This window comes from Microtus pennsylvanicus, chromosome 21 (assembly GCF_037038515.1).
Source record: "Microtus pennsylvanicus isolate mMicPen1 chromosome 21, mMicPen1.hap1, whole genome shotgun sequence".
NCBI lineage: Eukaryota > Metazoa > Chordata > Mammalia > Rodentia > Cricetidae > Microtus > Microtus pennsylvanicus.
This window is the reverse complement of record NC_134599.1, coordinates 1,499,216-1,641,757: the sequence shown is the minus strand read 5'-3', so window position 1 is coordinate 1,641,757 and position 142,542 is coordinate 1,499,216. Positions and strand designations below refer to the sequence as shown.

Here is a 142,542-nt window from a genome sequence, read left to right as displayed (position 1 = left end):
AGGACAATGGGTTGCCTGGAGCTGTCCTAGACACCAGGAAGAAACTCTGAAAGAAGAAGTGGCTGGGCCCTGACTGTTATTTCTGGAGAGAGTGGTCACGTGACTTGCAGTGTTAGCAGTGAGAGAGAGCACATACTAGAGGTAGTTAGAAGTGCTGCTCTGTGAAGACCAGGCAGGCAGAATCTGCAGGCCAGGAAAGCTGTGCTCAGTTCCTGGCTGTCAGATGAAGGCACAGTCTGTAGGATAGCATTAGGGCAGTGTTGTGTGTTGGTTTGGTAGTTGAGTACTGGACAGAATAGTTACACATGACTGGTCAAACATGTTCTTTTCTGGGTAACTGCATCCAAGGACTGCTGCCATTTCCATGAGGGAGGTCTGAGGAAGGGTGCTTCTCAGTTCAGGGATAGTCTGTTCTTCCTTCCAGTCTTAACTAATGCCTTGTACAGGAACTCATCAGAGGAGGGAATTAACCAAATCTCAAGTGTATTGTGGCCTAGGAAAGCAGATGTAGCCAGTCCTTTGTTCAAGTGACACCTGATCTTAGCCTCAGAGCCTAGTAACCTTTTCATATCATAACTGAGGCTATTGGGTCATTTCCAAGCATTTTTTATATATAGATTTTTTGAGAATGACCGATACTTCTCCCCCTTTTCCCCCCAACAGAATAAACTTTCTCTATGTATCCCTGTCCTGGAATTTGCTCTGTAGACCAGGCTGGCATTGAACTGAGAGATCCTATTGCCTCTGCCTCCCAAGTACTGGGATTAAAGGTGTGCGCCCCCCGCCCCCCCCCCAGGGTTTATCTGTTTAATAGCTCTCGTTGACCTGGAACTCACTTTGTAGACTAGACTGGTCTTCACCTCACAGGGATTCACCTGCCTTGACCACACAGGTAGAGGCTGCCACCACAAATGATTCTTCTCAAACAGTTTCTGGACAAGGTCCTAACCTACACATATGGGCTAGTGGGTGGCTACCGGAAGTTCTTTCTTGGCCAGTAGGTGGTGGGAATGAATCACTTCTTACCTGTTATTTCACTTTCCACTGTGATTGGACAGTGTTATGAACCTCATTTTTTTTTTCCAGGATTTGTTCCAACAATCTGTTAAAACATGGTGGATTACTATGAAGTTCTGGGCGTGCAGAGACATGCCTCACCTGAGGACATTAAAAAGGCGTAAGTGTTCATTTCTGAAATGATAATTCTGTACCACGGTTTGTTATTGGGTAATGTAACTCGTGTCAGCCAATCTAAACCTTTTATTTTCCTTTTAAAAATTAGATTTTTTTGTGTGAACGGTTTTTATTCTTTAAAGAAGGTGGATGGTTCTTAGGTTGACCTCACATGCATGTATACACATACATACATGGGTGAGAAAGAAAAACTTGGTAACTCAGACTGTGTTAAAATAAGAACATTTGCATTTCCGTGCTAGAGGCATGCTCCCACCCCCAATTCCAACCCAGGCCTGTTGTTTCTGCTGAACTCTATCTGAAATTCTTCACTATGATGTTTCAAAAGGTTGGTTTGTTTCCAGTTGAGTCTCTGTGTTCTAGTTTATTTTTGTTTGTGATGAAACATCCTGAAATAAACGGTAGAAAGCAGTTTCTTTCAGGATATAATCCATCACTGGGGAAGTGTCATGGCAGGAGCCACAGTTATGGATGGTTGTATAGATGGCTGTGTTCTTGGTGTGCTCAGCTTGAATTATCTGCAGTTTAGGGCTTCTGCCTATGGAATGATGCTGTTCCTAGTCTTCCCACATCAACTAATTTAATTAAAGCAGCACCCCATTGATGTGTTTTTTTTTTGGTTTTGGTTTTTCGAGACAGGGTTTCTCTCTGGCTTTGGAACCTGTCCTGGGACTAGCTCTGTAGACCAGGCTGGTCTCGAACTCACAGAGATCCGCCTGCCTCTGCCTCCCGAGTCCTGGGATTAAAGGCATGCACCACCATCGCCCAGCTGATGTGTTTATCTAAGTTCTATTACCAGTGAAAACTCAGGAGTCTGATTGGAGCAAAAACCTGATAGAACAAGAAAGCAGCAGAGGATCAACTAGCTGACCTGCTCTCCACACTTCCCAGATTGAAAAGTGTGAACAATCCAAGTCCCCCCTCCCTTCTTTCCTGTGTATCTCTCTGTCTTCCTGGCTTTTCTATGGTTAATTCCACACGGCTAGTGGCCGACTCTGCCCCCCTGGTTCAAGATTTTTTATTAGAATAGTCTCCAGTGTGATCAAAAATTGTGCAATATTCCCCCCTTTTAAGAGGAAAGGTTTTTGGTTTTTCTTTTTTTTCTTTTCTTATTTTTTTTTTTGATTTTAGAGACAGAGTTTCTCTGTAGTTTTTGGTGCCTGTCCTGGAACTAGCTCTTGTAGACCAGGTTGGCCTCGAACTCACAAAGATTCTCCTGCCTCTGCCTCCCGAGTGCTGGGATTAAAGGTGTGCGCCACCACCGCCCGGCAAGAGGAAAGGTTTTTAACTCTAATGAAATAAAACTATATACAATAAGAACAGTTATCAAGTAAGAATTATATTAACAGTGTTCAGTCTATTTCTATTTTGCAAATTTGGAGAAAATGCTCTTATCTATTTCATCTTTTTGAATCCAATGTTTTATACCTAAGCCGCTTTCCAACATGACTTGTATTATCAGCCCAAAATATCTTTTTAGATCTTTTTTAAAAAATATTTATTTATTATGTACACAATATTCTGTGTGTCTGTAGCCAGAAGAGGGTATCAGATCTCCTTTCAGATGGTTGTGAGCCACCATGTGGTTGCTGGGAATTGAACTCAGGACCTTTGGAAGAGCAGACAGTGCTTTTAACTGCTGAGCCATTTATTTCTGCAGCCCCGCCATTCGTTAGTCTTTAGGTTAGTTTAAATTGAATGACTTTGTTGTTTGAACTATGACCTCTCCTAGTCAAATGTTTTTAGTGTAATCTTTATTAGTTTTGATGGGATCCATAGCTTTTCTCCTGTGGAAACAAAAAGAGAACCTCTTCCACAATGTATTACATCCTGGTTTCCATTCGGATGTTAACACATAGTTATAATATACATACTGATTTAATTTGGCAGTTTTTTTCTAGTAACCAGTGTCTCCTCAGCTGTCTTTTCTCATTAACACTAAAAAAAAATTTATAGTTAGCAAAACATCATGTAATCTCTATCCTGGGGTCTTTAGTACTCATTTCTGTTTATTAAGCATATCTTGTAAGTACAGTCACATCTTTCTATAACTGCTTATTCTGTAGGATTGTGTAATATGCTTTATGTAATAATATCAAAAAATCTTTATTAGATACATTTGCTGGAGCATTGTTAGTCTTAATTTGTACAGGTATTCCCATAATGGTCATAACTTCTAATAAACGTACAATTACAGAATCAGCTTTTTCAGAACGTAAAGCAGTAAGTTGCCTGCTGAAATCCTCAATATATACATATCTATGGTATGGTGCATACTTTAAATTTCCAAACTCTGCAAAATGAAACACAGGCATTTGCCCATTTACCAAATTTATTATTTCTTTGGGTACCCTTTGGGATACTTCCTGTAGTAACTTTGTTATAATTTCCTTAGCTTGTTGCCAAGTGATAGAAAAATCTTTCTCAAAACCTTTTTTTTTTTAAAAAATGAATTTCTGAAGTTTCTAGCATATTTCCTACCAATAGGTGGTCATTTTATCATTACTGTGCAAAAGGGTCATGGAGATCCATTATCGGATCTGTTATGTGTTATATACAAGGGATCTTTTCTTTTTTTCGTTTATTTAACTTTATTTTATATGCATTGATGTGAAGGTGTGGGATTCCCTGGAACTGGAGTTACAGACAGTTGTGAGCTGCCGAGTGGGTACTAGGAATTAAACCTGGGTCCTCTGGAAGAGCAGCTGGTGCTCTTAACCACTGAGCCATCTCACCAGCCTCCACAATGGATGGTTTCTATTTTTGCTTACTTGTTGTAGTTGAGTAAATAACAAAGTTGATTATGCATCATCTAGAGTAAATTCAGTGGTTTCAACATATGAAACAACTCTTCATATTGAGAGTAACTCAGTTAAAAGAGACTCTGTAATTCTCACTTTTGAATGGAGTCTTAAGAACTTTGAGTCACTTGTTTTTCCTGCTTTAGAAAACCTACCTTTCAGCAAGGTGGTGGTTGGCACACGCCTTTAATCCCAGCACTCGGCAGATCTCTGTGAGTTGGAAGCCAGGCTAGTTTATGGGGTGAGTTCCAGGACAGTCTCCAAAGCTACGCAGAAAAACCCTGTCTCCAAAAACAAAACAAAACAACAACAACAAAAAAACCACACACAAACCCGCCTTTCCTGATTTATTTGCATCAGTATAGAATGTAGGGGCTCTGGAAGTTGTGTTCGTTGAACAGTGTGAGACAGGATCCAGTTCTTTTTATAAACTGAAGTCTCTTGCTTGTGGGATATTTGCTCCAAGCTGCTACCAAGGAGATGACCGCAAGCTCTTTTTTTAAATGTTCATTTTCTGCCCATAGTGAGGTGATTTCAGCATTAGTAAAAGGTACCACAATTTTTTTGGTGTCTATTCCTGCTAATTGAGGAAGTCTCAATTTTTCTTTCAAAATCAATTCAGAAACATTTTCTACATAGGTCTTTATTTTACTCTGTGATTAAAAATATTCATTCTAAAATATCTTCTCTCTTAAGAATTCCTATAAAGAGAATGAATAGAAGGTAAAATGCAGTCAAGTTCTGGATCCAGGAGATACATGTGGGTCCTTTAATTTATCTTTTCCAGAGCCAGTTCTCCCCCTATTTAAGTCCTTATCACCTTGTAAGTTTGAAATAAATTGCTTCGTTCTTGAATTGTTAGTCCAGTATGGTCCATAGCCAGCTGATATTCTCCAGCAATTTTTGAAAAATCATGTGCTAACGCTATTTCCTTGGTTTAAGGGTATGTGTCCTTTTTTGTTTGTTTGTTTAATTCCTTCGAGACAGGGTTTCTCTGTAGCTTTGGAGCCTGTCCTGGAACTTGCTCTTGTAGACCAGATCCGCCTGCCTCTGCCCTCCCCCAAGTGCTGGGATTAAAGATGTGTACCATCACTGCCGGACTTTTTTTTTTTTTCCTCTCTCCTTGCCCTTTTTTTGAGACAGGGTCTCACTGTGTATAGCCCTGACTGGCCTGGAACTCACTATGTAGATCAAATTGGTCTCAAGGCACAGAACAGACTCTTGTACTTTGCCTCTCAGTGCTGGGGTTAAAAGTATTCACTACCACACCCAGCTGCTTATGTTAGTAAAGTTTTATGGACTTGATGTGTGCTCCTCACACACCCATTTGACCTTTCCAGGTATCGGAAACAGGCGCTTAAATGGCATCCGGACAAAAATCCTGAAAATAAAGAAGAAGCAGAGCGGAAATTCAAACAAGTAGCTGAGGCATATGAGGTGTTATCGGATGGTAAGTAGCTCTGAGCTTGTGAAGGACAGGCCTTTCCAGAGATAGCAGAGCACAGACACAGGGTTTGTTTGCTCCCACCTAGATTGCTCCCCTTTCCAAAGGTTTTAAATTCCCTGTGGCCTTGCATCTGGTGCAGTTAACCACCAGTGTGGGGAGCTATAAGCTATGGGAAGATTTTCCTAGGGCTGGAATTGAGAGGGAGAGGTTGGGTTTAAGAACTCTTGTGTCCACTCCTGATCATCTTGACCTTATCTATATTGTTTTACTGAAGGAGGACTTTATTAATGGGATTTTACTACTTGGATAATTTAAGCTTTGATTCCCTTCTTTATGTCTAGAGCATAGAAATTAGGAGAAGGGTTGTGTTTGCAATTAGGTGAAGGATTGATTAGCTGTCAGGGGCAGCCATCAAGTTTGTGTTTATGTTAAAGGAAAAGTTTTGTATCTACAGGGCTGGGGACAGAGACTAGAAAAGTACTGCCTACATCCTAAGCACTATCCTGCTAGGTGGCCTGGCATGAGTCAAGGCAGAAACTTGACTTGAAAGGGTTAGGTACTGATTCACTAACCACAGGAAACAACAAATAGGTTACTAGCTTTAAAAATCTGTTTGTAGAAGGAACCTGAGGTAAAACTCATCACACCAGCTCACCACATTACAACCCCTTGCATTTTCTGTACCCTTCTTTCTCATTTTAAAAGGCAATCCAGCAAACTACTTCACAAGTATCTATTTTTTTACTTAATAAAGACACTGATAACTGAAATCCTACAAATTTGGTCTTAATACTGTTGGGCCTTTAATTCTCTTGTGGCTAAAGCATGGGCCTCAGCTTGTGCCACTGTTTTTTTAAAAATGGGTGGTTCTTACTTTGTTTCCCCTGTTGTAGAATGAGACTTTTGGGGGAGGGCAGAAGGATGAATACAAGTGGCAGCTGTGCTTTTTCGGTCCTACTCTGGGAGTGCAAAGGAAGCAGGGTGTGTGTGGATACCAGCACAGCACCTGTGAGCTACCAGTGCCTTGCACAGGCAGTCTCTTATGGAGTGTGCTTACTGCTTTCCACACTACTTAAAGTTCCCTGGAATTTGTAGGGAAATTTGTAGCGCTTAAAAATTTGCCAACTAGTGTTTCAGGAAAAAGGGGAGAGTTAAGTAAGTCTCCTGCCTCTTTTCTATTAAACTCTGAACCTAGATTTAAAACTTGGGAGAAGTACTGACTGAATTTTGAGGGTTTGAAAGAACTTGCCAATAATAACTTTTTTCCCCCTCAAATTTAAAGCAAAAAAGCGGGACATCTATGACAAATACGGCAAAGAAGGATTAAATGGTGGAGGAGGAGGTATGTCAATAGATTTTCTCTTTGAAGACATAGGTCTTGACCAAGTTGTCCTTATTTGTTGTTCATGTGATTTATTTGTACCTGATACTATCATCAATACAGGTTAGCCTAGAGAGTGGTAAATTTGGGTAGACATAGAGAAATGCTTATAATCTTAGCACCGTGGGGGACTGAGGCAGGACAGTGCCTGTCAATTGAGAGTCTGCCTGGTGGGTCTCAGGTCAGGGTGTGATTCTAGTCCTTGTGATTCTCCTTAAAGGAAGAAAGAGAAGAAAACAAAAACTGAACCAAAAGAGACTTAGATAGGAGCTTTTTTTTTTTAAATATTTATTTATTTGCTTATTATGTATACAGTATTCTTCCTGCAGGCCTCATTACAGATGGTTGTGAGCCACCATGTGGTTGCTGGGTATTGAACTCAGGACCTTTGGAAGAGCAGGCAATGCTCTTAACCGCTGAGCCATCTCTCTAGCCCCTAGATAGGAGCTTTGAGAGTTTAGGTCCAGCCTGCTTCTTTTACATAGTGAGACTTGTCCACACATTTGTCAAATTAGGATGTTTATGTTGAGGTATGTATTGTGATAGATAACCTTACTGTGTTTTCATCAGTGAACCTATTTAGGTTTAAGCAGCACACACTGCCTGTCTTATGAAAATGGTGCTCAGTAAATGAGTTGCTTCATCGTGGTCCTTAGAATTCTTGCTGTGGGGTGCTGGAGAGATGGTTCAGTGGTTAAGAGCACTGGCTGCTCTTCCAAAGATCCTGAGTTCAATTCTCAGCAACCACATGGTGGCTCACTGCCATCTCTATGTAATAAGATCTGGTGCCCTTTTCTGGCCTGCAGGGATACATGCAGACAGAATACTGTATACACAATTGATAGATAAATCTTAAAAACAAAACAAAACGAAACAAACAACTTTGACCTAATATGCACAAATTGTACCTATGGAGAAATTGGTGGAGTAAATATATTATTTGCTTTGGGTTCATAAGCCTTTATGATTAGTGGACAATGATTTATTCACATGTTTTGGAGATGGAAGCAGTTCTGTGGACAGATTGGGAAAGAATTAGACCTGCGCACACAATGCAGTCAATGCTAGGCAAGTGCAGTTAGCATCAATAAGGCTGTGGTGTTTAGAATCCCAGATGTATAGAATATTTTCTCTTTTAGACCGTGAAGCATACAATGATTGAACAAATGTTGCTTAGAAATGCCAGAATTCAAAGGCTAAACACTTTGCTGTGCTTGTATAGGTGGAAGTCATTTCGACAGTCCGTTTGAGTTTGGCTTCACATTCCGGAATCCAGATGATGTCTTCAGGGAATTTTTTGGTGGAAGGGACCCATTTTCATTTGACTTCTTTGGTAAGTAACTACTTCGGTCCATCCTTCTGTCTGGCTTGGTGAGATCTTGGGTGCCCTTTGCACTTAATACTGTGCCATGTTACTAACCTTTATTTTCACAGACCATTGGAATCCGTTATTTTCTGCCAATCTTTTCAGAGCCTTTGAATTTGTGACTTCAACAATAAAAGAGTTTAGTGTATTTTTCCCCCTCTTCCATGTATATTGTTGTATTTTAGTTCATTTGTTTTTGCCTTCCAGTGAATTCATATTTGGGACAGGACAGGATGTTGGAAATCTGATCTTAAATGTTTCATCTTGTTTTAAAGAATTTTATTTCTTGCTTGTGGTGTTAAGGATTTGAACTCAGGACCTTGGATATATTGACGACTCTTAGTACTGAGCTACCACCACTCCACGAGCTAGCTAGTTTGTGTATCAATTTGTGAGTTTGTGAGATTCACTAAATATCATAGATGCTGTTCAGAACATACGGGTTCCATAAACACAGCCTTTTCTAACTTACTACAGTCCACTTTGGAGTTGTGAAGAGGGGTTGCCCCTACCTAGATAGAGCAAGACGGGAGGAATCAGGAGTGTTGATTGTGATGTTGTTAAAGGAGATGGTGTTAGGTGAGCAACTGTTGGATTGTGGGAAATAGATTCTCCCATCTTGTGCCTTGATGCCCGACCCTATGCCTTTTCCATATCTTTGTTGGTTGCCAGTTACTAGTGATGTTCTGTATTGTTGAGACCTATTTGAGTGTTTGACAGGGGAGGTCAGGGTTGGACGTGCGGTTGCGGCCTCTTGTCTGGGTGCACTGAGAGGGAAATACATCCTGTGTGGCTGAAGAGACTCGAACATCACCAGCAACTCCACAAGAGGAAAAAAGACAATTTTGTCTACCAGTAATACCAGAGGGAGACAGGTGGGAGCCCTGCATGACTTGTTGTAGTTGTGAAGAGGAACAAGTCACCCTGGATCTGGTAGGTTTTAGACTTTTCATGTTGTGATCCTGTAGTAGATCTCAGTGTGTGCCTGCGTGCATTTGATTGGTTTTCTATCTTGCCTTCCCTTGGGAAGGAAAATAGTGAATGTGTCAGAGAGAGCATGCTCATTCCTAACTGAAATGAAATAGGAGTAAGATCTTAGGAGTAGGAGAAAGGTTGCTGCAAGTGAGGTTAGGGATGGAGTGGTTTGATAGAAGACCACACAGAAGGTTCCCTTCAAACAAATTAGTAAGTGTGACGCCAATAACACAAAGATTGTGGGGCATTTAAAATTACAGATTAAGGAATAGCCCACTAGTAGTACACAGTATGAATTTGGCTCAGCAGGTAGACATCTGTCACCAAACAGGACCTGAATTTGGTGCTTGAGTATTTGTACAGGAACACACTAATAAATAAATGTGTGTTTAAAAAGATGTAATGATTTAAAGTTTCTAATTCTAGCCTTTTATGTACATACTTCAGACAAAGCAATGAGTAATTTTTAATAGGATAGAAGTGAACATTATTGTATCCTATGTCACCTGAATGTTGAAGTGCAGATGTAACTCTAAGAAACTAAACCAGCTAGATGTGATCATGCTCAGCTGCAGGACCAGCTCTTGAACAGCATACTGCGTTCTAAGGCAGCCAACCCTGCCTTGCAGTAGTCTGTCTCTAGAAGTAAAAACAACAATAAAAAGTTAGCCATTAGTAAATTCCACCTTGTTTTGTGGTGGGACAGAGTTGTGTTGGATAGTCTGTTATGATGTCTTTGCTGAGTAGAATAGCTTGTCTTCTGCAGCTTGGCCATTCATAAGATGAAGGAGGCATACTTTTCTTTTTCTCAGGAGGTTAGGCATCCCCTTGATAAAGAAAAATTGAAGCCTGTTGTGCGGTGCACATTTTTATTATTCAGAACTTGGGAAACTGAGGCAGAAAATGAATTTGAGACCGTTCAAGGCTACATAGTGGGTTTTTGTTTGTTTTTGGAGTCAGGACTTCTCTGTGTTACTGCCTTGGAACTTGCCCTGTAGATCATCAGGCTGGCTTCCAACTCACTTGAGATGATTCCCCCTGCCTCTTCCTCCCTGGTGCTGGTATTAAAGATAAACAACACCATGCCTGGCTACATAAAGTCTCGTAAACAACAACAAAAGACTAAAAACAACTCAAATCTCATCTGGGGCGGATGTTAGTGGTGATGCTTGCCTAGTATGTATGAAGCCTGTAAACTGTCACAGGAAAGAAGTTTTGTGTCTGTATGCCCACATGCTCATTCCTTTTTAGTCAATTACATGGTCCATGATTGTTTTCCTTGAGAAAAAGAATCTGACATTCCATCTAGCCTTTGGACAGCTCCTTTATTTTGAAGGTATATAGTAGAGCTTTTAATTAGATAAGCTTAGGTTTTTATCAGTAGTGCAAGAATGTATTAGGCTTGCTGAGGTCTGTTCTATCTCAGGTATTAGTCAGGTAGGCACTCCCTTCCTGCATTGCCTTGATGAGTGTGGCAGTGATACTTCTTCAATCCATTCTTGTAGGTCTTCTAGGGGACTTCCATTTTCAGGCAGTAAGGATTTTCGCACAGGAAAAGAAGCTGCTCCATGGCTACTACGTGTATGAGGTGACCGTGCAGCCTGCTGGTGGTATGTGGAGTGCAGACTGGGTCCTTCATGCAGGGCTGGGGACCTAGTACATGGCCAGCAGCATCCAGAGTCCTTGTAAACCCAGTCACAGTCTATTGATTGTAGCCAGTTAATTTTCATACACCCAACTTCTATATTCCTTCTATATTTTGGGGGAGGGTTTTGGTTTTTCAGAGTAGTTCTAGATCTATTATAAATAGGCTGGATATAGTGAAATGTAGTGTGCTTGTTTTAGCTACTGGGAGACTGAGACAGAAGGTTCCTGAGTTTGAGGCTATTCAAAGTTTTATAGACCCAATCCCTATCCCTTTTCTCTGTCTCCCCAAAAGTCATTTTTAAGATTTTGTTTTAAAGCGTAGTCCAGGCTGTTCCTGTATTCCTGGTGAGCCTTCCATGTGCTGGGATTGATCACACAATATCCTTATGTTCGGTTGTTAGGTACTGTTGAGCTAGCTACACTGTGCTCACAATTTTCAGGTCTCTTACTCTGGTGATGGGGTTCTCAGATTCAGAGACTTAGAGCAGGAAGATGCTTTGAGATCCTGCAGGAGACGAAACACCTTTCTCTGTGATCAGCCACTTTTTCAGGAAGGCCTGTATAGGCACTTCCCACAAGGAGCTCAGTAGTGGAGGGGATGTATGTGGAATGGCCTTTACATTTCCCAGACTATGGGTCTCACCCACAAATGAGCCTTTCTTGAAATATTGATTGAAACAGGAAGTGTATTAATTTGAATTAGGATGATCTATCTCTTCATGTGTTTTACTAACCCAGAACAGCACTACTTGTGTCCTGGTTATGTAAACCTAGTAGTGTAAGACCGACAGTTACCCAGTAGTGGTCTTTTGATTCTTATTAGTTACGACAGGAAGTATTTCTTAGAGAACTGTGGGTTGCACGCCACATTTTATTTTCGTTCTCACTTTAGAACGTCCAAACTGCCTTTGTCGTTGTTGGCAGAGGATCTTTCCTTTCTCTCCCTTGACCACTTAGTGTGTTCTTTCTTCACAAAGTCTTGTGAACTCTGGGGAAGGAAGGAGTAGGCTACTGGAAAAGCCCATGGTGAGGAGAACCTTGGAAAGAGACCTTTTGGGGGAGGGCGATTGTGTGGAGGGTAATTTTCTGAGCCATAAATTTACTGTAGTGAGTCAGTCATTTTACTCCCCAGGATTCGAGGAAGTGGCCAGTGAGGACTTGGAGCCTAGTGAAGAACTAGACCAGCCCTGTTTTGAGGAGTCAGTAGAAGACGCCCTGAGTGACGAGCACAGTGAGGTTTTGGATGTGATATCCAGTGAGGAGCTGGACCTTAGTGAAGATGAGTCAAGTGAAGGCTGTAGCTGGGGCCAGGGCGGACTTCTCAGTGAGGACCTGGACCTCGTCTCCAGCGAGGAGGAAGCCAGTCTCTGGGATGCCGAGGAGCTCAGCGAGGAGTATGAGGAGCTGCTGAGCGAGGAGGAGCACAGTGGGCCGGAACCCGAGGCGCTGCTTGTTCAACAATAAACAAAAAGAAATGGCCTGGGTCTCTCTTTTATAAGAAGATTTATTTTATTTAAAATTTATCTAGAATAAAAAGAAATTGCTTCTATCACCACTATGTTGTATGTGGTCAGATTACCAGAGTTGACCTGGAGACCAGGGAGGGGAGGAGGCCCAGATACTCCAGGCCAACCCTCTTTGTAGGATGACTGGGCTAGCAGCCCAGATTGCTGTAACAAAAGACTCAGTCTTAGTGGTTAAACAACAAACTTCTCAATGTGCAGGTCCAAGGTAAGGGTATGCCAGGGTCTCCTGTAGCTGAAGCAGATGTGACTCTGCACACCATCTCCCAGGCCAGTTTCTCCTGTGACCATGCTGATCTGATCCCTGGTCCATGAGTTCATTTGATCCTGGTTACTTCAGGGAGGTAGCTGCTAGTAAGAGCTCTGCAAGACTCTGAGTTGTTTAGGTTTAAATCCTAGCCTATAGTTTAGGAGCTTGTAATAAACTAAGAAGTTTATTACTAGACTGGGGATGTTCGAAAAGTTGGAAGTTAAAAAAAAATGCAATGCAGAGATGAGAGTGGAAGCAGTACTGCTCATGGTTTGTTGATTACATCGTCGGCACGATCACAGATGTCCTTAATTGCTTTAAAAAAAGTACAATTTCCTCGTGGGATTTGAGAGCAGAGGATAAGATTTTAAAGTCTATAGACCATTTAACTTCCAGCTAGTTATTAAACACAACATTATTGGCTTTTAGACTACAGCTTGCCTGTATCTTTCATTGGCTTCCTTGCTTGTTCTAAAGAAAAATGGGACTGTTGAGGTATGTGTGAGGCCATATTAAATCAGAGATTGATAATAAACCATGAAGAAGGAGGATGGAGGCTGCTTTGGTGATGTTTGGAATGAACTAGGTAATTTCAAGAGTGCTGAATGAAGTAGAGGATGTGATATTTGAAGTTTTTTAAGGCTTGTGTTTACTGTAGGAGTCTGACACCTGGCCACTCTCACAGTATTCTTGAGGTTTTCATGTACTTTTTGAGGTTTTTCTGTAGCATTTCCTATTCAGTATTTAACCTCCCTCTCTCAACCAAGCGTGAAGGAAACAAGTACCTTTTTGGTAGCATATATAACACATACATTGAGACCAGGGTCATTCCACGTGGCCCCACCTAGCCTGGAATTTGCTATGTAGATCAGCCTCGCCTCAAACTCATTATCCTGCCTTTGCTTCCCACGAGCTAAGATTAAAGGGGTGGGCACCACACTTGGCTTAGTCTACACATTTTTTTATGTTGTGTTCATGTCATCAGACAACTCACAGGTGAGCATAACAACCTTTGGGTGTCCATGACTTTCTGAGTAAGTAGTTCAGCTTTCTGCTGTGAATTTAGGGAACAGTGGCCTTGTCTTGCCCTTTAGTTTACATTGAGGGGAAAGGTAAGCAGCAGCTTCACTTGTGAGAGAGAGCAGTTAGCACTGGGGGGCAGTTGGGCGATAATCTCCAGGGCTCCTCATGAAGTAGACCAATTGTACACAAAATCACTTAGAAGTTGGAAGTGACTGAGAAGTTAACATACTTGATGCCACCCTGGGTGCCACGTGGTTTTGTGTGGTCCCTTGCTGTGGTTTTTGTTTCTGTTAGTATGAGTAGTAATTTTGCACTCTTGAAATGTAAAAGATACCACTTGTAGAATTGTAGTTGCAATGAGTAAGTGCTTTAATTTGAGCTCTTAGGCAGTAGGATTAGTGTTACCCTGTGCGTTTCTTTAGAATGACTGCCATTTTTTTTCTTTTTCTTTTCTTAAATTTATTTTTATTTTATGTGCACTGGTGTTCTGTCTGCATGTATGTCTGTGTGAGGGAATCAGGTCGCTTGGAACTGAAGTTACAGACAGGTGCTGTGAATCTAACCCAGGTCCTCTGGAAAAGCAGCTGGTGTTCTTAAGTGCTGAGTCATCTTTTCTGGCCTGTAGCTTTCCTTTGTCTTTGCTTGAGAACTGGTTTCACTATATGACCCTGGCTAGCTGAGAATTTATAGCTGTCCTTTTGCCTCCTTATCCCTAAGATTAGGCGCATGTGCACCTGCTTAGCATTTTGGGGTGAGGTAGCTCACAGGGAATGGCCCAGGCTGGCCTTGGAAACCCTACCTCTCAAGTGCTGAGATTTTAAACCTGGGCACCTGTGTAGAATTGGTAATTTATTTGCTTTTTTTTTTTTTTTAAATTTTCAAGACAGGGTTTCTCCATAGCTTTTGGTTCCTATCCTGGAACCAGCTTTTTCTAGACCAGGCTGGCCTCGAACTCACAGAGATCCGCCTGCCTCTGCCTCCCGAATGAATTTATTTACTTTTAAAGTAACACAGTTTTGTTAGACGTAAGGAATACCATGGTGTATTGTATGGTTTTTTGTTTGTTTTCCCCCTTGATTCTTGTCGGCTTTTGTATTTGGGTGTTGCTGTGGAAGCACAGGGATGGAATGTTTGGCCTGTGAGACACTGGTACATTCTCCCTGCAGTGGAGCTGTGTTGATTGAGTACATACATGATTTTGCTCCTGGGCTTTTCCATTGGGAGTTCACACCAGCATTAAATTTGAAGCTAGCCGGGCGGTGGTGGCGCACGCCTTTAATCCCAGCACTCGGGAGGCAGAGGCAGGCGGATCTCTGTGAGTTCGAGGCCAGCCTAGTCTACAAGAGCTAGTTCCAGGACAGGAACCAAAAGCTACAGAGAAGAAACCCTGTCTCGAAAAATCAAAAAAAAAAAATATTGAAGCTAGCAGCCCCTTAAAATTTAAAATGTTTCAGCAGCCTAACACATTTACTTCCTTTAGGTTTTTTGTTACCTTTTATACTACTCAGTGTGGTGTGTGGGTTTCCCCTTCCACTTAGAGATGTTTTGTTAGTCATTCTGGAGTGCAGGTTTCTTCAGTGTCAGAAAGCAGGACCCACAAAGTTTCTCCTTAAAACCTTTTTAAAATTTTATGTGTATGGGTGTAGCCTGCATGTAGATGGGTGCTTACCTGGGCTTGAAGAGGCCAGAAGAGGAGGGGAGTCTGACTCCTGAGATGTGGATGGTTGTGAGCCAGCATGTGTATGTGAGGGAACTGAACTCCCTGGGTACTCTGGAAGAGCAGTCCGTGCTCTAACCAGCTGAACTATTTTCAGCCCCTCTCAAAAAGTATTGTTATATTAAAGTGTGTCGGGGAGGGGGCTGTTGGAGGTCAGGACATTTTGCAGTTTTCTATGATAGTTCCAAGAATTGTGCTCACGGAGGCAGTATTTATCCGCTGAAGTATCTTAGCAGTCCTCTTTTTTTCATTCTTTGAGACAAGGTCTTGTTATTATGTTACAGCCCGCTGGCTTCTAACTTGTGATCTCATCAGCTTCCTGAGTGTTACTAGAGAATGCATATAGTTTAACGGATTTTATTTATTTGCTATGTATACAATGTTCTGTCTGCATGTATACTTGCATGCCTGAAGAGGGCACCAGGTCTCATTACAAATGGTTGTGGTTGCTGGGAATTGAACTCAGGATCTCTGTAAGAACAGTCAGTGCTCTTAACCCCTGAGCCATCTCTCCAGCCCCACCTAACATATGTTAAGCAAGTGCTCCACCACTGAGCTACACTGCTGACCCCAGATAATCCAGAACAGTAATTAGTCCAGAACAGTAATTAAGGAGAAATTGCAGGTTACAGTTCTTGAGTTTAGTATAAATGGTTCCTTTTATATTGTTTTGTATCCTTATAAAAACAATAACAAAATAAAACTTAGGCATTTTCAAAATAAAGACATAATTGGAGCAGGCATAAGGTCCTTAGCTAATCTAATAAAAACACTGCTGTGCAAGCCTGATGACTTGCTGCATCCACGGACACATTGTGTCCACAGAAATAAGACAGAAACTTGGTTAGTTTTAGATGGGCTGTGGAGAATTTTTTCTTGCTAATGATGTGGGTTGACCCCAGCTTCTGAATTATCACATAATGTGCTTTTGATGCTTTTAATTGTGGTGACAGTCCAGGATATCAGAGCCCTAGGCTGGTTTCAAACTTAGCTATGTTGCCAATGCCTGAGCATCTGGTCCCCCTGTCTCTTCCAAGTGCTGGGTTCACAGTTGGTGGGCAGGGACCTCTAAGGCTTTGTACTAAGGTCCAGTCGAGATATTTTAGATAGTTTTTTTTTTTTTTTTTAAAAAAATACAGTGTCTTGCCAGGTGATGGCATACACCTTTAATCCCAGCACCCAGGAGGTAGAGGCAGGCAGAACTCCATGAGTTTCAGGAGCCAGCCTAGCCTACAAGAACTAGTTCCAGGACAGGCTCCAAATCTACAGAGAAACCCTGTCTCGGGAAAAGAAAAAAAAAAAAGACATCCTGCAGTCACAGTTCAGACAGCCCTTAATTCCGTTTGTTTACCATGTATTAAACCTTCCTGCCTTGAGGTTGGGGCAGAGCAGTTCCTGTTGGTGGACACAAGAAGTTCCTTTCATCCAACCATGTCAGACCTTGGAAGAGGCTAGCTGACATGGACCATTGAGTCCTGTTTTCTTGAACTCAGCTTTAGGCAGAGCTGTGTAGAGTTGAATTCTAATTGGTCTTAATAGTAAAAACCGGGTCAATGCTGAAAGATCAGAGAAGTAGCCAGCCAGTATAGAAAACTTTTACCTCTACTGAATCCTCAGACCGAATGGTGTCTGAAACCTATGATTGAATCCTCCTGCCTTATTCCTTTCTCTGCCCAGCCGTACATATCACTTCCCATTACCACCTCCCTAGTGCTGGGACTAAAGGTGTGAGCCATCACCACTTGGTTCTGTTTTTCTTTTAGACATATTCAATCCATCTAAAAGTGTGCCACCACTATGGCTGACTACTGTGGCTAGCTTGGCACTTTGATCTTCAGGCAAGCTTTATTTGTTAAATAAAACTTGACCAGCTTAAGAGCTGCCTGGCCAGTCTTATTCAGAATAACCTTGACCAGCTTGTGCCTCTGATCAGTGTGCATCCCCGGCTTTCTGGAGTACCCCAAGCCTTTGCTCTGGTTCCTGTGTTCTAATCCTGATCTTCCTTTTTGGAAGAATGGCTTGTTACAGACCCTGTCGGGAACCAGGACTCACTGGTGTTCATCTGACTGCAGGCAGACCCAGTTCTTGTTTTGTTCTCTTGTCATTTATACGTCTGTGACTCTTTCTGCATGCAGTTGCGTTTGAAAGTATGTAGTGTATGATTTTTCACAGTTTTCCCACTCCTAGGGGAAATAAAAGCACTAAGGTAAGATTAAAAAGTAGTAACTGGGCTGGAGAGATGGCTAGGCTCACAACCAAAAAATAAGGTATTAACTATAAATACTATGTTGTTTGTTGCCATAATAAAAAACTGTACTTGCTGCTTGTAGTGAGCCAGACAGGATCGCCATTACAAGATGGCCCCGACATCCTGTCTTGTTGGAAATAAACAACTCCATATTTGGCTATGCCTTTGAGAGCTGCGCGTCCCCCGCTTCCCGCATGCGTGGTGGATGAGGATCCTTGAGCCTATCCCGATGCGGTCTGGTGTCAGCTGTTGGTGGCAGCCAATCACAGGGTGACCCGTGTGCCAATTCCCTATTTAAGCAGCTGCCTCAGTGCCCTCGGGCCCCCCCCCCCCCTTTCCCTTTGCTTCATGCTCTCTCTCCCTTTCGCTTCCTGCCCCTCGTTTTCCTGCCTCTCGTTTCCTGCTCCCCATCAATCAAGGGTACTCCAGTAAAGCGTGTTCTGAGTGGAATCCTGATGTGGTGGTCGTTCTTTCTCGCTGGTCGAGAAGCCCGCCACAGCTGCTGACTTTAGATTGTAGTGCTGATACATGTTAGATGTAGAGTATTATTGCTGAGTCATTGATTGGTGCTCCTCCCCCACCCTGTTTCTCTACCCGTGGCCGGCTTGGAACTCTTGTAGACCAGGCTGGCTGCTTCGAACCCAGATCCTCCTGCCTCTGCCTCCTGAGTGCTGGCCACCATGCCTGGCTGTTTAAGCCTTTTCTTTTCAGGAACATCATCGTGTTTTCAGTTAAGTGATGGTCATTTGTCACAGGCAGAGTATTTCAAGATTCTACTGGTCTTACAAAAATTTCAGATTCTTGTGTGTTCCTATGAGTGTCTTACCTGCCTGTGTTGTGTATCACATGGGTACTGCTCCTGGAGGCCAGGAGAGGGTGTCAGTATCTCCTGGAACTGGAGTTGGGATGGTTGTCCACCTCCGTTCCATGTAGGTGCTAGGAACTGAACCTGTAAGAACACCAGATGCCTTTAACCTGAGTCAGCTCTCCAGCCTTAATTTTGTAAAAATTTCTGAGCCATCACATTGAACAGAAATGAGAAAGGAATTTTTGGGACTGCTTCATCAGGCTTACCAGCAATTAACATCCACCTTTTGCTGCTCTATTGGAGCTTTTGTAGACCAGGTTTGCCTGGGATTCAGAGATGTGTGTCTCAGCTAGGACTAAAGGTGTGGACCACTCGAAATTATTTTGGAGAAAGCATCTCTGGCTATCTGGACAAGTATCTAAGGTTGGAGGCTGGAGAGATAGATGGCCCTTTCCTTGCAAAAGATCGGTTTCAGAACTCAAGTCAGGCATCTCACAACTCTCTTTTTAACTCCAACTCCATGGTGACAGGATGCTTCAGGCCTCTGCACATGCACCCAACAAATACAAAGACGTCTGCACAGAAAATAATTTAAAAAGCACACATCAGATTTGAGACAATATTTTCTGAGGAACCTAATTGTATGCTGAGCAAAAAACTTTGTTGAATGGCCTTCTGAAGGCTTGATAAAAAGCCAGGTGTTTATGGTTACATTGTTCTCATTATGAGTCTGGTCATTTGCTTTGTGGCATTGATTTTTTTTTTTTTTTTTTTTTTTTGGAATGGGAATGACAAGCAGTTAGTGGAAGTGTTGGGCATGTGCTCCAGACCTGCTAAGAGCTGTTCTCTTATTAAGATATTTGTTCCTAATGGACTAATGTATATCAAGACATTAACCTATTTTTCTTCTCCTAAGGAAAAAATAAACTTGAAATTATTTTTATAACACAAATTTTCATTTGTTTCTTAGAAGACCCATTTGATGACTTTTTTGGGAGCCGAAGGGCTTCCCGAGGAAATAGAAGCCGAGGTACAGGCTCGTTTTTCTCTGCCTTCAGTGGATTTCCTTCTTTTGGAGGTGGATTTCCTGCTTTTGACACAGGTATTAAAGCCCTAGATTATTGAGTCTGAACAAGTCTTTTAGCTAGCACAGTGTGACGTTTGTAGGGGACTGGGTAAGTGGGTCTCTTATTCCCTGTCCAGAGGGGGGTGTGTAGACAGTAATGCCTGTAATCCTATGTATGACTCTGGATGCCAGCGGAGGAAGATTTCTACGGGGTCAGGCTGGGGTTTGTAATGACACCTTGTCTCAACATAAGAGACATGGCTACCATTGTGGGAATGTAGTTTCCCCTGCATTAAGGTGCTTATAAGGTTTTGCCCCAACTGTGAAGTACATGCTGGTTTTTCACAGTCTGTATATAAGAAAACAAAGGGCATTATTTCCATCTTGGAAAAAAAAGTTCTATTGTTTTACATGAGTATTTGGGCAAATGCACGCCATTTGGGTTTGTTTGGAGACCAGGGGGAGATCTCCTTCCACATGAGTTCTCCGTATGAAACTGAGGTCATCAGGTTTATGTTTTGTTTTTCAAGGTAGGGTTTCTCTGTGTAACAGCTCTAGCTATCCTGGAACTAGCTCTGTTGACCAGGCCTCCCAAGTGCTGGGACTAAAGGTGCATGCATGCCATCACTGCCTGGTTCGGTCATCAGGTTTTTTTTAAAATTTTTTTTTAATATTTATTTATTATGTATACAATATTCTGTTTGCGTGTCTGCCTGCAGGCCAGAAGAGGGCATCAGAGCTCATTTCAGATGGTTGTGAGCTACCATGTGGTTTCTGGGAATTGAACTCAGGACCTTTGCAAGAGCGCTCTTAACCACTGAGCCATCTCTCCAGCCCTGGTCATCAGGTTTTAATGGCAAACTTATCTACTGACAAAGAACCTTAGAGTGGTTCTTAACCTGTGGCTTGTGACCCCTTGAGCTTGTCAAACAACCCTTTTGCAGGGTCACCTAAGCCCATCACAGAACACACATATTTACATTCTTAATCGTAACAGCAGCAAAATTATAGTTATGTAGTAGCAATGAATATAATTTTATGGTTAGGGTTATCACAACATAAGGAGCTGTATTAAAGGGTTGCAAGATCAGAAAGGCTGAAAACCACTGCTCTAAAAAAATCATTAGTAATAATAATATTGGAAAAAGTAAACAAAACCCCCAAAAAACAAAAAGTAAACAAAACTTAATTTCTTTATTTTGATGCTCACTTCCTGTGGGCACCACCAGTCTTAGAGCTTAGACGATTGAGGCCTAGGAATGCGAGCTGCATGGTGTGAACATTTGGGAAACAAGAAAAGTTCTAAGCAGGTGGTGATGGCATACTCAGGAGGCAGAGGCAGGTGGATAACTCTGAGTTTGATGTAGCCTGGTATACAGAGTGAGTTCCAGGACAACCAGGGCTACACAGAAACCCTGTCTTGAACCCCACCCCTCAAAAAAGTTCGAGATTACTTGTATTTGTGGAATGTGTGGGCACCTGTGGGGAGCATGTGGTATGCATAGAGATGGGAAGAGCATTCTCCTACCGTGCTGGAGGGAGGGGATCAAACTCGGGACGACTAGTTCCTTAGCCCACCAAGCCATCTTACTGGCCTTCTTTGAGGCTTAATAAGTTTTGAACTTAGTAATTTTTGCATGAATACTTGACATATGCTGTCTTTAACTGTATTTTCTGTTTCTCCGTAGGATTCAGTTCGTTCGGGTCACTAGGACACGGGGGTCTCACTTCATTCTCTTCAGCATCATTTGGTGGCAGCGGAATGGGCAACTTCAAATCAATATCAACTTCTACCAAGATAGTTAATGGCAAAAAAATCACTACAAAGAGGTATTTATTAATGAATCTGTTTACTTTTGAGGTAGTGATGTCACCTAGACCAGAAACTCATTCAGATTCACAGTCACCTGACTCTTCCCCAGTGCATTAAATGCTCCGTCAAGATCTTGAAGTTTTTGGTTGCAATACTGTGGTTGGAGGTTTGCGACACCACTCTTCTTAAAATGCAGAATCTTGCCCACAGAGGGCAGCTGTCCTACAAACTGAAGCTATATCTCTAGCCCTTATTATTTTTCCACTTATTTTTTTTTCTTTTTCCAGTTTTTGAGACTTGGTAGACCTGGATGACCTTGAACTCCTTAATCCTGCTGTCTGTCTTCCTGGCAATGGGCTGGCTATAGTCATGTATGACGTGAAGCTTAGTATTTGTTCTTAGTTATTGGAGTCTAGTAGCACAGTGTTTCATGTGCTCTGCACATCTCCCAGAGCTGACTTCTAAATCAGCTGTCTTCCTGGCAATGGGCTGGCTATAGTCATGTATGACGTGAAGCTTAGTATTTGTTCTTAGTTATTGGAGTCTAGTAGCACAGTGTTTCATGTGCTCTGCACATCTCCCAGAGCTGACTTCTAAATCAGCTAAAGCTTTAGAGCCTTTTGCTTCCACTATTGCTTAATGTTGACTTTTAGGCATGCCACCCTGATCCTGTGTGACAAGCTTCCCTGGCATTGCCGGTGTTGCAGTGTTTTTGCCCGAGTAGGAAAACCCTGATGGAGTAGAGCTGGAACCAGGGTCCAGGAGCTCTGCTGCTTAGCCACACCCAGCCCAGCGCTACTCTTTGTGGTTAGTGACATCTTGGGTACAGTTAGCAGATGGATTTACAGTATTTATAGAGTCCAAACTTAGTTTTGAAAGAACATGGATTTTGAAAAAGCACTGAAACACCCTCACCCCCCCCCCCCCCCCCCCCAGGTTTCTCTGTAGCTTTGGAACCTGTCCTGGAACTCCCTCTATATAGACCAACCAGGGTGGCCTTGAAACTTACAGAGATTCACCTGTCTCTGCCTTCCGAGTGCTGGGATTAAAGGTGTGTGCCACCACTGCCTAGCAAAAGAAACTAGAATATTATAAAAGCTTTTTTTTTTTTTTTTTTTTTTTTTTGTGTTTGTAAGGGCTGAGTCTAGGGCCATAAGTTTACTAAGCAAACTCTTTCTGCATTCCAATTGAACAGAGGTTTCTATATGAATCATTTCTTACAGAATTGTGGAGAATGGTCAAGAAAGAGTAGAAGTTGAAGAAGACGGGCAGTTAAAGTCCTTGACAATAAATGGTAAGGAGCACCTGCTACGCTTGGATAACAAGTAATTCAACGCACGCATTTAACAGAAATGTTAAACCATAACAAGCACCATTTGAGGAATAACAGGAACTTTTTTTTTTGAAGATTTCAAACGAACTCAACTTTCTGTATAACTGTACCTAATCTAAAGTATTTATAAAACAGCTCATCGGAGCCCCTATTTGTCATAGACTTTTGAGTTTGTTGTTGGGACCACAAAATAGGACCATTTTTTTTTTGTCTTTAAAATTGTTGTAACCTCTGTATGCACTTTGCTTTAAACAAAACAAAACAAACCGTAATCCGAGGTGAGCCCTGTGACTCTTGAGTAGTGCTAGGACGAGACTGTTCTCTGACACCAGCATGGATCTGCTTCCCATTGTGTGGAACTGTGAGTGAGTAGTGTCAGCCTGCTGGGAAGCTAACGTTGCCAGATGAACCTTCTGCAGAAATATTTCAACTTTATTTTCAGTATTTAGTAATGAACGCTATTACTGCATCAATGGTAATACATTTCTGGTTTAGTGTAAATTAAGGATGTTTTCTAGTTGTGCATGGATGCTGGCAAATTCGTCAGTTCTGAAAATTGTTTAAGTATGTAATGTTAAGCTTAGGTTTAAGAAAAACTGGTAATTTGGGTCTTTGTCATTTGCTTAAAAAAAAAAAAAGAAAATAAATGCGAATGTGTTTGGTGCATTCTTTCATGAGCGGGGTCTGCAGCCTTCTTGTGTCTGTGTGATTTTGTGCCTGGGCTTCTAGTATCACTTTTGTGCTTCCTTCAATCATGATGGATTCTGAGTGGAAGTTACATATAGACCTGTCCTCAGAGTGTATAAAGACCGTAAATAATAACCAACAATTTAGTGTAGTGAGGGTGGGGGTCAGAGATTATATGGAAAGGTCTATAAATAATGAGAAACAGTTTTGTAATTTGTTGGGGGGTTAGTTTTGGGGATTCAATCCAGGGCTGGGTACAGGCTAGATAGGCAGGTACCACTGATATCCCTCATCTTGTCTTTTTGAAATATCTTCTAAGCAGCTCAGACTAGTCTTGAACTTGAGATCTTCCTGCCTTCACCCTACATGCTGGGATTATAGGCATGCTCCATCATGCCTTGCTCTTACAGATCTTAGTGTAGCAGTTTGTGGGAGGAAAGGAACCGGTCCAGAAGTTTTCATTGAAAACTGTTGTAGTTTTCTAGGATATAGCTTACAGACTATCACTTCAGGGTAGTGCACATGAAACATCAGGATATGATTAAAGAGCCAACAGCAGCAAGCTTCTCATTTTTCAGTCTGTAAAAATAACTTTTGGTTATGACAGTTCTAGTTAAAAGTTATGTGATATTGAACCAAACTTGTATTTAAGCCCCCATCCTATCATTTAAGAAGTGTGTAGATTCTAATTGTTGCAAAAATTACTTCTGGGACTGTAAGGACTTGTGACACTGTCTGGAATAAGGAATAGTCATTTTACAAACTTTCATAGCAGAGAAGAAAAGTTTTATCTCAAAGTGCATACTTAAAGGGAATGATCTAAAGATGGCAGATGATTGAGTGCACTTGACCATATGTTAGGAATGAGCTGATTTTTGACTCCAGTGCCTTTGGATAGGGTGGGTATGCAAACACTGCAAACCTGAAGACAGTGAGTACCTATTGGCTTTGCTTCCCAAATAGCTTGTGACCAGAAAGCCTGACATTAAGGTACCTCGACACAGGATGAGACAGAAGAGAAGCTCTGGCGTTGCCTAAGGATATGGGAATGGAAAGGAGTGAGGAGACAGCAAGTACTTGGCCTCAATTTTGTATTTGCATATGTGTGAGTACAATGAGATGTACTTGAAGCAGCGGAGGTGATGTAGCCGTCCTAGAGCCCAAAGATGGGTAATGGAGGGGTAGGGTATATGGACCAGTGCTTGATACCTGCACTTGGTAGCTGTTGGTCCGTTCCTCCATCACTTACCGTGCTGACACACAAGCAACTTGTTAAAAATAGATCTAGTTCCCAGAGTTATCCCCAGGGTGGATGCTACTTGGGGAGGGCTTTGAATTGCTGTGTGGTGTTGGTGGTATTTAGCAGTGACCTGTGAAATGGAAAGGCCCCTTTGCCACCTTGAAAAGAAAGGTCTCACTTTAGTCTTAGAAAATCTGACTGAAAGCTTGTGGAGGGTATGCTCAGTTTTTGTGCAGGGACATTCTCAGAAGCTGACTGCTATGTGCAGAGTCCTTGCATAGGAGGTTCCTGCCTGAGTTCTGTAAAAATTTCCCCCCACTCATTTTCTTTTGTGTTCCCCAACCGAGTCAATTCAGTGAAGGAATATTCTCCACTTTTTTTTTTTGTTTTTTGTTTGTTTGCTTTACACAAATTTTAGGGTCAATTCTGAACTGAGTCACTGATAGGATATATAACAAACAGTAATGCGGAGTGGCTTGCATTGTGGGCATTAAGGGCAGATTTCAATAGCAATGTGTAACAATCTGGCCACATTCACCAACGTTCTTTACTTGTAGGGTCCTTCCAGGCGCTCAGGTTCGAGGTCCAGTGCATGATCCTCTTGGCAACAGCTCTAGTTTTTATTATATATGTGTGTGGCCTCTTAAGGAGTAGCCTCTCTTCTCTTTTCCAGGATTTCTTTTTGGGGGTGGTGATGGTAAAGAGAGAGTCTTGTGTTCTTCTGTCTTCAGCCCATTCCCATCCCCTCCCTGCAAGTTCTGGGATGATCTCCCCTTGCTGTGTTTTGTTTTTGAGTTGGTCTCATTATATATATAGACCATATATAGACCATATGTACACCGTGGTCTACATATATGGTATAGCCCACACAGCTCTCAACTCAGATCCCTGTCTGACTCCTGAATGTGCACTGTCACTCCCAGCCCTTTTGAGGGGGCTGGGTTGAGGTGGTTTCTTTATGTAACCTTGACTGTCCTAGAAGTAGTTCTGTAGACCAGGCTGGCTTCAAACTCAGAGATTCTCCTGCCTCTCCCTCCCAAGTGCTGGGATTAAAGGTGTGTGCCATTACTGCCTGACTGCCAGCCTTGTTTTTTAACTGTATTGTGGGTAGAATCCCCGAGATCTGTGCATGGTGTGCCCAAGCAGCAGTCCCCAGCCCTCTTCCAGAATATAGTCTCAGATTCTTCTGTTACAATTTTTGTGTTTGTAGTTTGGTCTTTCTGCCTTGTTGGGAGTTGAGGAAACAAAGCCTCACTGTTTATTAGACTGAACTTCCAGTAGCACTGCAACGTCCCAAGCGCTGTGATTATAAGCACAAACACTACGCCTGACTTGAATTACTTGCATGTGCCCTGGAGATGGGAGGGCACGGTCCTTGGATTGCTCGCCCTAGCATGCACCATCAATACTTGGATTTCATCTCTCTGCTAGCACAGAATAAATAATAATCTCAACCTCAGCTATATAGAGAGTTTGAAGACACTGATGTATGAGACCCTGTTTGGCATGGGGAAGAATTGCTGTGGCGTGTTGAAATACCTTTCTAAAAGCTTTTCTTTAAAAAAAAAAAAACAACAACAAAATCAGCTGGCGGTAGTGGTGCACACGTAAGAGGCAGAGGCAGGCAGATAGATCTCTGAGTTCGAGGCCAGCCTGGTCTACAAAATGAGTTCCAGGACATCTAGTTCCAGAGAAACCATTCTCAAAAAAGAAACAGGCAAAAAACCCTAACAAAACAAAACAAAAAATCATTTTACATTTGTGTTTGTGTGTGCCTGTTTTCCCATGTGCAGTGTACACATGTAAAAGTCATGTGTGTGAGTGTTGCCTGCATGTATGCTTGTGCACTGTGTATACAGTGCCTTCAGAGGTCAAAAGTGGCAAGATCCCCTGGAATTGGAGTTATAGACAGTTGGCTAATGGTTGCTAAGAATTCAGTTCTGTTCTGGAAGAGAGGCCAATGCTCTTAACTGCTGAGTGCTCTCTCCAGCTCCTATTCTTGATTTAAAAATATATATTACATATAATTGTAAAACTAATGTCATTCATTAGGTGTACACTTTTAGGCGACAGAGGGTTTAAAATAAACTGTGTATGGGTATTTTGCCTCCATGTAATGTCTATGCACATGTATGTTTGTACTATGCCCGTCTAGTGAGTGCCTTTGGAAGCCAGAAAGAGGATGTTGGTTCCCCTGAACTGGAGTTTAGAGTTACATGTGGCTGTAAACTGCCATGTGGATGCTAGGAATAGAATAGAATCCTTTAGAGTACGGTGACTACTGATCCTTCTCCACAGCCCCAGGATTAGGTTTTGATTATGTGTCTCTGTGAGTATGCACATGAGAGTGTAGGAAACCCATGGAAGCCAAAAGAAGGTACCTGATTCCCTGGAGCTGCAGTTGTAGACAGTGTTGAGAACGTTGCTGTGGGTGCTGGGAACCAACTTCAGGTCTTCTGGTAGAGTACCAAATGCTGAGCCATATCTCCAGCCCACTGACAACAGCATGTTTTGTTACAGGCTGCTTTTAGAAAGCCTAGTGCACAAACCTGTCCTTTCCCCAGCTTTAAGGAAATAGATTCTGAAATTTATCCGTCATCTCTGGGAGTTTTTGAAATTATAGGACAGTGGTTTCCATTTTTGCCCTCTGGTAGCCAGAATCTAGAATGTACCTGGGAGGCAGGGGTGTATCCCCCTCCCCCATTCTCGATAGTCTTACTATGTAATCTGTATTGATAGTAAGTACATCAAGGAATGGAAACACAGGCTTCCTTTTAATTTACCAAGATTGAACCCAGATTTGAATCCTCTACTTCTCGTGTGTAGTCAGCATGTGTGTGTGTATCTGTCCTGTGTCTCCCTATCCTGCAGGGCTATGCTCTCTCTTTATCGAGCATCATGAAAACATGGCGTTCTTCAGACTTTCAGCAGTTTCACAAAGGAAGCCGTTACATTGCTTACTGCTCCAGATGACGTGAAACCAAACTCTTACTCTGAGAGCAGATTCATAGTCCCACCCCGTGTCTGTCGTCTCCCTCCCAGTTTCTCTGTTTAAGACTGGCTGTCTTTGAACTCAGATCTGCTGGCCTCTGCCTTTCAAGGCATATGTCATGACCACCCAACATTATTTTGGTTTTCAGGGGCAGATTTTCAGCTGCTGACCCAGTTCTCTGGCTCTGAAATATGTTTTAAGCTAAAGAATTTTAAGTAGCAGCTAGTTTATGTCCAGAACCTGTTTCCCTTTCTCTGAGCATGTGGCACAGGGCAGTTGAGTCTGGCTTGGCTGCTTGGGTACACAGCTGTCTCACTTGGGTTCCCCATAAAACCTGGCTCTGGTCCTAGAGGGTACTCCAAGAGGCATTCAGGAGTGGCCACAGCTGTGGGGTGTAGTAAGTTGCTAAGCAGCACTGTCTTGTGCTAACTGACAACATTTGGCCTCAGTCTTGGGAACAGTTGGTGTTTTTAAAATGCCCATTAAGTCCCAACCCTGCCTGCCTGAGGACTGATTTGGTTATGACCACCCTTGCCCAGGGTTTTTGAAGGATATGAGCAACATAGTTTTAGGGGAACAGCATCATAGGGAACAGATGGCTTTTCCATGGAGAGGATACCAGCTCCACTGGGACTGCTGGAAGTAATTTATCTTTGTCCACTGTGACTCAGGAGCTTCAGGATGCTTGTGACACACACAGCTCCCAACAGAAGCTGGGCATCTCTTGTCATCAACTGTGGTGTTTTTCATAGTTCTTAACCATAGAGGCAGGGTCTCTATCCTCACTTGGTAGCCTAGGCTAGCCTCAGTTGTGGAGCTCATGCCTTAGCATCTTAAGTGCCGGGATTACAGGGGTATGCTGTTACATCCAGCACACCGGTTATTTTCATTATCAGTTCATGTATCTCTGGCTTCAAAGATCATATTTAGTAAATAGCTTTTTTTTTTTTTTTTTTTTTTTTGTTTTTCGAGACAGGGTTTCTCTGTGGTTTTGGAGCCTGGAACTAGCTCTTGTAGACCAGGCTGGTCTCGAACTCACAGAGATCCGCCTGCCTCTGCCTCCCGAGTGCTGGGATTAAAGGCGTGCGCCACCACTGCCTGGCTCAATAGCTTTTAGAGATTGTTCGTAAGTCTGAGACTGTGATTCAGCCTTGTGGTATTTTTCTAGCCTGTGTTAGAAATAAACTACATCCTGTTTGAAAGTAATGCTTTCGGGATTCCTTGGCTCCTAGGTCTCCGATAAAATGTTATTTGTACCTACTTGTATATTTCCTACTTCTTCTCCATTTGCTTTAATCCAGGCTAGATCATGGCATTCCCCAGGCTAACCCTGCTGTCCTTGGCACATAGTTTTCTCCCTCCCTCCCACCCCGTTATTCCAGGCTGCGCTTATGCATTCCTTACTTGGCTGCTGTGTACTTGATTCTCTGTTCACATGTGTGCCCTCTCCCAGTTGCTCCCCATTCTGTTTGTTCATTTGAGGCTGACAGCAAATAGCTCTTTGTTCCCCTTATTTGAAATTTTTACGACTGTGTTTAACAACAAGAACAGATTGTGTCAGCCCCGTGCCTGGCACATGCCAGGCATCAACTGTGTGACTTCATCTTGTGGATCAGCAGGTGATGCAGGTGAAATCTCAGGTTACGGTGGCGTTAGTGAAATTGGCTCTTCTCATGTCCTTGGGGAGATGGCTGTGTGAAACCATGAGGAGTACACTCACATTCAGCTGGACTCGGCGGCGTCTGAAGTCGTGCCGCACTCACGTGACAGCTGCCGAGTATTTCTGTCTCAGCTTCTGGATGACCTCAGTCTCTTGGCTCAGGACACTGGCATGTCATGGGTCTGTTTTAAAAATTCCATTTAACTTGTCCAAAAGCAGGATATTCTCTGGTGTGTTCCCCAAGTGAAAAAGAAACATGAGCTCCTCTAACCAACCTCTGCACGCCAACAGTTTGGATATTTACATCACATAAATTTGACCTGGGATGTGCTCAGTGTATGACTTGCCTTAGACACTGGCTTGGATCCCTCGCACCAAACAACCCCATTAAAATAATGAATGGAGCTGGGTGGTGGTGGTGCACGCCATTAATCCCAGCACTCAGGAGACAGAGGCAGGTGGATCTCTTAAATTCTGAGGTCAGCCTGGTCCACAGAGTGAGTTCCAGGACAGCCAGGGCTACACAGAGAAACCCTGTCTTGGGAGGAAAAACAAAACAAAAAGTTAACAAGGATAACAAAGAAAAAAAAAAAAAGGAAAGAAAAAGTCTTAAGAATTGGCTATCAGAACTGCCAGATTTGTAATCACGTATGAGTGTTCTGGCTGCATTTATTTCTAGGCACTGTGTGCATGCTTGGTGCCCATGAGAATCAGGCTACAGATTGCTAAAACCAAACCTTGTGCAGTGGTGAATGCCCAGAGAAGAGAGAGTGCAGTAAACAGCCAGCGTGGGAGGCTTGACAAAGCCAGGCGTGGAAGCGGTTCAGAGACAGTTGGCATTTGTAGATTGTTCTCAGGAACGGGTGACTCTGGGTGGGATGTCCCTTTGTGCCCGAGCGTTACTATAGAGAGTGCTTGACGGGAGTGTTGCCCAGGTCTGTAATCCGTGCTGGCGCCTGTCCTGAACCTTCCCTGCTGCTAGCACACTACCCAGAAGGCTATGTTCTTGAGTCTTAGTGGTTCCCTGGTTTTGAAGGATTGCCAGGAGGACCTGGCGTTTGTTTCAGTTGTGGGATATTTTTTATTAAATTACCATCGCTTGTATGTGCATTGTATCATGTACATGGAGGATAGAAGACAACATGCAAGAGTTGGGGACTTCTGGGAAATTGAGGTCATTAGGCTGTGTGGCAGGTACCCTAAACACATCATTAACATTTCAGAGCAGGAGGCTTTGTGTGTGAGATGAGTTCAATGTAGCGAACTCTGTGATCCTCCTTGACCCACACGTTTCCTCCTGGACATGTTGAAGCTGGCTGTGGGCCTTGTATGACAGTTGACATCAGGGAGACACACATCCCACTGGAACTTTTATGTCTTTCGCAAGTCAGGTTCTCAAGTTGCCTATTAGAAGTTCCTAATCAAAATATAACTTGGTTCCTTGGATTGGGCCTCTCATGCGTACAGGCCTTCGGAAGTCATTAACTCACTCTGCTCCCAGGACACAGCCTTAAAGGTCGGTCCACTGACTTGTGTCTATTTGCTGCTGGGGTACCTAGGATGGAGCTGGGGTGCAAAGTGTTGGTTTGTCCCATGGTGGAGGAGGAAGGCTTCAAACCCTGCAGGTTTGGGCAGATTTCTTGGGTCCAGCCACCTTTCAGAGGAACCTGAAAGTTGGGACAAAATCTCTTGCTTGTTTGTGGAGTTGCCCTTCCTTCCCTAGGCTTCTGATGGGTTCTGTCAGTGCACTTGTATACAATCAGTATCTGATGAGGGAAAGAGCAGAACTGCTCCGTCCGGCTGCTTCTGCGGGCTTTAAATGTGCACGCTGTCCAATCTCACACACTGCGGATTCTGCCTCCCCCACTGTTAGAGCTACAGCATTGCTGTGTGTACTAGGCTTCTGCACATGCGTCCCTGGAAGAGATCAGTACAGCAAGCCATAGTGTGGGCCAGGACCACATCTTCCTAATTCCTAAGAAGTTGTCAGTGGTTCTCAACCTTCCTAATGCTGCAACCCTTTAATACTCAGTTCTTCATGTTGTGGTGGCCCTCGACCACAAAATTCTATTTCATTGCCACTTCACAACCATAATTTTTCTGCTGTTATGAATCTTAATATAAATATCGGGTATGCAGGATATCTGCCATGCAGCTGCTGTGAAAGCCATTTGATCCCCAAGGGGTCGTGACCCACAGGTTGAGAACAGCTGGTTTATGGTGCTGTTTCTTTGATGGATATTTCTTTCATTTTGCTCTCACGGATATTATGAAGTTCACCCTTGTTTACAGGATTTCAATCTTCTAGTTTTTTGGGTCCTGGGTGTGGATCCATAACCTCACGTTGCTAAATTAACACCCCCCCTCTCCCCACTCCCCAGCTACTACTGCCAGCCCTTGCTCTACTTTTCAAGAATTGGTCTTCCAGCCACCGGAACAACCTAGGGCCTAGGAGATATCCAGTCTGTGTGTTGAGGGCCCTGCGGATGAGCTCTGAGCCCCACTCTCGGTGCTATGATCCAGCTCTGCCGGATACTTGAGGCCTGATTTGGTGTTTCAAGAGGCAAATCCGGAAGGGAGTGGTGGGGTGGCCGTGCCACATGTGATTTCCCTTTCCTAAGGAAGCCCACCGGCAGCACGGCCAGGACACAGCCACTCACTGTGTTCTCTTTGCAGGAGATTATCCTGTCTCTGCAGGCTGCATGTGAGGGTGCTGAGTAGGACAAGGAATGAAGTCCTTCCTGTGATAGGGACTGTTCAGGGCAAAGCATTACTTCTGGGTTCTGTGACGTCTCTTCGGCTACTCTCTGATGGGGCAGCAGTGGCTTGTGTGTGTGTCTGTGTGTCCAACTCTGCCGTGAAGGTTGCGGTTGGAAAAAATCAACCAAGTAGACTGGGAGTGAGGCAGTTTGTGCCAGGAGATGAAGATGGCAGGGGTGGTCCTCATCTACCAACTCCCAAAAAAAATTTATTTATTTATTTATTCATTCATTCATTCATTCATTTATTTATTTATTTATTAATTATATATACAATATTCTGGCCAGAAGAGGGCACCAGATCTCATTACAGATGGTTGTGAGCCACCATGTAGTTGCTGGGAATTGAACTCAGGACCTTTGGAAGAGCAGGCAATGCGCTTAACCTCTGAGCCATCTCTCCAGCCCACCTACCAACTTCTTAAAGCTAGTAAGACAGCTCCACATTGAGATAAGGATGAATGGTCATTTGAAGGTGGTTTTGTGGGTTCCCACTATAACAGGGCAGATAAATCATCAGAACTCTAAGCCAGCATCTTGTGTGAAAAACAGCTTAGTTTCCATGGACTGTTAGATGGGCCATGCTCCTGGGCCCATAGAACACTTGTCCAATACTTCTGCTTATAGGGTAGCCATGAAGACAAAGACCAGAGGGTTCAAGAGAAGTGTTTCTGAAACAAGACTGGAAGGAACACATCATGGGACAGTGTGAAAGTCACAGCATGGTACTTGTTACTATTTGCTCTTGGAGCTCGCAAACACAAAGCAGTCTGTATTGGGGCTAGGTTCAGGCTGGGGTCAGCAGCCCAGCCCAGCTTCGTTCACAGAGGAGTCAGGCTTGGTAATGTCCCAGTGGTCCTGCTGTGTCTGCCGTGCTCCAGACTGCTAAGTGGAGAAGCTTCAGGACTCTTGTCACAGCAGCCAGTTCATTGATTTTGGGGTGATTTGTGAGGACAGCAGGCTGGAAGGAGTGCTTGGATAAATACACGGCAAATGAGCCCTCCTAGGAAGTGCATAGTGAGAAAGCCGGAGCAGAGAAATGACCCACGTCTGGGTATCTCCCACCTCTGTTTCCGTCCCCGGCACTTCATGCTCTCCAGGGCTGTGCTTGGGGATTTCCTAGTGGGGATTTTCAAGAAAGCCCTGAGAGCTGGAGGGCCCTCTGCGCAGGAAGGTGACAGCCACGAGAGGGGTTGTGGGCATTGGCTGTCCACCACTGGGTCCTCAAGCACAACAGAGAAACCACATGTGCCTGAATCCTGAGTTACTGGTTTGGTAGCTTCCTCTCCTGAGAACAAGGCTCAGGTCCTGGAGGATGGTGAGGCACTGTGCCCTTTTTAAAATTATTACACATTTGTTTGAGTGTGTGTGTGTGTGTGTGTGTGTGTGTGTGTGTGTGTGTGTGTGTGTACGTACGTGTGTGTGCATGCATGCACCAGTGTACAAGTGGAGACCAGAGGACAACTTGAGATTTAGTCATCTCCTTCCATCACGAGGGTCCTGGGGATAAGACTTGGTGGCAGAGCACCTTTACCCTCTGAGCCATCTTGCCCTTTGCCAGTCCTGAGACAACAAAAGCCAGTGTTCTCTGCGAGGTTAGTTGTTTCACTCAACAGCAGTAAACAGAGCTTTTTGAAGGTGCGCTGTGTATTCCCAAGCTGGGGGAGGTAGGGGGTTGGAGTGCAGAGAGCCTACAGGGAAAAGGAAGCGGGCCACCCTCTCAAGTGACTGGCTTCCCGCTATAGATGTCCTAGCCAAGTTCTGGAAGCCAGAAGCGGGAACTTGCCCAACCCGGGTGGTGAGCTTGTCAGACTGCTCCACTGAGGGCCATTGCCTGTAAAGTCCGCGGGGATACTTTTATTTATTTCTATTGGGGTTGAACCTCGTTGGGTGTGTCTAGGTGGAGCCTGCAGATCCAGCAGGACTGTGGGGAATGTGGGGGAGGTTCCTGTCTTTTGTGACTGGATGCGAGCCTGGTAAGACCTGGCTCTGGGCGGACCCGAGGACACCCATCCTGCTACCGAGGTAAGTGAGAAGAGCAAGAGACCACCATCCTGAGGCTCGGCACTCCCTTCCCCCCAAAAAAGGTTTGTGGTGGGTATCACACACATGAGAAAGTGGTTTCCTTCAAGAGTTACACGCGGTCAACATGCTCGCCCTCCCTTTCTCCTCCCACCATTCTTCCCTCTCCCTTTTATCAAACACGGGGTGCTGCTCAAACTGTGGTCTAGACTGGCCTCCAGTGCACTGCCTCTCTGCCTCAGCTTCCCCTGTTGGGATTACAGGCGTGCACACACATGTCCATCATATATTGTTGTTTATTACGGTTTTTCGAGACAGGGTTTTTTTTAGGTAGCCTAGGCTGTCCTGCAATTAGCTCTGTAGACCAGGCCGACTGGCCTTGAACTCACAGAGATCCACCTGTCTCTGCCTCCCAAGCGTGGGGATTAAAGGCCTGGCTCTTATTTAGTTTTTAAACATTCCATGGAATGAATTCACAGGTGTTCTCTGCTCTGGAGAGGACAGTCTGGCCTGGCGTCTCTGGTCTTTGCTGTGTTTTTCTGGGCACCAAGGGCTGTGTTGAATGCTCAGTCTCTCCATAGTGTTGGGGTGACTGATAGCTGTGGGGCACCCCAGGGATAATATGCAATACCCCCGAGGGACCAGTAAGCGTTCACATGACCCTGCATGCCATCGTTCACGTCAGTCCGATTCTGACCCCTGTCACCACTTACCTGCCACGTTAGGGCTGAGTAGTCAGGAAATGTGCTCTGGGTTGGGTGTTTCAGAAACCCTGTGGGGTGGTGATAGCCTCTGTTGCTCCCCAAAGTATGCCTTTCCCTCAGCAGTCTTGGGAAACAGTGCCTTAACATGGGGTGCATGGTAATTTTCCTCTCTGATGGTCCCAGATCTCAGGCTGTGGTCTCATTCAGAGATGTTTCTTGCCTGCAGATGAGTCTATGGACTCACAAGCTTGCCCATGCCACATCTTGCCCTCCGCAGGAAGTGTGACTCAGCAAGATCCCCAGGCTCTAGGCCATCCCAGGACATGGAGGATGGGTGTGAACAATGCGGTCGAGATTGGCACCTCTGGACAGGCTATTGCTGCTGGCTTATCTTTGTGCATGGTTGGCTAAATGGAAGCAAAATGGTTGGGGAAGACATCTTCACTGGATGCCTGTAAACAGCCTTGACAAAGCTGGCAAGCTCAGTGCTCTGGATTCCCCCACCCCTCAGGTGTTTTGAGACAGGGTTTCTCTATGTGATAGGCCTGGCTGTCCTGGAGCTTTGTAGACCAGGCTGGCCTCGAACTCAGGATTAAAGGTGTGTGCCACCACCACACCACCATTGGGTTTGGGAGTTTAATGAACCTTGTGACTGTAGTCCCAGAAGTGATACTTGACCCCAGTTTTTAGATTCCTTAGAAGCGTGTTTCATTCTGTGTAGGGCTGCTGTCTCCACACAGTGGGGAGATAGGCGGGTTCTCTGTTACCCTTCTCCACGTGTCTGGCTCCAGCAGAGCCTGGGTTCATGGGAGGCGTCCAAATGAGAACCGATCTACAATACTTTACAGATTTCCTTGAGCAAGTGCCTCCCAGTGCCAAAAGGAGGGTGGCAGTGCCTGTCGTGGTTTGCTACCAAAGGAAGGGGACTCCTGCAGGTCTCTGGCTGAGTTGACAGACTGAGAGAGTAAAGGTTCGCCCTCCTGGCAGCTGAGTGTCGAGAGAGCCACTCACTGCCTTCAGCTTTAGGGTTGGTACAAATTGTAACAATTCAAAGTTGCAGGGGATCAAAGTTAGTCCTTTAATTGTTGCTTTCTTGTTTTATTTTCAGTATTCATCTAGTGTGTAAAACCTTCAGAACCCCTTTTCTGTTTCTCCAGAGAGAGCAGCCTTCTCAGTGATGATGGGAGAGTGTTGGGGGTGTGTGTGATGAACTGTGCTACAGACCTGGCTGGGAGCTCTCTGGGAGATTGCCTGGGGCCTGGCTCTACCCTGCAGGCATGGTGGGCAGAGAGTGTCCGTGGCTTCTGCAGTCCCCTCCTAAGCCACTCCATGCTTGTGCAGAGGTGATGCGTCCTCGGTGCTGGCCTATGGATATGCCAGGGCTGGATCTGGTGCCTTCCTGCGGGGCTGCATTGTCCGATTGGCAAGAACCATCTTAAGCAGTATGCCAGACCTGGTGCCTTGATCGTGCACTCAGAATCTAGCTAGATGATGGCATTGCAGCAGAGTCAGGACAGTCAGTTTCTCGGGGATTGCTTTATATCCCCATCTGGGAAGAGAACGTTCAGGCCCAGCAGTGCAGTGGTGAGCACGGACAGTTTCTGTTCTTATAGAATATGGTGACGCTAGAGATTGGAGCCATCTTTGGGGGAAGAGAAGGTGGGTGAAGTCTTTTGTTCCCAAGGGAGGGTTGCAGCTCACAGCTCTCCCTGGTGTGCTGTGCTTTCAGGTGTGGCCGACGAGAACGCCTTTGCAGAAGAATGCCAGCGGAGAGGCCAGCAGATACCAGCTCTGGCCCCTGGCCCGGCCCCAGCAACAGTCCGGGCCCCTGGCCCGGCCCCAGCAACAGTCCGGGCCCCTGGCCCGGCCCCAGCAACAGTCCGGGCCCCTGGCCCGGCCCCAGCAACAGTCCGGGCCCTCTCCCCAGCCCGGCCCCCGGCCCCAGCTCCAGCCCCGGCTCCAGCCCCGACTCCGGCCCCTTCTATCAGCACCCGCACACAGAAGCCACCCAGGCCTGCCCCGACGGCCAAACTTGTGTCTAAAAACAACTGGGAAGATGAAGAACAGGACAGGCAGCGGGTTCCTGGCAACTTGGATGCCCCCGTGACCTCAGCAGGTGTGCAGAAGGGAGCTGGTGTGGAGCACCCCCAAAGTGGTTTGCCCCCAGACCCAGGACAGCGAAAACAGCAAGCAGGCCTATGTTGCTGCATTCTGACCTGAGCAGGCTTGGGGAGCTGGGGGAAGGTGCCAGTCCTGCTGAGCAGGGGCAGAGGAGATCCCTGCACCCAGCTCACCTCCCACAGCTGCTCTATGGACAGCCTAGCTCCGTGGTTCAAAGCCAACCCCATGATTAAAACGGGGGTCCCAGTATTCTGATGTGTATGGAGTATGTTGTCTGGGTTTAGTTGACTGCTGAGGAAATGCCCGGTGCTGCTTCTGTCCCCAGTGGCTCCTTTTTATAATTTTGATACTAGATCTTGAGATTTGTCACTTAACCTGATTTGCCCAAGGCCACTTGCACACTTATGTTAGCTTCATTTTGCAGAAGAAAAGATACAGCCAGGTTCCCAGTAGAGTGCTCTCAGGTGAGCCACTGGTGAAGGTGGAGGCCTGGCTGCTCCCTCAGTGCTCATGATGGGATCGTCCACTGCCACTGCCCAGCTCTACCCTCAGCCAGCTGCTTGTACATCTTCAGGAGCATTTCCTGTAGAACATTCTGGATGGTCAGCATGTACACATAGAGCTTTCCCAGTAAGGCCCAAGCCCCCTATCAGTGTAGTTTTATTGCCCAGAAGTGAGACAAGCTTGTGCCTGTGGCTGCACAAACTCAGCAGGCCAGACTGCAGAGATGTGGCTTGGTTGTCCATGTCTGATTGTGTTGCAAAGTGCTCCAAGTAGGACACAGGGAACGGTCAATTCTTTTGTTTCCCAGAACTTTGTATTAAAGTCAAGCCCCCAAATCCCTTTAGGTTCTCCTCAGAGGAGAATGCAGAGAGCCCTCTAGGGTAGAGTCCTCAATGGGTAAGGCATTGCTGGAATTGGGCAGCAAGCATATAGTTACCCTGCTGTGGGGAGATGCTAGCAAAAACAGATGGGTGGCTGACTGGGACACGAGCTTTGTGCAACTGAGTGACAGATGGGCAGGGCTACCTGACCGCATAGGGAGCTTTCGTGTGCCTCAGTGGCTATGGACACCTCCCAGTGTCTACTCCCAGTGCTCCCAGGAGGTCAAAGCAGCAGACTTGTAGATTTTACCCCCTCACTTCCCCAATCCCCTTCATGTTCATTTGTGAAGGCATCATAAGGCTGACCCATGAGTCAATCTCCTGGTTTCTAGAAGGTGCATAGGGACAGGCCTGCCTGCAGAACTTATTTACAGATGCGCAGGCCTCCCACCACGGGATCTGGACAGGAAGTGTGACTGCAGCCCTGGGCCACGCCTGTTAAGCAAAAAGTGATCAGCCAAGGCCGAAGAATCTGGAGACAGTAGAGTTGAGTAATAAGAACAGCAAATCACTCTCCCCTTGTTGCTTGGTCAGTACTGATCCAGACCTCTTCTGTGTATGTGTGTGAACTGAGAGTCTGGAAAAGCTGTGAATGAGGTGATCGTCTTGTACCTCCCCGAGTCTGGAGTCAGAAGTATCTTCCAGCATATGGCTCTGGGTGTAGCTCCCTCTTCTCTGTCCCTTTGCTCCCTATGTTTTTAAGGAACCATGCTTTCATATAGAAAAGCATGAGCAGCCCTTCTCTTGCCTTCTATAGGAAAGCGTGAGCAGCCCCTTCACTTACCTTCTCACTCAGAAATGATGACTCATTTTGAAGTGGGGTTCTCCAAATTGCCACCTGAGCTACACGAGAACTTGGGTTATCAACAAAGTGAAAACAAACCCGTCGTGAAGGACATTAGAAACTTAGCTACGGTTCAAAAGTGGTTTCTGGTTTCCACAGCGACAAAGCCGTGACCTTTGGGCAGCATCGCTTGCTCTGTACTGCAAGCCGCTGTCCTCCAGGCAACACAGAAAGCTTTGCAAAGTCTGGTGCTCTGCTGCTGTTGGGATCAGGAGGAGTAAGACCAGACCTTTCCTATTAACATTCTGAGAGCCATGTTGAAGAACTAAGATGATCTGGGCCAGGCTTCCTGCCTGTGTAGCCTTCAGTGGTTTTGCTGTTACTGTTGTTTTTGCCTGGTTTTATAAGTCTTGGGCAAGTTTGAAACTTTGTGCAGAATTTCCCAGTGGCAGCTCCCATTGGACGTCGGCCAGAGAGCTGTCAGGTACAGTCTAGATGAGCCAGGCCGGTTGGCATCAGGATGGGGAGTTTCCTCAATGAAAGCGATTTTCACTGAGGTGTCTTCATAAAGAAGGACTTTGCAATTCAGGCCAACCTGGCGTGTCAGTCCCCCAGGAGTTTCATGGCTTTAAGTGTGTGTGTGTGTGTGTGAGAAACTAAATTGTCCATGTGCTAGGTAAACTCTGTATCCCTGAGCCTTGGATTTAGTATGTGTTATGTTGACTTTTTTCTTTTTTCTTCTTTGTGGGCTATTCTGTGACCTTTAAAATTTGTTCTGCTGAACTTGTTGGAGAAAGGATTAGTGGCATTTTTCATTTGTGTATTCCGTACACAGCATTGGTCTGTGGACTGTGAAGAACACATGTCCATTAAAAATGGCAATTATCCAGCATGAGGAAAATCATGTATGAAGGAGTAGACCTATGCTTCCTTCTTGCTGAACTTGACCCTGCCCTGTGTAGTGGTGTGGAGTGCAGACCTCTTCACAGGGCACGACTTGTAATTCAGAGAGCTGGACCTTGCATCTAACTCTGCTGCTGGCCTGCATCTTTTCGCCACCGCCTGCCAAACTAATGCATGTGCTAGGATTTTGGTGGATCTCACTGTGGGAATTTTGAGGTGTCATTGGGCCTGTTCTAGAAGTTGGGGATCTGAGATTTCTTGTGGGTCTTCCTCAGCATGAGGGCCACATTCTACCTGCTTCACTGTGGCCAGGGTCTAAGAGCTTCTGCAGGACTGAAGGCAAGGCCGTTCATTTCTGGCTCATTGGAAATGTCCAGAGACTGAGCCTCCATCCATCTCCTGTGGCCTTGGTTGGTAAGGTTGTGCTTTAATGACAGGAAAAACAACAGTGGTGTTCCAGGGAGAGTGGGCTGTCCATTGCAGAGGGAGCCGTGGAAGGTCTCTGTGGACCTGGCAGAGTAGGTGACAGGGCTGTGCGTTTGCAGGTAGGGCCTTGGCAGGGCTTCTAAGGACTGAGATGGAGCCTGTTGCACAGAGCTGGCTCTGTGACTGGGCTGCTGGGTAAATGCAGGATGCTTGCTGTGAGTAGCACACTGTGTGGCGGTCATGTTCTGTGAGTAACACGGACGGTCTTGAGCCTGCTATTCCAAACAGTTGGCGTTTTCATGTGGACAGCATGAATGACTGTCCGTGGGGAAGTGTCTAGTGAGTGACGCGCCTCATGGGGAAGCAGTTGTTGGTGTGCAGTGTTTCACAAGCCATGTTTCCTTAGGGCTCAAGGAAGGTGGCAAGAGGAAGAAGCAGAAGCAGAAAGAGGACTCGAAGAAGAAGAAGCCGACCAAAGGGAACCACTAGGCTGAACTTGGCGGCAGCCGCTGCAGCCGCTGCAGCCGCTCTCATGTGTGGTGCGCACGGCAGCGGCATCCTTTCGGTGCCGCTTCGCTTAGCAGGATTATGGACATGTGCCCACGGATCGGTAGGATCAGGGGTGTTGGAGATGGAGGTGACAATCTCGGGTGGCCCGCATAGTGTAAGCTTGTGACACATCCTCAGCCTTGTAACTCTGCTTTTCCCCAGCACTAAATCCGTAGCATTTTCCTCTTGAGTTGTAAGGATCTGCCTCATTCTTTTCAGCAGTCCGAGCCCTGCTCTGTGCACCGAGGTGTTTGTAGCTGTAGGAGTCCAGTAGGGCCCAGTAGGGAGCTGGGTATGTGTTCATGACTGTCTCCTGGTGGCGGTACAGTGGGCAGTTTTTAGTACAGCGAAACTTAACAGGTAATGTAAGCTGCGCCTTGAGCCATGGGTTTTAGGGTGCTTGATTCAGTACTCTGGCAACATAGGCCATCACTAGCCACTTCAGATACAGTCTTTCCTTGTACTTATTGTTCAATCAACTCTTAATCTTCTCCAGGTAGTCAAAAACTGACACCAAATGTAGTTTAGTTTTTAGGAAATCTCATCTTTTCTTCTTGGAGAAATAGTTGCCCTTCAGTCAACAGGCGTTGCCTAGCAATACCATTTCTAGCTCTCGTAGGTCAGTGCCGCTGGCTCTTTACACAGCCACACAGGTGCATGCAGAAAGATCAGCCACTGAGCAAGAAGCTTGACCTCAGTTCTTCAGATTGCAAACACTGCCCCTTCACATCGTCCTGTCACAAATCCACGCCACGCCGCCCCCTAACCTGCCGTTTGCACTGTGAGCACCAGGTGGTTCCGACGCCGTCTCATTTCTGGACTACACGTGCCTCTTGGGGATGTGTTCCTTCCTTTCGGCCGTGAGGATCTGTTGCTTGGACTTTGTCTTCTTGGAAGAGAGGGCGTCATTAAAAGTTGGTGGACTTGAGATGCCAGCACTTGGGTCTAGCAGCGTGGAAAGGGGGAGTTTTGTGAGTTGTAGGCACTGCCGTAGCTAGGAGCCTGGGGCAGAGTCACCTGAGGTTTGAGGGGATGGCTGTGAAGTGTTTGCTGTGTTTGCTTGGTTTCAGTGGGAGGTGGTGTGGGCAGTTACCATGGAGTGTGAATTGGTATTAATGTGTGCTGTGGAAATGTGACCCACAAGGCATAATGTATTTTAGTGCTACCAACGTAAATAAAATGTAAACACCACTGAGTCCAGCTCCCGTGTGGTCATTCCTTGCCTACAAGTTGAACTGTTACTATGAAGAATAAAAGCAGATCTTGCATGTTTTTTTATACACAGTTTTATATATTTTTACTTTGTGTGTGTGCAAGGGCGCGCTGTGGTGCATTTGGCAGAGGAAGTCAGAGGACCGCTGTGGGAGCTGGTCCCCTCCTTCCGTAGGTGGTCAGACTTGATGGCAAATACTGTTTTTACCCATTGAGCTATCTCACCAGCCCCCACATTTCTGATTATGGAAGATAAAGTGACATGTTTGGGGCAGAGGATGTGTGTGTCCCATACAAAGAACAGTTGTGAGTGTGGCTCTATGGACACCAGCAGCCTGAGTGAGCATGCTGGAAGCCTGGAGGAGAGGTGACTGTAACAATGTATTGCTCAAGTCTCCAGTATCGAAGGGGAGGTGCTAGGATGCACATGTGAGAGACCACTTCAGGTAAGCCCGCCTGTTGACGTCATGGTCGCTCCTTTAAGGCGAGGCACAGGCCTGTAGCCAGTAGGCACACAGTGTTCATGCATGTGTTGAGTCTGCCTGTATTTAGGTAGCCTGGCTTTCCAGAGGAGCTCAAGTCCAAGGGCAGTGCTGCTGCAGTGGGACAGCCAAAAGGGAGGAGCCAGCGCCCTTGCAGGGCCCACTGTGCGCCAGCCTGTGCTTAGGTGAGGAGACCCAGAGAAAGGCTAGGGCTGTTGTCCACACCCGGGTTGGGGCGCTGCACAGTCAGCCCTAGGTGTTCAGAAGTTTGCAATGTGTCAGTCAGTCCAGGCTGATCACTGCCTCTTGGTGTGTCAGTGCAGGATCCTTCTAGAGAGGTAACAAGTGCGGTACACCCATGCTGCTTGGCAAACGCCTGCGCATCTCAAGCAACACTGTGTGTGGGCTTGTCTCTGGTCTTCCGGGCCTGCCTGGTACTGTCCGGTCCCTTCCGTCTTTGGTGATGGGCTTCAGAGCCCACCCTCTGAGTGAATATAGTCATTTGAGCACAGTGAAGGCCCAAGGTCTGGATCACAGCTGTAGGGCAGCTAGAGAAGCCTGGGAAGTGATGCTCTTCTCTGGAAAGGCTCTCCAGTTATTACCCAGTGTTTCAGCAACACTGCAGAGCAGGCTGAAGTCTGAGCTTGAGACCAACCTGGTCTACATGGATAGTTCCAGGCCAGTAAGGGCTACTTAGTAGGACACACCCTTCCTGCCCCAGCTCCCCCCCCCACACACACCAAAGAGAAGTTGTAATGTATAGCTTGAACACGGTTTTACTTTGCAGATCATTTGGGAGGGGACCTAGTTTGTTCCACTGACTTTTCTATTCAGTCCCTGCCTGCACCCCTCCTCAAGGGTCTTCACTGGTGTGTGTCCTACCTGGCAATGGGAGTCATCTGGTAGCCTCTGATCTAGGTCTGGAACAGCTCTTACCACTGGTGGAGATTTCCCCTTTCCGGTATTCTGCCCTAGAGATGATGCCGAGAATGTCCTGTGTGAGTCTGGGTCTGTGACTAGCTGCTGCCCCTGCGATATCCCTGTCAACTGACTCACCCAGGATGGTGCCACCCTGTCTGAGAGTCAGCCCAGTGTTGGTCACTCTAGGTTATGTCAAATATAGCAGGCTCCACGTGGACAAGCTATCTCCTTCCCCAGAGGCCCCAGGTTGAGAAGAGGCTTGAGCCTATGGCAGTGGCCTCCCTATGCTGCCTTGGACAGTGTCTGTGGAGCTTTTTCTAGGCAGGTGGGTGGCATCACCTCCCTCAGGAGTGCCTGACATCTTTCATCTCAATGGAGAGTGCTGCCTCCAACCCAGGCTGACAATCAGTGGCGGCTGCAGTTGTGAGGGAAGGGTACTCCTCCAGGGAAGCATGTGGGTGTGCGTTGTGGCGCTCTCATGCTTCTGCATGCTTCTGCTCTTGCTGGTTACTGGGTATCAAGGCCAGGGCCACGGAGCCACTGTCTCAGGGAGGCTCCTGACTGGGGATGCTGGAGGGCGTACGTGGTGCGGTCCACAGCACCATGTGGTGAGGATACATCTAGACTGACCCATGGAAAGCACCCATTCCAGTGGAGGAAACTCAGCTTTGCAGAGCTTTGGGAATTCCTACCTTTCGAATAGTCACTGTCACTTCTGTAAAGCCCTTGTGAAGCCATGGCGCTCTCCTCTTCCATGGTGGGATTCACCCTTAAACCCCCAGCAGTGTATTGATCGATTATTGGGCATACCTCCCTCATGTGCTGTCATACTGGATGACTTTTCATTTGGCCGTATAATCTTGATATATAAAATATATACTGGGTGCCTCGAATTCTCCAAAGGCACTGGAGAAAAGACATTCTCTCCACATGGGTGTCAACGGGAGCAAAGCCACCGCTTGGCCTGGAGGCTGGAAATGCCAGGCTCCAGACTTTCCACTCCCACACTTTCCTCTTTGACCTAGCCACCTTAGATGTTATCTCTAGGACTGAGAGGTTCCCTTTAATCAGCTAACAGTTGAGGAAAATACTAATGCAGACCAAACGCCACCCACCTTCCTCCCGCAGTGTATGCTGGTTACCATGGTTACCACAGGCTGCATGGTTACCACAAGCCGTCATGGAGCAGAAGTGCTCAGACCGTGCACAGCACTGCCACATTTTCCTTCCTTTTCTACATCTGTCAGTTACACCAACTCCCAAACTCCCTCTCCCCTCTCTTGGGAATCATAGCCACTAACTCTGTTCACCCTTCAGGCTTGCCTGGGTGCTTCACAGCCACGCCCCCTCTGAGACATAAGTAAGATAACAGGTTCCCACTTCGTCAGCCTTATCTGTCTTCACAGCCCGGAAAAATGCGTGCCTGGTATCCTTGCTATTGCCAGAGAATTGCTGATTGTGTCTTTGTGGGTATATAAACTGTAAACCCTCTGGGATGAAGAGACACGAGAAGAAGTCGTGTGTGAGCTGATTCGTTCACCCTCAGATCCCTTTAGCCAGTTTCATGTGCTGTAAGTATCCTGTCTGAACCCCGAGGGAGCACCAAGTTGGTACTTGTACTCCAAGATGACAGGTCCCTGGGCTCTGCAGACAGACATGAGGGATTAGTATATCCCAGCCCTGTACTGTTTGTGGTTTTGTGGAAACCCACAGCACCATTCATACCGGGTGGGCAGCAGGCAACTGGGGACACAACTTAGCTAGTTCTCTCTGCCCAGACACCGTCTGTTCCTTTAGCGAGGGTCTTCCCATAGAGTCCAGTGACAGCCATGTTCCCAGCACCTGCAGGTGTGGATCCTGGCATGACCCCCTTTTTGCGGATGGCTAGAGCCTGTGGCCTCCTCTTAGGAGAAGATACTGTGTGTGAGTCTTCAGCAGGCTGGATCACCAGGCCACAGAGCCTTGGCCCTCCCCCACCAGCTCTTTGACTTAGGAAGGCATGGCTGGCTCTGGAGCATGGACCTCCCTGGAGAGGTTTCCTTTTCTGTCCTTTATCCCTGAGACCAGGAGCTGGTGCGAGGGAGGGCGGCCTGCTTCTGCATCTTGTTTGTGCTGCTATCTGCTACCCACCATACAGTCAGGCCCCAAAGATCTGAGAGGTAGGAGCAGAGCCAGGAGAAGACCACCGCACATAAGGACAGGCATAGTGCCGAGCATAGTGCCATGGTTGTGTTCTGGAGCCCCGCAGCCAGCGTGTCGTGTTCTTGAGCACTCTTCCTTATGACAGACTGCTCTCAAGCTCTGCCCCTCCCTGAGGTGTTCTGGTTTCTGCAGATTCAAAATGGCTCTTGAGAAACTACACACCCTGCGGCCCCTGGATGTGACCCTATGGGGACCCCAGCCTTTGCAAATAGTCAGAGGTCTAGACAAGCTTTTGTTTGCTTTAGGGTAGACTTTGGGGTCAGTGCTAGGTGGCTAGGTGTAAGAGAAAGGGGTGGGGTTGAGATAAACAGCTATCTGAAGACCGCAGCAGAATGTGTGTGTGTGTGTGTGTGTGTGTGTGTGTGTGTGTGTGTGACAGGAACCAGGCCACCTGGAGCCTCCTGAGATTGTCACCAGAGCTTAAACTTTGAGAGAATAGGTGTGACTTGCAAGTCTGAGGCCTAGTGTCGCTGCAGCCTAAGATACAAGGCACGGACTGCGTGCCGTAAGCATGCTGCCGTCTGCTGAGAGCATGTGTGTCTTCCGTGTCTTAGTCCCTAAGTGCCACTACATAAGCACATTGATTATTTAATATCGTGTGTGATGTGTTTATGGGGCACACTCATGCCACAGCGCACATGTGACAGTCAGAGGGACAACCTTGTCGAGGAGGTTCTCTCCTACCTTCATGTGCGTTCTGGGGATCAAACTCGGGTTGTTAGGCTGTGTGGCAAGGGTCTTTAACTGCTGAGCTAGCTCACTGGTGCTAGCCCTGGATGGATCCTTCTTTTTATTTATTTATTTATTAAAGATTTCTGTCTCTTCCCCGCCACCGCCTCCCATTTCCCTCCCCCTCCCCCAATCAAGTCCCCCTCCCTCATCAGCCCAAAGAGCAATCAGGGTTACCTACCCTGTGGGAAGTCCAAGGACCACCCACCTCCATCCAGGTCTAGTAAGGTGAGCATCCAAACTGCCTAGGCTCCCCCAAAGCCAGTACGGGCAGTGGGATCAAAAACCCATTGCCATTGTTCTTGAGTTCTCAGTATTCCTCATTGTCCGCTATGTTCAGCGAGTCTGGTTTTATCCCAGGCTTTTTCAGACCCAGGCCAGCTGGCCTTGGTGAGTTCCCAATAGAACATCCCCATTGCCTCAGCATGTGGGTGCACCCCTCGCCGTCCTGAGTTCCTTGCTCGTGCTCTCTCTCCTTCTGCTCCTGATTTGGACCTTGAGATTTGTCCGGTGCTACAATGTGGGTCTCTGTCTCTGTCTCCTTTCCTCGCCTGATGAAGGTTAATATTCAGGAGGATGCCTATATGTTTTTCTTTGGGTTCTCCTTCTTGTTTAGTTTCTCTAGGATCACTAATTATAGGCTCAATGTCCTTTATTTATGGCTAAAAACCAAATATGAGTGAGTACATCCCATGTTCCTCTTTTTGGGTCTAGCTTACCTTACTCAGGATAGTGTTTTCTATTTCCATCCATTTGCATGCAAAATTCAAGAAGTCCTTGTTTTTTACTGCTAAGTAGTACTCTAATATGTATATATTCCATACTTTCTTCATGGATGGATCCTTCTTGAGGTGGGGTTTTGTACTGCTCAGACTGCCTCAAACTTGCTTTATATATTTTTATTTATTTATTTTTTAAAAAAGATTTATTTATTATGTATACAACATTCTGCCTGCATGTATGCCCACATGCCAGAAGAGGGCGCCAGATCTCATTACAGATGGTTGTGAGCCACCATGTGGTTGCTGGGAGTTGAACTCAGGACTTCTGGAAGAGCAGCCAGTGCTCTTAACCTCTGAGCCATCTCTCCAGCCCCTTGCTTTATTTTTTAAAAAATTTATGTGTGTATGCGTGTGTGTGTGTGTGTGTGTGTGTGTGTGTGTGTGCATGTGCTTGTGTGTGCAGGTGGCCACAGGGGTTAGAGGGGGACATCAGGTCTGAGCTGGGGTTCCAAGTGCATATTAACATGGGTGCTGAGATCCAAATCTGATAGAACAGTAACTGCTCTTAACCTCCAAACCTGGTGTCCAGCCACGAATAAAATACGCTGTGAGAAAGTCCCATATGTCTGTGTAGCTTAGTGACAGTTTTTCTTTCTACCCAAGAATTTTAGTGCTGCTCAGAGAAAAACAAAACCTTTGCCCAGTTCTTTCAGGATGCAACATTTTACATGGTCACAAGAGGGCGCCTCAACAAAAGAAAACAGGACCACGCGGCTCAGCTTCTGAATATTTGTACCAGCATGATCACACGTATGTGTGTGCATACACTGGTACCTGTGCTCACATATGTATGTGTGAGCATACAGTTCACATACATCCTCACAGAAACATGCAAACACACACATGCATGTACACATAGTACACATGTGAGCATACATGCTCACACAAAGGCATACATGCTTGTATGCTCACATACACGAACATTTGTGTTCATGCATGTGAACCCTTGCACATGTGTGTATAGAAGTGAGTGAGTTTGCCTTTTGCTATTGCTAGAAGTTCAAGCACTATATTGAAGAGGTAAGGAGAGAGTGGACAGCCTTGTTGTGTTCCTGAGTTTAGTGGGATGGCTTTGAGTTTTTCTCCATTTAATTTAATGTTGGCTGTCGACTTGCTGTAAATAGCTTTTATTATATTTAGGTATGACCCTCGTATCCCTAATCTCTCCAAGACCTTTATCATAAAGGGGTGTTGAATTTTGTCGAATGCTTTTTCAGCATCTAATGAAATAAATGATCATATGGTTTTTTTTCTTTCAGTTTATTTATATGATGGAAGAGTGAGTTTGCCTTTAATCATGCTCAAGTTACTGGAGGTTAAGATTGAATCACAGGGTGAGAGGATGCCCCCCCTTCCACTGTCCCCTTGGCGGTCTTATTGAGGAGTGAGAGGTTTGCTTCCAAGAGCCCCTACTCAGCATTGCAATTAAAACTCTCTGTAGACCAGGCTGACCCTGGACTCAGAAACCCACCTGCCTCCACCTTCACAGTGTTAGAACTAAAGGTGTATAAACCACATCCAGACTCAGGTTTTGATTAAAACAAAACTTTGAGTTGTGTGTGTGTTATGGTAGGCTTGTAGAGATCAGAGCTCAGCTGAGTTGTCTCTTCCACCAAGTGGGTCCCAGGGAGTGAGCTCAGATGGTCGCACCTGAGTCATCTTGCCTGCCCTCTGGCTTCACTTTAAAGCAAGGTCAGTTGAGTTAGGATCAACAGGAAACTAGTCAATCAAGTCTCCCGTGAAGCTTGCTGTGAGAACTGAAACCATGCAGTAGCGGTGGGCTCTCCAGCACCGTTCTCTGTAACTACAGAAGCTGTGCTGCTTTGGGGAGGAGACTCCACGTAGGCACACCCCAACTGCCTTCAGGTAGGGGCGCAATAGACACAGTGGGGGGTGTGGAGTAGGGGAGGGGTCAGTGAGAAGGACGCTTGCTTTCTTCTCTTTACATGCTGGCCACCTTGCTCCTCAGCTTTTAGCGGTACTCATAAACAGCTGTAAATGCTATACGCTCTGGAGAACGTAAATCCACAACAGACTCAAGGTTGAGGTTATGTCACACAGTGCCAGGCTGTTGTTTTAGACCCAAAGGCTGTTGTGTTTCTCTGTATCTCTGTTAAATATGGTTGTGTATCCATCCAGATGCTAACACTGGGGCAGGCTGAGCCCTGTATAGAGCTACTCTCCTGTGGTAGCTCTCTTCAGTACTGGTTCTGTGTGTTATATCCAGGTTAGTCAGCGTTGGATTTCATTAGGGGGCAGCTCAAATGTCAGGTCATTAAACAAAACTGTATAAAATAAATTGTCAGAGTATGACTACCTGGATGAAACAGTAATTGCTTTGAAATAGATACTTTTGTTGCCACTTTCAAGAACACGTATTAAACAGAAGTTCCAAATTTGATATGAATAGCAGTAGATTGTAACTATCCTAAGAAATCATACAATTTGAGTCTAAAATATTACCAAAGGCTGATCTGATAGTCAATTAAAATACAGTATTGCTAAAAGGAAGCGTGTGTACTTAACACAGGTCAGTTCTTTGAACCTTAGGAGCCATTTACAAGAGTCCAAAGGTAGATGTGGGACAAGTTTTGAAAGCCCAAGTTGAAAAAGCAAGGCCTCTTTGAATTGAAAGATCAAACTGGAATGGAGAAGCCTGGGCAGTCAGTACTGAGTGACAGACTGATGTCGGCTTGACATTCCTCTGTCACGTGCCACTGATGAGGGACATGGTCACCACAGAAGCCACGTCTCTCTCTCCTCTGATGACCCCCACGAGGTCTCGCCCAAGCTTGGTGTGACGAACTGGGATACGTCTTAAGGGAAGAACCTGGAGGTTTCCTTTTCCACCGTGGTTTTCAGTTGAAAATGTTTTTCTCTAAAGTGGAGAGGGATATTTGGGAGGAGGTATAAAACACGTTCACCAGAGAATTGCCTTCTTTCTTGGTGGAAACCATCACCAACCAGGGGTTGGCCGGCTGAGCTGAGTCAGGCGCCCATGCTTGGATGAGGGGTGTTCACACTGAGGCCTCTCAGCTCTAAAGACATTTTCTGAAGCCTCTTAGCATTTGGAAATGACAGCTGTCCCCCCCCCCCCACATGCTGGACTGCTCATCCTCCTGTGTCCTTGTGAATAATCTTCAAACATAACTCCATTCTGGGAATTGAGGCAAAGACAACCCACAGATGTTGACTCAGTTCCTGATGTATTGATTTAGTCACTGGAACAAGGTCAGGATGGCCCACCGATGCTTGTAACCGCCCAGTGGGTCAGTTAGTCTAGGGTTGTAACCCGCCTGGCAGGTCAGTTATTCCAGGGTCCCAAAGAGGCGCTATCTGAAAAGACATGGGCGGGAAAGAGGAAGGAGGCCAAGCAAGATCTGTTGTCAAAGTCTCCGTTTATTAGCGTAATGGCAGCAGCTTTTATAGCCCTTGGATGAGGAATTTGGCTTGGGATGGGGGCAGAAGGCAGGGGCATGGGATCTTGCTGGGGCAGCAATGGTCACCAGTCGACACTTAGTCAGGATACTTAGTCAGTCAGGAGGTCAGGAGGTCAGGAGTAGACACACCTAGTGTTCTCTCTGCAAGCTGAATTGTTTCTTTTGTGATTCAAACCACAAACAGTTCTCTAGATAGTTGGGATGTGGGGCGGGTTCCTCTAACAGATAGCTCTCAAGATAGTTGGGTGTGGGGTGGGCTCCGCCAACAAACAGTTCTCAATACAGTTGGGGTGTGGGGCTCTCTGCAAACATCCCCAGGACAATGGTCCCCACTATACTTTTTGGGAAAATGGCACCTGATCACACAGCTATTCTCCTGCCCTGGAATAGACCAATCACTGCTAGTAACCCTTTGAATAAGCCAATCCAATAAGTTGGAAAACAACCTTCAGGTCCGCCCCCCCCCCTTGTGTCTGTGGATTTTTGCTTTAAAAGATGGGCTGTAACAGCTATTGGAGGTCCTTCATATCCCGAACCTGAAGGGCCCTGTCATGACAGAATAAAAATCCTCTTGCTTTTGCATCAATTGTGGTTGTGTGAGTGGTGTCTGGAGCAACTCCTCCTTGATGTTTGGACTTCTAGTCCAACAACATGTGGTATCCAACCTGTGTAGCTGTCAAGAGACACCCTCCTGGAGCCGCTCGTGATGTGAACACTACAGACCAGATCCCTGCAGCCCATGGCAGCCAGCGGCAGCGAGAACTACAGTTCTGCTCAGGGTCAGCGGCTGTGCCTGTTCAGGTGTCAGAAGCTCCGAGGCCAGCGGCACAGGGGAGTGGCACTGCAGGGAATTCTCCCAAGCAGAAGATGACTTCTAGCCTCTGCTGGGGTGGCCCACCAGTGAGGTCCCTGCATGACATTAAGTCCCTTTCTTGTCTATAGCAGGATCAAGCTGACCCAGCAGGCCCAGGGAATCTGGCAGCTACTCCATTGCTGGCAGAAAGGCTTGCTTGGGTACATATAGGTGGCTGGTCCTGGAGAGCAGTTTTGGCTCTCCAGGGGGCAGTGCCATGTTCAGCATGCCCACAGCTGCCCCATCACGTGTGCTTCAGACACACAGCCTCAAGGTCGTGGTCAATGATTCAGGACAAAGTACCACCCCTTCCCCCAATGTATTTCCACTCAAAGGAGCTGCTGAGGTGGGGGCGATCCCTGAAGATCTTCAGATAGAATTCTCCACCTGAGATCAGCAGGAAGGCTGTGATTTGAAGACAAGCAGAGGCTACTGGGAGGTGAGATTGCTGGGTGGGAGTAAGCAGGTGTCTGTGAGTGCATGGCCTTTCCCCTTGTGTTGGTCACATCTGTAAAATGAAGCAGGTACAGCAGGACCATCTGCCCTGTGCTGTTTGGGGAAGCTGACTGGGGGGAGGGGACCCTGAGCTCAACTTTTTTTGTTCTCGTGTTTTTTCAGATGTAGTCTCTCTACCGAGCCTGGGCTGTCCTGGATGACCTTGATTCCCAGAGCCTCTGCCTCTGGAGTGCTAGGATTCAAGGCATGTGCCACACCTGACTGAACTCAGCTTTAACCCTCTCACTGATTAGACTTCGTTTTCTGAAGTCAGCGCATGAGAAAGGAATTCTGAGCCCATGCTCACACCTATGTCAGGCCTTGAACTTGCGATCCTCTTGCTTCAACCTCTATAGTAACTGACATTAAGATGTAGTATATCCTGGGCTGGAGAGATGGCTTTTCATTCTACCATTCTTCAGGGGAACGTGTAGTTAGCCACTGTCAAACAAAGAGTTGGGTTCCATTTCTGCGTGGACACCGGGAGAGTGGGGCAGCATATGAATTCACCCCTGGGAGCGCTGCTCTTCAAACCCCACTGCCTTCAGATCTGGAGGCCCCCAAGGGCCAGGATGTCTCAGCCTGATTAATTTGGGCCATGGCTGATCAGGAGTCTAATACGTGCAAGGTAGGTGGGCAGACTCAGTCTCCCTCCCCTGGGACCAGCCTGGGTATCCCAGAGGATGGGAGTTTGAACTCTAGCCCCATCAGCGGGATGAGGCTTGCTGACTCCATGCCACAGTGAATGGGCACAGTACCAATTTCTGGGAGACACACTTGCTTAACAATGTTCATTGCTGCTCTCTTCGAAGAGAGAGATGGAAAACAACTTAGATGTCTGTCAAAAGAACAATGGATAAAGAAATGAGGCACAGTTACACAATGGAGCATTACTCAACCCTTAAAGAAAATGGCATCGTGAATTTGCAGACAAAGGAATGGAAATAGGAAAATTCACCCTGACTGAGGTACACAGATCCAGAAAAATAAATATAGTATATATGTTCACTTATTATGAATGTTAGTCATTAAAAGACTCAAACACCAAGTTACAATGCATAGAGATAGAGAATTTATATATACAAAGAAATAATTAGGTCGGACACATGGATTTCCCTAGGATGGAGAAATAGAATTTTTGGGTTAACTAAGGGCTGGGGAAATGATAAACAGAGAATCAGGTGGGGAGGGCAGTGTAGATTGGGTTGAGGGATAAAATGTAGAGAGAGACAGCTGAATTTGAGGGACATTTCAAGGTGACATGGAAAACTAGTGCAGGGGAAACTCCTTCATATATATGCAGGTGATCCTCATGAAGTCTAATAAAGAAGAAGACAGAATCCCAACTGGCCATCCCTTGTCAGCAAACAAGACTTCCTGTACCTAGACCTTTTTCTTTTCAATTGACTTGTTCATCAACGGGTACCATGGAAATTCTCCCAAACAACTGAACCTGTTGCCAGGACAATACATCACTCTCTACAAACTGACAGCAAGGTCCCATTGCTGAGGTCTACACCACATAACTCAGTGGATATGGAGAATTCGAACTGATGACCACATGGAGTCTTCACCTTACATTAAGGCGTCTGCAGAATGTGCTAGGACAATGGGGGCACAGAATTTGTGGGAGAATCCAACCAATATCTGATCTGAATTGAGGTCCACTCCACAATATAGAACCCATACCAACCATTGTTTGTGTGACCAACCATGAATGACTAAAGAGCCCAGAATCCTATGGTAAAGCCAAACACTACTAGTCAAAAAGGGGGGAGTAGTGGGGGGTATGTGGCAGAGGCATGGAGCTTTAATCCCATCAATCAGGAGGCAGAGGCAAGTGGAACACTGAGTTAGCGTTCAACATGATCCACACAGCTAATTCCAGGAAATTCAAAGATGGAACATTCTTGGAAAAACAAGCAAACAAAAAACACCCCAAATTATTAAAGACAGACAGAAAGAAAGATAGATAGATAGATAGATAGATAGATAGAGAGAGAGAGAGAGAGAGAAGAATGAAAGAATCAGTTTCTACAAATAAAAAAGCATTCTATAAAATTGTCTTTGTCCCTACACTTTTAGCAACTGTACAGACCTACAAGGAAGGACAACCTCTGCTTGTAGTTTGCTTGGATCACTAGAACACTGCAGAGTTGAATCTCTAATGTCACCATGCCAAGGATACTTCACCTGCACAAAGACAGGCATCAATAGCCACACATTAGTACAAAAATGTAATGCCCTGTCCTGTTAGGCCCATGGGGTTACAGAAGGAAGAATGAATCTTCTTAAAACTAAGGAAGAAAGTTCACACTACTTCCAGTTTTTCATGTTTCTTTCATGTTCCTGGATGCTTCCCAGTTAGAACATTTACTCCACAAAATAGAAAGAAAATCAAATGATAACAAGGATTACCTTTTGCCAGAGATGATGAGAACATTATTTGAAAGCCTCAATAAAGGTCACAAGGCAGTATTTCACATTTCCTGAAAAAAAAAATTGTTTGGAAATCATGAGTGAATGAACTGAGCCCTGCCCATCACCTGGATCTGCAGACAAAATCTTCTAGTTCAGAGGACAGGTGTGAGAGCAAAACACAACCAACCATGGAGCAGCCAAGGAAGAGGACAGGGCACTGAAGGGCCAAACCCAATTCACATTTACCTACTGATTTTTTCAATATTCTGAATCACTACACAGAATGCACAATGGCCCCATGGCCATGAGTGCCCAGCAATCTCCAGTAATGGGTGTCAGTCATGTTTTATATCCAGCGCCCCTTGATGAAAAATGCTGAAAACCTGGGGTGATTGACAGACTGCAGCTACTGCCCAGCAGAAACAAGATGAGACAAAGAATCCCATGTCGGAGAAGGGCTAACACAACCAGCACCCAACACTGCATAACCTGCAAGTGCATGAGCCCAGGGGCTTGACACATAACTGGACAGAATGATCATTGAGAAGCACAGTTATTCAGGTGCAATATCCACTGAGGATGGGATGAGGGCAAGCTTGTGCTCCCAGATTCTCTGCATCTCAAGCTGGGTCGCCCTGCAATGCACTCTATTGTGAGTCATGCATGCTTTAGGTTTATTCATTATTCATCTGTATATTTTCATGCTATTCCCTCTGAGACTAAGGACCACTGGTCTTGTAGGCAAACACTCAACTCATAAACCCACAATCTACCACAAGCTAAAATAATACTTGTACACATAGGTAAGGCAGTAAGAAGGTATAGTGAATTTTGTGGCCATGGACAAGGAGCAGAAGATGGCACCTTGCAGGTGAGTGCTAGCAATAAACCAAGATACCTATGGAGAATCTGAGATGATGAGGCAGAGGGTGAGTTCAGACATTTGAGATGAGGATGCAGCATTGTCATCTGTGTTCCTGCTCAGAAAAGCCTGAGGGCAGGAACAAGATGTATGTAGGTGATTCCCATGGAGGTGTCTCTGTGAAACACTTCAAGCTATTACCACAAATCTAGGTGTTTCCAGGGATGCCTGACACAGCTTGGGATCAAGGAACAGGAGGGACCAAGCTGGGAAGTCACTGAGGCCATGATGCCGTTTGTGATTCCTAGAATGAAGTGAGGTGAGGCTTCTGTGATGTCACAGGTAAACCCCTGCCTTAGCAACAACAGTGTTCTTTGCCTGAGGACAACACAGAGTCCACCAAGGAGGGGAGGGATTCAATGCAGCCCCAAGTGTCTGGGTGAGTCTGGGCTGTTCTCTTGGAGTAACACTACCTGAATTCAGGACATGAGTGACTCACTCAGTGTGAGACCTTTCTTCATTGGGACCTTAAATATGGAGACTAAACAGAGTGAGGGACTGGAAATGTTCCTGCTTGAGGACAGGTCATTCTAAGCAGGATGTGAAAGAGTAGCATGAGAAGTCTCATAGCAGTGGGCCCAGCCCCCAAAGACCACAGGGAGAGAAACCCTCCTCTCACCTGAGAGAGGGGCCTTGGAAGGAAGCTGCACAGGTGTCAGTGGAGCAGGACTCCCACCTCTAGCCTACGAAAGGAAGGTATTCAGAGATGTGGGCCAGGGCCCAATGAAGTAAAGAAGAGGGCCTGGGCCTAATGCTTAACCTGCAAAGGACTGAGCCCAAAGATGAAGAGATGTGGGTTGGGCCTAATGTTTAACCTGCAAAGGACAGAGCCCAAAGATGAAGAGATGTGGGCCTGGGCCTAAACCATTTCCTGAAGAGGCCTGGGCCCAGAGAAAAAGATATGGGGGCCTGGGCCTAATTTTCTCCTGAAGAGGCCTGGGCCCAATGAAGAAGTGATATGGGCCTGGGCCTAATCCTTTTACTGAAGAGGCCTGGGCTCAATGAAAAAGAGATGTGGGCCAAAACCTTTCCTTGAAGAGGCCTGGACGCAATAAATAAGAGGTGTAGGCCTGGACCAAATCCTTACACTGAAGAGGCCTGAACCGAAAGAAGAGGAGATATGGGCCTGGGCCTAATTTTTTTCGGAAGTGGCCTGGGCCCAAAAAGAAGATATGTGGGCCTAGGTGTAATTCTTACCATGAAAAGGCTTCAGCCAATGAAGAAGAGATGAGGGCCTGGGCCTAACCATTCCTTTAATTGGCCTAGGCCCAAAGAAGAAGAAATATGGGCCGGGACCTAACCCTTTTCCTGAAGAGGTTGGGGCCTAATCCTTATCCGGAAGAGTCCTGAGCCCTAGGTAGGAGAGATGTGGACCTGGGTTTTTCCTAACACTGAAGATGCTTTGGCCTTATGAAAAATAGATGTGGGCCTGACCCATTTCTATCCTGAAGGAGACTTGAGTCCGAGAGAAAAACAGATGTAGGTTTGAGCCTTTCAAACTGAAGTAGGCATAACATTTAGAAGGAAAATGTGACACGTTGCCTGTTTAAAATGTTGAAGAGACCCAGAGCCATAAAACAGCTTTCGGCCTGGGTCATTAAATAAGCCTAAGAAGACCTTGGACTGAATAAAAAAGAAAAGCTTGGCTAGGCCGACCCTTGTCTCTGAGTAGGTCTGATTAATGCATATTTGGAGTTCTTCTGAGTAACTGACTCCTGGACACATTATATCTGCCAAGATTCAGATCCTGATGATGACCACCTGATTACTAACCTAGGGGCCAGGCCATGGACAGACCTCAAAGGAAATCAGTCTGCTCCTGAAGTGCAGGTAGCCTGAGTGATCATCTTCAAGGGTGTGCGGGCCGCGCCTTTGCTCCCTGCATTCCAGGACACAATCCCACCACGAAGGAGCCAGGCCTTAAAGGGCCATAACCCCATCTTAAGGGTCAAAGGAAATGGACGCCCCAAGAACCATGACCTGGTCTGAAGCCAGGCATTATCTTCATGTCAATTTCTTTGACCACACCACAGGCCATGCCATGTTCACCAAGACAATCAGAATCTTCACCAGTGAGTGACATCGGATCATAGGCCACGAACTCTGATCACTAAGGAGATCGTCTGACAGCTCCTTTTGGTTCTGTCTTGGTTTGTGAGTTATAGTTGTGATTGTCCCAACACAGGCAAACTTCTCACCAATGTGGCATGGCTTCGAAATAATCTGGACCCCACATGAATGTCAAACGACAGGGACACAGCTTGGAATGGAGGGTGAGCGGGCCGCACCCAGGAAATCCTCTGTGTCCAGGTCAAGAACAATGGTTTGACCTTTTGTCTGATTTGGACATGTACATGTTCTTCACACTATAACACCATGAGTTAGTTTTCTCAAGAATAAGATAAGTTCAAAGGCCATAAACTGATATCAGTGGGGCCGTGCAAGCTCCTTGATTACCAGTAAGTCAAGTCCATGTTAAATTTAGGGTGTATGGGCCACTCCCTCTCTTTACAAGAACCAATACTTTCCTGACAGTAAGGTAGTCAAGACAAGAAACTATGACTTGATTGTCACAAGCACCGTTTCTCCTCAGTTATAACAACATGGTCATAACTATGTATCAAGAGTGATCACATGGTACATGGTCCTACAATGACTTTACTGATTTTTATCCACATCTAGATTCTTTTCACCAAGCATATTAAATGCAGACAGAAGGCTTCCTGAGTTGATGGCAGACCACAAATGGATAGCAATGTGCACAGTGGCTCACTTTCCACCAAGAAACCTCTGTCAGATTTGTATTCTCTTCCTCAAATCCAAGAGATATTCTCACCGTGGAGAGGACGCGGGAGTATAAAACATGGCCTTCATCATGTATGATAGACACCAGAGACATAATCTGGACAATTTGGCAAGAGGGGTGTGTGGCCTGCACCCAGAAGCCATTATGTGCCCAGCTGTCTCCAATAGATCCAGGAAAGTGATCATGTTGGTGTCGGCCAACACCACAGTCAGAGAAAAACGGAATTACCAGAGTTGGTATTGTGGTATGTGACATCAGCCTCGCAAACTTCCAGACTGTGGTCCAAATCTTCATTTCCTGATATACCAGGTTCCCCACCTTCTCATTGCTGACTTTGTCCCTCAGCCTGACCTGATCAGAAACATCAAGTAATCCATTGGATTAAGATGACATGACCCAGGAGTACAGACATAACTAATAAAAATGTGTAATGGAAAACCCTGAACTTCCTCCTCTGGGGGCATGTTTGGTGGCTATTCAAAGACTAGACATGTGTTCTTGTGTTTCTTCACAGGAACCCACCTGGAAGAGCCAGAAACCTGATGACTACAGATCACTTCGAGGTCTAAAGCCTTGTGGTCATTAGTCTTACACTTAATATCGTTTCTACATTTTGTATATAGTTTTGAATAAATATGTTGATATGCTATTATGGTTTACCTTGAAATTTCTATTTGGCTCTTCCTTTTTCTGAAGATCGGTGAACCTCCATCCATGGTTTGTGTCTTTGTCATTTGCAGGAATTGCTTTAAAAACCAAAAATTTAGTGAAAGGGGCCAAGTAGGCAAGATCCCTCACCTAGCTACAAAATCACTGGGATAAAATTTCTAACTGGGGGGGGGGGGCTGCTCCCAACCCCATCTGGTGCCAAAATCTGATTCAAGTTTCTGAGGAAGGTGTTGGAGGCAGAGGAGTAACTGAAGGTCCAGTGTGGATCACATGACACCAGCATCTGGAAATTGTCCTCCAGGGAGACTCCACATGAGGAAGAATGGACTCCCACTGATGTCCGCTGCATGGGGCCACAACACATTCAGGTACAGTCCATGTCAGAGCAACAGTAAAATGTGCTCTGCTCCTTCAATTAGAGGCCCTAGAGGCTGACCTGTTGCATCTCTGGATTTGCTTCTATGCTCTTTGGAAGCACAGGTTACAGATTTGTTTGTGAGTTCCATATTGTAATAGACACAGTGAGGGTGTCTCCTAGAAATGACATGGAATCTGTACCCAGGATATCACAAAATATGGAAGCCAAAATGAAATAGAAAGATGGACAGTCCCATTGGACCTGCTTTTGTGGGTGGAGGAAACCTCATGGGGACACAACCCGAGACAGAGAGCTATCAGCAATTCAGGAATCCTGATAGAGGGAGAACTAGCTGTCCCTAGAGATGAGTCCTCCACCTGGTTATGCAGTATCTAGTACTCAGACCTGACATCTACACGTGCAAACATCACTGAACAGGCACAGCCTATTGGAGTCATACATTCATTCATTTTTCTAAAAATTTGTATCAGTAAGAAAAACATCCCATGAATTTTCGGGAAAGAGAAGGAAAAAGATAAGAGAGCAAGAAAAATAGTGCAACCGGTGAGTTTTTATTTTCAGTTTATGATTTATAATTGTAAAATTTTAGGAACTATTTAATGGGAGACTTTGGCTGGGTTAGATTCTGAATATTGTAGCATTTATGCAGTAAAACAGATTTCCTGTGTAGGTATTGTATTTCAACACTCTTGTATCCACACCTAGATCTCTCTTCTCCCAAGGAGACACAAACAGACATTGCAGCATCATGTTAGACAGGCGGTTTCTATAGCAACAGGGAGAGCCATCTTGAGCCTTTAAATCAGCTGACATCAGGGCATAAAGCTCTATCCTCTCCTTACAACCCCTCCACCCATACATTTCCACAAGCCCATCTCTCATAGTAAACCAATGGCTACTATGCTGCCTGCATCTGGAAGGAAAGCCACACAGAGAGAAGACCACAAGCACACTCAGCTTCTCACTGGAGCAGCAGAACCCTGGTCAGTCTTTTGTTTCAGATTTGTACAGGTACCTGAGTGAGTCAGACTCCAGAAAGCCAGGAGTTATTTTATATATAATATATCTTTCAATTTCACTTTTATATTTAGATATACACACACCTCAAATACATTTACAATGCTTTTGTATTATCTACAAAGAAATTGAACCGGGGGCTGGAGAGATGGCTCAGTGGTTAAGAGTATTGCCTGCTCTTCCAAAAGTCCTGAGTTCAATTCCCGGCAACCACATGGTGGCTCACAACCATCTGGAATGAGGTCTGGTGCCCTCTTCTGGCATGCAGACATGTATACATAACAAATAAATAAATAAATATTTAAAAAAAAAAGAAATTGAACCATTTTCACTTTTTATGCAAATGAGTTGAATAGTCCATGTCAGGGATTAATCTTTGAGATCTATGTAATTCACTCAGGAGAAACCAAAGAAATGAGAAGCTCTGGGTACAGAAAGAACTTGTTTATATTGTTACAAGTTAAGTGCCATCTATTACCTGAGTTCCAAATCCCAGGAGAATTCTTAAAAAGTGGTTTTCAGTATCCAGCCTCTTCATTCATCATTACTTTGTCAGTATGTAATCTCCGGTCTGATATTTGACACCAGGTCAGGAGTTGATTGCTACACAGGCAGTTCTGACCTTGAACTCGCGTCTCTCCTCCTTTCTCTGTCTCTCAAGTTAAGAGATTCCCCGACCACCACATGAACACACAAAGCTTGCAATCTTCACACCTGACCTCAATGTGGAGGCTTTTAAATGGTTCGTCAAGGAGGATGAAGAGCAAGTGGAGTAAACACCAATTCATCTTGAACCAAGCTCCTCTGCCTATCTACCTAAAGGTTACATTGATGAGGGGCACTTATGTCGTACACAGAAGAGTCAAACAGCAAGACTATTAACTAAATTTTATGTAAAATTAATGAAAATCAAGCTTGTACATACAGTTCTACCTTACAAAGGAAGCAGCTTTAAAAATCATTTTGTAAAATTATTCTTTTTACCTACATTTTCTTTCTTTCTTTCTTTTTTTTTTTACCTACATTTTCTGTAACTATACTGATTCTCTATAAGGAAGGGTTGCCTTTATTTGTAATTTTGCAAATCTCATCACCAGGGAGTATTTATTAAAACACTATGGTATTGACTTTCTGCTCTTGCTGTGCCTAAGATGTTTCACCCGAACCAACACAGGTGTTAACAGCCACACATTAGAGCTGAATGCAACATCTGTCACATAAGGCACACAGGGTAGAGGAGTGATAACAAATCTCCTCAAAACTCAGCAACAGAGCTCCATGACTTTCCATTAGATCTTGTTTCAATTGGGTCCCAGGCTACTTCATAATTAAGTATAGAAATAGAAAGAAATGTAACAGTAATTAAAATAACCTTTTCCCCAAAGATGATGAAACATTTCTCATAGGCTTCAGTAAGATCCGCAAGGCAGGAGTTCACATCTCCTGGAAAAGGGAAATAGTTGAAAAGGATTAGTGAATGAGCCCATCATCTGACTCTGCGGCCAAAATCCTTTAGTCCAAAGCACATAGAGCTGAGCCGCAGTGACAATGACTTCCACTGCACATAGAGAAAAATTCAGTAACAGTGAATTCTCACCCTGTTCCTTTAAAATATAAAAACTTTTTATAACCATTTTAGCAGCATTAAACAATGACTTTCAAGTAATACATATTAGTTAATTTCTGAGGATATTGTACATAAATATAGTGTACTTTTGACATTGTCTCCTTAATTTCTCCACATCCTCCCTTATCTCACAACTATCAGTGAGATCATTTCATGTTCTTGTTCTCATGTGTGTAGGTCTGTCCACCAAATGCTGCTCAACTTACCCTTGCATCAGCACCATAGGGAAAGCTGACTCCTCCTCCTCAGAAGCCACCAACTGTCAACAGCTTCTCTGTTACGGGAGGGGTCAGTGAGCTCCTTTCCCTTCCATTCTAGAATACTGGCAGGCTTGATCACAGTGTTCCTAAGTGCAGCTAGACTCTCATGTTTATAAGATACAGCTTCATTGCAATTCTATGACCTCTGGATCTAAAACCTTTTCATCCTTCTTCCTGGATGGTGTCTGAGCCTCAGAAGAAGGCTCAATAGGAATAACACATTTATGCCTTTGAATTCCATAGACACTCCTCTGAGTTTTGAGGGTTTTTTTTGTGTGTGTGTGTGTGTGAAACACAGATTCCTGCATTAAGAAACTTCTCTGATGAGTAGAGAGAGCTCCCTAACCTATGAGTATAGAGATGTGAAGTCAGGGGGCAATTTGATATGGCCATTTAATATAGTAATTGTTGTAGGTCCATCATGGAGGCCTGGGAGTTTGCCAGGCATAGATTTTCTACAGATTAAAGTTATGAGATTATATGTGACTATATGTTTTATCAAACCATCATACATGGAAAAATTACCAAACTATAAAGAACCAGCAAGAGGAAAGAGAGTTCTGCAGGTGGAAAGATAAAGAACAAGCTGCCAGCATCTGGATTCCAGATCTCAGACAATTTGCTGTTGTCCTCTCACATGGTGATTGATAGAAGAGAGACAGACACCATGTGATTACATGGCATTAAGGTGACAAATTCACTCCAACAGGCCCTCATAACCATGACAGCAGTCCTCCATGAGGATGAGAACAGGAACATCTCCCTAAATGTTCACCTCCCGGTACTAATGCCCTGGTGAGCAAACTACCAACCCTTGTCTATACGTGGACACCTGGAGGACCTACGTGACAGATGGGAACACACAAATGGATCTATTCAATAGTTGAACCCTCAAAGCTTGTCGTCTGACCTCCTGTCTCCTCTATTTCAGGCTCAGCTGTTCCTGGAAGAGACTGAAGATCACTTACAGTTTCCTCAAAACACTATGGCTGTTAGCGCCAAAGCCTGGGGTTTTTGTTTTTTGTTTTTTTTTTGTTTTTTTTTTTTGATTGTTGTTTTTCCATGATCAGCTGCTAAAGCAGTGCTTTCCTTCAGTTTCCCTTCCCTGGAGTTCTCAAAGGATCTCCTGTGATCCTCATGCCTGGGACTATCTGAGCCCATGTGTGTTGGTGGAGCTTTCTGTTTGCCCTGTTTCACAGCTGTTCAGTCTCAAAGAAACACACAGAGGCCTACATTAATTATAAACTGCTTGTCCTATTAGCTCGGGCTTCTTATTAATTAACTCTTACATTTTACATTAACCCATAATTCTTGTCTAAGATTCTTGTCTAGGAAAAAACATCTCATGAATTTGAGGGAGAGAGAAGGATAGTGCAAACGGTGAGTTTTTATTTTCAGTTTACAAATTATAATTGTAAAATTGTGGGAACTATTTAATGGGAGACTTTGGCTGGGTTAGAGACTGAATATTGTAGCATTTATGCAGTAAAACAGATTTCCTGTGTAGGTATTGTATTTCAACATGTAGATTCTCTTCTCCCAAGGAGACACAAACACAGACATTGCAGCATCATGTAGTACTTACGGGTGCTATGGCAACAGGGGGAGCCATCTTGAGCCTTTAAATCAGCTGACATCAGGGCATAAAGCTCTATCCTATCCTGCAACCTCTCCACCCATACATTTCCACAAGCCCATCTCTCATAGTAAACCAGTGACTACTATGCTGCCTGCATCTGGAAGGAAAGCCACACAGAAGAGAGGACCACAAGCACACTCAGCTTCTCACGGGAGCAGCAGAACCCTGGTCTGCCTTTTGTTTCAGATTTGTACAGGTACCTGTGTGAGTCAGACTCCAGAAAGCCAGAAATTGGCCTATTTTTTTTAAAATTTATTATTTTAGTTACCTGAGAAGAATTGATTCAGATATGACAGTCAACTATTTTCCCATGCTATGAATACACTTAAAATGCTTTTTAAAATCTTTTTGTATTTTAATCACCTTTATAGCTGTGAACTATACAGCTTTTGTGTTTTTAAAGATTTTTTTCTGTCTCTGACTAATGAGATTGTCTTTTGTAACTTACAGTCACAACCTCTTTATTAGGCTGGGTCACCTGTCTCCTAGGCTCACTTGCTGGCCAGTATCTTTACATTATATCTTATCTTCTGACACCTCCTATTGGAAAAGAACTCACATGTAAATGAGCAGTCAGGATGTATTGTACAAGAGAAGAGTAAATAAAAAGAAAAAAATTCCTGCTTCTACCATAATATATTCCAAATTTGCAGGGACAGGTCATTCCATGTAGAATCATATTTCATGGCAAAATAACAGCAGTCAGTCTAATGACTTTTTGATCCAATATTTTTTTTATTTATTTTAATCCTGGTCACAGCTTCCTCTCCTTCGTCTTCTTCCGTTCCTTCCCCTCTATCTGCCCCATCCACTCCTCCTCTGTTTCTGTTCAGAAAGGAGTAGCTCCCATAGGTGTCGACAAAGCATGGCATATCAAGTTGAGGTTGGACTAAACACCTCCCTCTGTATAAGGCTGGGAGAGGCAACCCAATATGATGAATAGGTTCCCATGCAGTAGTTCAAGTGTTAGGCACAGGCCCTGATCTCACTTCTAGGTGTGGGACCAAGTGTAGAACACGCTACACAACTGTCATACATGCAGAGTGCCGAGGTCAGTTCCATGCAGCCTCCTTAGCTGCCAGTGGAGTCTGTGAGCTTCAGGAGCCCAGGTTATTTGTTTCTGTGGGTTCCCTTGTGATGACCTTAACCCCCAAGGCTGATACAGTCTTTCCTCTCTGTCATCAACAGGATTCCTGGAGCTCCTCAGCCCAGGGCTTGGCTGTGAATCTCTGCCTCTGCTTCCATCCGTTATTGGATAGAGTATTTCCGATGGCAATAGGAGAGTTACCAGTCTGCTTACAGTAGATGGCCAGTTCAAGCACCCTCTCCACCATTACTAGGAATCTTAGGGGTCATCCTTGTGGGTTCCTGGAGGGTTCCCTGGCAGCAGGTTCCTCCCTAATCCCCAAATGGACCCCCCATCAAGAAGTCCCTTTTGCTGTTCTCCCCTCCGTCCTGCCTCCACCCAGCCTCCTGCACCCAGCCCACCAAATCTGCTTCCTCTAGTTCCCATCCGACCATCCCCCAACCACACCCCTCCCAGTTAGCCCAGGAGATCTCTTCTATTTCCCTTTCCCAGGGAAATTCGTGCATCCCTCTTTGGGCCCTTCTTGCTATCTAGCCTCTCTGCGTCTGTGATTTTAGGTTGATTTTAGGTTATCCTGGGCTTTCCTCCTAATAACCACCTATGAGTGAGTATACACCATGTTTGTCTTTCTGGCTCTGGTTACCTCTCGGAATAATTACCTGGAAACAACATAGATGCTCCTCAGCCGAAGAATGGATGAGAAAAATGGTACATTTACACAACGGAGAACTGCTCAGCTGTAAACGTGATGACCACTGCTTGTAAAAAGTATTTCCACATAAAGCAAAAGCATAGGAATTGAAAACTGACTGCTATTTTAACACTGCGCCATCATGCCTTCTTTTTTTTTTATTTATTTATTATGTATACAATATTCTGTCTGTATGTCTGAAGGCCAGAAGAGGGCGCCAGACCTCTTTACAGATGGTTGTGAGCCACCATGTGGTTGCTGGGAATTGAACTCAGGACCTTTGGAAGAGCAGGCAATGCTCTTAACCTCTGAGCCATCTCTCCAGCCCCCCATCATGCCTTCTTATAACAGGATTTTATACTGTTTCTCTCTTTCTCTATTCCTCCCTATTCCTCCCTCCCTGACCCTCAGTAAAGAAATTGAGCTTAGGGTCTTGCCACAGCCCTCGCCCCTTTTCTCTTTGGTTGTCCATTTAGTTCCCTACAGAATTTTATTTGTCTGTGATTGATTTTTTTATTTGAAAGTCTGATTACCTTACTACACAATTCTACAATAATATATATATATATATATATAAACATTAAAACATTTTCTGTGACCAAATGTCTTTAACTGTGAAATTTTCTCATTAGTTAATACTTAATTGATCAAAATGACAAATAAAAACATTTGTAAAATAATTTGTCAGAAACTTTCAAGTTTGAGAGATGTACCTCTCAATGGCTGAAGGAGCCTTCTTTAATGCACACACACAGACAGGCACACACACACACACACACACACACACACACACACGCATGCACACACGCACGATGTTATACTGGTCTAGAATGAGACAATGCTTGGCATTAATGCTATTCCTGTTTTTTCCTCTTGGTTTGGCCAATGCTGGCACAGAGCAATCTTTTCCACATAAATAAATCAGCAGGAATGGGAACAATCTTTCTATGGTGATGCCAGCCAGTTCTTTGTGCTCCTTTAAGATAAACGCCCCAGACGGTATGGAGGTCTAGCGTCTGTTTTTAATGGTCCATTAGTGGATACACCTGCCTTCCTTTTGTTGAAAACAATATGGTGGAAACTGCTTGGCTTGCAGAAGGATTCTCTAGCCAGCCACCAGAGCCTGTCTGCTTCTCAGTATCCGGATGTGTATCCAAACCGTTATCAAATGACTATAAATTCAGCCCTGACTTGAGAAGCATTCTGCTTAAGCTAATCTCTCTAAAATGTTTGGGAAGTTTGAGATATTGTGAGTTTAGTAGTTTAATAGTTACTGTGACTCTGTTTCTAAAATGTCCTGGTTAGTTTTTATTGTCAAGTTGATACAACCAAGAGTGTCCTGGGAAGAGGACTTTCAACTGAAAAACAACCTCAGTTGATCAGATTTACCTGTGCACATGTCTGTGAGGTAATCTGCTAGACGGATAAGGATGGAGGGGAGTCCAGGCCACTGTGGGGGGCACTGTCCTGCATAAGGAAGCGAACAGAGCAGAAGTCGGGAGCAAGCTAGCTTTTTGTAATCCCCAAGACACTGGGTCCTTGGGTCCTGTGAGGGATCCAGAGTCTGGGGGATTAGAAATCGATGCCACTTCAATTTCACTGACTCTTCTCCAAGTGACAGATCTGGGATGTTCCTACAGAAAAGAAAGCTCTGCCCTTGGGGGCTCTTTCGGAACATACAACCCCAAATGTGCTACTTCGGAATAAGAAGTATTTCAAGCTGAAGCCATGAAACAAACAGCAGGTTCAAGAAGATCGCTCCAATATGTGTTGCTTCCAAAAGACAAAAATGGAATTCCCTTTCGGAAGTCCCCACCCCACCTACCCCTTACCAAGAAGACAATGATGTTCTCGTCATGATGGCAGATGAGGCCAAGGAAAAGTTGTACAAACCCTTATGTTCCTGCTCACTTCTCTGCCTAATTGTCTTTGCTTGCTGTCTTATTTAGGGTTCCTGTTGTCATGAAGAGACACCATGACCACAGCAACATTTAATTGGTTTGGCTCATTTACAGTTTAGAGATTCAATCCATTATCATCATGACAGGGAGCATGGCAGCATGCAGGCGGACGTGGTGCTGGAGCTGAGAATGTTACCTCTTACAAGCAACGGGAAAGTCAGCTGATACACTGGGCAGTATCCTGAGCATAGGAAACTTCAAAGCCCGCCCCCACAGTGACATGTTTCCTCTAACAAGGCCACACCCACTCCAACAAAGCCACACCTCCTAATAGTGCCACTCCCTATGAGATCATGAGCCAATTACATTCAAAATACCACACTTGTTTTAGCACAGTTTCACAGGTCACTACTTCCCATCCAAGCCAGCCTATGTGGATTGATGCTTCTTTAAGCTCCTCAGGAAGGCGCCCTCTAGGTAAAACTTGCTTTAACTACATTTGTATCATTTTCCTCTGCTGAGCTATCTTATGCCACTTTAATTCAGGTCCAGCTGTGTGAGGGAGGTCTGAGGTAAAGATTTGCCCCCTTTACAGGTTCTTTGGACACATCCCCTTCTTTTTCGATCTGTTTATTTTTTCCTTACTTTCTGCACACAGAAAGTGTCACCCACAGTCAATGGGAATGTAAAAATTAAATAGATGTATAACGAAGAGGGAGGAGCTAATCTGGGTCAATTTGTCCAGATTTGGAGACTGATTAAATGGCTGGAGAGGAAAAAGAACTTTATATAAAATACCAAATTCTAGTTGGTAGGTTGATTCTCACAAACTTGCAGAACTATCACATGCTAGGACCCCAAATCTAAGCCAGCATATTTCAGATAACGGATCTGAGCTTCTCCCCGCCAGAGAAAGAAGTCATTCATGAGCAAAGGGCTAATGTTAGGACCAATTCTGGCACTGGGCTGGAGCATATGTGTCAACATTTTCTCGTGGTTAGCATCTTTTTTTTGTAGAGAAATATAGATGTGTTTTGGTTGTCATCTTGACTGGACCAAGGGACATCTGGAAATGAGCTAAGCCCTCTTTCTAGGCATGTCTGTGAAGGTTTTTGCAGTAGGTCCTTGGCAGGTAGACCACAAACTCTCAGTGAGCGGAGCCATCCAGCAGGGCAGGGCCACAGTGGAGCAAGAAAGCAGAAGCAGAAAGTTGGCGTCGACTCAACTGGGGCCCTTGGACAGTTTTGATGCTGTTGTGACCCAGACTCCTCAGCTGTTGGCTGTGGCCTTGCACCATCATCTCCCTAGAGATGTCAGGCTTTGCCTGGGTCTGGCGCTGCGTTCTTGGCCACAGTTATTCTGGTTTTCCTGTAGCTGTAGCCTGCAGGCAGCTTCCGTGGGATCATCCCTCCTCTGATCATGCTACTAAACCCATGGTTTTGATCATATTCTCTTGGTTCTGTTGCCCTGGAGAGAAAGTAATGCAGGGTTTGTGTGTGTGGCTGCCTGCACATGGTCTTCATGCATTTCCAAGCTCCGTCTACTGACTCCGGGAAGAGATGTCCTGCAATAGCAAACACAGCCCACACTCAGGTCTTGGTACCTGAAGTCCACTCTGTAGAGAACTAAGAGATGAGGGGAAACCAATGCTTTTTCTGTGTGCGGGCAGCCAGTGTTCTTAACTGCAGAGCAATCTCTCCAGCCTCAACAGTTTAAATTTACAGAAAATCTGAGGGGAAAGGTGAAGTCATCATGGCCTCCTCACCATGGCCTCCAGTTTCTCCTGTCAGTAACATGTTGCATTAGTGTAGCATTGTGCTGTCAATCAAATTATATTCATATATTTTATTAACTAAAGTCTATAGCTTTACCCCAGGGGTCTCTTTTGCTGTTTTGCATTCTGTGGGTCCTGGCAAGTGGATGCTAACAGGAACCCACAAATTAGACAGATTATCTTCTTACCGAGAGATTCTTGTGATGGCTGTTGTGGGTTGTCAGATTGGCTATATCAGAAATGAACTGCAATCCAGAAGCAGAGGGCACACGGTGATCCAGACCTTGAGGCTGGGAGACGCAGGCTTTTGATTCAGCTCTTGAGGTGGGTGACACACAAATTTATTCCAGATCTTGATACAGGAAGACACAGCTCGTTAAGGACAGTGGGAGAGGGAAGGTTTCCTTCTTCTTTGCCTGCTTACCCTCCCCTCGGCAGTACACCCGTCCCTTCACGGCATTGGAGCCTGCTGCTTTGGAGTTCCAACATGTCCTGAAGACTAGCTGAGACGCCCAGCCTTGTGGAACTGAGGAACTACTGGACTCTTGCTATTCACAGATAGCTACTGTTGGACTGCAGTCTGTCATTCTGATAAATTTACACACACACACACACACACACACACACACACACACACACACACACACGGACGCACACACACACACACAAACACAAACACACACGGACGCACACGCACACACAAATCTCTCAAAATATTGTTTAACATTTCCAGGCTGGGCCAGAAGCAAAACAGCAAATTTAAGAGGTAACCAGCAGGGGGCAGTGTTGGCAAGACATTGACAACAGTTACTAAGTAGCATATTTGAACTTAAATGAGAGTTTCTAATTCTTTAATTTCTTCCCTAGACCACTTAAAATTTTTGAAATTCTCTCTCTCTTCCCCCTCCGTATGTATGTGAGACACACACACAGAAAGAGAGAGAGAGAGGGGGGGGGGGGAGGGAGAGAGAGAGAAAGAGAGAGAGAGAGAGAGAGAGAGAGAGAGAGAGAGAGCGAGCGAGCGAGCCTGTAAGGGCACATTGTCAAAGAAACAGTCCCAACAGTGTGGTTAGAGCAGTGAAGGCCTGGAACAAAGGCAGCCTCACTGTGCTTCCTTCAGCTTGCCTTTTCCCTAGGGCATAGACAGGTGTGGCTCGAGGTCATAGGCTTCTCTCTGCGGCTCTGATCCACAAGGATTGGCCTGCAGGTGTTAAGGCTGCTGAACCTAACTTCTCTGAGGAGGCCCTGTAAGGCCTGGGCGGCTCTGAAACTGTCAGTAGCATTCCCTTCTCATGTATGACATATTTATAAAAACACACACAGAGGCGGCTTTGAAAGCTGGCCTTGGGTGGGAACATGGTCGTGAAACACCCACGTACATTATTTCTATTTTCGAGATGATCTTTATTAATTGGCAAAAATAAGAGACTGGACAACATTCTGGAGCTTGTTGTGGGGTATTCTGATCACACTCTGACATTCCTGAGACCACCAATAAAGTTTACGTTGAATCAAAGAGCAGAGCTAGCTACTAGTTGACTAAACTTAGCCATAAACGTTTTAGAAGACAGAGGAAGGAGAGAGAAAGAGAGAAGGTCACTGACTGCCTCTCTGCTGCTCCCCTGTTCACTCAGGTTCCTATCCTGATAGCTGACTCCCAAGTTTTTATTGATAAAAATAATTAGATAAACACTTTAACAGCTGAAAGGAGAAATGCCTTCTTACTGGGTCACAGCCTCCACCTCACTCAACATTATTCCCACGATTATCTCAAAAGTTAAAGTTGTATTAGAGAAGGCTTGTGGAAGTCAAGCATGGCTTTCCCTGCAAAATGCTTCTTTTTTTAATTTTTTTTTAAATTTATTTATTTATTAAGGATTTCTGCCTCCTCCCCGCAACCGCCTCCCATTTCCCTCCCCCACCCCCCGATCAAGCCCCCTCCCTCATCTGCTCGAAGAGCAATCAGTGTTCCCTGACCTGTGGGAAGCCCAAGGACCGCCCACCTCTATCCAGGTCTAGTAAGGTGAGCATCCAAACTGCCTAGGCTCCCACAAAGGCAGTAAGTGCAGTAGGATCAAAAACCCACTGCGATTGTTCTTGAGTTCTCAGTATTCCTCATTGTCTGCTATGTTCAGCTAGTCCGGATTTATCCCATGCTTTTTCAGACCCAGGCCAGCTGGCCTTGGTGAGTTCCCGATAGAACATCCCCATTGTCTCAGTGTGTGGGTGCACCCCTCCCGGTCCTGAGTTCCTTGCTCGTGCTCCGTCTCCTTCTGCTCCTGATTTGGATCTTGAGATTTCTGTCCGGTGCTCCAATGTGGGTCTCTGTCTCCTTTCATCGCCTGATGAAGGTTAATATTCATGAGGATGCCTATGTGTTTGTCTTTGGATTCACCTTCTTATTTAGCTTCTCTAGGAACATGAATTATAAGCTCAGTGTCCTTTATTTATGGCTAGAAACCAAATATGAGTGAGTACATCCTCTTTTTGGGTCTGGCTTACCTCACTCAGGATAGTGCTTTCTATTTCCATCCATTTGTATGCAAAATTCAAGAAGTCCTTGTTTTTTACTGCTGAGTAATACTCTAATATGTATATATTCCATACTTTATTCATCCATTCTTCCGTTGAAGGGCATCTAGGTTGTTTCCAGGTTCTGGCTATTACAAACAATGCTGCCATGAACATAGTTGAGCATATACTTTTGTTGTATGATAGGGCATCTCTTGGGTATATTCCCAAGAGTGGTATTGCTGGACCCAGGGGTAGGTTGATCCCGAATTTCCTGAGAAACCGAAACACTGCTTTCCAGAGTGGTTGCACAAGTTTGCATTCCCACCAGCAATGGGTGAGTGTACCCCTTTCTCCACAACCTCTCCAGCAAAGGCTATCATTGGTGTTTTTTATTTTAGCCATTCTGACAGGTGTAAGATGGTATCTTAAAGTTGTCTTGATTTGCATTTCCCTGATCGCTAAGGAAGTTGAGCATGACCTTAAGTGTCTTTTGGCCATTTGAAGTTCTTCTGTTGAGAATTCTCTGTTCAGCTCAGTGCCCCATTTTATAGTTGGGTTGATTAGCCTTTTACGGTCTAGTTTCTTGATTTCTTTATATATTTTGGAGATCAGACCTTTGTCAGTTGCGGGGTTGGTGAAAATTTTCTCCCAGTCAGTGGGTTGCCTTTTTGTCTTAGTGACAGTGTCCTTTGCTTTACAGAAGCTTCTCAGACTCAGGAGGTCCCATTTATTCAATGATGCCCTTAGTGTCTGTGCTGCTGGGGTTATACGTAGGAAGTGGTCTCCTGTGCCCATGTGTTGTAGAGTACTTCCCACTTTCTCTTTTTATCAGGTTCAGTGTGTTCGGACTGATATTGAGGTCTTTAATCTATTTGGACTTGAGTTTTGTGCATGGTGATAGATATGGATCTATTTTCATTCTTCTACAGATTGACATCCAGTTTTGCCACCACAATTTGTTGAAGATGCTCTCTTTTTTCCATTGTATACTTTTAGCTCCTTTATCGAAAATCAGGTGTTCATAGGTTTGTGGGTTAAAGTCAGGGTCTTCTATTCGATTCCATTGGTCGACTTCTCTGTTTTTATGCCAATACCAAGCTGTTTTTAATACTGTAGCTCTGTAATAGAGTTTGAAGTCAGGGATGGTAATGCCTCCAGACAATCCTTTATTGTATAAGATTGTTTTGGCTATCCTGGGTTTTTTGTTTTTCCATATAAAGTTGATTATTGTCTTCTCCAGATCTGTGAAGAATTTTGATGGGATTTTGATGGGGATTGCATTGAATCTATAGATTGCTTTTGGTAGAATTGCCATTTTTACTATGTTGACCCTCCCAATCCAAGAGCAAGTTCCATTTTCTGGTGTCTTCTTCAATTTCTTTCTTCAAAGACTTATAGTTCTTGTCAAATAGATCTTTCACTTCCTTGATCAGAGTTACTCCAAAATATTTTATGCTATTTGTGGCTATCGTGAAAGGTGATGCTTCTCTGATTTCCCTCTCTGCTTCCTTATCCTTAGTGTATAGGAAGTCAACTGATTTTTTGGAGTTGATATTGTATCCTGCCACATTACTAAAGGTGTTTATCAGCTGTAGGAGTTCTTTGGTAGAGTTTTTGGGGTCGCTTATGTATACTATCATATCATCTGCAAATAACGAAAGCTTAACTTCTTCCTTTCCAATACGAATCCCCTTGATCTCCTTATGTTGTCTTATTGCTATTGCTAGAACTTCAAGCACTATATTGAAGAGGTATGGAGAGAGGGGACATCCTTATCATGTTCCTGATTTTAGTGGGATGGCTTTGAGTTTTTCTTCGTTTAATTTAATGTTAGCTGTTGGCTTGCTGTAAATAGCTTTTATTATATTTAGGTAGGATCCTTGTATCCCTATTCTCTCCAAGACCTTTATCATAAAGGGGTGTTGAATTTTGTCGAATGCTTTTTCAGCATCTAATGAAATGATCATATGGTTTTTTCTTTCAGTTTATTTATATGGTGGATTACATTGATAGATTTGCGTATGTTGAACCAGCCCTGCATCTCTGGGATGAAGCCTACTTGATCATAATGGATAATTTTTCTAATGTGTTCTTGGATTCGGTTTGCCAGTATTTTGTTGAGGATTTTTGCGTCGATGTTCATGAGTGAGATTGGCCTGTAATTCTCTTTCCTGGTTGAGTCTTTGTGTGGTTTTGGTATCAGAGTAACTGTAGCTTCATAAAAGGAATTTGGTAATGACCCTTCTGTTTCTATATTGTGGAATACATTAAGGAGTATAGGTATTAGCTCTTCTTGGAAGTTCTGGTAGAATTCTGCATTGAAACCATCTGGTCCTGGGCTTTTTTTGGTAGGGAGGTTTTTGATAACAGCTTTTAATTCTTCGCGACCAACAGGTCTGTTTAGATTGTTCACCTGGTCCTGGTTTAACTTTGGTATATGGTATTTATCTAAAAAAGTGTCCATTTCTTTTACATTTTCCAGTTTTGTGTTATACAGGCTTTTGTAGTAAGATCTAATGATTCTCTGAATTTCCTCTGTGTCTGTGGTTATGTCCCCCTTTTCATTTCTGATCTTATTTATTTGCGTGTTCTCTCTCTGTCGTTTAATTAGTTTGGATAGGGGTTTGTCGATCTTGTTGATTTTCTCCAAGAACCAGCTTTTTGTTTCATTGATTCTTTGGACTGTTTTCTGTGTTTCTATTTTGTTGATTTCAGTCCTCAGTTTTATTATTTCCAGTCTTCTACTTCTCCTGGGCGCGTCTGTTTCTTTTTTTCTAGAGCTTTCAGGTGTGTTGTTAAGTCCCCAATGTATGCATTCTCCGTTTTCTTTAAGTGGGCACTTAGTGCTATGAACTTTCCTCTTAGCACTGCTTTCATTGTGTCCCATAGGTTTGAGTATGTTGTCTCTTTATTTTCATTAAATTCAAGGAAGACTTTAATTTCTTTCTTAATTTCTTCCGTGACCCAGGTGTGGTTCAGTAGTTGACTGTTCAGTTTCCATGAGTTTGTTGGTTTTCTGTGGGTAGCATTGTTGTTGCCTTCTAACTTTAATCCGTGGTGATCAGATAGGACACAGGTGGACACTGATATTTTTTTGTATCTGTGGAGGTTTCCTTTGTTTCCAAGTATGTGGTCAATTTTTGAGAAGGTTCCATGAGCTGCAGAGAAGAAGGTATATTCTTTCCTATTTGGGTGGAATGTTCTATAGATGTCTGTTAAGTCCATTTGCTTCATTACCTCCAATAATTCTCTTAATTCTCTATTAGGTTTCTGTCTGATTGACCTGTCCCTTGGAGAGAGAGGTGTGTTGAAGTCTCCTACTACTAGTGTGTGTGGTTTGATGTCTGCCTTGAGTTCTAGTAATATTTCTTTTACATAAGTAGGTGCTTTTATATTGGGGGCGTAGATATTCAGGATTGAGACGTCATCCTGATGAATTGTTCCTGTTATGAGTATAAAGTGACCATCTCGGTCTCTTCTGATTGATTTTAGTTTGAAGTCAGCTTTGTTAGAAATTAGTATGGCCACACCTGCTTTTTTCTTAGGACCATTTGCTTGAAACACCTTTTCCCAACCCTTTACTCTGAGTAGGTGCCTATCTTTGTGGTTGAGATGTGTTTCTTGCAAACAGCAGAATGTTGGATCCTGTTTTCGTATTCAATCTTTTAGCCTGTGCCTTTTTATAGGTGAATTGAGTCCATTAATATTAAGTGATATTAATGACCAGTGGTTGTTTACTCCGGTTATTCTTATTGCTTTTGGTAGTAGAGATTGTGTGTCTCCCTTCTTTGAGATGTGCTTCTTGTGTGTGTCCCTGCACGGGAACACCCTGCTCTCCACACTCAGCTGGGGCCCGAGTCACTCATATCCCACTTTCCTGCTTAGACTTTCTTAAACCATCTGAACTTGGGACTGAAGGGATGGCTCGGTAGTTCATATAGTCTTTATCACTGTTGATAGCTCCAGTTCCAGGGGATCCAGCAGCCTCTCTGACTTCTGCAAGCACTAAGGACGTGTAAAGGGCATTCACATACATGTAGGCTTACACAGAAAATAAAAACAATTATCTCAACTCAAACATACCAGGAAGTGGGGGTTCTGAATGGCTTTCCAGAGAGGAGATCTGGCTCACCCTAGCAATCCTGAGCCCAGCAGGGCAGCAGGAAGGGACAGAAGTGACTTGGGAATCCCTAAACGCTTGTTGCTTTGCCTAAGTCAGACCACTGCTTGGGTCACTAGCTCCATGGGTCCTGTGGAGACGAGATCTGCCCAGGTGAGAAAATCTAAGCTCTGTCCTCCCACATTCTCCCCAGAAGCCAGGGGACCATAGCCTGGATCAAGCGTGGTACCCGCTGGTTTGTCCAGTGGGCCCCGGAAAGCCTCTTTAGTCTCCACTGTAGGCAGATGTGAATGCAGGGGCCGGGAGATGCATGCTCTCTGCCTGGCCCAGAGGTGAGAAGCTGGAGGCTTGGGATGCCGTGCTTCTAGACTTCTCTACTCTCTTAGTCTTGTAGAGATTGAGTCCTTCACAAGAGCATCTCAGCGGTGTGGGCGACGAGGGTGGGGCAGGAAAGAGAACTGGCTTTTATTTAAAAAAAAAAAAAAAAAGAAAACCAACCTCTTCCCCGTGGCCCTCTGAGCACAGCTTTGTCGAAAAACCTGTGAACACCACTCCTTCCTGTGCCCCAGGGATGCCGTCTTTCTCCTTCTGGCAGACAGATTTTGTGAGCTGCTTTTCGTTTGTTTTTTTCTTCTTCTCATAGCTCTTGTATTTTTTTTTTTTTGATTTTTCGAGACAGGGTTTCTCTATAGCTTTTGGTTCCTGTCCTGGAACTAGCTCTTGTAGACCAGGCTGGCCTCGAACTCCCAGAGATCCGCCTGCCTCTGCCTCCCGAGTGCTGGGATTAAAGGCGTGCGCCACCACCGCCCGGCTTTTCTTTTCTTTTTTTTTTTTTTTTGAGCTCTTGTATTTTTATGAAGAGATTGAAAGCAAATGTGAGAGACTGCCTAGGACAGGAAGGTGAGTCACAGCGCGTGTAGACCTTGAATTGAAAGATCCTCCAGCACCCATCAGGTAACAGGGCTCCTGTGTGTGTGTACATGTGTGTGTGTGCGCATGTGCATGCAGCGTGTATGTGTGTATGTGTGCACGTGCATGCAGCATGTGTGTGTGTATGTGTGTGTGTATGTGTGTGCATGTGCATGCAGCGTGTATGTGTGTATGTGTGCATGTGCATGCAGCGTGTATGTATGTATGTGTGTGTGTTTGCACGCGTGCTCAAACTTTCCTCTCCCCGGCTCACCTTTAAGTCTACCAGTAACAATTAGTGTCGACCTGAAGGGCAAGGCACTTGATCTCTTTACTTTAGGAAAAGTTGGGGGAGGCCATAGCATCTTGTGCCCCAAGGATTCTCCCAGAGGACTTCTGGCCTGTCTGTGGAAGCTCAGTGGGTTTTCTCTCTCAAGATGACAAGCCTAATACCCGATTAGGGGCTCAGGGGAGGTGGACTCTTAGAGACTCTGTTTCCTGCCAGGAGTTTCCAGGGAGGGAGAGGAATGGGCTTACTTTCTAAAGTAATTTCCCGTGACTGTTCAGCCAGGCTGTGTTGAGTGTCTGGAGGCTGGGGAGAAGCTGACAGAGGGGAAGTCACTCTTCAGGACGGGGCAGCCATACTTCCTATGACCTGGGAAATTAGTGTTGGGGCTGGAAGATGGAGTACTGGCCTCATGAGTGATTTGAAATTCCCACACTAGCCATGGTCCAGAAGGAATTCCAGACTCCCTTAGGAACATCTGCTCCATCCAGTCCGGGGCAGGAGCCCTTCCATGGGTGAGAAGTGCCCTGAAGCTTGGGTTCTCACTGCAGGAGAGCAGGGACATCTCACCTCGTCTTCTATCACTCTCCACCTGCATTTGACACAGGGGCTCACTCGAGTGGCTTCACCCACCACTGCCTAGATTGGCTAGAGGGATCTAAAGGAGCCCAGGGATCTGCCTGCCTCTATTCCACCTCGTCCCCCAGTGCCAGGGCTGTGGATGAACACAGTCACACTCATCTCTTATGAGGGCTCCGAGAACACAAACTCCACTCCTCGTGTGTGAGCCTGAGGCATCCCCCAGTCTCTCTATGGTGTCTATGGAGACAAGGGCCCATGAATCCGGTGCTCACTGATTGGCTGGACTGGGTGTCCCATCGCCCATCCCCTGGAGTTTTCATCTTATTTCTTTCCCATTGCTTTCCTTTCTCTTGGTGAGTGTTCACAGTGCTGGACAGGAGGGAAATGCCTTTCATTTTAAAGATGGAGAAGGTGTCAGGGTGCTATTCGGGTTGATCTGTTCACATAAAGCATTCGATTTTTGTGTTTTAGTTAAACTTTTAAAACTTGTGTTTTAGATACACTTAAAAAAAGGAAAAGACCAGGCAAAGCAACCAGAACTAAGGTATAAGCAGGAAAGGTTGCTCCTGGAAGTGACCCCTATGGCCCGTGCACAGTGGTTTATCTTCACAGCCTATTGTGTTTTTCTGATCAGGGACCATTTCTCTTCAAGATGCAGTGGTCAAGGACACAGGAGAGAATGGTATGATTCCTTTTGTAAAACGAGACTAAGATAATCCATTCAAGGCCAATGTTTGTGACCTTCTCACAGTGTTTCCAAGCGTGGCCTAAACCTGCTCTCTCCTCTAGTCTCTCCCAGTCCTGGGCAATGCCAGGGAGTGCACCCTAGGAGGGCACTGGGAAGCCCTTTCAGTTTTGCTAGCTCTGAGGTCCAACCAGGGACAGGAAATACCGGATGCACACCCACCAATCCTTCCACTGACTACTTAAAGATGTGCGGAAGGACTGACGGCTGTGAGGTGGGTGGGGCGGGTTGATGACTGGCTTCCAGTGGGCTGGGGGAAGGCACAGAGCTGTCCCAGGAGGGGGTGACTTAAAATAAGATCCCCCAAGGGGACAGAATGCAAAGAGGGTGCAACCTGGAAATAGAAAAGGTGACCTTCGCTGGAAGTGTGTGGGTTCTAACTAGAGAAAGCACAGGAGAGGGAAACTCTGAGTATTTGAGACATCCTCAAGTCTAAAGAAGGTTTAAGAAGTGGGAAAACCCCTGATGCTCCCGCCCTTGCTTTCATTTCCCTTTCTGATCAGACTGGATCCTGAGACGGCAGCAGTTTAAGGCTTTCACTTTGGGGGAATGACCCGCTACCTGTTGCTTCCAAAGGTGCCATATGAGTAGTCCTGCCTGAGAGAGCACTGGTCAGCACCTAGGGGCAACAGGCAGCACGGACGGAGACCCCATCCTATCAGCCTAAGTTGGGTACACACTACCCAGGAAGCTGTGGTTGTATCACCCTTGCTCTTTCGTGCAGTGTTGTGCGGCCTGGTTTCGCCCATCCTCCAGAGTCTTGGTCTCCTCACAGGACTGTAAAGCAGCACAGGGCCTCCAGGGTACCCAGATCTTGGCTTAGAAACATCAACACCACCCCTTCACTCCTTTCTGTAGCTGGCTGCCCATGCGCCCTCCTACCCTTGAAGGTACTGGCCTCCCCAGCCTCTTACCTGGGCCTTGCACTTCCCAGCACAGCTATAAGGTGATCTGCATACAACAGCCCCCATAGCAGCATCTGCATTTCTGTGTGATCAGATTGCTGGCCCAGCAGCCACTGTCAAGCAGAGATAGACTGACCCTCTCTGAAAACCCCCGAAAGGGCAGGACGACAGCTGGTGCTCAGGGCCAGGTGAAAGTCCTCACCTGAGGCACACAACTAGCAGTTTTTCTGAGACCTGTGAGAGTTCTGGGCATCCACGTGACCAGATTAGATCAGTTTCTGTGGGACTGGCTGCTGAGCAGAGAGGCCAAGAGAGACAGGGAGTTGCTGACCCAAAGGGAAAAGACCTAAGAAATGGGGACGCATAATGTGGTCACAGGGACAGACTCAGAGTCACAGCTACGTCTCCCCTGGAGCTAAAACATCTTCAGCACGAACGACAAAGCAGTTACTGAGATGAATGCTGGGTTCTGGCCTTCAGTATCAAAATTAAAGGATCCCAAATTTGCTTATTAATTTCTGTTTCTTGCCCAGTTGGTGTCTGGCCAGTCTCAGATGTAGAGGGCACCTAGGAAATGCATCTATCCCCAAATGTGCTTTGTTCTAAAAAATGTGTTGATTCACCAAAGACCTGAGATTCTGTAATTAGAAGTTTATTTTCAGGCCTATTTTGGTGATTCTTGGTTGTCAACTTGACTACATGTGGAATTAATAACATTCAAATTGCTGGGCACACCCGTGAAGGATTTTTTTTTCTTAATTAAATTCTTTAATTTAGATCTGATCTGAATCTTTGAGGGGGGAAGGCCCCCTTTAATCTGGGTCACCCCTCCTGCTGGCGTCCTACAGAGAGGACGTGGAAGAAGGAAGCTCTCTTCGCCTGCTGGACCCCGCTCTCGCCTAGCGAGTCCATCCCTTTGCTGGCATCAGAGCCTGTGGCTGGATTCCAGTGTGTACGGAAGACCAGCTGAGACATCAGCCTTGTAGACTGAAGAACTAGTGGCTTCTTGGGCTTTCCATTGTTAGACAGCCATTGTTGGACTAACTGGACCCCAGCATGTAAGCCATTTTAATAAATTCCCTTTTTATTCCACATATACATAACATATGGGATAGAATATATGTTTAATGTGTATATGTTTGGTAAGTTCTGTTCCTCTAGAGAACCCTGACTAATACAAGGCCTGCTTCTGGAACCTGGCTCCAGGACACAGAAGCTTTGACCAAGCAGGGCCCTGCATTGCCTTTGGAAGGTCTGTGCAGGTACCTTCCAGCAAGGAAGCTGGGAAGTCGTTTTCCTGTGGATCCCCTGCCTGGTATAGGAGGTAGGGAGAGTGGGGCAGGGCAAGGATCAAGAGAGGCTTGTGAGGAACAGGGCAGAGGGAAAGGAAGGGCCCTGCAAGAGAGGTACCCTCAGGGTGTCTGCAGTCCAGGACTGAGCTGGAAGCAGGGCCACTATGACCTTGGGAGCACAGGGACCGCTATGACCCTGGGAGCACAGGGGCCGCTATGACCTCTGGAGCACAGCGCACTGGCTGTGCAGCTGCAGGGCTTAGCCTTTCCTTGTGTCCTGGGCGCACCCATTACTCCCAAGTCTGACCTCACAACAGACCCCTATTCCTGGGTGAACAACTGGTCCTGGTTTGCCTGGGGCTTTCCCAGTTTGGACAAAGTCCTGCAGTCTGGACTCAGCTAAGCTCTGGGCAGGACAGGATGGACCGTTGCCATGGAACAAGGGAAGAATTACATTTGTCTCTTGGAGATGCTGGGGGCAGGGTTCCCACAGAACCCCAGACATCCATGTGCTCAGTAGGAAATAGTGACCAGTGTCATTAACTGTTGTTGTGGGCACACAGCCCACTTTCCTTCTGCCTGTGGGCTGAAGACAAGTCATGGTGACGATGCCACGTGATCGCGTTACACGTACCCTCTTCGTGGGTCTTTCTCCTTTGGGTCATTTAGAGCTACCCGTAAGGACATGCATGTGACTCCAGCGGTTCCTTCTTTGGTCTGATGTCCCTTTCTACAGGATATTGTGTTTGGTGTTGCGTATCATATCCAAATCCAATATGAACACTCTTTGTATATTTTCCCTTCTAGAAATAAAAAAATGGAGATGCTTCAGACAGGTGTAAAAGGTAACTTCCCCACAGGTAAGACTCCTGCTGGGGGTGGGACTCTTTTCAACAGTCAAAGACCACAGCTCAGTGCCTAGACAGGGACGGGCTTCCCTTCAGACACCTACAGCAAGGCAAATGGACCACCAGATAACTGAACGTCTTAGGCCATTAGCTGTCATGCTTCCCAAGGCAAGGGCAAGTTCCCCAAGATAAAACCTTACCATCCTGTAAAAGAGAGACCAGGGATGGTGGGAGGAGATGAAGATAAGGGACAGACAAACAGAATGACCAGCGCTAGACTGCCCTGAGCTATCTGCAGGGGCTCACCACTTCAGACCTGGACAGAAAGAAAGTCCTGGAAGAACGGTAGGAACTGGGTTGATGAATCCCTAGGGGAAGATGCCCTGGCCTCTGACCGCCAGGAGCGCTTTATCCCACAAAGGCATGTGTGGTGTGTGGTGGATGTGAGTGGTTAAAATAGAGGGCAAATCCTGATTGGTTTGTGTTAGTTCCGGGCGAATCCTGATTGGTTTGCGTTGGTTTTTCTTCATGAATCATTTCTGACGCCTGAGCTTCCCTTTACTCCCAAAGGCAGAAAGGAAGATGGCTGCACCCCAGGGTCAGGGCCCCTGAGGATCCTCTTGGTGGGTGTATCTGGCTGTGGAAAAAGCGCCACAGGGAACAGCATCCTCCGCCGACAAGCGTTCGAGTCCAGGCTCAGAGCCCAGTCAGTGACCAGGAAGAGCCAGGCAGAGATGGGCACATGGAAGGGAAGGAGACTGCTAGTGGTAGACACGCCCCCCATCTTTGAGTCAAAGGCCCAGAACCAAGACATGGACAAGGACATTGGAGATTGTTACCTGCTGTGTGCCCCAGGACCCCACGTGCTGCTGCTGGTGACCCAGCTGGGACGCTTCACAGCTCAGGACACCCTAGCCGTGAGGAGGGTGAAGGAGATCTTCGGGGCAGGAGTCATGAGGCACATGATTGTCCTCTTCACCCACAAGGAAGATCTGGCAAATGAGACTTTGGATGAGTTTGTGACCCACACTGACAACCACAGCCTGCGCAGCCTGGTCCACGAGTGTGGGAGGAGGTACTGTGCCTTTAATAACAGGGCCTCAGGGGAAGAGCAGCAGGGACAGCTGGCAGAGCTCATGGCCCTGGTGAGGGGGCTGGAGCAGGAGTGTGAGGGCTCTTTCCATAGCAACGACCTCTTCCTTCATGCCCAGGAGCTCCTTAATGGTGGCTACAGTGAGCGCCAGGAAGCCTACAGGTGCTACCTGGCCAAGGTTAGGCAGGAGGTGGAGAGGCAGAAGCGGGAGCTGAAGGAGCAGGAGAGGAACTGGGTCCTCAAGCTCCTCCTCCAAGGCAAAGCGTGGATGGTTTTGCACTCTGGGACTTGCGCTAGTTTTGTATTGGGCATAGCAATCCTCACTGTTATTTTTATGCTCATATATTCTAATGTTTGATGCTTTGTACTTTATTGAAGTTTCTAAAGCGTCCTGCAGGATTCCCAGCTATCAGCATCACCTTCAGAAAACCACGCTCCAGGTCTGCCAGACTTTGTTGCCCTGAGCCTCTTCTGTTTCCCCTTTAGAATTCTGGTTGGAATTAGGCAGAGTTGGGGGAGTTCTGCAGAGCAGGGGCAGGAAGGATTGGAGGAACCAGTGGAGTCAGGAAACACAGCCCATAGAATCATCTGACCGGAATTCATGGGGGCTCACAGAGATCAGGGAGCCTGTAGGGGTCTGACCTACCTCCTCTGCATATATGTTATGGCTACGTAGCTTGGTGTTCTTGTGGGGTTCCTAACAGTGGGAGTAGGGGCTGTCTCTGACTCTTTTATCTACCCGTGGGACCCTTTTCCTCCTACTGGGCTGCCTTGTCCAGCCTTGAAATGATAGTATGCGCCTTGGTCTTACTGTAGCTTGCTATGCCATGTTTGGTTGATCCTTGGGAGACCTCTTCTTTTCTGAAGGGAGGTGTGTGGGTGGATCTGGAGGAGAAGGGAGGTGGGGGGGGAAGACTAGGGGGAGGGGAGTGAGGGGCAACTGTGGTTGGAGTGTACAAGAAAAGAACAAAATAAATAAATACAACTCCATGATGTACTTTTAGCATATCCCCATATTCCCTATCTTTCTCCTCCCATTAGTTCCTCTCCTCCCCTAGAAAATGTCACTTCTTCCACATCAGAGAGACACACATGACTTTTATTTATCTACATAAAAATTTAGAATCCACAAAAGAGAAGATATTCAATATGAAACTGACTTAATTTAATTAATATAATTAACTCCAGTTGCATCTATTTCTTGCAAATGACACAATGTCATTGTTTTTCATGGCTAACTAAAATCCTGCTGTGATGTCCACAGGTGTTGTGTGCAGGTCTTGCTTAGGGAACCGTAGTGTACTAAGAAAGAGGCGGTCTCCTCCAAGGATGAGTTCCCAATAGGTTATCAGTCCCATGTGGTCATCCCTAAACACATACACATATTAACCACGATGCATGGACTCAGCAGGTAGTACTTATGTGTGCATGCGTGTACATGCGGGTATATAGGTATAATACAGGATAAGAGGTCATGAGGTTGAGAGGAAATAGGGAAGACACAGAATTAGATGATGTAACTATAGCTGTAATACTTGAAATTCTCAAAAATAAACGTGAAAGGGTTCCATTGTGCTTATATATTATCACATTTATTTTTCCACTCTCTCATTTTAGACCACTTAGGGTGTTCCATAATTGATCTGTTGTTAACAGTGCTGCCATAGACACTGATGTGTGGCTGTCTCTGTGGTGTGTTGACCTGGAGTCTTGGATGAATACGCTATTGTATATTTCATGTTGCAACCTCCACCACACTGTGACACACAGCAACCATTCACATTCCCAAAGGAAGAAGCGGAGGGCAGTATGGAAACACTGGACCCAAACTGAGGAAGTCAGGTGTATTTCATTCTATACGCTATAGCTGGATTACATGCGCTATCTATTTCTAGTGTTTTGAAGACGCTTCATGCTGATTTCCGTGGTAGCTGGACGAGTTTACATCCCCACCAGTATCCGAGGGTGTCAGGTCCCATGGCCCTGGAGCTACAGGCGGCTGAGAGTGAGTGCTGGGAAAACAACTCCGGTCCTCTGAAACATACACTCAGCCTCCGAGCCATCCTTCCAACCCCCAAGAAATTTGCATTTCTCTTTTTTTTTTTTAAATATTTTTATGGTTTATTTAACTTTATTGGTGTGAAGTGTCAGATCCCCTGGAACTGAACTGATCTTCAGACAGTTGTGAGCTGCCATGTGGGTGCTGGGAATTGAACCCGGGTCCTCTGGGAAGAGCAGTCAGTGCTCTTAACCACTGAGCCATCTCTCCAGCCCCGAAATTTGCATTTCTCAAATGGTTAGCGATGCAGACATTTTTCTTGTGCTAATTGGTCATTTGTAGCCCATCTTGAGAAGAGTTTGTGTGTTAGCTCATTTATCAGCTGTGCTGTTGGATTTCTTTCTATCGAATTCTAGCTGTTTCTAGGTATTCATCTGATTTCTTCCTTTTCTGAGTTCTTGGTACATTTGGATCTTAATCCTATGGCAAATGAATAGCTGTGAAGGTTTTGCCCCACTCAGAAGGCTGTCTCTATTCACACAGTGATTGTTTCTTATACCACATGGAAGCTTTTGAATTTCATAAAACCCCATCTGCTAATCATTGGCACCGTTTCCAGAGTGAACAGAGCCCTTGCAGAAACCTCTTACTTGAATCTTGAAGTAGTTTTTTTACTTTTTCTTCCAACAGTTTTAGCTCTTACATCAAGACGACGCAGTTTGAGCTGATTTCACAGACCGAGAGGCAGGAGTACAGCTTCATTTCTCTACACAGGGACACCCAGCTTTCCCAGCATCACTTGCTCTCTTCTCTGATGTGTTTGTTTTTGTTTTGTTTTGTTTTTGTTTTTTTGTAAGTTTTTTTTTTGCTTCTTTGTCAAAAATCACAAAGTCACAGGTGTGGGTTTGTGTTGTGGAATATTAGTTGGTGATGTGTTACATTTGTTTATGCTATGAAACATTTGTTTAATGATGCAAAAATATGTTCTTTTATGTTGCATTTGTTTAACTCTGGGATGCTGTGTTACTTCACTTATCTAAAACACCTGATTGGTCTAATAAAACCTGAATGGCCAATAGCTAGATAGGAGAGGGACAGATGGGACTGCCAGGCAGAGGGAATAAATAGAAGGAGAAAAAGAAAGTGGAGAAAGAAAAAAGGAGGAGAGAAGAGGCCCAGGGCCAGCCACCCAGCTACACAGCAAGCCACGGACTAAGAAGTAAAGAAAGTTATATAGAATAGAGAAAGATAAAAACCCAGAGGCAAAAGGTAGATGGAATAATTTAAGAAAAGCTGGCTAGGGCTGGAGAGATGGCTCAGCAGTAAAGAGCACTAACTGCTCTTCCAGAGGACCCAGGTTCAATTCTTAGCATCGATAAGGCAGGTCACAACTGTCTGTAACTGCAAGATCTGACACCCTCACACAGACATACATGCAGGCAAAACACCAATGAACATAAAGTAAAAATAAATTATAAAAAATTTAAAAAGAAAAAAGAAAATCTGCTTAGAAATAATACAAGTTAAGGCTGGGCATTCATAAGAAAGAATAAGTCTCTGTGTAATTATTTGGGAGCTGAGTAGTGGACCTCCCAAAGAATAAAGAAGAAAAAACCCCCACAGATTTGTGTCTGGGTCCTCTATTTTATTCCATTGATCTGTGTATCTGGTTTTATGGTAATACCATGTTTTGGGTTTTGTGGTTTTTATTATTGTTGTTACTATGCTTCTGTAGGATAGTTTCAGATCAGGTTATTGAAACCCCCAGCACTGTTCTTTTGTTCAGAATTATTCTTTAACTCTCTGGAATCTCTTTTATTCCATAAGAATGTTATTTTTTTCTATTTCTTTGAAGACCACTGAACTTTTGATGAAGACTTTATTGAACCTGTGAGCTGGTTTTGGCAGTATTGACATTTTCACGCCATTCATTCTCCCAGCTCGTGAATATGATCCATCCTTTCATATTCTGGTTTCTTCAGTTTCTTTCTTTGTTTTACAGTTCTCATTGTCGAGTTCTTTCATTGGATAGCTTTATTCCAAGGCATTTCTCTCACTGCCTTTTCCATTAGACTGGTTGGCCAGAGAGCCCTGGGATCCACCTGTTTCCCCCCCCCCCCCCCCCCCCAGTTCTGGAATTACAGAGTGCACCGCTGAGCTTAGATTTTAACTTGATTTTCACATTTTTCTTTTTTTCTTTCTTTTTTCCCATTTTAAAAAAAGATTAATTTTATTTTTGTTTGTGTGTGCACATGTGAGTGCAGTGCCTGTGGAGGCCAGAAGAGGGCGCTGGATCACCCAGAGCTGGAATCACAGGCTGTTGTGAGCTGCCTGGTGTGAATGCTGGGATTCAAACTCCACTTCTCCAGCAGAGCAATATGTGATTTAAAAACCCAAATAGTTCTCCAACTCATTTTCACCTTTCTCTAATGGCTGAAGAATTCAGGAGAATAATGTTCTAGTTTCACACATGAAAATTACATATAATTCAAAATTCAGTGCTCATCAAGTTTTATGAACACACAGCCTCTTGATCATAGTGACTTTTGCCTGCATGTGGTGTCGAGCAGCTATATTGTACTCTCCAGTCTTCCAAGTCCAAGACACCCACCCACTGGCTCTCTGTATTACTGAACTTAGACTTTCTGGTTTCTGTGTTTCTTGACTGATGACCCTGCAATCCCTGGGGTGAGACCCACCCTGATCCTGTAGCCTCTTCACTCCGTTCCCCACTCATGCCCAGGCCTCTTGACTCCATTCTCTTGTATACCTTAGCTCCCTCTGCTTCGTAAACACTGTCCTTATCCTTTCTTGGGGCTGGAAAGAGGACGGAGACCTGACTTTTACAGCTCTAATGAGATCAGGGTGGACTTATGACTAAAATAAGATTCTGTCCTCAGCTTTGTGTGTTAACATCCCCTCTGTAGGAAGTGGGGCACTAGGAGAGACACACCCATTGCTACACAGTCCAAACACCCTCCTTTTTGAAAGTCCCCAGTGTTACAGTTTTGAAAACGGCGGGAGAGAGAGTCACACCATACAACCTCACACGGGAGGTTTATTGAAAAGGAGAGAGAAGGGGTAGAAAAGGGGGCAGAGATCTGTTTCTGTGGCCAAGAGTGGTGGAAGAGGAAGAGACAGGAGGTGGATAAGGCCTGCCTTTTATTAGGAAACTTAGCCAATGTGCATGGGGGGGGGATTCTTTTAGTGCCTGCAGCTGAGGATGCATCCTGTCATGACCCCAAGGGCAGGCCAGTCCAGATGCCTGAATACTAACAGTCCTCCCTCTTGTTTATTATAAAAAGGTGAGGAGTTAGAAAGGGGTAGCAGGTGAGGCAGGGATGAGGATGCCGTGTTCTCGAGACTGCTTCCTGCTGACCTGGGGGGGGGGCGTCGGTCACCTTTGGGGAACCTGGGATATCTGGGGTGTTGGCCATGTCCTGGGGTATCTGTCTGTTTCACTGCACTGTCCAGTCTCTGTATAACAGTCAGGCACCACGTGGACCTGGCAAAATGCTGTTTGAAGTGGGTTTAAGGCAACTCCCTGGAGCTCATGAGAACTTTGAATTTACACAGAGATAAGTTTTAGGCACATTAGAAAGCAACCAAAGAGAATTTGAAACCCTGAGCTTGTGGCTGTGATACTATAGTGGTAGAGTATAATGTTTAGTGCTCCGCCAGAGCTAGACTGATAGCTTACCAGAATTCCATCAATTAATGTCAAGATTGTGAACAGTAACAGAGCGCGCGAGAGAAATCTGGAACACATGTCATTGTTTTATACATCTCAGATCGCTTTCTCCTTGTCAGCACTTAAGCTTTCCCGTCTTCACATAAACAAACCTGAAAGCCCCTGGTCCTTCCCCATCCCCACAGCATCAGCTCACACCCTCTTTCCATCCGATACCAGGGACAGGTGGTTGATGGTTGAGGGCAGTCAATAGTAAAAAGTGGAACAGAATAAACTTGTGCCACACTGGTAAGGCTGTCTCCTGAGAAGACACGGAAAAGGGACGGGAAAGATCACCAGGGCCACATGGAAACAGGAGAAGGGGGCCTGTGAGCAGGGACTGAAGGAGCACAGAGGCCAATTGCCCTTGGCAAGCCATGGGGGCCTCTGCCCAAATGCCCAGCTCTGGGAAAAGGACCCTCTTGGGAGACCAGAAACTCCATTATAGAATATATATCTTGTTTATCAAATCTTATTTATCAAACATATGACATCACTTACTTAAGTTCTCTGGAAGCTTGGTGTTTATTTTTTTATTAAAGATTTCTGTCTCTTCACTGCTACTCTTTAACCTTAGTAAAAACTTACGTCACGATGATGTCACCAATCAAGGTGAAGGCAAGCGACATGGCTGCTGTTTAAAACATGTTTTTTAAACAATAGTTTCATGTACATATCACAGAATTGAATCCAAGTTATATACACATACATGCAGAATTAAACCCAGCTTCCATTTACACATACGGGGTTAAATACATGTCCCATGCACACACACACACCTTATATTAAATAGGAGTCGGGCAAATAAAAAGAAGGGGGGGGGACTGGTGTGTCTGAGCAGGAACAAGCAGGCCTCCTCATCTGACCCACATGTTGCAGCAAACAGAACATTTAGAGAGGGTGAGCAGACAGACACAAGCAGGTCTTGGAGCAAAGAAAAAAAAGTGGAGAATTCTCTCTCAGTTCCAGAGAATACTGGTCAGTGAGTCTCCAAAAGCGAGGAGGTGTATAACACAATTCCCAAGGATGAGACAGATTCAGGAATCCAGGGAGGACCAGATTGAGTGGGCACAAGCTGACCAATACATCGTCTCTCAAGAACAGGGGCCAAGGTCTATGAGCCCTGAGAGACACAATCGCACTGTGCTCAAGAAATGAAGCCTCACATCCTGGGGAATGGTCAGAGGCGGGAGCCCTGCCAGAGACCCAGTTGTTGGTACTGAATAGAAGGCAAAGCTGTCAGTGAACGAGAAATCAGATCAGGGAGCAGATTTGTTGCAGGTGGAGCAGGCCGGTAGGCTCCTAGTGTGAAGTGGCTACCTCTGGCGGGCCCTGCCCGGTATGCCACTAAGCAAACTCGCCACATGCAACAGAGTTAGTGCAAGAGGTTTATTGGGAGGGGGAGAGTGAAAGCTTAAAAGGCTGCCTCGGAGTGGGGACTTGAGAGAGAGGCAGACAGACAAGACGAAGAGAAGCACGAGAGAGAAAAAGGGGGTAAGGGAGGAAATTAGAGACAAAGACAGGTGTAAGAGACAAGAGGCAACGGGAATGCGCTCTGCCTGCCGGGTACTTTTAAAGGGTGCGCACGCTGCATAGCTGATGGCGGAAAGGGACCCGGCAGCACAAAACTGCTTTAGCGGCAGAGGCGGACTGTTGCTTCGGAAACTGACTTTGGAATTCTTAAATGAAAGAAGCAGAGTTAGACGTATAAAACCCCAGTTTGTTGTCTGTTTACTCAATGAAAGGGGGAAATGCAGCTTAACGGGCTTCATAGCTGAGTAGAAGAACCAGGAAAAAGAATGTAGAGAGGGCTTGAAGTGGAGATAAGAGAAAGCTTGAAAACAGGGCACCCCTTCCATCTGTTGGATCACTCACAGAATGTAGCAAAGGTCCTTAAAATGTCGGGATATAGGGTGCTGAGAAGCCGCTATTTGGATTGATATCTAAGGGGCATTTGGGCCAGATTTGGCCGCAAAGGCAGATAAATTTAGAAGCTCTTAAAAGCTTGAGCGCTTGGAGGTATAGACAGTGATATAGTTCCCATGAGCGAGGCAGAGAAGTAAGAGCCAAAAGTCTGCAATTTCTAGCGTCCCAGGAGTTCTGAGGGGATTGATTGAGAAGGCAGAAGCTGGCCAGTGAGTCATCACCCAAAGGCCCAGGGGCCATGGCGTGCTGAGCCCCAAGAGACACGTGGGTTGCCTGATATCAGGGCTTGTTCCTGAGGTGAGAAACGATGGCGGAGAGACGAATCCTCACTCGTGGGGAATGGCCAGACAAGGGAGGCTCACCAATCACGCCCATTTTGGTTGGCAGGGCTCAGCAACCTGTTAGTTGGACAAGTGAGGCTGTCATATGTGGACCGGGATCCGGGGTCTCGGCATGCCTCAGGCTGCTAATGGACAAGAGGAAGCCCTGAAGAGCCTGCCGCGGGTCCGACACCAAGATTATAGTTTAAAAATCAACAGGAAGGAGTAAAGCCATACAGCAGGGCTCACTGTGGAGGTTTATTGGAAGAGGAGAGAGAAGGGTCAGAAAAGGGGGCAGAGAGAGGGCCAGATCCTGGTCCCTGGGGACAAGAGTGGTGGAAGAGAAGGAGACAGAAGGTGGACGAGGCTTGACTTTTATGAGGGAACATGGCTAATGTGCATGGGGGTGTTCTTAGTGGGCGCACTTGAGGAGCAGCCTGTCAGGACCCTAAGGGCTGGCCAGTGCAGATGCCTGAATATTAGCACCCGGGCCTTTATGATGGAACTACTTGAGTCACCCTCACGACTTAAGAAATACGTTCTTTTTCTTTCATACTTGATTCAAGGGATTCAGATGAGCGTGAAACTGAGGTACCCCAGTGCAGACAGAAATGCGAACCTTGGGAGAGGGCGCTGATGGCCGAAAACACCTGAAAAGGCTCAGTTCCACTGGTTAACATACAAGTTAATTAAAATGCCAATAAAAATCAAACCACACCCAATAAGAAGGGCGGCTGCCGCGATTTGGGAGCACGAGCATGTCCTGACTCTGCAAAGCATCTTAGCCACCCAGTTGCTCTCCTGCTCCTCCAGCTCCCGCTTCTGCCTCTCCACCTCCTGCCTCACCTTGGCCAGGTAGCACCTGTAGGCTTCCTGGTACTCACTGCAGCCATCACTAAGGAGCACATGAGCATGAAGGAAGAGGTCGTTGCTATGGAAAGAGCCCTCACACTCCTGCTCCAGCCCCCTCACCAGGGCCATGAGCTCTGCCAGCTGTCCCTGCTGCTCTTCCCCTGAGGCCCTGTTATTAAAGGCACAGTACCTCCTCCCACACTCGTGGACCAGGCTGCGCAGGCTGTGGTTGTCAGTGTGGGTCACAAACTCATCCAAAGTCTCATTTGCCAGGTCTTCCTTGTGGGTGAAGAGGACAATCATGTGCCTCATGACTCCTGCCCCGAAGATCTCCTTCACCCTCCTCACGGCTAGGGTGTCCTGAGCTGTGAAGCGTCCCAGCTGGGTCACCAGCAGCAGCACGTGGGGTCCTGGGGCACACAGCAGGTAACAATCTCCAATGTCCTTGTCCATGTCTTGGTTCTGGGCCTTTGACCCAAAGATGGGGGGCGTGTCTACCACTAGCAGTCTCCTTTCCTTCCATGTGCCCATCTCTGCCTGGCTCTTCCTGGTCACTGACTGGGCTCCAAGCCTGGACTCAAATGCTTTTCGGCAGAGGATGCTGTTCCCTGTGGCGCTTTTCCCGCAGCCAGATTTACCCACCAGGAGGATCCTCAGGCAGCCTGATTCTGCTCCACAGTAGATTTCCCTGCTCCCTGTGGACAAAAGTAGGTTTGTGCCTCACTCAGCAAGTCTTTGGGCTTTGATGTACTGGGTCCTTGCGGATATCTCCTGAAATCAGTTGTCCTCATTCCCAGAAAAAGAGGTGCCATTCAAATGCTCCCAACTGTTTGCCTGTAATTTTAGGTGGTCCTTGGCTTTCATGAAGTCCCTGTTGGGAGCCCATTCTAGGACACATGAGCAGGGGGGTGGGACAGTCACAGGAAAGAGAGGCTCTGTTCCATCTGGACCACAACAAATGTGCCATTGCTGAAGAAAAGGTCCCTGTGCTCTCGCCTGGAGGATGCTCAGGGCAGCTTCCCAGAAAACTGGTTGTGAAATACATATGTGTTAGTTAAGGAGCAGGCAGAGATGAAGTCATGGCTGACAGCCACCTCTTTTACCTACCATGCTCCAGACTTACTGTGTGAATGTGCTCAGCCTATCCCCGCCCCCCTCACCCCGAGGTTACTCCAGGTGGAAGAGCTACAGTGGCTCACACTCAGAGACAGCTGGATTAGCCTAGGAAGCAAAGGGGGCACTTGGATTTGAGGTGGGGGATGGCGACAGTTAACATCAGGGAAATGATACAAAGTGGGTGGGTGCAGAAGGGTGGGAGAGAAGACGGTTAGAATCAGAAGCAGACATCTATTGCTGGGCGTGGCCCAGGGCCTGTAACAAGAGGAGCGATGGAGGGACACCATGAAGACAAGAGCTCAGATCTCCAGACTTGAAGGGGTGAGGACAGGGGGCTGTCCTGTGAGTCCAAATGAGTTTTAAGTGCCCTGTACACTCCTAAAAGTCTGTCATTTGGGGGAAAGCTGACGGTGGCTCAGTGGTAGAGTGCCCATCCAACATTGTAAGGCTCAGGGCTCAATTCTCAATATCATAGAAAACAAAATCGAGCTGATTCCCTTTACTCTGTGATGGTTTTAATTTCCCTTAGTGTTATGGGGTGCTCTGTAAGACATAATCACTTTAGGGCAAATTCCTTCCTTCCTCCCTCCCTCCCTCTCTTCCTCTCTCCCTCCCTTCTTACCCCCCCCCCCCCCGTCTCTCTCTCAGCTGAGAGGAGATGAGGGAGGAAAGAGAAACTCTGTCGCTGTTTAGTTGCAGGCCCTTCTAACCCTGAACGTGTGTCAGAATCACGTTTCACCACATCATGTGGAGGAGAGTGTCACCGTGGAGTGTGTGCGCGCATGTGTGTGTTTGCAAGCATGTGAGTCTGTGTTCATGTGTGTCTCTGTGCGTGTGTATGTGTATGCCTGTGTGTATGTATGTGTGCATATGTGTACGTGAACACAGCAGCGGCTTGGACACAGAGATCTGGAGACACAGGGAACAAACGGCAGTTGTCTTCTCCTTCTTGATCTTGAGTGTCTGAACCTGTTTTGGGTCTCGGTCCCTTCAGGACCTTGGTGCTTTCTTACCTTCAACTATGGCTCCATATGTGCTCTTCCGGAGGCCTTCCATTTCTTCTGGAACCGAAACAGGAAAGAATTAAAGTCACGTCCATGTGGGAACTGGTGAGGCGCTTTGACTCAGGTAGCTCGGGGTAACTGTCCTCGCATGGCCATTTCCATGGCTAACTCTCGCACCTGTGTTGACTGCAAACATCTGTAAGTAACTGGCTGGAGTGAGGCAGGGGCATCGCAGCACAGTGTGCTATTGCTCCTCCTCACTCGTGGGAAAGCAGGCGTTTCCTGCAGATGAACGGATGATCTCCGCCAGGCTGGAAGTGTAAATCTGTGGAGCATTCTCGTATGAGCAAGAACGAGACAAAAAAAAAATCTTTAAAGATTTGTTCTTACTATGTATCTTTTTTTATTCTATATTTTTTCATGTGCATTTCTCCAAGCACAAATATGTTTTAAAACTACAAGGTTTTAAAAACCAGCTGACTAATCTGATCTGAGACTTCATGCAGGGATGGCTGGTGTCACAGGCTAGACATATACTAAGCTGGGCAGTGGTGGCGCACGCCTTTAATCCCAGCACTCGGGAGGCAGAGGCAGGCGGATCTCTGTGAGTTCAAGACCAGCCTGGTCTACAAGAGCTAGTTCCAGGACAGGCTCCAAAACCACAGAGAAACCCTGTCTCGAAAAACCAAAATAAATAAATAAATAAATAAATAAAATAAAAAAATAAAAACAGACTAAAATCAAGCATAAAAGTAAGAATAAATCTTTAAAAACATAGACTAAAAGCAAGTTGTGCTGGCATAACTGGATGCCAATCTGTAGAAGAATGAAAATAGATCCATATCTATCACCATGCACAAAACTCAAGTCCAAATGGATTAAAGACCTCAATATCAGTCCGAACACACTGAACCTGATAAAAGAGAAAGTGGGAAGTACTCTACAACACATGGGCACAGGAGACCACTCCCTACGTATAACCCCAACAGCACAGACATTAAGGACAACATTGAATAAATGGGACCTCCTGAAACTGAGAAGCTTCTGTAAAGCAAAGGACACTGTCACTAAGACAAAAAGGCAACCCACTGACTGGGAGAAGATTCTCACCAACCCCGCAACTGACAAAGGTCTGATCTCCAAAATATATAAAGAACTCAAGAAACTAGACCGTAAAATGCTAATCAACCCAACTATAAAATGGGGCACTGAGCTGAACAGAGAATTCTCAACAGAAGAACTTCAAATGGCTAAAAGACACTTAAGGTCATGCTCAACTTCCTTAGCGATCAGGGAAATGCAAATCAAGACAACTTTAAGATACCATCTTACACCTGTCAGAATGGCTAAAATCAGAAACACCAATTGATAGCCTTTGTTGAAGAGGTTGTGGAGGAAGGGGTACACTCATCCACTGCTGGTGGGAATGCAAACTTGTGCAACCACTTTGAAAGCAGTGTGGCGGTTTCTCAGGAAATTCGGGATCAACCTACCCCTGGACCCAGCAATACCACTCTTGGGAATATACCCAAGAGATGCCCTATCATACAACAAAAGTATATGCTCAACTATGTTCATGGCAGCATTGTTTGTAATAGCCAGAACCTGGAAGCAACCTAGATGCCCTTCATTGGAAGAATGGATGAAGAAAGTATGGAATATATACATATTAGAGTACTACTCAGCAGTAAAAAATAAGGACTTCTTGAACTTTGCATGCAAATGGACGGAAATAGAAAACACTACCCTGAGTGAGGTAAGCCAGACCCCAAAAGAGGAACATGGGATGTACTCACTCATAATTGGTTTCTAGCCACAAATAAAGGACATTGAGCCTATAATTCGTGACCCTAGAAAAGCTAAATAAGAAGGTGAACCCGAAGAAAAACATATAGTCATCTTCCTGGATATTAACCTTCATCAGGCGATGAAAGGAGACAGAGACATTGGAGCACCGGACTGAAATCTCAAGGTCCAAATCAGGAGCAGGAGAGAGAGCATGAGCAAGGAACTCAGGACCGCGCGGGGTGCACCCACACACTGAGACAATGGGGATGTTCTATTGGGAACTCACCAAGGCCAGCTGGCCTGGGTCTGAAAAAGCATGGGAAAAAACCGGACTTGCTGAACATAGCGGACAATGAGGACTACTGAGAACTCAAGAACAATGGCAATGGGTTTCTGATCCTACTGCATGTACTGGCTTTGTGGGAGCCTAGGCAGTTTAGATGCTCACCTTACTAGACCTGGATGGAGGTGGGTGGTCCTTGGACTTCCCACAGGGCAGGGAACCCTGATTGCTCTTCGGGCTGATGAGGGAGGGGGACTTAATTAGGGGAGGGAGAGGGAAATTGGGAGGCGGTGGCAGGGAGGAGGCAGAAATCTTTAATAAATAAATAAATAAATAAATAAATAAACAAATAAAAGATACATAGTAAGAATAAATCTTTAAAAACATAGACTAAAAGCAAGTAGCCACCGTTTGCAATGAACGGGTAGAAATGGTTGCTGTTCTCCTGCAGATGCACCACAGATAAAAATCAAAACGTCACAGACATACTTCATGGATTCTGGGTTTTTCTTCTCCTAACCTCCTGTCTCATTCTCTCATTCTGGCCTTCACAGCAATTAGTATTATGATGTTTTTAAATATTTGAGTATTTGCATATGTATTTACATCCTTAGACAATTCTCAGTCCTGTTTTTTGCATGTTAAACTTCAACATGAATGCCCTTTTTGCAACATCTTATTCATTTCTATTAATAAACATCAAACTGTTCTGAAATCATTTCTTTTCACAACAAAGAACACTGTAAGATAATCCCCATAGGCACCCCTTGGCACTTCTGTTGAACAGCTGGTTCATCTGGGGTGCACATTTTCTGCTGGCTGGATATGGCCAGGTTTAACTCTTGAGTGGATCGAGTTGCTCTTGCCTACCCAGTCTCCCAGGCAAACCCCAAATCTCCATAGGACTCCATGATGGTCACCGCATTTCTAGCGCTCTTAGGACTTAGGACTGGTCATCCACTGAATTCGGGGCATGGCAAGGCTTATGTGCTTCTGCTATTTCGTCTTTCACAATTTTATTTTGCAAAGAAAAAGTTTTTTCTTGGGCCTCTTCATAAAAACCCCATCCATTTTTTCCACGTTTCCAGAATATCTTAAGGCATCTCCCTCTCCTCCTCTACCCCCTTCTTTTCCTCTGTTCTGCTCTGCCTGTCCACCTCTTTATTTCCCCTTCTCCCTACCCCGCTCTTCTCCCCCTCCTTTCCTTGCACGCAGAGAAGAACATACCTCTATAGGCTCGTACTGTTCTTATCACTGTAAGCTATACCCTGTTCTCAGGAAAATTCTTCCAGTCATAGGGCACCGTTTCTACTCATTGTCCGAGACTTGACTGTGAAGGACACAGTGTCAGTGGCGATGAAACTGGCTTCCCCGCCATGACTTCCCCTGCAGACACTCATCGTATTCAGGCTTCTTGCATGCACATCTTTTTCTTGTGTTCCCTGTGTTGTTAGTGACAGGCCACCAGAATTTCTGTTAGTTACATGAGCTGCCCAAAGTCACACATTTGCCTTATAGCCAACCCTCCCCAAATAGTTCTTCTTGTCTGTGTCGTCTCTTGGACTTCTCACCTACTGGGTAGTTGGGGGAGATAATCCCTAATAAATCAATAAGCCTACTGTCCTGGAACCCTGTGTATGATGCTGCTGTCCCGGGCTTTGGCCACAAGGTAGTACTGATTGCTGGAAGTCATTCCAATACCAGCACAGAGAAAGAAAAAGAAGCATACTTCTATATCTAAGTTCATGTTTTCACAAAACAAAAATACCACTTGCCTCCCCCCAAGAATCACGCAAAGATAAAACCGCCTGGGGTGTCTGTTGTGTTTCGAAGGATTTCAGTAGAACCTGGCTTGGTTCTCAGCATCACTTGCATGTATGCAATGTGGCTGTCACAACCGAACTCAGCAACATTAGTGGGGAAGCTTCTGAATCAGACGGACTACAGGAGACATATGTCCCACTAAAGGACAAAGTCGTTGACAGATATGAGCCAATGCCCACATGCCCAGAGATGAGACAGGGCACATGAGAAGGAGACACTGAAATGGTCACACAGGAGAGAGACTGACAACAGCCTAGGAAAAGGAAGGGGAGGGGAGGGGCGTGTGAGGGACGGGAACTGATGCTGTGGCTGTCAGCCTGCAGAGCCCACACAGTGGGGCGATCGAGAATGGATATGGATTTCTGCTCCAAAAGGAAAATTCTGCTAATTTTCCACAGTGTGGGTGCAGAGGCCACGGGAGATTGGCAGGCAGCGTGTGAGCGGCAGTGGGTGACCAGGGGGCAGGTGTCACTCAGGGAGCAGGCAGAAGCTAACACACGAAATGAACATTCTTGTCTGAAGCCAGCCGAGCTGATTCACCAGGATGCTTTATTTTACCCCGCAGTGAGAAACCAGCTCAGGGAGCCACTTTCTGAGAGACGGTCTTTCTGGCTTCCTGATGCGCAAGAACCAGGCTGGCAGCTATGACACAGGGGCAGAGCAACGGCTGCACAAGCTGAGGACTTGACTCTGAGGCCCAGAACGCTAGTGAAAAGCTGGAGATGCTTGCCTGCGTCCGCAATCCCAATGTCTCCCACAGCGAGGCAGCCGGTGAAGAGAGGAGACTTGGCCAGAAGCAGTCAGGCCAGCAAGCCCATGGTGTAGCAGCAACAAGAAAGATGCTGTTTGCACCAAGTAGAAGGGTAGAAGTTGCTTCAGAAAGCTGACCTCCTACCTCTACAAGTGTCCCGTAGCACCAGTGTGTGCTGCACTCTCTGACACAACTAAATTAAACAAAAACATCTTCAGTGACATCTGCTCCACCCATCTGCCTCTCCCCTCACCTTTATATCCAGGTCCTGGAGTCACAGAGCAGGTTGGTGTCCAAGAGTCCAGGAAAACCACCCTCTCCCGTAAGATTCAGCTAACAAGGGGAGCGCTCACAGGAGTCTTGAACTCACGGCTGTTGGCCTGCCACAGTGTCTTGGGCTGTGTTATAGGAAAGGTATGGGCTACGCAGACTGGAAAGAATAGGGTGGTTTCAGAACAAGATCAGGAGATAGAATTCACTGATGGCCTTCTAGGGGAGGACTGGATCATGATGGAAGGAACACGGAGATTCCACCCTGGTCTGTAAAGCCTTAAGGCCCCATGCTGACCTCCTAGGGGTGAAGCCTGTCTGACCTGAGTGGGCTTTGAGGAGTCTGGGGTAAAAATGGGAGAGAGTTCGCCACCTGCTGGGGGTCTTGGGAAAACCTGGGCGCTGGGACTTGAAGTTTCCCACCTGCCGAAGAGGAAGGAACATTGGTTCAGCTTTGTTAAACCGAGGGTTTCAGAAAGGCGCAGGCAATGGGGCAGAAAGTCCCAGCATCCCCATGGGTCTGGGGATGGTGACATGGAAATTTCAGGGCCCTCCCCCACCGTGTGCTGTCGCTGATGCTCACTTCACTGTCCAGGGGACCCAAAGAACCAGAGCTCGCCTGAGGGCCCGCTAAAAAGGAGCAGAACAGGTCCCCGTTGGTCCTCCCGGCCCCCAAGTGGCTGCCAGAGCCTCCTCCTTACCCGGGCCAGCAGGGCTCAGCCTCCAGTCACCAGCGTGAGTCACTTGCCAGCAGGCAGAGAACCTGTGCCTGCTGGATGATGCTCTCACAGAAAGGCCACTTGCAGAGCCGTAACTCCAGAGTCAGGTAAAGAAGGAAAAACACGGTGACGCAGCACATGCCACTGCCCTGCAGGCTGTCCCCTAAAGTCGGGGCCTTGAACGCTGACCTGAAATCCGCCAGAACACAGCAGAGCTGCCGTGGTAAATGGCCGCTTCCTGTGGAAAGCTGACAGGCCGCCCTGCCCTACTCATTTCCTCTTCAGAAAGGTCTGAGCACACAGAGCACTGGGAGTCAGATGCTGGGTGGTGGAGGACAGCCCCATCCCCCAGGTTCCAGAAAACCCTCTTAAGACTGGAAAGTGCTGGGCCCTGGATTCCCCCTGTTAGCATCAAAGGTGAGCATCTGCTCGCCCCCAAGACCCTGGGCCCCACGTGACCACTTTGTCTTTAGACGGGTCCGCTAAACGGGGGCAGAAAAGCACTGCTGGTCCCAGAGGGCCTGGACAGCCCCCTCAAAGAGCATCTGAGCTCAGACATGAGACTGGGCGCTGACTGCCTCTTCTCTGCTGTGTGGAGCATTTCTTTACCTGACTGCACCTGTTAAGTATTGAACCTTGAGCATAAAACCCAGCTCTGGCTTATGTAGGTGGTTCTCATCTCAGAATTCCCCCATGATGCTTTCTGTTGACAGGAAGTGTGCTTGGCTTTAGATTATGGACACTAGGATTTCAGGGGAGCTGAGGAGGTGACACTCTAAGAGACTGCAGTGAGGTGGGGTGGTGGGGAGAGTTTAAAACCAGATAGATGCAGTCCTCTGCATCCATTTTCAAGAGGAGACATAACTCAAGCTGAGCATGGTGGCTTTTTCTTATCATTGTTTGTCAGGGAGCTGAAGCAGGAGGATTGCCTTGAGTTAGAAGGCAGCCTAGCCGTAGCTCCTCCTCCAGAGGATGTGGTGGCCCCGTTATTAGTGTCACTGTCCTTTCTCCTAATTGGTAGTGACCAGCTGTGTCTTTAGCCGGAGGGAAATGAGCTCCCCACTGATGGAAGAAGGTCATTGGCTAATAAAGAAACTGCCTTGGCCCAATTTATAGGTTAGAACATAGGTAAGCGAAGTAAACAGAACAGAATGCTAGGAGAAAGAAGCTGAGTTGAGGAGTCGCCATGATTCTCCCACTCCAGACAGATGCAGGTTAAGATCTTTCCTGGTAAGCCAGCTCGTGGCTAGCTCAGTCGGTAGAGCATGAGACTCTTAATCTCAGGGTCGTGGGTTCGTGCCCCATGTTGGGCGCCATTCTGTTGAGGGAGCTGCGGGCCTCTTCCCACAGTCCGGCTCCTGGCCGCCTGGCTAGCTTATGCCCCGAAATAATTACACACAAATTGTATTCTTTTAAACACTGCTTGGCCCATTAGCTCTAGTCTCTTACTGGTTAGCTCTCATAGCTAGATTAACCCACGCAGCTCATCGCCAGGGCATATGCGATGAAGCTCCGACCCAGGATGGACGTAGGCTAGAATCTTCCCGGTAAGTGCACCTCGGTGCTACACACATTATTAGAAATGGGCTAGTCCAGGTGCGAGAGTTAGCCCAGAAGAGGCTAGATATAATGGGCCAAGCAGTGTTTAAAAGAATACAGTTTGTGTGTTGTTATTTCGGGTAAAGCTAGCTGGTGGCGGGAGCTGGGTGGCAGAATGCAGCCCGCAGCTCCTACAACACCCCACATCCTTCGGGCAAGAGGAAGGTCTGCGATGGGAGGAGAGGGCTTCAACCTAAGTTAGAGCCTGTGTCCCTGAGGAGCAGGGTCTGACATTCCCCGATGTTTGCATTCCACCAGCTCCTTCTGCTCTTCACCTGGAGAGGAAAAAGGATTTAAGGGGATAAACATCTCAAAGCAAAGGGGATAGGAAGGACAAAGAGGTCTAAGGACTTACGTTGTGGTTTTGTTTTTTTTTTTAAAGAAAGAGAGAGAAAGAGAAAAAGAGAAAGAAGGAAGGAAGGAAAAGAGAAAGACTTCTGAGGGGTGGCTATGTTCCTGTTAGAGAGAGTTTTTTCCATTTTGATTTTTATTCACCCCTTGGCTTCTATATTTTCACACAGTTTCAACCTAGCAGACAGCACTGGAGTGAGTTTGGTTTGGTTTGTTATGTCAGGGTGGGAGGTGGGAAGGAAATCAACAGACCCTGATCCCTCCTGGTTTGGTTTATTAGGGCAGGGTGGGAAGCGGGGAGAAATTAACAGACCCTGACCCATCCTGGCAGGCTGTAACTCTTCAGACAAAGCCAGAATCTCCCAGAAACCTAACTGTCAAGAGTTCACACATTAACATCCCCCCAACTAGGAATTGAACCCAGGGCCCTGAGCTAGGAACACCCGACCCTCCTGCCTCTGCCTCCTGAGTGGCAGGCATGTGCCATCAAGCCCATCTTGAAATAATTTATTTGTTTAAAGAAAAAAATGAAAAAAAATTTTGATAGCTTCCAAACTCGATATCTATTTTCACAGAGAAACAAACTAAGCCCAAAGAAGCCATGTGCCTGTGTTCCCTAGAAAGCAGGCGGTGACCCTTCTGTCCTCGTGACTGTTATTTAGGGAGCCAGTTCCCAGACCCTGGGCTTTGGTTTGAGCACAGGGAAGAAACTCCTGGCCACCATCTTGTTAGAGATGTCTGTGGAAAGGAAGGCAGGGGGACCCTAAAAGCCTCAGGTGTTGGGTGACTTAAGGAAAACAACTTTCTAGACACAACAGGGCAGGTGCACACGTGATCACAGAGGCTGTGGCGGCATGCCCAGCACCCGAGCAAGTGCAAGCCAGACATAAATGCCCCCTCCAACCAAGAAACTAGTCACAAATCATAACTCCTGGGGGAAGGAAAATGGATTCTCTTCAATGAAGTGACACTGGGTATATCAGCCACACCCCAGGGCAGGCTCAGGAGTATTGGCCAACAAATCCAGCTTCGTGTTGCTGTTAAGACACAAAACAAACAAACAAAAAACCATGAAGTTCTGAGAGGAGGGAGGTGGTAGGGACTTGGGGAAAGTGAGAGAATATGACCCAAATTTATTATATGAAATTACCAAAGAATAAGTTTTAAAAAGAAAAGAAGATTTTGTCCCCATTTACAAGCTACCAGGAGTTTTTGCCGTTTTAAGGGAAGAATGAACCACAGGGATGATGAAAAGGTCTAAAGGAAAATTTTAGTTAGACAAATTTTATTTTTTTTAAACTCTAGTAGTTAAAGTTGAGACTCATCACCTCCGAAGCCTTTGCAAAGCTGATACCGTGTTTCCCGCAGTACTGAGAGCTCTGAGCAGAGATCTAAGCATTCCTTTTTAAAAATATTTTCTTCCTAGTTAAAACATCTTCTAAGACCAGCATTATCTGCTATTCTGGTCCCCAATGGTCTGAGGCGCCTTTCTGTAGACCAGCAGGTAGATCAGGAAGGCCACACCCAGGAAAATAGCCACGCCCCGTCTCCAGCTCTTCCTGTAAGATTTCTGCCAGTCCCACAGCCCTTTTAGCAGCCTGGTGTGCAGGGGCCTCTGCATGCGTCTTGCCACCATCTCTGCCACCTTGCTGACTTGGTCTTTGGGGTTAGAGCCCCGCAGGGTCCTCACCAGATCATACACTTCATTGGAGTAGTACGCGCCCCCGTGCTCCCTCACCAGGCCAGCGACCAGGCCCAGCAGCTCCTCAGCTTGTGCCTCGCGGTCGCGGGCAGTGGTTCGGTTGTTTAGGGCGCACACGCGGCCCCCGCACTCAGCCACCAGCTTCCGCAGCGCGCGATTGTCTGTGCATCGCACGTAATCCTGCAGAGACTCTCCTGCCAGGTCCTCCTTGCGAGTGAACACCACAACAGTCCGCGCCATCACCTGCTCCCCAAACACCCGCTTCACCCCGGCCAGCACCTGGCTGTCCTGAGTGGTGAAGCGACCCAGCTGGGTGACCAGCAGCAGCGCGTGCGGCCCGGGCGACGTCAGTAGGAAGCAGTGGGCTGTCTCCGAGCACGCAGGGTCGGTTTGTTTGACCTCAGAGCTGAAGACATCCGGGGTGTCCACCACCTCTACATACCAGCCGGCCCATTTCCTGTTGGCCCAGGAGCAGGATCTGGTAACAGGCACAGCCCCCAGCTTGGATTCGAAGCACGTCTGGCCCAGGATGGTGTTACCAGTGGCACTCTTGCCGGTTCCGGTCCTACCTACCAGGATGAGCCTCAGTGGGGGCCCCTTTGGGATCTGTGAATCCATCTCCAAGCCTGAGGACCAGACAGGGCAACACTGAGTCAGAGACACGGCTTTTCCCTGGGGCTCACCTATGTTCTAACCTTCAGCCCGAAAGGGAATGAACCGCAGTGCCTGCTCCCCTTGGAAACTGGTGCTCCCATCTGCTCTGGGCTCTCAGAGCTCAGGCTCCTCCCGGTCTTTCCTCTCTGCCCTTGTATTTTCTGCACCTGTAGGTGCTCCTGCTGCCTTTCAGAAAGAGTCCATTATAACTCCTGGGTCTACCAGGACCTCTGGTCCTGCACACACAGGCCGACCTGATGCTGATTTGACCCTAATATTCCCCCCACAGATGCTGGTCATCGAGCACAGGGGAGCCCCTCAGCCCCAGGCACAGGTTGGATGGCAGCCCACCAAGTGCTTGTGTAAGGGCAGGAAGTGCTCAGGCTAGGGCACACCTCTCCTATGGAAGTGGAGACAATGTGGGCCTTTCCCTGGGCTGTTAGAGAGGAGAGTTCACCTGCTTCCCTCTTTCTCCTCTCTTGTCTTAAGCTGGCTCCTTAAAGAGAAAGCCCCGCTTTAGATAATATTTTGTTTCATTTTATCTATGGGGATGCCGTATCACTGTGTCCTATGGAGGCTAAAGGTCGAGTTTCAGGACTCAGTTCCCTCCTTGCATCGGTTGGCTCAGGGGTTGAAGTCAACCCATCTGGATTGGCTGCTTGTGCCTTTACCCACAGTCATTTCCCCGACCCCCCAAATACTAAATATGCAGTTAGCCCTCTATCCTAACACTGGAGACCTGGTGAGTGAGGCTCACACTAGTCCTGGGTTTCCCATCCTCTGTGTCATTTTTTTGTGGAGACCAGAGTAGGTTTAGGATCCTCCTTCATGCTGTGGGAACCAGTGACAGGGGGTGTCAAAGCTGTGAGCTTCTCTCAGCAGGGCAGGGGCAGAGACACAGTCAAATGGGTCCTGCTGTTTCATCCCAGGGGCTTCCAGATCTGAGGAAGCTCCACCCACTTCCTACCCTTAGTGCCCACACCAGCTGGGATGCATTGAGAGAAGGGCTGTTACCATAGGTGCTTTCCTCGTCTCTTGCCATCTTCCTTCCTCCCATGGTTCTCAGGACTCTCAGTCACGATTTCCTCATTCATGCGCTCATTCCTGCAGACGGGCAAAACCAGCCACAATGTCAGGCTAAGTCTAAAGAGCAATGCAAAGCAAGGCTTTAGGGGCCAGGTGAGCAGAGACATGGTGGGTGCCTTTGTCCACCACAGGAAAATCTGCTGTTCCTTCTTATCGAGAGCATCTGGATTTTTGAAGAATAGTTTCCGGGGGGACCAGAAAGATGGTTGCAGTGCTAGCTTGACAACCTGAGCTTGCTCTCCTGAGCCCAGTAAAGATGGATGGAAGAACCAGCTCCACGAAGTTGTCTTATGGGTTTCTGAGCCCTTCTCTTTAAGCAACTTCCCTTCCACCAAAGATGTTCTGACTGCACAGTTATTTGATACAGCCAAGCACGCTCTGGTCACGTGTGCCTGGTCCCAGGAGTCCCTAAGCACAAAGCACGATGTCCCCTCAGTCTGCTGCTCCAGCCTCATTTCCAGTGAACAGGCCTCGGTCTGTGACTGCACAGACCCCAGATTCAGTCTCTCCAGCCCTCCTTGTCTGCATTTCTCATCATTTCAGAATCTGTCTCTTTGTCTCCACTAGGGGTGATGAGTTTCCTCCCACACTCTCCCCCTGTGGGCACCACACACACGAAAAAGGAAGATGATAACTCAACACCCTGTCTCCCTAGAGGGCCTTTGGGAATAGGTTGGGTTAACACCTCTTCCCTCTCCCCAAAGCCTTTAGTAGAACTCACTGTGTGGCTCTGTTTCACCATTCTGGGTGCGGGAATCAGCAAATTCCACAAATGATGCAGAAATGAAGAAGCAGCCACAAAACTGAGAGCAGCGAACAAGACTTCTGCAGGAGCTTGAAGACCTTGTCCTGGGGGAAATGAGGAAGCGTGTGCATGGACTCAAGGGAGGCCAGGGCAGGCCCCCAGGACTCCCCGGAGCTCAGAGTGGAAGCCAATAGTATTTTCAATGTTTTTTTAAAGAGAAAAACAAACATTGAATGAAATCTTGGGTGACAAATGGCTTTAATTATCTGGGAATATAAAGCAAGAACAGTTCTACATGTTTAAGAGAGCTCAGGAGTTATCTAGTTTCTTGTCTTGATGTTTCTCTGAAATATTTAGGTGTTCCCCTGGATATCGCATCTTTTGGCCCTATCCTTGGTGGTTCTGCTAGAACAAGTGGATCGTTCCTCATGAGGTTAATCCACACCCAGCATTTGAAAATGAGCTATTTCTCCAACTCTTCACTGTAGACATGAAAAAACTGTGAGGTCCCTATAGTTGGAGCGGGACAAACTTCAATCAGGAAGCAAAGGTTTAAATGACAGGTGGGGACAGGGCTTGATGACCAAGTTCCATTCCTCTGAGGTGTGTTAGAGCCCCTTCCCCATGCACACGCATACAGGTGTGAGATTAAGAGACTTCAGAGGGGCGCAGGCTTGGCACATCAAGACTGGCCTTGAAGGCATGGTTTATAGAGACATAGAAGCATCTTCTGCATTTGTTGAATGTGCAGTTTGAGGAATGGTATCTTCTAAACCGCGCTTTGCTCCTGAAATGGGATCTAGAATAGGTTTCTCTTACCGTATGAAAGAAGTTTGGGAAGAGACAAGATCTGCCCATCAAGAATCTGTGTACTCCTAAGACTTCCTCTGAACTTGCTCAAGTTGAAACCCAGACCACCCCTCAGGCGTCTGGACGCCCGCTCTTGCCTGCGCCGCATGCGCTTGCAGGGTATGCTCCTGCGTAGTGCTTTGTAAATTGCCTGTGTGTAGGCAGCAGACACTTTGGTCTCACAGCCCAGCCCCCTCTCCACCCTGCTCACAGGCTCAAGCTCACCTTTCTTGGTGACAGACTTTAAAGTGGCCCAGAGAACTCCTGCCTTCCCTTCAGCCATGAGTAAAGAGGTCTCTTGGTCTCTCGGTGCTGAGGGCGGAGCAGAGAGGAAGTCACTGGGCAGGCCTGGGTCCCCGAGATCAGGAAACCCAGAGAAAGGCCTGATGATGACGTCTTAAAGAGACAGAAACATTTGCCATGAAGCTGTGGTCTTGGCATTTCCCTATAGAATCAAGCACTGTGACCAAGGGTGTCTGTGTCCAGCGGGATCAGTAGCATCAAACACGCTGCCATAGCCAAAGGAGGGAAGGAAGATTTAGGACTCCGAGGTCTCACTCTGTCCTAGACTTGATTCCTGCTAATCTTCAGTTCTCTCTTGCTCTTTAAGGATTTCTCTTACATGAATTAGATTCCAGGTTGAAACAGGAGGATGACAGATCAAAGGGCATTCTAGGGTACTTAAGAACAGCCACCTACTCACCAGGTGTGGTGGCACATGGCTTACTCCCAACACTTGGGAGGCAGAAGCAGGTGGATCTCTGTGATTTTTGAGGTCAGCCTGGTCTACAAAGCAAGTTCCAGGTCAGCCAGGGCTACACAGAGAAACCATATCTCGAAAACCCAAACCAAATCAAACCAAAACAAAAGACCCTCATCTCAAAAAAGACAAAACACCAAAGACTAGGGGTGTAACTCACTGATAGAGCATTTACCTAGAATACCCAAGGTCCTGGGTTCTATGCCCAGTACTTAAGTAAACAAAAAAGAAAAATTTAAAAATATCACTGAGGCTGATATTGGCATTAGTGATTAATTTTTAAACAGTGCATGCAGACTTCATTCATTCCTATTTCACTAAGTAAAGGCCTTTTTATCAGAGGTGTGAGCTATTTTTAAATCTGTTTTAATGGTGATTGGAATGATTACATTAATTTTTTTCTTTTGATCTATTAGTATTGCAAACTATGTTGTTCCTATACACGTATTTGTGTATGTATCCTTGTGTGTGCATGTATGTGTGTGTGTGCATGTGTACATGTGTGCATACGTGTAAAGACTGGATTCCAAGGCTTATGGGCTGTTGAGGTGGGAGACAGAGAGGTGATGAAAGGAGCCACCAGGGAGTTATCTTGAGATTTATGGCTGAGAAGGGAAGGAAAGAACAGGATTGGGCAAAGACAAGTTAGACTGAGACACAGTCACAACAAATGGTGACTCCACAAGGTACTCTACAGTTAGCACTGATCTTGAGACTGAAGAAGAGGGGCGGGATTTTATAACTCTATCAGCTGGTTATTAAATGTAAATCTTCCCTGGAGAAAAAGCTTAACCTAGAGGCATCTCTCTTCAGCAGATGCAACCTCTGGGCACGGGCAATAGCCAGACACTGGGGACTGCCAGCGGGCTGGTTGGAGGGAAAGCCAGTCTCTGGGCCGTTCCTATAGGTTGGACAAGCTGGTATTTCTCTTATTCCATCCTTTGAGCCTGTGTCTCAGCATAGCTTTAAAGATGTCCCCAACAAACGCAGACGTGTCCAACTCTAGGAGATTGAGGCAGGAAGTATCGTGAGTTTAAGGGCAGCCTAGGCAGCCCTGCCTCAAAATAAAAACTAAAAAGGGGCCTGGGGATATAGCACAGTGGCATAATACTTACCTAACATGTGAGGCCCTAGGTTCATCCTCACTAGAGGGGTGGGAACCTCCTCTAAGAACCTTCTTCCTGGCCCACCCTCTCCACTCTTGCCCCTGTAACACCACACTTAGAAGGAACCTTGTCCCTGTGTCCTATAGCACCTGGCCATGTGGCCATAGAAGTCGACACATACAAGAGAGAAGTGAGGAAGAAGGACCAGAGCAGGGCGGAAATTAGTCAGCAGGGCCTCTGTGAACTTCTGATTCACAACAGTTCGTCTTATTCTGTGGTGCAGAGCAATTCTGGGAAATGATTCAGACCACAGACATATTAAGATACTATTGATAACCATCTTGTGGTTTCTTGCACAGCCCTTGTTTGTGAAGAATTTCTGCTTTAGCGCGCATTCTGCGATGATAACAGTGTTCCCAGGGCTCGTGAGGCTCCGATGTTTGGCTGTGTGACTGGAGTGACAGGAGACTATGCTCTACAGTTTAGTTCAGATGATTAACTATGCATTCATGAGGCCAGTAGCTACCGTTTGAGCAGCAGTTATATTTATTTTCAGTGCTGGGGATCGAACCCTGGGCCTAGCGCATGCATGCTAGCCAAGGGCTGTAGCATTAAACAAATGTATCTCTGGCCCTCTTTTTACCTCTCGTTTTAAGACAATGTCTCACTGAGTTGCCCAACCCAGCCTTGAATTTGCTCTGTAGCTGAGGCATGCCTTCAACCTGCCATCTGCCTGCCTCGGCCTCTCCAGCTGACTGGCATCACAGGCCTCCAGGCTTGGTTAAGACAAAATGATACACAATACTGGAGGAGGAAAGAGGCACACGATAAAAATTTTAAAGCAAAAAGATCAAATGGATTTAATATTTATTAAAATCCCAAGCCGAGATGGAAAGGCGTGTTGCTGACGAGTTTTCCAGGGCTCCCTTGTAAGCTTCATTAGCCTGCTGCCCCTTGGGGAGGCTTAGACTTGGCATACTTTGTGAGGATTACGAGTTAAGAGGGTGTTTAATCTGAACACACCCCGAAAATATCCAGACTCTCACAATAAGATCAGTTGCTATAAGCTGCTCTCCCCTCACCCACTCTTCCAGAAGAAACACCGCAGCAGCCCGGCTGGCGGTGCTCTCCAGAGAAGGCGGCTCTGTTGCCTCTGGTGGGAAGAGGACGCAGAATGCACACAGTCATCCCCCTGCTTCCTCTGCGAAGAGTCTGCTTCATGTCAATTTGGACTAAATTTGCTTTGAATCCCGAGACTTTGCACGTTGGGAAGTGAAGCGGTTTTTCTATGAACGGACAGCTGTTGCTGGCTGTCAAAGTTTCACAGGAGAGACAGGTGCAGAGCCAAACACCCCCAGAGGCAGTTGTGAGAGCACAGTGACATCACTGAGAGGCGGGTGCTGCCAGCACAGGAAGCACAAAGTGTGTCTCTTGTGAGTTTTCCATCTGTGATGTCGGGTGTAGGTCACTGTCCTTTTCTTGAGGGTCATGAGGTAAAGACAGTGGCCACTTCCTTGAATCAGTTCACGGACGAAGCTTGGGCAGGGACAGTGCCATGTCCTGCTCCAGGGCGCCATTCTCACGCTGCACAGACAGCCATCTCCTCCTCAGCACAAACCTCTTTAAATGCGTGCTCAGGAGTGGATGAACACATATTCGGTGGTCCTTTTTCTGTGTGAGTTAGGGGCTGGAAAGATGGCTCATCAATGAAGAGCACTTGTTACTCTTGCAGACGAGTGGGTTTATTTCCCAGCACCCACATGATGACTCGGACCTTTCAAAACTAACTATTCATAACTCAGTTCCAGGGGATCCAATGCCCTCTTCTGACCTCTACCCTCTCCTGATCTCTTCCCTCTCCTGACCTCTGACCTCCACCCTCTCCTGCCCTCTGCCCTCTTCTGACCTCTTCCCTCTCCTGACCTCTGACCTCCACCCTCTCCTGACCTCTGTCCTCTTCTGACCTCCACCCTCTCCTGCCCTCTGCCCTTTGCCCTCTTCTGACCTCTACCATCTCCTGATCTCTGCCTTTTTCTGATCTTTACCCTCTCCTGCCCTCTGCCCTCTTCTGACTGTTTCCCTCTCCTGACCTCTGACCTCTGACCTCCACCCTATCCTGCCCCCTACCGTTTTCTGACTTCCACCCTCTTCTGGCCTCTGACCTCCATGGGCACCAGGCTTGCATGTGGTGCACATATATACATGAAGACAAAACACTCAAACACATTTTAAAAGTCTTTATTTGTGAGTTAATGTGATGTCATTCTTCATAAGAACCCACTCTCGTATTTGAGTCTATTTTCTGGATGCTTGCAGGTGTAGTAGAAAAGATGAAGGCATTTAAGCCATCACCCACTGCAGGCAAACTTACGAGGTCAGTGCTCATCCGATGGAGATAAGTGGTAAACTCTTAGGCTGGTATTTAATTGCTTACACTTTATAGAAACCCTTGATATATCAGTAGAGTTGCTTGAGACTGATTTAGAGAAGTTTGGATGGAATTATTAGGGCTTTGCAAAGGCTGGGGAATGCAATGATGTCCTCCTTTCTTGAGACTACAATGTAGGTCTTCTCAGTCTGGAGTTTTGCTATGTAGCCTTATGTTGGAAGTGTTCTGTTCAGAACAAGGGGTCCTCTAGAGTGAACTGCGGTGTAGTAGGAATGGAGCAGGTTTGGTGGGAGCCGTGGATGGGTCAGGGCTTCTGTCTGCAGGGCTTGCAGACAAGTCCTTAAAGGCACATGCGAGGTGGTGCCTCTTACAGTCCCATCTGAGCACATTCAGAGCCCCTACTTCAGTGAGTGGACATGGCAGAGCTGCTATGACAACGCAGTGGGCTCCTAAAATGACGTCTCCGTGCGTCTGTGAACTCAGGGCTCACACAGAATCCGCCTTCTTCCTGTTATTAGCCCGGTAATGAACAGAGCCGACCAACGTTGCCTTTAGACTCCTCTGACTTTGCAATGCTCTGCTGGTCTTGGGGAAGCAAACTCACCAGGGGAGGAGTGCTGCCGCCTTGGGAAGGTGTGAAAGAGTCCACTCCTGTCTCCACAAGTGCACCTTGGTGCTGTGGAATAATCCTTCTGCATACATGAGTATGTATTACTCTCATTGGTTAATAAAAAACTGACTGGCTGATAGCCAGGTAGGAATTCTAGGTGAGACAACCAAACCAGGAGAATGATGGGAAGAAGGGTGGAGTCAGAGGAGACATCAGCCAGCCATGGAGGAAGCAGGGTGTGTAGAAAATGAGGTAACAAGTCATAAGTCACGTGGCAAAGCATAGATATGAAATATATAATTTAATTTAAGTGCAGAGTTGGCTAGTAACAAACTTGAGCTATCAGTCAAGCATTTGTAATTTATATTAAGTGTCTGAATCAATTATCTGGGGAATGCTGTCCATTATTTGGGAACTGGAGGGTGAGACGGAAACTCCACCTAGACCTCTGAGAACCTAGAAACAGGTGACAGCCACAGGCTCAAACACGTCCCCTTATTTAACTGTCTATACTATCTGTGGTCATTTGGACCACTCTAGCTGAGCCCCAGCAGAACTCAGTTGTACATTCTGGGCTTTGCTAGAACTCCTGATACAGAAAACCATGAATGTAATAAAGGTATTGTATGTCCTCAGATTTTCGAGTGACTTTCAATGGAGGAACAGGCGGCTCAGTTGCCTAAATTGACTTCTTCAGGGAGAACAGCTAACAACTGATGCAGGCTGACAAGTGTGGAAAGCATTGCTGCACTGCTTACAATAAAATCATTAGCAAAGCACATCTCACTGCTCTTGCTGATGTTAGCTTCTCTCAAATCTCTGCTCACCGTTTTATCTTTAACGATATAATAGGTGAAATTTTTCATTGTGATTTTCATACAGATTGCTCAACGTGGAAGTAATGAATCGTTTCAATATAATCAGAACAATGTCTATTGATACTCATCCTTTGCATTTTCTGACAATTTCTCAGTTGCACTGTGATTATTTTGATGTTGGTTGGTAGAAGTGCACTTTTGGCTCAAATGGTGGACAGCTTGTCTTGTCCTCTTGAATTTAGAAAACAAACTTCTAGGTTCTTCCACTGCTAGCTTATTATAACTAGTATCTAGAAGAACGTTAATAGTGGCTGTGACAGCGGCCTCCGTATCGTCTTCCTGGTGTCCATGGCATGGCATCAATGTTTCTTAATAAACAAGATGGTCACTGTGGTTGATATGGAATACTTTGCTACAGTAGGGGGGTGACGGTTTATCATGGTTTTAGCCTCTTTAACTACTGTCTGGCATCTAAGGAGGTGGTCAGTCTGCACTACTTCATGGCTCTGGAATGCTTTAAGTTATATGGAAATATTTCCAAATATTGAATCTTGTTTGCCCCCATAAGACATCTCAATCATTTAAGATCCTGCCAGATTCTGTTAATTGTTAGTTTATTTAGTTCTTGGCAATGACATTAATAAGTGATCTTGTCTACTAGTATAGAGCAATTCTCTACTTTTTAAAAATTCAGTTTATTATTGCTATGTGTTTGGTGTTTTGCCTGTAGGTTTGTGCTCCGCACACATACAGTACCCATGGAGGCCGGAAAAGGGCATCAGATCCCCAGAACTCGAGTTATAAATGGTTGTGAGCTGCCATGTGGGTGCTAGGAATTGAATCCAGGTCCTTCACAAGAACATCAAGTGTTTTTAGCAGCTGAGCCATCTCTCCCATCCCCAGTTCCTCTCTCTTTGATCACCTTAGTTGCATCTGAACCTGTTTTAGGAAAGCATAGATTTCATTTCATGTCTAGATATCTCAACCGTGGTACTTTTCTGACTGTTCCTCCACCCTGGAGGGATTCTGCTGCCATCTTTTCAGAAAGTAAGACTTTCTTATCACAACCTCCCCCTCTGACTTTCTTGGCTAGGCGTACCATTGAAGAGACTTCACCATGGTGAATGTTATTAGGAAGAATTCTGGGGTGCTCTGGGAGTTACAGGGGCTCCACTGATGGTGGTGGCAGTGAAATCACTTCTAAGAAGAGATAATGTTGTTTGCAGTGAAGCTGAAGAATTAACAGTGTGTAGGGGAAGGGATTAGATGTGTTTCTAGGAAGAAACAGAGCATAGCCCAAGAGAAGTGGCAGCAAGACCCCCTCAGGTCGTCAAAGGAGTCGAAGGGCAGCGAGATCTACAGGCGGATGGCGGACATGGACAGGTCCTGACATTTTCCTTATAGAAAATAAAAAATCACCTCAGGGTTCGTCACGTCCCTTCCCCTCACTGTGCTTCACAGAAACTGGTTTCTGATTCTCTTACTGGGACCCTCCTCCACTTCTCGGCTTCTTCACCCACTTCCTCAGTGCATGCAAACAGGTGATTGTGGTCCAAGTGAGTAGAGGAGCCTTAGCTGAGACCTCTGAGGATGCTCAGGGGCTTCTCGCCTGCTCTTTCCTCTGTTCAGAAGCTCATCAACAACCACCGCTTCCTCCCCAAACAAGCTATGGGAGCCCCTTCTGTTTTGACTTCTTATCCTTCCTGAGTTCAACTACATTGTATGATGAACTCTATGGTTAGCCACATGTGAAAAAGTAACTGTTTCCAGTTAGATGTGTGAAGAAAACCAGTAAGATGGTAGCTACAGAGTCCTCATGGATGGCAGAGAACTGTCTTTTTCTGTGTGAGCAGGGAGCAAAAATCCCAGCCACTCACTGGCCTCAAGTTCCTGAGTAAACATTTTCCATGAACGATGCAAAAATACAGCTCGGGTAGGGACTGCGAGAAAACTCAAAGCAGCTGAGTAAAATGAAAGCAAACTGACCGAGGTTTCAGGGACTCAAGTCCCTAAATGGTGGGCATTGCTGGCCGTCCTGCTGAGACCACCCAGGGCCTGTTACTCTGGGATACACAGCACCATGCGAAGGAGATGAGATCTGCACGCCTAACACTAAGAGCCTGGGCTTGCACACCACCTACTTAAGATGCAGGGCTCAAATAGAACACTCCAAAATAAAAACACTTGGGAGATAATTGTTTCTTTGGAAAGCGTGTAATTCTATTGTTGTGTTTCATCAACAATTACTGATGGCCTTGTTTTCATATTCTAATCAATCTTCACAAAGGACACAGAAACTGAGCAAATACTGAAAGAAAATTCTAGACACAACTGTGCCATCCCATCTGGAAGATCAAAAACCCAAATTCACAGGGCAGTGGGCACCTAACACCCTCTAGTCAAGTGGGATGTGGTATTCATTCGAGCATTGACCCTCAGACATGAGGTCCAGGGCAGTTTCTCACAGCAAGTGTAGGGAGATGCTTTCTCCTCTCTCCTTATCCTTGTGAACCAACCCCAAACTATGCTCTGTGTGGCAGTAATTCATTTCCTGTGGGGACAGAGACTCTATGGAGTTCAGATTAACCAACCCTGGGTGAGTGAGTCAGAAGAGATGCAAAAGAAAGCATGGAGATGATTCCTAGGGGAGACAGTGATGTGTGGTGGTCATAGTGGTTAAGAATTTGATTCTGAAATCCAGAACAAATGTGTCTGTACTGTCCTAACACCATAGACTCCCCTTTAACAATAAAATCAGAATTATAAACTGATAAAAGACTATGTTTTGGCTTTTCTGTTAGTGTGATAAACATCTCACAGAAGCAACTTAAAGGAGTGGTGTTTATTTCGGGTCATGGCTACAGAGGCATTTCAGTCCATCAGAGTGGAGAAGGCAGGGCAGGCATAGGGAGCTGAGTGCAGAGTGTGCGACCCGGTCTGGGAGCCTGACACTGAGTCTTCACTCTGGCTCAGTGAATTCCTGGTTCTGCTATCTCTAAAGTTTGTTGGTGGCTGAAGGAATGGGACAACAGGGAGGATGGGAGGGAGAGAGATGAAGAAATGCTTAGAATGGATGAAAAAATACACAGACTACTTACGAAAAATATGCCACACTTTCGAAAGAATTTTCTTAATTCCTTCAACAATCTGGCTGAGTATGCTATTCTCTGCTTCTTGTCTTATCTTTTGGTCGTATTTTTCCCTAATTGCCTGTACCATTTCCTCTTTTTCCTGAGCGCTGAGTTTCCCAAGAGTGCACTCTTCCTCTATTATTCTAACTTCATTCTGTTTTTGCTCAGTGTAAAGTCGCCTCAGGAGCTCTACTTGGCTCTTCAGCCTTTGCTCTGCATCCTTGTAGATGGCATCAGAGAAGTAGACGCCGCCATTGCTCTGCACCATGGCTTCGACCAGCTCCACCAGCTCCTGCACCTGCGTTTCCTGCTCAGCCTTCCCTGCTCTGTTGTTGATGGCCAGGCAGCGGTTGCCACACTCCTTGATGATGCTTTTTAGGTTTGCATCTGAACTTTCTAGGAAGTCCTTTAGGCTCTGGTCCTCCAGTTCGTCTTTGCGGGTGAACAAGACAACCATGTACTTCATGGCTGCCTCCCCAAAGATAGCCTTGATCCTAATGACAGTTTCTTGCTCTTCCTCTGTGTAGCGGCCCAGCTGCAGTACCAGGATGATGGCGTGAGGCCCAGGGCAGGACTGGAGGACACACTTGCTGATTTCAATGCAGGTGGTTTCCAGCTTGACCTTGGTGTCAAAGAGCCCTGGGGTGTCAACAATCAGGAGTTCTCTCTCCTTCCACTTGCGGGATGCTTTCTGACAGGTCTTAGTGACAGCATGGGGTGCAATTCTAGAATCAAATTTTCTTTGCCCCAGGATAGTGTTTGCTGTGGCACTTTTCCCACTCCCTGTCTTCCCTACCAGAACAATCCTCAGAGAGTTGTCACTGGGCTCAGCCATGATCTTCTCAGAAGGTTCTGGACTCCAGGAGTCTTGAGCACATGTCAAAGGGAAGAAAGTGGTTTAGATAAACTGGAAGCCACACTGACTCTTCCGACCTTTCGATCTTTCCCATCTGCAAAGGTTCTCATACTCAGGGGCAATAGCAGATAACTGTGGGGTTAGTAACACAAAGTGTTTGGAGTTGACTAGCTCGGGACTGTAGGTGACCATCCCACTCTAAGGAGAAAACAGAGATGCTAATGTCTGGATTTTAAATCACAAGTGTAACTGTGCAGAAATATGCCCTTTCATGTCTGAACCACGTGGATGCAGACAGCGAGAGAGTCCAGGGAACCATGAAAGACATTGTAAATTACTTCTTAGGCTCCCTCATCAAAATGCTCAGCTTCCCATAGTGCCTCAGAACAATTTTATTAGTGATATTGAGCCTTGGGTGACTGGAGAATTCCAATGCTATTCTACTCTCCAGAACCCAGGGAAGGAAAGAGCTTCCACATGCTTTCCGGGAGGCAAAGGAAACTCACTGGCCAAAGCTGACAATGATTGAGGAAAAATGCAAGTAAATCTCACATACAATTATCTTTGCCAAATCCTAATAGAATATTAGCAAGCTAGAATCCCATGGAATTTATAAACATGGCACATTATGGCAAAGCGGGTTTTCCATAGAGTGCCTGGGCTCAAGAAGAGGAAGTTATTGCCATAACCCACAGCCCGAGTTCACACTGTAGGACACTGTAGGAAATGTGGGCTGACGCAAGCTTCCCATATGTTTATCCTTCTCTCTCTTTGTCTCTGTCTCATCCACTGAGTCCCCAAGCTAGCAAGTTAGTGGGGGAAATCTTTTCTACTAAAGTCCAGATGTTTCCACCTCACTTTCCCTAAGTATTTGAAGAATTAGACAACCAAATAGAGAGAACGAGAAACAGAGAGACAGTTCCACTATCCACTGGAAAGCTGGGTGTCTTTCCTGATTCTGCCTGCTAAGCCGGAGCAGTAAAAACAAGCCCATCAAGAGATCTGATCTTGGTATCTAAGTTCCACCACTTAGCGGAAAGTCCCTAGACAAGGGGTAAGCCCAGCGTATATTTCTCATCCCTACATTCAGCAGAAGTCTGGACGTACAGCAGCACATTCCATTGGTACAGTGTGGGGAGGGCAGAAACTGTCAGACAGCAGATGGGAAAGCCAAGCCACACAGCTCTGTGAAAGGCCATCACTGAAGGATTTGCCCAGGGTACCACAATATCAAATCTGAGGATGTACCCAAGGACACGCTGAGAACAATACAGACAGAAGTGTGCAGAACCTCGCTTGTGGGAGTGATAGCTATAAAAGGCAAAGCAAAGAATGATCCCATTTGCCCTGATGAGGAGACTGGTGGACTAACTCACACGCACACCGAGGATGTGCTCTGTCCCATGGGACGTCACAGAGCAACTGCCCAGGACCCGGAGGTGGGGAAATGGGCACCTCACCTTCTCTGTGCGTGTGTAGTATTCTCTCTAGTAAGGAGTTATGGGTGTGTATGCATTCTCCAAGTACAGTTCACTATGCATTGCTTCTCTGTGCGTGTGTAGTATTCTCTCTAGTAAGGAGTTATGGGTGTGTATTCATTCTCCAAGTACAGTTCACTATGCATTGCTTCTCTGTGCGTGTGTAGTATTCTCTCTAGTAAGGAGTTATGGGTGTGTATTCATTCTCCAAGTACAGTTCACTATGCATTGCTTCTCTGTGCGTGTGTAGTATTCTCTCTAGTAAAGAGTTATGGGTGTGTATGCATTCTCCAAGTACAGTTCACTATGCATTGCTTCTCTGTGCGTGTGTAGTATTCTCTCTAGTAAGGAGTTATGGGTGTGTATTCATTCTCCAAGTACAGTTCACTATGCACTGCTTCCACCCATGTGCACACTTCATGGGAGTCTGGATGGGAATCGATTTCTTTCCTGGTTCTATAGGTAAGAAAACTGTTGTTCCAACAGGCCCAACACCTGCCCTAGGGCTCCATACTCACATTGTCCATGGCAGGCCCCGAAGGCCAAAACCCTCCGACTCCATCAAACTCCCTCATAACCAGGCCCTAAGCATTTGTTTCCTGGGTCATCCTCAGGTCATGATTCTAAAGGCTGGTGGCCATCACACCAGATGTGCCACCAGGAACAAGAGGGGCGATAACAGCCCTCCCTCTAGGAAGTGGAGCTGTGCACAAGTCTACCCAAGTGAGGGCCACCCATCTCTCAGGGTTTTTTTCATATTAACAAGCCAAGCTTGGGAGACAGAAACACTCATCTCAAAACTTTCTAAAATGTTTCTAGGAATACCCTGATAACCTGAAGCTCAGAAGTGAACAGAGAAAGTCCCTAGAAGACTACAGAGAGAGAGCAGGGCCTAGACCACTCTTGAGAATCCCTAAACCCTTTGAGATGCAGTTCCCTCCACTTGTAAAGGGACTGTGCAACCAACCCGTCAGGCTGGCTCTGGGCTCCATGGGGCAAGTTCTGTAAAGGTCGCCTGCAGGGCTGAGTGTGACCACCGCTCAAGATTGAGGCACTTGCTGTGTGAGGCTGTTTGTATGAAGAAAATTTGCGAAGGGCAGAAACCATAGCTCAGCGGCACGGCATTGGCCCAGCGTGTGCATGGCCCTTTGTTGGGCTTCCTGAGAAGCACAAGGTGGACCCAGACGTGGAGTCAGCAACAGGATTTCAATATTGCCCACTTTGATGTCCCTCTGACAGTCATTGGTGCACTGAGATTTGATGTGGGCAACTGAAGGGAGTTAGGGCACATTCACACTTGGTGACCTGCCTCCTAGTCCCGAGGATCTGCCTCAGGGGCAGCAGTGACATCTTAAGGAAAAGTGATGGGTTTTCAGACAACCACAGCTAATGACATGGGTAGAAACCACCTATCAAGCAAGTCTTTCTTGTTAGTCATGAGATGATGAACCCCATACTAGGCAGTCTCAGCATCCTTCCAGGGCCTCTCAACCTCATGCACTGAGTGCCTGGGCTGCACTATGGCCATCACACCCAGCCCCCGTCCCACATGCTCTGTGCCCTCCATCCCACGGCTCACCTTCTCCTACAGGACCGTTGGGTTCCCACACGTCCTCGAGGAAGCTGGCTGCACGGCCACTCCTGCTGCAGTCCTGCAAACCCTGACCGTAGAAGCTGGAGGGGTGGGGCCAGGGCAACAGGTTTCAGTCTGAAGAACAGAGGAAACGGCTCTGTGCTGTGGTTGAACCTTCAGCTTAGGGCTAGGTGAATCTCTTCCTTTCGTACTTGCTGTGAGATCGAGTCACACCCAGTGATTATGTTTGATGGTGTTGGCTCTGAAGACCTCATGCAGCCTAGGACACTTAATCATCTGCTGCAGGACTGCATGCTGCTCTTTGCAGAAGTGTGACCCTGATCTCCAAACCGAGAGGACTGCTAACAACTGCCAGGGCTCAGATGAGTGCCCACCAGCCCTAGCCACACTTGAGGTTTACTCTGACCTGAGCAGTAACCTCCTGAAAGGTCATCCTTCATGCTCGGGTAGCTCCTAATCAATGATTGGTCAGCATGGAGACAGAAAGGCACTTCCTTTAGTGCCCTTTGAGACAGGGCCAGAGTTGCATCTAAGCTCCCAAGCTTTGACTGAACTGACTCTCTGGGTCTTCTTGGCACTAAACACAGCCCGGTGTCTTCTATTTACTTCAGTGGCCTAAAGTGTTGGCCCTAGAAACCATCATCAGTCCATTGTGCACCTACGTATCTCCATGTAACTGTCTGTTACATGTGTTCGGATGTGTACTCAATCTAGGAGCTCCAGAAAGTTCTATCTAACCATCTCATCTGAGCTGAGGGCTCAGTTTGGGGGAGGGTCCAGGCTTAACTTTTACTCAGGTTGTGGTACTTGAGGCGGTCCAGGTGACGCCAGTGATTTCATCTTGCGGTGTAATTACTTTAGTCTTTTGAGAAGCTGGTTCTATTTGTGGGTTAGCTAAATTTCTGCACAACAACTAGCTTGCTATCCTTGTTTATTTATGGTAGGTGTGTACCCAGACATAGAGCAGCCAGAAGGCTGTGTGTGTGGCTGTTCCTAGATAGATAAGGACAAAAGCTTTATTCGCCCCAGATAGGGCACCAATGACAGACCACAGAAAGAATTTCAACCACAGCTCCTAGTGAAGCAATAAGTTTATCAGGGTCCCTTGCAGGAGGATGGGCAAGGACTGACCTACAGGAGTATAGATGACTCAAAGGCAGTTGCCTCACTGAAAAAGCCCATCCCATCACGCAGTGGCTTTCTTGACTCATGAAACCTGCATTCCTGAGGCTCTCTGGAAAATTTTTCATCAATCCCTCAGAAAAGTTTTCTCTTTCCAGTGAGTATTGTGGCCAGCACAACCTTGAGTGGACCTCCAGAAGTCTTGTTAGTTTCTGGATCTTTCTGTGTCTTGTAAGTTGTTTGTTTTACTTCCTAGATCTTATGAGCATCACGCCTCCTTCCTAATTGAAATCTGGAAATGTTTCAATTCAGAGGAAATTGTTACATCACAGAGGTTAAAACTCTGACAAGACCAGAAGCCAGGCTAAGGGGAAAAGAAGAACTCACTCTTGTGCAAGAACTTGCTCTAGGGAGAACATTCTCAGGTCCCAAAGCTACCTTAGTACTTTCTGGGGACACACTCCCAAAGACTTAAAAGTCCTCCCTGGCAGTCTGCTCCCCTCTTTTATTAACAGTTTACACACACACCTTTCAGTTGTTCTTACCCCTCATGGCCTCTCATTCTGCTCCCTCTCTCAGTGAAGCCTTCTACTTTCTCCAAGCCCCCTCTACTTTCACATCTTCTTGCTGTGTGTGATACAGAGTTTGGTTAGAGTTACTTGCATGAGCATGGGTTATTTTAAGGAGCTTTGGCAACTTATCATTGCTATACCACTGAAGAAAATGGTACCCTCTTTTCTAGCCATCTCTTACTGCCATTAGTTCTTCAGAGAGAGGTGGGGATGAAATGTTGATGAGCACAGCCCTGTTCTGTGCAGTGAATTCATGAGTACAAAGGCCATATTATGACCAAAAGCGTTTTTCCCCATCCTCTGGTACTTATATTCTTTCTGCCTCACTCCATGAGCCTTGGAAGAGACGATGTTGTTCTTCTATTTAGGGCCACGAATTCCATTATCGCTCATTCTTGATGACCAGCAATGAACACACACACTAACTGTTGTCAGGGAAAATAGAAACTTCTCTGACTGAGGCTGAGATAAACATGAGTATTTAGAGACAGTTGGGCAACAGGACCATTCAGGAAAACCATGGTAGAAAGCTTTCCCCAAGGCCTGTGACCTTGTGTGCCACAGTTCCTGGCCAGGTAAACACTACCTGGCATAGGTTCTCTCATATGGAGTGGACCTCAAATCCAAGGAGAAAGCGTTTGGCTGTGTGTTGTGTGTATGTGTAGTATGTGTGTAGTGTGTATGTGTGGTGTGTATGTAGTGTGTATGTGTGTTATGTATGTGGTGTATGTGTAGTATGTGTGGTGTGTATGTGTTGTGTGTATATGTAGTGTGTGTGGTGTGTATGTGTGGTATATGTGTATGTGCGATGTGTGAATGTGTGGTGTGTGTGTGGTGTGTGTGATGTATGTGGTGTGTATGTGGTATGTGTGTGTAGTGTGTGTATGTGTGGTGCGTGTATGTGTGTGGTATGTGGTGTGTATGTGTGGTGTGTGTGTGTGTGTGAGTGTGTGTGTGTGGTGTGTATGTGTGGTGTGTGTGAGTGTGTGTGTGGTGTGTATGTGTGTTGTGTATATGTGTGATATATGTGGTTTGTATGTGCTGTGTGTATGTGTAGTGTGTGTGGTGTGTATATGTGGTATATATGTGTGTGCGGTGTGTGTATGTGTATGTGGTGTGTATGTGTAGTGTGTGTATGTTCGGTGAGTGTATGTGTGTGTGCTATGTGGTGTATGTGTATGGTGTGTGTATGTGTGGTGTGTATGTGTGTGTATGTGTGTCTGTGGTATGTGTGTGGGTATGTGGGGGGGTATGTGTAGTGTGTGAGTGTGGTATATGGTGTGTGGTGTGTGTATGTATAGTGTCTGTATATGTGTGTGTATGTGGAGTGTGTATATGTGGAGTGTGTTTGTATGTGTGTGTGATGTGTGTGTGGTGTGTGTATGTAGGTGTGTGTGCATGAGTGAGCCTGCCATTGCTGAGTCGGAGAAGTTGGTGTACTTTATTGTTTAGCTTCTGCTGACCTGCATAAAGGGATCACAGCTTAATATAAAATGTTGATCAAGATCTTTTTATGAGTAGGTACTTTTCTTTTTTTTCCTTTTTTTTAAATTTTTTATTATTTATTAAAGATTTCTCCCTCCTCTCCTCCACCGCCTCCCATATCCCTCCCCCTCCCCCAATCAAGTCCCCCTCCCTGATCAGCCCGAAGAGCAGTCCGGGTTCCCTGCCTTGTGGGAAGTTCAAGGACCTCCCACCTCCTTCCAGGTCTAGTAAGGTGAGCATCCAAACTGCCTAGGTTCCTACAAAGCCAGTACGTGCAGTAGGCTCAAAACCTGGTACTTTTCTTGATAAGAAATTTGATAGCAGTTTTCCCATCATTAGTGAAGAGAAGTCATGAAATGCTTAAGAAAGTGAAATAATTCCAACAAGGACATAGAACCAACATAGAGATCTCAGCCAGTCTTCTGCGTTGTAACGCAAACCTCGCAGAAAGATGTCAGCCAACAGTCCCGCCCACTGCAGCCAAAAACAAACAAGCAAAATGGAATAAACACAGCCAGGTTAAACTGGATCCTTGAACAGAGAGGTGAAGGACCTTGCCAAAAAAAATTTTAAGACAGTGAAGATATTGAAGGAGATCCCTTAGCCCCTGTGTGTGAGGGCACATGCACGTACAGAGGGAGTTCTTCTAGGATTCTGGATTAGGTACAAATGACACCAAACACCAGTTTTCACAGAGAAATCCTTTATTAAGCAGGGAAGAAAAGTTAAAGTGACTGCTCTCAGACTCAGGCAGGAAACAGCAGCAAATGACCTTGCAGGTGTCATTTTTTAAGAGGAGAAAAGGGGAGGGGTCTGTGTTAGAATGAACTTGGATGTGGTGGTAAAGGAGAGAGGGCACAAGGAAGAAGGGGAAGGGGCGGGGATATTTGTTCTGGGGAGACAAAGGACTGCCTCTGGACAGAGGGGAGACTACGCAGCACACAGAAAATGGCCATTTATAAAGGTAAAGGGAGAACCCCCATGTTAGGATGAGGTGTTCAGTTTTGATTGGGCATGTTAACTGGGTGAGCCAAGGGGGGCTTTTGGTTGTTGGATGTTAGTACTTGATAGTGGACCTTGGTGTAGCCTCAGAGGATATTCAAATAAGGGAATAGACCTTGGTGGCTGGCTTCAGGAATGTGGTCTACTGGTTTTCAGCAAAGCAGAAGGAATAGGAAAAAGAAGGACAGGCCTATCGGAGCCACGTGCTCAAGTGGGTTGGTGTCCCTCCAGCTGTCAGAAAGCTTGCTGAGGATGGAAAGCTCTCCCATGCGCACAGGTTGGTGTCCCTCCAGCTGTCAGAGAGCTTGCTGAAGATGGAAAGCTCTCCCATGCGCACAGGTTGGTGTCCCTCCAGCTGTCAGAGAGTTTGCTGAAGATGGAAATCTCTCCCATGCCCACAGGTTGGCAGAGTTAACACTGTAAAAACGGCAACATTGTTTAAAGAAATCTACAAAAATACAATCCCCGTCAAAATTCTAACCACACTGGGTAGAGATGTTCCTCACCTTTAATCCCAGCACTCCAGAGGCAGAACAGGTGGGTCTCTGAGTTCAAGGCCAGTGTGGTCTACAGAGTGAGCTCCAGGACAGCCAGGGCTACCCAGGGAAACCCTGTCTCGAAAAGCCAAACAACAACAAATTTTAATGGCGTTCTCCACAGAACTAGGGAAAAAGGAAAAAACTTTCTATGGGGGCAGAAAAGATGATGAAGCCAAAAGAACAATGGGGAAGACACCACAGCACCTGATTTCAAACCATACTAAGAGCCACAGCAATGAAAGCAGTGCGGTACTGTCACAAAAACAGACATGTAGATTATGAGTTACAGCAGAGGACCTAGAAATAAACTTCACAGCTACAGCTCATATTTTGAGAAAGGTGTCAAAAACACAAATTAGCAAAAAGCCAGTTCAGCAAACAGTAATGACAAACTGCCTATCCACACACAGGAGAATGGCGTGAGGTACTTAACTCTCACCCCATAAAAAAAAAATTACAAAATGATGGTACACACCTTTAATCCCAACACTTGGGAAGCAGAGACAGGTGGATCTCTATGAGTTCAAGGCCAGCCTGGTCTACAGAGCTAGTTCCAGGACAGGCTCCAAAATCACAGAGCAACCCTGTCTCAAAAAAAAAAAAATTACCAAATGGATGGAAGGCAGTGAGAGAGCCAAAGCCTGGAAACTACAGAGAAAAGCTGAGCTCTAAGACGGTGGTGTAGCAAGAGCGTCGGGAAGGACTCTCAGCACAGACGCAACCCCGGGACCCGGCCAGGGGATCACATGAAACGCAGTACTGCAAGTGCGAGGAGCAATTAAAAGAGTTAAGAGGCAGCATACAGAATGGGAAATAAGGTTGAGCTGCAATCAGATGGGGTTAGTATCTAGAATAGATAGAGAACTGGACCATCTGATTATCTTCTGATGCTGAGTGTATCTGGCCAAAACCACACACCCGTGTACAAACCACGGAAAATGGGTTGATGGGGTTTGGTACTGTTGACCACACAGTATCCGTCATAAACTACTTCCAAAGCCCGGGGCTCAATCCCGAGTTTATTGCACTGGTGTCTGGTTTGGTTGGGTTTTTAACAGAGTGAGCTGGGCCCAGCCTAGCAGCTCTAGGCTTCTGCGGTTCTGTGGATCATAATAGAAGAGAATTAATAGCAGCTATACCTGTATCTGTAACTCTATATCCTGACTCCATGTTTTCTATGGACCCAGATCTAGTATCTGATCTATACTGAACGTCCAGTGTGCCCATGGGTTCAGCAGCCGTGGACTCAGTCAAATGCAGATAAAATGCGGTCAGGCCTACAAGGCTTGATCTGTCCTGAGCATGCACGGTCATTGTTTCTCGCGGTTCTTCTCTGGCCTGCACAGTGTGGCAGCTACTGACAGAACCAGCCACTGTGCTGTTACTGTGGGTGACCCAGGGATGATCTGAAGCGCAGGGGGACCTGTTTGCAGTTACATGCAAATTCAGGGCCCGTTGGTATAATGTCCTTGAATAGCCCCAGAAATCCCCCACAGGGACCAAGGACAACTGTGTCTGCGGTTTATCTTTATCTGTGCTGAGAGAGGGAGAGAGAGAGAGAGAGAGAGAGAGAGAGAGATGATTGATTGATAGATAGATACATAGATAGATGATAGATGATAGATAGATACATAGATAGATGATAGATAGATAGATACATAGATAGATGATAGATAGATACATAGATACATAGATAGATGATAGATAGATAGATAGATAGATAGATAGATAGATAGATAGATAGATTTTTAATGAGCCATTTCACACAACCGTAGGAAATCAAAAGGTCAAATGCAGAGGCCAGGCAGCAGGCAGGATCTAAGCCAGGGGAGGAGGGCACTTCTGACTGACCAAAATCCACTGACCAAGCCCAGGGTTGGAACTGAGGGGAGTTTTCTGTTTCTCCTTTGTCTCTTCTAATTAATATTTTTAGTCAGCGCACAGACAAGTGGGTTTCATTATGACATTTTTTGTCTGTACTTTGCTCATCCTCCACAGGTTTGCTGTGCTAATCTTGAAGCCAAACTTCTTTTGGGGAAAGTTTTGGTCTGTTCTACCAAGGACGTCAACTGATTGGCTAGTCCTGCTCACACCACGGAGGGTCTCTGACTTGCGTGGATGGAACGCCCAGTGAGTCAACCGTTCAGGAAAAGGCCACACACTCAGGAATATATGGGCAGCATAAATTGGTCTTGATGAGTTTTATTTTTAAAAAAACAGGGTAAGACATGGAGTTGGGAAGGGGTAGAGGTTGGATCTAGGAGGAACGGGGATAAGTATAATCAAAACACATTGTGTGCATTTATGAAATTCTCAAAAAATAAAGATACTTTGTTTTCTTTGAAAAGGAAAAACAACGTCAGCCACAGCTAGCTAGTGCACAGCAACACCAGCCCATTGCTTGGATGAACACCTGGGTTCTGTGACCTAGGCCAGGTGACGTTTGTGTTACCTCTATAGAACAGGTGGACTGGTCAGGGCAGCTCTGCTCCATGTCAGCTGCCCTCCTTCTGAGACCTGCAGACTAGGCAGGACAGGTTTCCACGTGAGTTGTGAGTCTGTGAAAAGAAGACTTTGTGCCCTAAGTGCTGGCCCACGGGTGTACAAGGCCTGAAGGGCAGGATCTTTATGGCAGCCCAAATACAAAATGGTGTCTACTTTGTGCTCCTGCTCTGCACAGAGAGCACATGAAGACACACGGGCTGTCGATCAGCAGCCAAATGCTCTAGTTGGGGATAAAATTAATGGAAGAAGAATTATTTTCTGTGTTTTTTCCAGTCTACTTGGATTGCATGGTACTTCAAGAGTGATCTCATGAAATTATATTTGATGCTTAATAAAATAAAATGAGTACTAAAGGTCAAGGCTAGCCCAAGAAGCTTAATGAAAGTCTGTCTCAAAGGAAGGGGGTAGGGGCTAGGGACATAAGTCAGTGTTAAAAAAAAAAAAAAGAGTGATCTCCACCAGAATAGGTACAGGGGAGGGGAGTAACCGCAGAGCAAGTGAGCCAGAGCCAGAGACCCCTGAGGGTCCCAACGTGAATCTGGGACTTTCAAAGGAGCAGACACAAGCCAGGACCCCTGTGGGTCTGGGCATGAGTCTAGGACCTCCCAGAAACTAGGCCTGAGCCAGGACCTCTGCCAGTCTGGGCGCAAATATGGGACCTCCGAGGTCGTAGGTAGGGGCCAGAGCGCTCTGCAGGGCCAGGCATGAGTCTGGGTCCTCAGAGGGAGTAGGTCTGAGCCAGGACCTCTGTGGGTCCGGGCATTGGTCTGGGATACCAAAGGGAATAGGCAGGAACCTGGAACCTCTCTGGGCCTGAGCATGAGTCTGGGACCTCTGAGGGAGTAAGCCTGAGCCAGGTCCTCTGCGGTTCTGGGTGTACCCGAGCCTGGGAACTCCGAGGCAGTAGACCGGAGACAGAAACCTTTGCAGGACCAACTTCAAACCAGGGAATTCTGCAGGAGGGGTTCCAGACCAAGACATACAGAAACAGGTCCAAGCCAATAACCTAGACCAAGGGAGCAGAGCAAAGCACAGGAATGCTGAGCTATCTCTGGGAACACAGAGTAACCAACGGGGTAACTAGAACTGTGACACTGACTGTACCACAAGGAACAACCATCTGAGCTCTGGATTCACTGGCACCTAGAAGATTATTCAACAGAATCTCAGACAGCCCAACCACACCTATTATAGGAAAAGATGAGTAGAAAGGTAAGATCACATGCAACACCACAAAGAGTAACAAAACACCAGTAAAATCTAAAGACCCTACCACAGCAAGACCTGAACAACCAAATATAGATGAAGCAGAAGAAAATGACCTAAAAAATAACTTCAAGAGAATGTTTGAAACTCTGAAAGAGGAAATGAGAAATTCCCTTGAAGAAATGGAGGAAAAGACAAACCAAAAAATTGGAAGACATCAACAAATCCCTCAAAGAAAACCAAGAAAAGGAAATCAAACATATGAAAGAAACTATTCAAGACTTGAAAACTAAAATAGAGACAATAAAGAAAACACAAGCCAAGGGAATTATAGAAACAGAAATCATGAGAAAATGATCAGGAACCACAAACGTAAGCATGAACAATAGAATATAAGAGATGGAAGAGAGAATCTCAAGCAGTGAAAATACAATAGAGGAAATAGACTCATCAATTAAAGAAAAGCTAAAAAAAGCTTAACCCAAAATATCCAGGAAATATGGGACACCATGAAAAGGCCAAATCTAAGAATAATAGTCATAGAAGAAGGAGAAGTTCAACTCAAAAGCACAGAAAATATATTTCACAAAATCATAGAAAGAAAGATATGCCTATGAAGATACAAGAAGCTTACAGAACACCAAATAGACTGGATCAAAAAAAAAAGTTCTCTTGCCACAAAGTAATCAAAACACCAAACATACAGAGTAAAGAAAGACTATTAAGAGCTGCAAAGGAAAAAGGCCAAGTAACATATAAAGGTAGACCTATCAGAATTACACCTGACTTCTCAATGGAGACAATGAAAGCCAGAAGGTCGTGGTCAAGCGTTATGCATACATTAAGAGACCACAGATGCCAGCCCAGACTTTCAATCACCATAGAAGGAAAAAACAATATATTTCATGACAAAACTAGATTTCATCAATACCTAGCCATAAACCCAGCCCTAAGCAAAGTATTGGAAGGAAAACTCCAACCCAAGGAAGTTGGCTACTCCAATAAAAACACAGACAATTGATGTTCTCATAGCAGCAAACCCCAAAGAAGAAGAAAAAAGCGCACAAATTAATATCACCAACAATGAAAACTAAATTTACAGGAGATAGCATTCACTGGCCATTAATATCCCTTAATGTAAATGGACTCAACTCACCTATAAAAAGGCACAGACTAGATACAAAAACAGAATCCATCCTTCTTCTTCATTCAAGAAATACATCTCAACCTCAAAGACAGATATCGTTTCTGAGTAAAGGGTTGGGAAAAAAATATACCAATCAAATAAACCTAAGAAACAAGCTGGTGTATCTATCCTAATATCTACAAAATATTAATAATAAACAAAATAGACTTCAAGCTAAAATCAGTCAAAAGAGACAAAGAAGGTCATTTCATATTCGTCACAGGAAAAAATCCATCAAGAGGAAATTTCAATACTGAACCTCTATGCCCCAAATATATAAAAGAAACACTTCTAAAGCTTAAATCCTATATTAAACTACACACACTAATAGTGGGAGACTTCAACACTCCCCTCTCACCACTGGACAGGTCAGTCAGACAAAAAATGAACAGAAAAATAAGAGAACTAACAGATGTTATGACTCAACTGGACTTAGCAGGCATCTATAGAATATTCCATCCAAACATAAAAGAATATACCTTCTTCTCAGAACCTCATGGAACTTTCTCAAAAATTGAGCACATACTCAGTAACAAAACAAACCTCAACAAATACAAAAAAAATTAGAATAACCAAATGTACCTTATTAGATCACCATGGTTTAAAACTAGAAGTCAACAGCAATACCAATTCCAGAGAACCCACAAACACATGGAAATTAAACAATGCTCACCTGAATCATCAATGGGTCAAGAAAGAAATAAAGGGAGAAATTAAAGACTTCCTCAAATTCAGTGAAAATGACCACACAACATACCCAAATTTATGGGACACAATGAAAGCAGTGTTAAGAGGAAAGTTCATAGCACTAAATGCCTACATAAAGAAGCTGGAAAAACCCCACAGTAGTGAATTAACAGAACATTTGAAAACTTTAGAACAAAAAGAAGCAAGCTCACCTAAGAGAAAGTAGCCTGCGTGCTACAGTTCCATGGCGGTGCTAGCACATCACCATCTTGTCAGCTTCTGCCATAAACGCCCAGTGAGAATGCACATTACTTTATAATGGGGAAAGGGTTAAAAATGTATACGAGGCAAAGCCTTGTGCTCAGGGCTCGGCCTTCAGCCATGAATCCGCTGAGAATGAGTCAGCACAAATAAATCCGCTTCCCAGCAGAGAAGCCTCCATGCCCTGTGTCTCTGTCTGAGAATCCCATCCCAAACCCTCTGAAGCCACGAAACAACCTTGAAAGGTCTTGGTCTCAAGTCCAATATGGATGGTCAGATGGGGTGTTGGGTGCTAAAGAGTTCACTGGAAGAGTCATTAGGAGACCACAGACAGACAGACAGACAGACAGACAGACAGACAGACAGACAGCAGCATGGCTGCAGGGACACTGAAGAGAAGACTCAGGGTCTGTGAGGAAGAAGTGGAATCTCTTAGAGCTTTCTGAGCATGAGGGGCTGTTTCACGGCAGGACCCTATGGTCTGACTGAGTCCCAGGCAGGGAAGGGGGTGGAGGGCAGAACGTGGGGACATCGAAATCCCCTTTGATGCAGACTCTTCCTCCCCAGGTGAGAATGGCTGTTAACTGGAGATTCCTGGACAAGGCCTCAGGGTGCACCAGGCCGCATCTGTTAGCAGGGCCTGCTGTGGTTACCTGAACGACAGTCTGCCCTGGGTACTAACATTACATTTGGACAAAAATAACTACTTCCTCCTTAGTTATTTCTGCCTTGTTCTCAGTCACAGCAGCCCTGAGGTAGTTAATAGAAAGCTCAGCCTCTGTGGCTGTGTCTTCACCTGTTAGGCTGAGAACAGAACACTTTCCTCCTCAAACTGAGGGCGAAGTCAGTTAACCCAAATACAGTCCTTAAAGATGGCCGGATGTACAGCAAAGGCGACTGAATGGGGCTGTGCTTACAGTCACCACTCTTCCGATAAACCACAGTGCTTTCTTAAGAGCCGTTTATGTGTAAATGTGACTTTTTCTCCGAAAACCCCAGAGCTGGATGGAATGCCCAACACCATCACTGTTATTGACAACGTCTGCTCCTTTTGTCTTCCAGCTGTTAGTTAGCAAACAGGCATCTAGGCTCGGAAACACAGCTGTGTTCATAGGACAAGAGAAAGACTGGACTACCTTCTGCGCAGACACGCTGTGTTTAAGAGAACTGAACAAAGAGTCTTTAGTTTTCAGGAGGTGGAGGTTAACACACAGTAGTTAGACACACACAGAAAGACCAGCATAATCCTGGGCACAGTGGTTCATGTCTGCAGTCCCAGCACCCAAGAGGCAGGAAGATGGCAAGTTCAAGGCCAGCTTGGGCCATGTGAAGAAACCTTGACTCTTGATGGAGGGAAGGAGGGAGAGAGAGAGAGGGAGGGAGGAAAAGAGAGTAAGAAACAGAAGGACTTTATGTTGAGATGGAAACTGTGAGGTTGGTCTGGTCTCCTAGGTGATCACTGAAGGTGTCAGCTAAATCCCTGGCCTCCATTTCCTCTTAGTTGTGACTGAGTTCAGAGATTCACTCAGGAGACTAAAGTATTCTCTGCTCAGTAGTGCTAGCTCCTCAGTTCCTGGTAAAATACAAACTTTGGAATAAAGGCACCTAACTTCAGTCCCTGGGGTCCCCAAATGTCCATTCTAAACCAAAGCCCAAGGAAACCCCTTCCAGAAAGAATGAAGCCATCAAGAGTGCTAGACTGGGGAGCGAAGGTTGGAGAGAGCATGACATCAGAATGCCACATTTATATCCTGTGTGTGCTGGGTCGGGCACAATTATGCTACAGAAACAAATTTACCTCTGGCCTGATCTGCTGTAGATCTGAGCAACTCAAAGCAGCCTTGCTGTCAGAACTGAAAGGAGATGCCTCATTTTGTTTGCTGGAAGAGCAGCAATAGTTACACAGTGATGGAAGGGAAGGCAGAGAGCAGCATGGGCGTCCTGGGAACTGGCCACGCTGAGGCACTTGCTGAGCAAGTTCAACTGTAACCCTGGGAGACTGACACGGGGGATGTCTAACACAGGGCCCACATGAGCTGTATGTGTGGCCCAAGACAAAACTGTGAACTCAACGTGTGAGGATTATTTATTTACTTATTTACTGTGCATGCGTGTCTTCCTGCACGTGTGTATGTGCTCCATGTGCATGCCTGGTGCCTGCAGAGGGCAGAAGAGGGCACAGATCCTCCTCGAACCAGAGATATAGACAGTTGTGAGCTGCCATGTGGGTGTTGGGAACTGAACCCAGGTCCTCCACAAGAGTAGCCAGTGGGGCTGGAGAGATGGCTCAGCGGTTAAGAGCATTACCTGCGCTTCCAAAGGTCCTGAGTTCAATTCCCAGCAACCGCATGGTGGCTTACAACCATCTGTAATGAAACCTGGTGCCCTCTTCTGGCCTGCAGGCATACATGCAGACAGAATACTGAAAATAATGTATACATAATAAATAAATCTTAGAAAGAAAGAAAGAAAACCAAAAAAAAAAAAAACAAAAAAAAAAAGAGTAGCCAGTGATCTTACCTGTTGAGTATGACATCACCAAAGCCTGACATCTGTGTGTGGAGGGGGATTTTTAGTAACACAGTTGCATGGTTCTCAAACATGAACTTTGTAAAGGACAACATTGTCTCACAAAATAACCACATGCATGCCCTCACACTACAGGCATGTATGGCTTCAGGTAATCGGTGTGCAGCTTCCAAGCACAGGGGGTCAAACTGACACCACCAGACGTTCCATGTGCTCACGGTGACAGAAACATGAGACACAGCAGTTAGCCACACTGTTGTGACCTTCCATGCCAAGGACAGCATCTGATGTCATGTAAAGGTGGCTGGTGTTCTTATGTCATAGTTAAAGGTGCATCCACGCCCTGGTCCCGCCCCTTTCTCTGCTCACAGCACTTGCTATTGGCTGTGACTTACTGCTCCGTTCATGGCTGGGATGTGCAGGGTCCAAATCTTTCTCTGTAGTTTCCTGTCAATTAATTTTCATAGGAAAAGTATAAAATCCCTTCACTTTTTCCCTTCTCAGCATGCCTCGATTCTTTTTAAACACATTCTTTTACATACACCTGCAGTTGACACAGCACCCCTGCGACAGTCAGAGGTGATCTTTGTGCAGGTGACTCTGTCCTTCCACCTGTCCATGCATTCCAAGGACTGAACTCGGGTCGCTAGGATCCCACAAGCTCCCACTGAACCTTCCTCTGCAGTTATATGCTTTTGTGTTGTTCTCATTTTTTTTCACGTTTATTTTTTCCTGTGTGTGTGTATGTGGGTATGCGCATGTTCTGGCGTCTGTGGAGATCTCAGAAGAAAACAAAACCTCCCTCAGAACCCCAAACTTCCAGATGAAGGAAGGTTGATGACAGGTGAGCTGACAGCTGGCCTTTTCATGGAGGATATGGAAAGGGGGCTGCTGATTTTGCGGGGGCTTTGCGTGAGGTGTCACAGTTTGAACAGCATCCTATGCAGAAATGCACGCTGCCAGCTCCCTTGTGCACCAGAGGCTGTGCTGTGATTATAAAATAGTGAAGTAGAAATCAAATGCCTCGTCTCAACCACACTGCTGTGAAAGTCACAACTCAGAATCTACCGCATGTGACAGCATCCTTGTCTTATAGCCAGCCTAACTGAAGAAACTGAAAAATCTATGAAAGGGGTTTTAAGAGTGGAGACATCGATGTTAAATTTTACACGTTTTTTAGTGGATGAGGGCGGTGATGCTAAAGATACAGCTGAACTTGCCATTTGTATTGGTGATATTGATGACCAGTATACCATCCCTAAAGGAATGACTTTTTTAGTGTCATTAAAACACACACTGGGGGCCGGTAAGGAGGCTCAGCAGGTAAAGGCTCTTACTGCCAAGCCTGACAACATGAATTAATTTAATCTCCAAAACTCACATGGTAGAAGGAGAGAACCAGCTCTCTTTAGCTGCCTTCTGACCCCCATACCTGTGCCAAGGCTCATGCAAGTATACACAGGAGATGAAACACGTAACGGCATCCTGTGAGGTGGCTCAGCAAGTCGAGGAGTTTAACACCAGGCCTGGCAACCTAAGTTCAGTTCCTGGAACTTACATGGCTTCTGCAGAGCCATACAGGTGCATGAATACGTATACATAGATACACACCGGATGTTTATATGAAGTTGCAAAGCAAATGTTCAGCTGATTTTCTTTTTTTTTACATTTTTCTTTTTATAATTTATTTTTTATTTTATTTGCTTTAGGATTTTGCCTGCATGTTTGTCTGTGTGAGGATGTCAGATCCTAAAGTTACAGATAGTTGTGAGCTGCCATGTGGGACCTGGGAATTGAACCTAGGTCCTCTGGAAGATCAGTGTTCTTTAAACACTGAGCCATTGCTCTAGCCCCTCAACTGATTTTCTTTGTCCATCATTAATCTATCTCGTAGAGTAGCTGGCCTCACCCTAGGGATGGTGAGCAATAGAGAGACTTATCAAAGTCATAGAAGACGTGTTTGCCACCAAAAATGTCATAGCACATTAAAAAAAAACCTTTGTGCATAAAAGCTTTAAAATGGTTAACACCATGCAAAGCTCAGGCTCAGGGAAATGTCATATGCACTGACACACTGAGAACAGGTTTGGGGGAAATGCTTCCGACTATTTGCACTTCCATTTTCAGTTGATAGAAATACACCCCTACATTCGTGAGCACCTGTATTCAAGAATGACGGGCACGAGGGGTAAGATTCGAACCAGAACACCGACAAGCACCCGGAAAGCCCCCCCGGACTGCAGTTGTCGCTGCCTCAGTTTCTCAAATACAGGGTCAGTAGCTCCCTGGCTTTATGTCGCTCTTTTTTCTTTTACTTTTGTAATAAAGTTGTCCCCCAACACTCAGTGAGGGCTAGAGAGATGGCTCAGCAGCTAAGAGAGTATGCTGTGCTGGGCAGTGGTGTGCACACCTTTAATCCTATGACTCGGGAGGCAGAGGCAGGTGGGTCTCTGATTCATGGCCACCCTGGTCTATAGAGTGAGTTACAAGATAGCCAGGACTACACAGAGAAACCCTGTCTCAAAAATGAAAACAAAAGCAAAAGCAAACAACAAAAAAAAAAAAAAAGAAAAAGAAAAAAACATACTGCTTGAGGGGATCTAATTTGGTTCCCAGCACCCAAATCTTGCAGCTCACACCAGTTTGTAACTCCAGCTCCAGGAGATCCAGCACCTCTGCCTCCACAGGCACCTGTATTCATATGTGTAGATGCGCGTGTGTGTGTGAGCATGTGAGAACACACACCACAGACACACGCATATACACATAACTAAAAAAACAAAAACATTTTTTTTCTTTTAAATCAGTGGATTCCAGCATTTGGAAGACAAAGGCAGGCAGCTCTCTGAGTTCTAGGCTAGAGTGCTTCGTATAGTGAGAGCCTGTCTCCACAAACTCATAAGAGTTGTATTACTTATATTTTTATAATAATAGTTATATTATTTATAATAATGTATTGGTGATCAAATCTTGGGACCTGCCTGATAAATTTAAAAGACTCCCTACGCATGGAGATCTTAGGAAGAATGAGCGCTTGGAGCTTGCTGATGGATGTAAGAAAGAAATAAAGAGGAAAGGAAAGGACACAACTGCTCCCAGGTGTGGTGGAGAAGAGTTTATTATGGATATGTGGGAGAGCACAGCCAGAGTCAGCGACAGGGACATCTGGGAGAGTCTAGAGTGGACGTGAGCAGGTTGAGCTGGGTCATATGAGGAGAGGGGGAGGGGAAGGAGAGGGGAGAGAGCTAACCAGGTGCAGCAGCCAGGAGGCCAAAGGAACAAATGGGAAAGGACACCAAAACATCTGGATTCTATAGGGAAGAGTCTCTGGGGAAGGGCAGCCAAAACATCTGGATTCTATAAGGAAGAGCCTCTGGGGAGAGTAGCCAAAACATCTGGATTCTATAGGGAAGAGCCTCTGGGGAGAGCAGCCAAAACATCTGGATTCTGTAGGGAGAGCCTCTGGGGAGAGCAGACCCGCCCCTGGGCTGGAGAGTTCAGGGTAGAGGGTGGGGTGTGCCAGCCATATCCTGTAACAGTGCGGGACTGAGGGATGCTGGGAGAACCTGGAGGCCAGGTCCACTTTGATAGTTAAATAGGCACCTCAGTCATTTGTCCCAGGTTTAAAACTTAATAGTTCCAAGAAAAGATATTTAGAAGAAGGACTAGGGGAGGGGAGGGACGGTGGCTGCTTGTCCAGCTCTGAAACTGTAGGGTCACTCTGGGAGGTAAGCTAAGCTCCAAATGGTGGATCACGTCCAAAGGTGGATGGGGGGGGGGTGCCTGGTCCCTGACACTAGCTTCCCAGAGATCTGCAGCTTCCTAATTCTCCAAACTTTGTTACCTGGATCAGGATGAAATTAACCACCACGAACGACACTACCTTCCTTTAAAATCCTTTTCTAGCCTGTCAGCGGAAGAGTCTGGCTTGTGTTTCTGATCACTTCCTGTTTCTCCTCTCACGGCGAGCTGCTCTTTGAAGGGCCGTTCTTGAGTTCAGAGCATACTGAGCTGATGAAACATGGCTTGAAAGATGGATCGGCTTTACAGGGGAGCAGAGTCCATTGGCTCCTATGCTGCGGAAACCTTTTTCTGGCCGTTCCGTTCCATCTACAAAAGATCCTCATCTCAGGCCCACCAGGAGAGCCAGAAATTTCATGGGTGTGCAATGCCACAGGAGACAGGAAACAGAGCCATTCTTGCCTGTCAGCCAGCCCCAATGTAAGTCCCACTGTGTGTGTCGTATGTTTACATGTGTGTATGTGGCGTATGTCTTGTTTGGATTTGTACATGTTTTCACATGTGTGTATAAGTCATTTGTGTATATGTACATCTTGTGTGTGTTTGTTTGAGGATATGCACTGTTTATAAACATTTGTGTTTGTGTATATGTGTGTTTACATGCCTGTGTGGTGTACGCAGGCTGTGTATAGGAATTGTATTATATATGTGCATAAAGCTTATGCTTCTGTACGTGTTGTATGTATATCTGTGTACTCATAGGCATGTGTGAGTGGCTATGTGTGTACATTTCTGTTCATTTGTATGAATGTTTACATGTATGTGTATGAATGGGCTACACTGTATTTTTATGGATTGTATGTGTCATGCTTGGGTTATATATGTGTTTATATGTGTGTATTGTTTGTATATATATTATGTGTGTTGTATATGTGTATTTTTTTCAGCTGCATAAAGGCATATGTGCAGCACGTATATGTTCGTGTGTGTTTACAATAGGCATGGTGAATGTATGGTGGAGATTATAGCTTTTACTTAAATTTTTTCCATAGAACATATTTTGATCATTTTCCCCTTTTCCCCATCCCTTTACCAATCAATTATGCTCTCTCTCTCTCTCTCAAAAAATAAAATTAAAAAACCTGAAAATCAAAATAACCAAATTAAAAAACCAGTAAGACAAAAAGAAAAGGACAAAACAAAATGAAATGACTCATAAAGCCCACAAAACTAATTTTTCATTGTGAGCCCATGCCCAGCAATAGATAGCTAACATGAAATGACCTTAGCATCTTTGGTTGGAGGTTCTTCCTCATAACGTTTTGTCAGAGCATTTACGACTTCCGGTTTTGAGTTTTTATGGGATTTCTGTGTGTTACCGTGTGTGTCTACATCTATATGTGTTTCTCCTATGTTTTCTTTAGCTCTTCTTCACCTGTTTGTTCACTTATTTTGTCCTATTCTGGTTTGTTTTTGTTTTATCTTTTTTTGTTTTATTATTCTTTATTTGTTTTCTAAGGAGAGACAGAAAGGGTATGAATTCTGACCGGAGGAGAGGTGGGGAGGATCTCAGGGGATTGGGGGAGGGGAAACCATAATCATAATACTTTGTATGAAAAAAAAATCTATTTTCAATAAAAGAAAAATAAGGGGGTAAGCCCACAGAAAATCACGGAGTTTGTTTTGTATGACACATGTATTTCTATGTATGTCATATGCGTTACATGTTTGTGTGTTTATGAACCTGTGTGTGGGGTGTATACACATTCATATATATGTAAGTGTTGGCAGCTCCTGGTTGGGATGCCGCGACTCTAATGTGCAAAGAGAGCTAAAGGTGATCGGTAACTGTGACTAGACCGTGACATTGCAGGAGCAGGTCTCTTTAGATTTAGCCTGAAAATTCACCCTGAAAGGATACTGAGGACCAGGAATGTGAGCATCCTAGCCAGTGATGGTGTCTCCATTGCACACTGAGGCGCCCGGTTCACCCCAGGGCTCTGTCTTGCACTGTGAAGGTCCCCATGGCTGCCACCTTCCTTGCCACTACTGAACACAGCCACCAGCTTTCAGCCATGCCAGTTCTCAGTGCTAAAGCCTAGATGGTTCTTTCTGAACTAAAGACCCAAAGTTGCACCCTCCCCAGAACTTCCTGACCCTGCCCATGTAGATCTTACATTGTCTGAGACACAAAATCAAGGTCATGCTACCTCTTTCTCCCTCTTCCTTACCATTCTTCTCCTCCTGATCCCATTTCTCCACCCTGGGCCCTCAGTACACAGCTCTGGACACTGTCTGCCCAAACCAATTCAGTGGCTCCTTTCTCCATGACAAATAATCTCTTAAACTCATGGTGGGGAACACACCTTTGGGGGGTAGGGTTCCTAAAGCCCCCAGAAAGTGCCCCATACTCCTTACCCCATACTCCTCTTTCCCACTCCTTATCAAGCACACACACACACACACACACACACACACACACACACACACACACACGTGTGAAATAGCTTTCCTCTCACGAGGAAAAGACAAGTATCCCTTCAAACACAATCAGTTAAAGTTTATAAGTTGGAGACATGGCTCAATGGATAACAGGGCTTGCCATGAGAACTTAACCCTGAGTTTGATTCCTGGAACCCACGGGGGAGGAGAGCGTTGTCCTCAAACCTCTCCATGTGCACAAGGCACATAACCGCCTGTGAATGCAAGTGTTCACGAGCGCACACGTGTATGTGTGCACGCACACACACACACACACGTGTGCACACACACGCACGCACACGTGCACAAATTTTATTTACATGTATTTAAATGTATCATTGTCTTCTGTAGATGGAAGAAGAAGAGTGTAAACACGGTCCCCAGAAGGACCCCACAAGGCAGTCGCCCCTGGACTCCGATCAAGGGCTGACAAAAGGTACACTGCTTTCCTAGCAGAGGAGAACTGGGAGGCGTGGATGGGAACACCAGTGTGCAGACGGATGCGAGCCCACACCCTGAGTGCTGGCAGGGGCAGCTGAAGGCCCTCATTACATAGATTTACCCACTGTAGCCAAATAGAGCAAGAGGGCTCCTCTTTACACCAGGGAAAACCAAGGAAAGGGACCCCTGCCAGGTGGACGGCCTTAGGGGTGACAAATGCCGGTTCCAAGGAAAAGAGCCTTTGTATCTAAGCTCCTCCCTGAGAAGGACGTGCTGGTCTGGACGTGATAAGAAGACTGCTCCAGCTCTGGACGTCAGCAGTCCTTGTGGGTGGTCAGCTGTGTCCGATGTGTCACATGGGTTGACAGTGTCATGCAAGCAAGCAGAGTGTCACCAGTGGCCACTGGGAGGGACTGGGCTCCGTCTTCTCAGAGATTCACCTTCGCCACCTAACCTAAGGAGAGGGCATTTGGGGATGTTAGAAACCTACCCATGTTTTCTTTCTAGAAGAAATGATTTGTGACTCATTGCATTTTAACATGAATGATATTTTTCTTTATGAATTTGAAGGGCCAGGACCATCAGGGAAAAACAGCCCAGTTATTCTACCACATGGGAAAGTCACCAACACAGGCTAAGCCTTTTTCACTTCTTCATTACTTGAAAAGTCCCCTCTCTGCATCTCACAGTGCATTTAGCTTTTCCGTTTGAGCTGCAGCTGCTGAAAAGAGTTGCTCTTTGGCCATAGCTGCACCTTAGCTAGGCAGGCAGGAATGGACATCCAACGTCTGTGCTTAATTGAAACTTCTCAAGTTTATTTCTATTCCCTTTGGAAAAGCTCAGGAGAGCCAAGATGATTGCAGTTCAGCCTAGGGTGCAGACGTGCAGAAGCAAAACCAGTGGGTGCTGAGGTTTGAAGGCAGAACCTAGCAGTTTTTGGTAGGGTTGGCGCCATGTGATCTGAGACCCATCAGTGTCTCCCATGGGGACCACACTCGGAAACTGTCATGTGTCATTGTATGTGGTTTGGGTCCTAGGACCTGCAGGGCTGGGAGAAGGGCATTTCCTTCCCAGTCCCCAGCCTTGGGCATATTTAAAAGTTTAGCACTGGATTAGCCAGTGTTTAGTTGACATATGAGTCTCCTTTCTCAGCTGGTGGCTCTGATGTCCCTCTTTGTAGGATGTTCACCTCTGCCTTCCAGGACACAGGCTGAGACTGTAAACCCAGGGAAGACTCAGGGTCAGACGCCGGCCTTTGTCTCTGTAAGCTCCTCATCCTGGAACTCTGTTTCTCAGATGCGCAGGGGTTTATGGCCTCTGATAAGCAGAGAGCATAGGTTCTGTTCCGTTTTTCTCTGATGGTTTACTTTGTCAAATTCTTCTAGGTCTGACAGAGAAAGAGCTCACCCCAAAGAAACTGCAGCTCCTTCTGGTGGGGAAAACAGGAAGTGGGAAAAGTGCAACAGGAAACGGCATCCTTGGCAGGCAAGTATTTGAGTCCAAAATCAGCGCTAGACCTTGACCTTCCAGAAAGGGAGTAGAGAGTGGGATGGAAAGGAGGTTGAGGTGATCGACACCCCGGACATTTTGTAACCTCAGTATCAGCCTGAAGTGGCAGCTGAGAAGATCTGTGAAGTCTTGGCCTCTCCGGGACCCCATGTAGTGCTCCTGGTGATACAGGTGGGCCGGTACACGGCAGAAGACCAGCAAGCTGCCAGGCGCCTCCAGGAGATCTTTGGAGAAGGGATCCTGGCTTACACCATTCTGGTGTTCACTCGGAAGGAAGACCTGGCTGGGGGCTCCGTGGAGGAATATGTTCAAGAGAACAACAATAAGAGCCTGGATGATCTGCATGTTGCGTGTGAGAGGCGACACTGTGGCTTCAACAACAGGGCACAAGGGGATGAGCGGAAGGCCCAACTGGAGGACCTTAAGGAGAAAATCGACTTGGTCTTGTGGGAAAACGAGGACCACTGTTACACCACAAAACTTCCAAATGTTCCCAGAAAAGCAGTTTAACCACAGAGCAAGGCTCTGCGGAGGAATCCCTCGAGGAGTCCTGGCTGAAAGGCTGTCCCAGATCCTGATGGCTTCCGAGAGACCTGTAGGTTCCTGATAGGGAGGGAGGGCATCCTGACGGGTGCAGGACGACCATACGCAGGAGTGTCTTAGTTAGTGTTCTCTTGCTGTGAAGAAACACCATGACCATGGCGACTCCTATAAAAAAAAGCATTTATTGGGACTGGCTTACGGTTCCAGAGGCTTAGTCCATTATCATCATGGCTGGGAGCATGTCAGAAAGCATGGAAGCAGGCAGACATAGAGCTGGAGGAGTAGCTGAGAGTTTACATCCAGATCCACAGACAGCAGTTTGAGGGAGACTCTGGGTTTGGAATGGGCTTTTTGAAACCTCAAAACCCGCTCCCAGTGACAGACTTCCTCCAACAAGGCCACACCTCCTAATCCTTTCAAACAATGCCACTCCCTGGTGGCCAAGCACTCAAATCTATGAGCCTATGGTGGTCTTTCTCATTCAAACACCACAAGGACATTCCATCAGCAGCTGTACCCTGTGTCCAGCCCTTGTTATCTGCTCCCTCTGTCTCCAAAGAGAACTTTCCAGTCCTTAGGTCAGACTGTCAAGTGTGGCAATGGGGTGAGGCCTCAGTTCAGGGGACCCAGCTACATTCTGTGTCCAACTATGTCATTTCTTTCTGACACATGGGTCCTCCTTACACTTAGCCCATACTACAGTGCCCTGACAGGGGACTTTCTGTCCCACTGATACCACATTTTTATGTTCTGTGTTTAATCTCTGATACAAACATAGCTCTTTGTCATTGCCTGACTCTTTCTTTCATGTAAGTTGCACAGCTGCCTAGCCAAGGTCATCAGGATTGAATCAACCCAGGGACAGCCATGGGCCAGATGGTTATATGTTTCTTAAGTTTCATCCTTATCCATAAAGGGGGACAGACATTATGATTACAAGAGGCCTGCCCTGTGTAATGGGTGGAAAATGACAACAAGACAGATGACTAGAGAGGCCCAGAACATCAGTTAGGGTTTTCTTCCACGATGTAAGGTGTTTTCATAGGCTGTGCTCTATAACCGTGTTCTAGCACAGATGTAAGATGTGTTCATAGGCTGTGCTCTATAACCGTGTTCTAAGCACGGATGTAAGGTGTGTTCATAGGCTGTGCTCTATAACCATGTTCTAAGCACTGATGTAATATGTGTTCATAGGCTGTGCTCTATAACCGTGTTCTAAGCACGGATGTAAGGTGTGTTCATAGGCTGTGCTCTATAACCGTGTTCTAAGCACTGATGTAAGATGTGTTCATAGGCTGTATTCTATAACCGTGTTCTAAGCACGGATGTAAGGTGTGTTCATAGGCTGTGCTCTATAACCGTGTTCTAAGCACTGATGTAAGATGTGTTCATAGGCTGTATTCTATAACCGTGTTCTAAGCACGGATGTAAGGTGTGTTCATAGGCTGTGCTCTATAACCGTGTTCTAAGCACTGATGTACTTCCAAGCTTTTGAGAGACTTTGCTGCAATGACCACATGTGCACAGTGACTAACTCTGAACCATTTATGTCCTTGCTGGGATGAGGGGGGCAGCTAGTGCCTCTGCTGTCTTTTGCAAGCTAAGAACAGTTGGAACAAATGTATGCAAGCAGACCACCATGCAAGTGCAAACCTTGCAACAGATCCGAAGGCAGACAGGACATGGCAGAAACTCCAAGGAGTCAGAAATCTGAGGCCGCCAACCCAGAAATTTTGCCTGTGTGCTGTCTCCCTGGGCTTCACCATAGGCTCCCAATAAAGTTGTGTTCCGTGGGTACCACTCGCCTCTTTGTGATTTTTGTCTGACTTGGGAAAAGAACCTTGAACTGATTGGTAAGCACAGAGGCTCTGATATGCATGGCAAGATATATCTTGGGCTATGGAAGAATATGAAGAGGAGCCTAGAGAGAGGCTAAATCAATAAATAATAAATAATAAAAATGGCACTGGCACTTGATCCTCTTGAACCATAACAAACAGGTCTCATGGGCGCTTCCTATGGTCAGAATGAGTGGAGTTGGGCTAAGAACTGCAGATGTCAGCCTTGGCCTAGGAGAACCTTATCCTGAGGCTGCAGGTGTCTCCATCTGCATGAACTTGGGCAGAAAGGCCGTCTTCCCTCAGGTCACTCTTGTTATCTCCCCTTTTTTCTTTGAGTTCCTTCACCCAGTTTTAGATCTAGCTTTGGGGATATGAGAGAACAAAGTCTATTATTTCCATACTTCCATGAGCCTCCTTCACCGTGGTATGTGTGTGAACAGCTGACGGGAGGGTCTGCCTGTGTAAGTGATCTCTGCAAGAAGATCAATCAGAAGGGTGAGCGGAGGGAAGGGAGACTTTGAAAGGAGGGAACCTGCAAAAGAAGGCTAGGGGCTTAGACCGTATGCATGGTGGGAACCTGGTTTCCACAAGAATGCTTCTATAGCACAGGGACGTCGTCCTGGAGAGATGGTCCTACAGATGACGTGCAGCCAACA

General features: G+C 46.0%; 4 protein-coding genes and 1 pseudogene across 20 annotated transcripts in view; 3 read left to right on the top strand and 2 right to left on the bottom strand.

Moving 5' to 3' along the window:
* The window catches only part of Dnajb6 (DnaJ heat shock protein family (Hsp40) member B6), a 53,593-nt gene extending 12,070 nt beyond the window's left edge, over nt 1-41,523 (top strand). Inside the window, exons 2-10 of one of the 6 annotated variants that reach the window (XM_075955311.1) lie at nt 1,087-1,177; nt 5,336-5,445; nt 6,725-6,784; nt 8,046-8,156; nt 19,351-19,482; nt 21,135-21,276; nt 22,483-22,553; nt 36,386-36,772; nt 40,181-41,523. In XM_075955311.1, the coding sequence (XP_075811426.1) occupies nt 1,113-1,177; nt 5,336-5,445; nt 6,725-6,784; nt 8,046-8,156; nt 19,351-19,482; nt 21,135-21,276; nt 22,483-22,553; nt 36,386-36,772; nt 40,181-40,263 (1,161 nt within the window). In that variant the 5' untranslated portion in view covers nt 1,087-1,112 and the 3' untranslated portion in view covers nt 40,264-41,523. The other 5 variants (XM_075955312.1, XM_075955310.1, XM_075955309.1 and 2 more) reach the window with 5 other exon arrangements.
* A 34,238-nt stretch (nt 41,524-75,761) lies between these two features.
* Nucleotides 75,762-84,812, top strand: LOC142839525 (GTPase IMAP family member 3-like). Of its 12 annotated transcripts, none has more exons than XR_012908775.1 (3): nt 75,762-80,845; nt 81,404-83,931; nt 84,616-84,812. XR_012908775.1 is itself a non-coding variant. In XM_075955726.1 (3 exons), exons 2-3 carry the CDS (start codon nt 80,803-80,805, stop codon nt 82,282-82,284), a joined length of 924 nt encoding a protein of 307 aa, XP_075811841.1. In that variant the 5' UTR covers nt 75,762-76,166; nt 80,793-80,802; the 3' UTR covers nt 82,285-84,812. The 12 variants fall into 12 exon arrangements, 11 of the variants coding, with proteins under 11 accessions (XP_075811841.1, XP_075811839.1, XP_075811837.1 ...); XM_075955726.1 differs by having other exon boundaries at nt 75,762-76,166; nt 80,793-80,845; nt 81,404-84,812; XM_075955724.1 differs by having other exon boundaries at nt 75,762-76,166; nt 79,542-80,845; nt 81,404-84,812.
* On the bottom strand, nt 84,749-105,806 carry LOC142839414 (GTPase IMAP family member 8-like). The gene is made up of 8 exons (XM_075955531.1): nt 105,720-105,806; nt 104,622-104,749; nt 103,829-103,918; nt 101,911-102,786; nt 98,698-98,799; nt 98,491-98,610; nt 92,883-92,930; nt 84,749-91,448 (listed from the first exon to the last, which is right to left on the bottom strand). The coding sequence occupies exons 3-8, from the start codon at nt 103,869-103,871 to the stop codon at nt 90,562-90,564; spliced, it is 2,076 nt and encodes a 691-aa protein (XP_075811646.1). The 5' UTR covers nt 103,872-103,918; nt 104,622-104,749; nt 105,720-105,806; the 3' UTR covers nt 84,749-90,561.
* Nucleotides 105,807-109,582: 3,776 nt separating this feature from the next.
* Nucleotides 109,583-118,417, bottom strand: LOC142839447 (GTPase IMAP family member 7-like). Its single transcript, XM_075955577.1, has 2 exons — nt 118,222-118,417; nt 109,583-115,175 (listed from the first exon to the last, which is right to left on the bottom strand). Exon 2 carries the CDS (start codon nt 115,141-115,143, stop codon nt 114,268-114,270), a length of 876 nt encoding a protein of 291 aa, XP_075811692.1. The 5' UTR covers nt 115,144-115,175; nt 118,222-118,417; the 3' UTR covers nt 109,583-114,267.
* Nucleotides 118,418-134,925: 16,508 nt separating this feature from the next.
* Nucleotides 134,926-141,835, top strand: LOC142839374 (GTPase IMAP family member 6-like; annotated as a pseudogene).
* Nucleotides 141,836-142,542: the final 707 nt, after the last annotated feature.

Excerpts from the sequence above, each read along its gene's own strand:
- LOC142839525 (XM_075955726.1), top strand. The coding sequence starts at position 80,803 with ATGGAGATGCTTCAGACAGGTGTAAAAGGTAACTTCCCCACAG. Across the intron at positions 80,846-81,403 it reads AAAAGGTAACTTCCCCACAG|GCAGAAAGGAAGATGGCTGC; the intron begins GTAAGACTCCTG and ends TTACTCCCAAAG.
- LOC142839447 (XM_075955577.1), bottom strand. The coding sequence starts at position 115,143 with ATGGCTGAGCCCAGTGACAACTCTCTGAGGATTGTTCTGGTAGGGAAG.
- LOC142839414 (XM_075955531.1), bottom strand. The coding sequence starts at position 103,871 with ATGGGAGGAAGGAAGATGGCAAGAGACGAGGAAAGCACCTATG. Across the intron at positions 98,800-101,910 it reads TGGGGACCAGAATAGCAGAT|ACCTTTCTGAAGAGGAAATG; the intron begins AATGCTGGTCTT and ends CTGTGTGCTCAG. Across the intron at positions 91,449-92,882 it reads ATATGGAGCCATAGTTGAAG|GGAGCAGGGAAATCTACTGT; the intron begins GTAAGAAAGCAC and ends TTTTGTCCACAG.